This window comes from Malus domestica, chromosome 08 (assembly GCF_042453785.1).
Source record: "Malus domestica chromosome 08, GDT2T_hap1".
Classification (NCBI taxonomy): Eukaryota; Viridiplantae; Streptophyta; class Magnoliopsida; order Rosales; family Rosaceae; genus Malus; species Malus domestica.
Window position 1 is genome coordinate 30,060,383 of NC_091668.1, and position 144,179 is coordinate 30,204,561.

At 37.0% G+C, this 144,179-nt stretch overlaps 7 protein-coding genes and 1 pseudogene across 9 annotated transcripts; 7 read left to right on the plus strand and 1 right to left on the minus strand.

Moving 5' to 3' along the window:
• Positions 1 to 21,529: 21,529 nt before the first annotated feature.
• LOC103421418 (serine carboxypeptidase-like 45) lies at positions 21,530 to 31,251 on the plus strand. 2 transcript variants are annotated; one of them, XM_070826585.1, is made up of 11 exons: positions 21,530 to 21,846; positions 22,039 to 22,137; positions 22,276 to 22,371; positions 22,477 to 22,569; positions 22,683 to 22,753; positions 22,842 to 23,123; positions 23,209 to 23,324; positions 23,507 to 23,605; positions 23,709 to 23,826; positions 23,919 to 24,123; positions 31,112 to 31,251. In XM_070826585.1, exons 1-10 carry the CDS (start codon positions 21,543 to 21,545, stop codon positions 24,075 to 24,077), a joined length of 1,437 nt encoding a protein of 478 aa, XP_070682686.1. In that variant the 5' UTR covers positions 21,530 to 21,542; the 3' UTR covers positions 24,078 to 24,123; positions 31,112 to 31,251. The 2 variants fall into 2 exon arrangements, with proteins under 2 accessions (XP_070682686.1, XP_070682685.1); XM_070826584.1 differs by lacking the exon at positions 31,112 to 31,251 and having other exon boundaries at positions 23,919 to 24,276.
• Positions 31,252 to 32,983: 1,732 nt separating this feature from the next.
• Positions 32,984 to 34,750, plus strand: LOC139198171 (serine carboxypeptidase-like 45; annotated as a pseudogene).
• Positions 34,751 to 35,273: 523 nt separating this feature from the next.
• LOC139198219 (agamous-like MADS-box protein AGL82) lies at positions 35,274 to 36,418 on the minus strand. Its single transcript, XM_070826587.1, has one exon. It carries the CDS (start codon positions 36,415 to 36,417, stop codon positions 35,443 to 35,445), a length of 975 nt encoding a protein of 324 aa, XP_070682688.1. The 5' UTR covers position 36,418; the 3' UTR covers positions 35,274 to 35,442.
• A 7,553-nt stretch (positions 36,419 to 43,971) lies between these two features.
• LOC114826382 (magnesium transporter MRS2-4-like) lies at positions 43,972 to 56,259 on the plus strand. Of its 2 annotated transcripts, none has more exons than XM_070826164.1 (3): positions 43,972 to 44,493; positions 54,574 to 55,022; positions 55,609 to 56,259. In XM_070826164.1, exons 1-3 carry the CDS (start codon positions 44,115 to 44,117, stop codon positions 55,885 to 55,887), a joined length of 1,107 nt encoding a protein of 368 aa, XP_070682265.1. In that variant the 5' UTR covers positions 43,972 to 44,114; the 3' UTR covers positions 55,888 to 56,259. The 2 variants fall into 2 exon arrangements, with proteins under 2 accessions (XP_070682265.1, XP_070682266.1); XM_070826165.1 differs by lacking the exon at positions 43,972 to 44,493 and adding an exon at positions 53,783 to 54,280.
• On the plus strand, positions 46,455 to 50,292 carry LOC114826662 (magnesium transporter MRS2-4-like). Its single transcript, XM_029107398.2, has 4 exons — positions 46,455 to 46,997; positions 47,977 to 48,419; positions 49,087 to 49,362; positions 49,785 to 50,292. Exons 1-4 carry the CDS (start codon positions 46,619 to 46,621, stop codon positions 50,061 to 50,063), a joined length of 1,377 nt encoding a protein of 458 aa, XP_028963231.2. The 5' UTR covers positions 46,455 to 46,618; the 3' UTR covers positions 50,064 to 50,292.
• Positions 56,260 to 60,304: 4,045 nt separating the features above from the next.
• Positions 60,305 to 66,514, plus strand: LOC114826664 (uncharacterized protein At4g06598-like). Its single transcript, XM_070826166.1, has 5 exons — positions 60,305 to 60,689; positions 61,844 to 62,585; positions 64,577 to 64,656; positions 64,773 to 64,895; positions 65,824 to 66,514. Exons 2-5 carry the CDS (start codon positions 61,864 to 61,866, stop codon positions 66,039 to 66,041), a joined length of 1,143 nt encoding a protein of 380 aa, XP_070682267.1. The 5' UTR covers positions 60,305 to 60,689; positions 61,844 to 61,863; the 3' UTR covers positions 66,042 to 66,514.
• Positions 66,515 to 68,592: 2,078 nt separating this feature from the next.
• On the plus strand, positions 68,593 to 69,531 carry LOC114826326 (agamous-like MADS-box protein AGL82). The gene has a single exon (XM_029106433.2). It carries the CDS (start codon positions 68,593 to 68,595, stop codon positions 69,529 to 69,531), a length of 939 nt encoding a protein of 312 aa, XP_028962266.2.
• Positions 69,532 to 113,177: 43,646 nt separating this feature from the next.
• Positions 113,178 to 118,033, plus strand: LOC139198181 (disease resistance protein RUN1-like). The gene is made up of 5 exons (XM_070826450.1): positions 113,178 to 113,729; positions 114,685 to 115,789; positions 115,894 to 116,172; positions 116,284 to 117,141; positions 117,241 to 118,033. Exons 1-5 carry the CDS (start codon positions 113,209 to 113,211, stop codon positions 117,808 to 117,810), a joined length of 3,333 nt encoding a protein of 1,110 aa, XP_070682551.1. The 5' UTR covers positions 113,178 to 113,208; the 3' UTR covers positions 117,811 to 118,033.
• The last annotated feature ends 26,146 nt before the right edge of the window (positions 118,034 to 144,179 follow it).

Sequence of the window (144,179 nt, forward strand, 5' to 3'; positions counted from 1 at the left end):
TATGTTTGTGTGGGTTTGGGCTTAAGCCCAAACCACCCATTTTCACCTTAATCCTTTTAACCCAAAAACCCATAGAAACCTAAAAACCCAATAGGTCCCAACTTTGTTTAACCTAAGCCTAAACCCTAATCCAGATTCAAGCCTAAAACCCGTTTGACTTAGTTTGACCGTTGACCTCCGGTCAACGTTGACTTTTAAGGTTGACTTTTCGGGATTTTGTCCGAGACTCCTCCTAAGTTAATTTCGACGTCCTAAAATCCATTTTCGACGTCCGATTTCCCAAATTCAATCGTTTAAGTAGAGTTTGACTAAATGTACCCTTTATGTGCTTAGGGGCAAATATTGGTGACGTTTCCGTCTTCGCTAGTGGCGCAGCTTTTCGCGGCTAAGTACTGTGAGTGGACCACCTTAAAAAATTACATGTTTTATTTATAGAATTTCATATATAAATAGCATGCCTTGCACATTGATTGATTTGAGGAATACTTTATAGGAAGCATGATGATTTGATGATGATTGATTATATATAAATATTTTAAACTATTTTCATTATATCATATTTTCTATATAACCCTCATTCTAGTAGATTATCTAATCGATGACGATAGGATGCTAAGAATGAGTTTCAAATGATTTTCGAACACCTCTTCGTAGTATAGGGGATCGATGAACCTATGCTACGAAGTTGTATTTTAGAAAACTGTTTTGTGCGTACCTAGTGAACACTATGCCGCCTGGGGCGAGGATCTGGTGTTGGCATTGAGGCCGGGAGAAATAATCCCTAGCGGAAGGCTGAGGGACCACAGAGACTGGCATTGGGCCGAGAGGGAGTTATCTTATGGTGAAGGCCATAGAGATTTAGGTGCAGGCATTGGGCCGGGAGATATTATTATTATTCGGTGCACTCACTAGCAGTACAACTTATGTTATGCTTTCTGATATGATTTCTGAGATTGATTTGTAGATTGATTTATGATTCGATTCGATGAATGGTTTTTATAGCATACTAGAGGTTTTGAGAAACCTATTACTTATTATTTAGTAGTTTTCATCATATTAAACTGTGGGGGTTAGTATGTTCATAACTGTTTTTGTACTATGTATATATATAAATTTGGTCCACTCACCCTTGTTTTGCGCCCTCATTCAAGTCTTAGGAACGAGGCATAGAATCCCGGCATCAAAGCATTTTCGCATCAACATCTTCGAGTCCTCTCGGAGTAGGACCCATTTCTTCGTTTCATTAAATTTTATATTAATCCTTTTAGTGTTCTAATTAGTTGTATGCTCTGAACACATTCCTAAATTGTAAATTCCTTGTATTTTAAATTCATAACCCTTATTTATTCCTTATTCTCAGCCTTTACATTCAATAAATGGCTTTCGTCACCCTCGGGTGTCGGCCAGCACGTGCCTACCCTAGTATTTGGGGAATATCAGGGTCGGGGTGTGTCAGTTCTGCAGTAGGTCGTGAAGCCTGGGACTCTGTGGCTGCTGAAAATTGCAGCTTTCATGGGTTGGATTTTGTGGGTTGTAGAAGTTGTGGGTTACAAAAGCTTGAGGAGTGGGTGAAGGTTCAGAGAAGCGGGTTGCTGCAGGAAGCTATCTTCATTTTGGCTAACCCCAACCTGTCCTCTTCCCAGTGCTTGAACCCATCATTTTCTCTAGCCTTGACGGTGGTGGTCCCCAATTTGAAATTTTTTTTCCTTTTGGCTTTGATTTGAGTTTCAAGGTATGTCTGGGTTCTGGTCCCAATTAGTGAGCAAGGCTTAAGGCTTCTTGCTTGTGGCCCATGAACACGCATTCCGAGGCCATGCCGTGTTAGCACCGCCCTAATTTTGAAGCAGCACGTCAAATCCTTACGGGTTTTGTAATACTTCGAAAAATTAAAATATATAAATTAGTTATTTATGTTTATGATTATGTGGAGGGAATCGAAAATAAATCGAATTAGGGTTATGAAATTCGAATGGGAAAAATTGTGAAATCTGTTTCCGAATTATAATTTATGTCGTATAACTTTACGATAAGTTGAAAAGACGAAAATGCCCTTAGTTGACCAAATGAAATTATACAGAGATGTATTTTAATACTTATATGTTTCATTATATTTCTTGACATAATTGGATAGAGGACTATCCCACGAGTGTATAGGCGAAAGCCATTTGCCAAATGAAGTTTTAACAAAAGAGCTATAAGTGATTAAAAGCAATGGCAAAATGGTCATTTGACCACAAATCTGGAATGCTCCAAATTTGTTGGAGAAATAATCATGGTTGCCACATGTGCGGTTGAGATAGGAAGAAGAGAAGAGAAATGAGGGGGAAAGGGGCCAATGAGGGAATAGGAAGGAGGGAGGAAACCAATGGGAGGAGAGGAAAAGGAGAGAAGGGAGAAAATGGGAAAGCACCGGATCCTCTCGACCCGAGTGACCCGACCAGGTTCCCAGTCGGAATTCCGATGGTTCCACATTGATTTTTCCCACCAATTTCATCATATCTTCACCTAGAAATGTATCCTCGACCTTCCTTCGTCCAATTATACAAAAAACCCAAGTCAAATTGGCTCCAATTCGTGGAAAACAAACCTGAGAGTTCGATAGGTGCACGATGGCAATCCGCCCATTTCAGAAGGATTTTCTATCAAGTATCACCTCCCTCAAATGTCTTTGGAGTCCAGGAACAAAGCCCAATCAACATTGGAGGTGCTGGAGTTGGATTTGATGTCGAATTAAACTACACCCATTTTAGGGTTTTCCGGCAGATCAAAGGAATTTTAGAGGGTTTTCCTGCCGAATTGGCCTTCGGCCCAGGTATGAAAATTACTCCCCTTCCTGAGATCTACCTGCCTATTTAATTTGGTAATTTTTGGAGTTTGATGGAAAAAATTAGATTTCCATTCGCCGGAAACCGCCACTTACGGCGGTGCATGGCTAGAGGGCCAATGCTCTCTTTTAAGCTAATTTTTATATTCCGAATCCATATTTGATATGCATTTGGTGTGATTCATTTGTTTGAACCTAGTTTTGTGATTGTTAGTTGCTTGATTGATTTAGAAAATGAATTAGAAATGGATTGCGAACTACGATTGGCTTGATCCCTCCGAAGGGTACATAGGCAGTCTAACGAGAAGTTAAATGTAGCCATCAAACAAACGAGATTAATTATTAGTGAGAGATCATCAAAGAAAGAAATGTTAGTAAGGCTATTAACATAAAGGGCAACTATGACATTTTTGGCCTACCACTAAATGTAAATTTTCGAAATAAATTGGCGGGACGTTACAAATGGTATCAGAGCAAATGATCCTACCTTACAATGTGAGATATTATTGATGGTTGTGGATGTGAATTGTGAATTGCATTGATATTGCACTATTTCATAAGTTCTTAGACTAATGAAGAATTTATATGAAATGCTTATGTTGTGAATCACTATGAAGTGAATTGAATTGAGTAGGAGTACAAAATTTTAAAATATCATATTTTATGTATAGCTTTAAGAATGAGCGTTTGATTTAAGTTTCGGATTAATCTTGAATTGGGTTGATATTATGATGTGCATTATGAAAAATTGAACGTTAAGATGATTGTGAAATCGTGACAAGTAGATGGAAAAGTCATATTATACCTGTGCAATTGAGGAATGTTGAATTGGGTGAAAAGGCTCGAGGATACTGAGTTGGGCGAAAAAGGCCCATGGATGTTGTTTTGGACGAAAATGCACGTGGATGTCGATTTGGGTGTGATGGCCTGTTGAATGGGAGGAATGTTTGATTGGGCAAAATGGCCAATGGATGTTTGATTGGGCAAAGTGACCCGTGAATGTTGATTTGGGCGTAATGACCTGTGAAATGTGGAGGAATGTTGAAATGGGTATAATGACCAGGTATATTACGACCTTTTCTCAACTGCTAGTCACCTGTTGGGATAAAAAGAAAATCGTGGTAAAACCTTTGTTTGGCCAATCATGATTATGCTTAGAAATTCTTCATATTTGTATAGCCAATGATAATTATGGATGGAAATTCTAATATTTATGGAAGTCATGATGATTTATCGAACGAGAATGAAATCATAAACTAAGGTTATGATTTTATTCACTATAAATGGAATGGTGGAATGAGTTCTAAATTCCTTTCTATTATTCGATGGTTGAAATCTCGAGGACGATATTTATTTTAATGGGGGTTGAATGTAATACCCTGAAAAATTAAAATATATAAATTAGTTATTTATGTTTATGATTATGTGGAGGAAATCGAAAATAAATCGAATTAGAGTTATGAAATTTGAATGGGGAAAATTGTGAAATCTGTTTTCGAAACTTATCATAATTTATGTCGTATAACTTTACGATAAGTTGAAAAGATGAAATTGCCCTTAGTTGACCAAATGAAATTATACAAAGATGTATTTTAATCCTTATATGTTTCGTTGTATTTCTTGACATAATTGGATAGAGGACTATCCCACAAGTGTATAGGCGAAATCTGTTCGCCAAACGGAGTTTTAACGAAAGAGATATAAGTGATTAAAAGCGATGGCAAAATGGTCATTTAACCATAAATCTGGAATGCTCCTGATTTGTTGGAGAAATAATCTGGTTGCCACATGTGCGGCTGAGATGGGAAGAAGATAAGAGAAAAGAAGGGGCGAGGGGCCAATGAGGGAAGAGGAAGGAGGGAGGAGAGGAAAAGGAGAAAAGGGAGAGAATGAGAGAGCACCAGATCCTCTAGACCCAAGTGGCCCGACCCGGTTCCCGGTTGGAATTCCAATGGTTCCACACTGATTTTTCCCACCAATTTCATCGGATCTTCACCTAGAAATGTATCCTCAACCTTCCTTCCTCCAATAATACAAAAAACCCGAGTCAAATTGGCTCCAATTCGTGGAAAACGAACCCGGGAGTCCGATGGGTGCACGACGGCGATCCACCCATTTCAGAAGGATTTTTTGTCAACCATCACCACCCTCAAGTGTCTTTGGAGTCCAGGAACAAAGCTCAATCAACATTGGAGGCGGTCGAGTTGGATTTGACGTCGAATTGAACTACACCCATTTTAGGGTTTTCTAGTGGATCGAAGGAATTTCAGAAGGTTTTTCGGCCGAATTGGCCTTTGGCCAAGGTATGAAAATTACTCCCCTCCCTGAGATCTACCTGCCTATGAAATTTGGTAATTTTTGGAGTTTGTCGAAAAAACTGGATTTCCGTTCGCCGGAAACCGCCACTTGCGGCGACGCGTGGCCAGAGGGCCGATGCTATCTTTTAAGCTAATTTTGATATTTTGAATCCATATTTGATATGCATTTGGTGTGATTCATTTGTTTGAACCTAGTTTTGTGATTGTTAGTCGCTTGAATGATTTAGAAAATGAATTAGAAATGGATTGTGAACTACGATTGGCTTGATCCCTCTAAAAGGTACGTAAGCAGTCTAACGAGAAGTTAGATGCATCCATAAAATAAACAAGATTAATTATTAGTGAGAGATCGTCAAAGAAAGAAGTGTTAGTATGGCTATTAATATAAAGGGTGGCCTACCACTAAATGTAAATTTCTAAAATAAATTGGCGAGGCGTTACAGGTTTGATTAAGAATGGCTTCTGCAATATGAAGTCGTGGAATGTGAGGTTCGATTTATGGGCTTCAAGGTCTGGGTTTCGGTTCATGGTTTCAGAAGCTCAATTTCGTGAGGTTCTGAAGGTGTAGAACCTTGTGGAAGTGTGAAGGGCAGTAGGAAGGGCATGCTGCAGGGTTGCAGAAACTAGGTTGTGTAATGTTGTACGCCTGTGTTTGTATTCTGTTTTTTGCTGTATAGTTTATATTCTGTTGAATATTTGTGTATTTGAATTTGTATTGTCTTGAGATTAAGGCAGTGAAGCATATTTTGTTGGAGGAGTTGGGAAAGCTTGAAAAATAATTTAATTGGACAAGATTTACAGTTTACAGTGTTTGGGTGAAGGTTTTTTGGTTGTAGGGTTCTTGTTGAAACTTTTTCCTTTGGCACATAGCTTGAATAGTTGAAGCTATTCTTAGGACACCATAAATTGATTTTTCTTTACACTGTCTTGATCAAGAATGTGTGAAGCTCTCTACATGCTGTAGTGTTGAAGCTTTTTGGTTAAAGCTTTTTAGTTGAAGCTTCTTGGTTGAAGCTTTTAGGTTAAAGCTTTTTGCTTAGGCACATAGCTTAGGTGGTTGAAATTAGTCGTAGGACACCATAAATTGATTTTGCTTCACACTGTCTTGATTAAGAGTGTGTGAAGCTTTCTATAGGTTGTGGTGTTGAAACTTTTTGGTTAAAGCTTTTTAGTTGTAACTTTGTAGGTGAAGCTTTTTGTTTGAAGCTTTGTAGGTGAAGCTTTTAGGTTGAAGCTTTTATGTTGAAGCTTTGTAGGTGAAGCTTTTCGGTTGAAGCTTTGTAGGTAAAGCCTTGTAGGTGAAACTTTTTGGTTGAAACTTTGCAGGTGAAACTTTTTGGTTGAAGCTTGTATGTTGAAGCTTTGTAGGTGAAGCTTTTAGGTTGAAGCTTGTATGTTGAAGTTTTGTAGGTGAAGCTTTTAAGTTGAAGCTTTGTAGGTGAAGTTTTTAGGTTGAAGCTTTTTGGTTAGGCACATAGCTTGAATAGTTAAGGCTAATTGTTGGGCACCATAAATTGATTTTGTTTCATACTATCTTGATCAAGAGTGTGTGAAGCTTCTTACATATGTAGTTGCCTCCTATGTGTTGAAGTTTTGTTGGCTTTCTCCACATGTCATAATTAATAATTAACTAATTAATTATTATAAAAAATAATAATTAATTAATTAATTAATTTCGGATTTTTTTTGGGCAATTTTTTATTTTTTTTATTTTTTTGAACTAGGGACAAGAAAATGTGGGAGAGATAACATATATAGATTTTGCTTCCACACTCTTGAGCAAGAGTGTGTGAGGCAAGCCACACATTGTAGTAGTTGAAGGTTCGGAGGAACCGTATAAATTAATTTTGCTTCGCACAGTCTTGATCAAGAGTGTGCGAAGCTTTCTACGAGTTGTAGTGTTTGCATTGTTATAGAGGGGAAATGTCTGGAGCAGATGCAAGAGGGCTGAAGAGCTTGATCTTTGTATACTATGCACTGAAGCCTTTGTTAGCTTGTAATAAGACTTTGTTGGTGACTATAACCCTTGTTGGTCATAAGTGCTTCCCCCAGTTGGGTTGAGTTAAGCTTGCTTATCCCCATTTTGAGCTGTAAGGCTTGAGGGTTTTTGATTATTTGTGAATGCTAAGAGTTCACATGTACAAGTTGTACCACTCCTCACCTAGTTGGTGGGAACAATGGGGAGTTGCTGAGGCAAAAATGTTTATTAATAGTACTAGTTGTACTCTTCATCGCTTGGTTGGTGATACGAAGGTGAGTTCCTTCATCACCTAGTTGGTGATAAGAGTGAAAACTTGTCGAATGATATTAGAGTACGGGTTGTACCTTTTATCACCTGGTTGGTGATACGAATGTGAGTTCCTTCATCACCTGGTTGGTGAGAATAAGAGCAAGGTGCCAAGGCACATTGTAGCAAGTGTTGAATGACAAAAAGTATGTTGACACCCTTTCGAAGCTCAGTTGGCTTATGTATGAATGTGTTGAAATGTATGATGTTTATGTTGGTGGGTTCATTTCGAACTTTGAAAATTTGTCATACATTAAGGAGCTTGAAAATTCGTCATAAATTAGTCTAAACCAAATTGGACTTGGCTTTCCAACAACAATTTTAATTCATTTTTTCTTGGCCTTGGACCGGAGAAAATGGAAGTCTTGAAGTTGAAAAGTATTACCAGTACTAGCTACTAGAAAAGATGTAGAGTTAATTGGGTTACTCTCGAATTACTAAATTTGTTTTATGGTAGAATTTCAACGGCCCTCATTTGATAATTATTTAAGTTGTCATTTTTTTTTAAAATTAAAAACTTGTTAGTTAACTAGTTCTAATTTTTAATACTGAAAACAAAAAACAGTACATTGAAAGTAGTTATCAAATGAATTTTCGGCTTGTAGTTTTTCTAAACAAAATGAAAAAATAGTTATCATAAGTCCTATTAATAATCAAGATTAATTAGTGGAAACCAAATTGGATTTTGGCTTCCAACAACCATTTTGATTATTTTTTATTGGCCTGGGCTGGAGAAAATTGGAAGTCTTGAAGTTGAAAATTGTTACCAGTACTAGCTTCAAACAAGGGGTGATGAGGATGCTCAAGTCATCAAATGACATCTCCTTTGGCATCAAATCAGAGGAAATTAACATGTCAATCTCCTCTGATTTGAAGGGGTGATGAGGATGCTCAATCTCCTCTGATTTGAAGGGGTGATGAGGATGCTCAAGTCATCAAATCAATTGGAAGTTGTGCTACCATCTCCCTTGGATTCTCCCGCAGTTTCTCATGGCATTCAAACAAGGCTTAAATCTGGTGTCATTACCAGAACTGATTACAGTGCTCTAATAGCTACATTCCCTGAGATTAATTCATTAAATTTGCATGATGATAATCATTTTTCTGGAGGCTTTACATTTATTGCAGACATTATTGATTCTTCAGAACCTAATACTTTCAAGGCTGCTTCCCAATCTTCTGATGTGGCAATTGTTTATGTGGGCATATGTATCCAATAGTTATCACAAGAGGTGATTGAAGAGCTTCAAAGAGCTTGGGGTGGCCCTAACTTGAGCATCCTCATCACCCCTTCAAATCAGGGGTGTGGATTTGAAGGGGTGATGAGAATGCCAAAGTTGAAAATTGTTACCAGTACTGCATTCATTCAGTTGGGCTCCGCCCGAAGGAGTGAAATCAGAGGAGATTGACATGTTGGAAAATCCAGGAATGGTCACTTACCTTGCAACCCCAGTAGAAGTCGTGCCTACTCCGAGGCTCCCTTCATACTTGTACACGCAAGCGTGTGGCCGCGAATATGTAACTTTTATTGTCGTTCGTACTGTTAGTCTTTTCACTGTTTATGAAGCAACTTCTTTTCACAACCCTTCCCTTTCGGGACAATAAAAATCCAGTATTTGTTTGACAGTCATAAGGCACTTCCATTTCCATTTCAAGGTGTTGGTTTCGGATGTGAGGGGAATCCGTTGCCACTGGACATTCTGAAGACGTTGTCGTTTGATATGTTTTAGAAGATGTTGAGGTAGATCTGTAGTCACTACAGCCAAGGAACAAGGTGTGGATTTGTTAGCTGAAAAGTGCTTGGGGTGGTTCTAAACTGGTCGGTGTAAGGCTTTTATATGCTTGCTGGAAAAGTTATGCTGCGATGTATTTGTAACAGGTTGAAGCCATTCCATGACAATTTAACAATATTGGTAGTTACTACCAGTGGCGGATCTAAGAATTTATTTTTGGATAGGCGATGTTCAAAAGCTTCTCAAATTTAGCCTAAGTTTCAGAAACGCTCTTCTAATACATTTTTAATGACTAACTTATTGTGAGGTTAAGTTTACAGCATCATCTTTAGTGTAGATAATATCGTTTATTAAAAAAAAAAAACTCATAAAACGAATATTCGATCATGCATGAGTTCTGAGCTAGCTACAATCAAAACTATAGAAATTTGTCGTACATAATCTGGAGACAGATCGAAAGAGTGCTGCTAATGTCAAACTTCAGCATATATTGATTAGTCAAATTAATTAAGGTACATGACCATAAACCCAGCCTTAGACTATTCAGACCATTCAAACAGAATTGTCTTTGCTTTCATGTAGTGTTTAGTTTTGAGAGTATGAATTTTACACACGGAAAGAAAGAATGTTGCATGTGCTTATAAGTAATTGTATTATTCCTTATTGTCAGTTAGTGTTATGGCGAAACCTCAACTTCCTTCATGATATCAGAACAAATTGTTCCGCATGTGAAGCCCAATGACTACACTTGCTCCATGTCACCCAATTTGTTTTGTTTACCTGTAAGGTTTGAAAATTTGTTTGAAAATTTGTCATACGTGAATGAGCATGTTAACAATATCAATTCTACATCGGAGAAAGAAGTGACTTTGCATGTGCCTGTTTGATAACTAATTCTAATATTTTGTTTTTAGTTTAATAATTAATCTTAATTAGTCTAAACCAATTGGACTTCGCTTTCCAATGACAATTTTAATTCATTTTTCTTGGCCTTGGACCGGAGAAAATCGGAAGTCTTGAAGTTGAAAAGTATTACCAGTACTAGCTACTAGGAAAGATTCATTCTTATATTAGCAATTGGTTTATGATAGAATTTCAACCTATTTCACTTACAGGATCCGTTTGATAACATTTCAGTTTTTATTTATGCCAAAAATTGAAAATTCGTTTGGTAACTAATTTAATTTTCAATACTAAAAAAAACAAGTAGAACTAGTTATTAAAAGAGTTCTTTATTCTTTATTTTATTAAACAAAATGAAAATTCAAAGCAAAACGTCTTTATCAAATGTCCCTTTAATAATCAACATGAATTAGTGGAAGCCAAATTGGACTTGGCTTTCCAACAACAATTTTAATTCATTTTTTCTTGGTGACTGGAGAAAATTGCAAGTCTTGAAGTTGAAAAGTATTACCAGTACTAGCTAGTAGCCATCAGGAATGATTTAACAGTAAATTTCTGCATGTATAATTAAAAGCTCAAAACCCACATAGTCTCACTCTAGCTAGTCTTATTTAAGGCTAATACATTATATGGACATGGATATGGAGATACGACATGATACAACGAAGATATATCCAATTTAAAAAAATAAAAACACGATACGACATGAACACAGTGTTGAAAATATACACAAAAAATTAAATATACCTAAAATATTATAAAATAACATTCAAATTTATTACTCAAGTATAAATTTATATTATTAGACCTAAACCTTCAGTTATGTACTTATGTTGGCACATCTACAATTTAGTTATTAAATTAAAAAAAAAAAAACAAACAATGCCAAAGTCATCCGAGAAAACAAAATTGATGTGCTCAATAATTACAAATAGAAACTAAACAATATTAAACCATCACCGGATGGTCTATTAGTTGGGAATGAATTTCACAAAGTACGTCATGAGTATGATTTTCGGTGCTCGTAAATTACACGATTGTGGTTAGGGAAAGACTAAAATACCTATTTGAGTCTTCCCAACCGTTGAAAAAATAGACTACTGGTGTGAAGAACTAAATAATATTATAGCTTACATGAGGCCACAACCACATAAAATATATAGAAAAATTAGGTTCCCATCCCTATTTTCCCTCCTCCATTGATTAAAACATTATTCATTTTCAATTTTTGATCAAGATCCTTAGATTTTAATAAACGGCATTAATTATTCCAATAATAATTTTTTTTTCTTTCTAAATATATTCATTTAGTGTTAGAAACGTTACACTTGATATATTCATATTTATGCCTAAATTTTTTTATCAGATATTTTTATTTTTAGTTTGTACCCATTTTTAATTTGCAACCCTTTTTTTAATTTGTACCCATTTTCTTTTTTTAATTTGTACCCATATATTAATTCCTTTTCGTACCCATATTTTTTAAACTTTTATTTGTATTTGTACCCATATTTTTTAATTTATTTGTAACCATTTTTAATTTTGCTAAATGTACCCATGCCAATTATATGTATTTATTTTATATTTTAGAATATATCAATAGTTATTTTAAAAACTATGTTAATTATTATGTGTGTGGCATCCCGTCCCAAATTTTAAGTTTTATAAAGTTTAAAGTAGTGATTTTATGAAAATGCCCTTAGTGGCAAGAATGTTTGATTTTTGTTGAGCGTTCGTGAGTCCGGATTAAAACGGTATAGTTACGGACGTTAGAAATTTGTTATCTAAAGTTTAGTTATAACTTAAGTAAAACTCCCACCATGTGGGAAGGGTAATGAATGAGAAAAGAAGAAGAATGGGAAAGAATGTGGTACGGGGGAGGAAGTCCCTATCTGATGGGAGGAGGACAAATGAAGGAGAAGGAGAAGAGAGAGGGGACGAATCAGAGGGAGAGACGGGAGGGAAAGGATGGAGGGAGAGGGGTTGACTACCCGGGTTCCCCTCAACCCGTTTCTCCTTTGAAATCGGACCCTGTGAGAATGCATGAAATCCGGTGCTTTCTCCGGTCAAATTCAGGCGAATTTCATCAGGCCAATACATGGGAACTTCTCATTAGTCCTTCTTCTTCAATTTCCTACACAAATTAGACAGGATTTGGCTCTGTTTCGTGGGGTGTGGCGATGACGAATCTGAGGACACCCGACGGCGCTCCGCCGTTTTCTGCTACTCTCCCCGTCAATCCCTACCATCAACCAACTTCCCTTGAGCTCAGGATAAATGACCAATTGTTGGTTGGAGTGTTGGAATTGATTTGAGGATGAATCAAAGCACACCCACAGATAGGGTTTCAGACAGGTTTTAGCAAAATTAGAATCTTTCTAGGTCAAATTAGACTTGGCCACAAGTATAAAGTTCACTCTACTCATTGAGACCTACAATTCTGTAAAATTTGGTAATTTTTAGAAATAGTTGAATTTTCCGGCAAGTCGGGGTGGCCGACCGCCATCCGCGGCGGCGGGTGGCCAGAGGACCATCGATGCTACTTTTAGGCTAATTTAGATGTCTTGAATTCATTTTTGATATTCGTATAACGTAGGTTGATCGTTTGAACCTAAATTCATTACGATACGTTACTTGGTAAAAATGTGAATCAATGATCCGACCGTTGGATCGTCACCAAACTTGGATACATTATAATACGTAATATTTAAGAATCATAGGAATTTACGGATCGGGAATCCAACGTACGGATCTTCCCGAATTGGATTTGCAAGTTCGTAAAATAAATATTAACCGCCACTTGGTTTTGGGCAATTGGCGGAGATTCGACTGTTGGATCGTAATGAAATTTTAGTATGTTATTCTAACAGATAATGTGGATCTTTGGAAGTTGCGGATTGGAAATTTGATATGCGGATCTTCTGGATCGAGTTATGCAGGGTTGTAGACCCTACCGTCAATCTTTGATCGACGGTTGAATTGTGGTCAATGGGTCTCAAACTATTTTAGAATGTCCTTGAGGATGTGCTTTATGTGAACGATGTATTCTATTTATAAGAGTTCTGAGATGTGATTCGATAATTGTTTTATGCGCCAATCATTCGGGACAACTCGATGTGCGTGCTAGAGAATCATAGCATGGACTCCAGGTGAGTAGGTCTTTTCCTTTCTATCGTATATATATACACATGATTGATAATTCCACAAATTTTTTTAAATTGAATTATGCATATTACCTACATATAATTACTGTGAATGCTTTGAAGTACTAGTATGAACTACGGATGGCTTGATCCCTGTTTAGGGTACGTAGGCAGTTTAACGAGATGTTAGATGCAACCATACAATAAATAAGAATGAATAATTGAGACAATAGCCTTGTTTGAGGAATTGAGCAATGTGAAGGAGATTGGTGGAAAATGTGAGATTTAACCTTATGTTTTGGTGGTTAAATGTTGGTTATAAATCAATGTGTGAAGAATCGTAACATGAAGTGAAAAATAGTTAGTAATGATAGTTAATTAAACTAGTGTTTAGTTGGGCTTATCATCTATAATTATCTCCAAAGGTAAATAGTTCGGGAGCGGGGCGTTACAGCTTATGCATTTTATGCCATTTGTATATATGTTTATATATTTGGAAATATTATTATATGGTTGAATTTCAGATTTACATCCTGGTATATCCATAGGTATGTTACTTGCACATAATTAAAGGTGAACGCAAGACACACAGGTAAGTTCAGGTGAGTTTATGGTATTGGTTGAAATGATGGAGTTATGGAATGACTACATTTATGTTTTAGGCAACTCCGACCTGGTCATATGGGTTGCCCATGAGTTGTACATGTTATGTTGAGATGCATTGAAAGCTCATAAACATGCACCCCCAATGTTAGTGCTCTCGCATGTGGCCAGGGCACAGTCCTTCACGTGATGTTCACCTCCCGCACCTTACGCTCACCTTGGATCCAAGGTAAGTGCATAGTCCTGTCGTACAGACCATTATAGGTGGTTCCGACTCGTAGGTGACTCGCGATTATTCGCACAGTCTTCACGTGATCGTAGCACTTGAGCATATCTATTTACACCCAGTCTTGTCGTACAGACCATTATAGGTGGTTCCGACTCGTGTGCAGGTGTATTGTCGTACATGTCACTTTAGGTACAGGTCACTTTAGGTAACTCCAGCTAGTTTGAGTTATGAGCTATAGATTCAGTCGTACAGATCATTATAGGTGACTCCGACTTATGTGCTAGCGTTGATTGATGAGATATAGATTTAGTCGTACAGGTCACTATAGGTGACTCCGACTTATGTGCTAGCATTGATTGATGAGATATGGATAAGTCGTATGGGTCATTATAGGTGACTCCGACTTATGTGATTATAGGTGACTCCGACTTATGTGCTAGCATTGATTGATGAGATATGGATAAGTCGTACGGGTCACTATAGGTGACTTCGACTTATGTGCTAGCATTGATTTATAGGTGACTTCGACTTATGTGCTAGCATTGATTGATGAGATATGGATAAGTCGTACAGGTCACTATAGGTGACTCCGACTTATGTGCTAGCATTGATTGTTGAGATATGGGTGTGGTCGTACAGGTCACATTAGGTGACTCCGACTTGTGTGCTAATATGGATCATTGAGCATATGTTTATTCATATTATTGATGAGATGCGGTGTCATCGTATATTTATGGAATTACTGTTGATATATTTTTGATTCCACATTAGTACGTGATATTGATTTTCTGGAAATTATACAGGTGTTGCATTGAGGGGTTATAAAGTTTAGAAGATCTTTATTAAAACTTTGTTGTCAGGCCACTCACGTTTTCTGTTTTCCGCCTCTCCAGGTTTTAGTAGCTGAACTTCCGTATCGATGAGGATAATATGCCTATTCCAAAATAAGTGACTACCATTGATGGTATAATTCTTATCTTACTCTACTGTACTTTACCTATGCTCTGTAATCACGTGTGAAACGGGTTCATTCCCGCTTACAACGCACTCATAATTAGGCACATTTAAGGTTTAAATTTATTCACTTTTTTTCCTCATCATTACACTTCATGGCTTCGTCACATTTCGGGTGTCGGCCAGTACAGCTCGATTCGAAGTCCTACTAGACTTTCCGAGTCGGGGTGTGTCAATGTGGGTACATTATTATTATTTTTTGCTATAATTTTTGTGAAGAACAATATTATTATAAAATTCATTTTTAACTATTTATTATATTTTTTTTAAAAAAAATTATTTGAATTTGTTTAGATTCCATAATTTGTGGGACATTAAATGCATAAATGCATGAGTTAAATCTCTTAAATGATGCTAAGAACATTGATCAAAATATTTAAACAAACAAGGTTTCAATCTAACAATTAAGTTGATTAGGGACCGGAACCAAAATGACCCTATTATAATTTATACTAGCATATGGGCACACACAAAGTGTGTGAGAAATTTTTTTATTTTTGTTTTTGAAATAAAAGGAGAGAGGAAGAGAGTGATAGAGAATGTAAGAGTGAGAATTTTTTTTTTTAATTAGAGATATGTTAGGATTACATGTAGGCGAGACTTTGAAAAAAAAAAGCAAAATTTGGTTGTGTGAATTTACATTTATGCCCCATATTTCTTATTCATGTTCTATTTTAATTAGAGGGTTAAACTGGTAATTTCATAGAATTTTGGTTGATAATAAGTGTTTTATTAATTAGTAGAGATTATGCTAACAAATTAAGTGAGAGAAAAGCAAAAAAATGGAGAAAAAAGAAAAGAAAAAAAGACTGGCTCACCACCAAGGGTGACTTAGTAGTTGTGATGAATTTCAGGCCCATATTTTACAAGATTCATTCAAAGTTCGATTCTTGACTCTATGACACGTAGGTGGCTAGGAAGGCTGACACCCTTGCGAAGCTCATTGCCTGGTTGGTGATACAAAGGTAAGTTCCTTCATCACTTAGTTGGTGGGAAGAATGGTGAGTTGCTGATGCAAAACTGTTTATTAATAGTACTAATTGTACTCTTCATCGCCTGGTTGGTGATACGAAGGTGAGTTCCTTCATCACCTAGTTGGTGATAAGAGTGGAAAGTTGTCGAATGATATTAGAGTACGGGTTGTACCTTTTATCACCTGGTTGGTGATACGAATGTGAGTTCCTTCATCACCTGGTTGGTGAGAATAAGAGCAAGGTGCCAAGGCACATTATAGCAAGTGCTGAATGACAAAAAGTATGTTGACACCCTTTCAAAGCTCAGTTGGCTTATGTATGAATGTGTTGAAATGTATGATGTTTATGTTGATTAACATGAGTGATGCTTATGAATGTTTTGCTATACATGAAGGAATCCATGATTTCGATATGTGAACCATGTTGGTTGTAATACTTAGTTTCACTTACTTTGTGTCAAAGTACGCATGTTGAAGCTTTGAGTTAGAGTATAGAGGTAGGTCAGCGTAGACCAAATGTTCCAGTGTTAGGAATGTAAAAAACTTAAGCGAAGTTGTCTGACTTTCCTTTTTTTAAATATTTGCCAAATGGCTTGTGTTACCAAAGATCTCAAACGGTTGAGGGTCAAAACATTTGTAAAGTGTATGCCTTCTTATAATAGCATTTCCTTCAGCACCTAGTCCTCCCATTTTGAAAGAGCGAGCCTTGACCCCAAGGTACGTTCACTCTTAATTGTCTTGATACGAACCTTTATCCCTCTTGTTGTAATGAGCTTGCTGAGAGTAAAAATCTTCCCTCTTACCATAGTCTGAAATATCGATAATATCGACGAAATATCGAGGATATTTCGATTTTTTCGAATCACGGATATTTCGGAACATATCCATGTACATATCATACAAATATCGACAATATCGACGATAATATTGGAAAATATCGAATATCGGTGTAATATCGCTAAAATATCGAAAATATCGATGTAAAGGAAGGAAAAAAAAAAAATGGAAAAAAAACACAAAGGGAATTTGAACCCCTCCCATTTTACTCTTCCAACACCTTAACCACGATATATCACTTATGTTTTAGTGATAATATACTAAAATATTTATATTTATATGAGTGGCATGTTAACAATTACATGCAAAACTATTTTGGGGATTTATCATTTGATGAATACTCTTCACAATAAACTTACTCTACACATAGAGATGATGAAGATAGTGAAAATTTTGAACCTCATAGGAACTTTATGTGGTACTAAATCACTCATGTATCTTACCATGCAATGTATAAAGTGTAAAATATTGTAGTAAATCATTATATATAAATGCTTATAGTGTGTTTAATCTTTTTTTCATTAATTACTACATATTTTCTACACTCACAATGTTTGCCAGTTAGCTTTATAATCAACTTAAATCAGTTAAATCCATCATGTAATGCATTTCCTTCTATATTTTTTTGATAAACTAATAGATAATTGACTAAATAAACATTCTCCAAAGTTTCAATAAAAATTTCCAAGTTTTCTTACAATTTCCGTGGTTTTTATTCAATTTTTATCGATATCGATAATATCCCGATATTTCCATCAAAATTTCCCTGTTTTTGGACTACCGATATTTCTGATATCATCGATATTTTATACCATGCCTCTTACCAAGAGACGAATACGTTTGGTGACTTAGTGAGTAGCTAAGTGAGGCAGAAAATGGTGCAATGCGTGTCTGAATGGCCAAAACCTCCTAACTTGGTAGAACTTGACTTCCACTCCCCACTTGTTTATATGAGTTAACCTTAAGAGTGTTCCTTTGGTTTGTCATTGCCTCGGCAAAGGCATGATTGTAAGCTTGCACATCATCTCAGAGTAAGTCTTCCAAGTGTTAGCATTGATCATGTACTTGAAGAAACATCCATGCATGCCTACCGTGAAGGCCCTGAGTGCTGTTTTGTTATCTACCTCAGCGCAACGAAAGTACTCATAACTGAAGCGACCGACATATTCACGCAATGACTCGTTTGATTTCTGACGAATAGTGTATAGCTCATCAGCGAAGTGTAAGGGATCAGCTTGGAAGATGTGTTGAGCCACGAAGAGTCTTTTTAGTTCAGCGAAGAAATCCATAATATTAGGTTAAAGACGACAATACCAATTAAGAGCTCAACCAGAGAGAGTTGAGGGGAATATGAGACATCGTTCCTCATCATTGTGTCTTCGATATGCCATGGTAGATTCAAAGAGGTGGATATGCTCAATTGGATCTTCCCTCCCAGTATAAGATTGCAAGCCAAGCTTCTGTTTTGTTTCTCCTTATAGAGGGGTGCCAAATATTCTCCTTGTCAGAAGGTCGGGCCTTGGTTAATCCCAGCCAGAGGTTTGGGCATGACATTCGACCTTTAGCCTGTTCACTTCTTCGAGGAGATGCATGATAAAAGGGTCACAAGTAGAGTCAGGCACCATTAGAACTTTCATTCATAAGTTTCCCTCATCCTTTGGAAATATGGGAGTTTGGTCAAAGACATGTGTCTTTTCCTTAGATTCACCGTATTGGCTTCCAGGACGTGCCATTTGGAAGTCCCCTGAGTCTCTTACACCTTCATGTCCCTCTAAGGCATGTTGTTCCTTTCTTGGATTGAGTGTTGGCATACGTTGTGGTAGAGGACCAAGCCCTTCAATGACTTTTGGGTCTTTGATCCTTGAGCCTATGTGGATAGAATTTTCTCAATGCTATCTCAGGAAGTCTCGACAGTCAAGGTAAATGACTCTTGATCCTTACATTCCCTCTGTAAGGAGGTGTCTCCCTTCACTTCTCATGCTTTGGGTTGAAACAGCTGGGTTGAGAGAAGTCTCACGTTGATCAACATATTGATGAGTAGCTTGCTCCTCATCAGGAATATCCATGTTGAAGACTGGTGACCCCCCCTCCCCCCGGTGTTGAGGGGCACCCAAGTGATGGTTGATGTCTACAGAGGTAATGCGCTCGTGTGATTGAGTATGCCTATCCTCATGGAGCATCTCGAAAACCTTCTCATGCTGCTTTGGAGGATCTCATTATTCATTGCTATATTATTGTTCTGAGCCTCCAGCTCTTCGACTTTAGCTTGAAGAACAAAGTTCTTTCGTTCATTTCTTCGCTGCCTTACACTAGGCACAAGGGGAGTGTCGTTCTATGTGATGTGGCTTCCTTTGCTCCCCTTGTTGGAGATGGATGCTTGATCGAATGAGAGCGTACGGACGATGGAAACCAGCTTGATAAAGTTGGAGAGAGTATGAATAAATGTCTTCTTCCCACAGACAGCGCCAAATGTTGATGCAAAAAATTAGTGAAGACTTTGGAACAATGTAGAGTGTCAAGTTTGTGACCTTCGTTCAGTTGCTCCGGTCACCTAGTGAGGATAATATGTAAGAAGATAAAGATAAGGAAGCAAACAGAAGATGTACGTGGTTCACCCTAAGTCTGGTTACATCCACGAAGTCGATGAGTTCTCATTAATTGTGAAAGGTTTACACATACATAAGTTTAAGCATAGTTATCATCAATGGGTTCTAATGACTAGTTTAAGTACAATAATGACATTAGGGATTAATTGTAGGAGAATTGTCTTCTTTCATAGTTGAGGAGAGTCTCTAGCTTTTGTCCGAGGTCGATATGGGACTCTGTGAGCTTTATTCTGACGTTGACATATGTCGTACTGTGATTGGCCTCCTGGTTGGTGGGAAACTCTTGTGCTTTCGTAGGGGTGTCTCAGCATGAACCCCTCAGTGGGTCCTTGAAGGTATGACGTTGACCAGTGCTTGGTAGTTTCGGGATTGGTCAAGTATGGTACAAACAACTACATTTGAAACCCTATAAGAATATTCTTCTTGCTCATCCTTATCTATGCACAACTGTCCAAGCCTTGCTATCAATGAACCGTTGAGGTGATGCTAAATGAGTGATGGGTGTTTTGATCAATTGAACATGTGTCTTGGCAAGGTATAGCACCATGGGCTTTGTTCACTGGACTATGGTTAATATTCCCCCTCAAGCTAAGCTGCGGAGATTGAGCAGTTAGCTTGGAACTAAGCAGCTTGAAACGAGCTTTGGGCAAGCTTTTCGAAATTTTAAACTACAAGTTGAGGAAAAGAATCATCTTTGTATATGGTTTGAATTGATTACAAGATATGTTGCTATCCTGAAAGACCTAAAGCTCAAAAACATAAAGAGTAAAACAATAGTATTTATATACATGACTACATTTGAAATCCTATAAGAATATTCTTCTTGCTCATCCTTATCTCTGCACAGTTATCCAAGCCTTGCTGTCAATGTACCATTGAGATGATGCTAGATGAGTGATGGGTATTTTGATCAATTGAACAGGTAGCACCATGGGCTTTGTTCACTAGACTATGGTTAATATTGCGAACAACACGACACCAAGTCAATCTATTTTGTAAAACATGTGTATCACATTTTTCTTGTCATTTTCTTTGACATTGTAAATTTTAAATAAAAAAACAGAGTGGGAGAAACAGGACCCAAATTCTTATTTATTTATTGATTCATGAAATGACACACAATATTTACTTCCACAATACGTCAAAAAATGTGAGTGTAATACTAATATATTGAACCATACAAAAATCACACTCCTTCGTTAGGGCGAAAAGTTGAAATATAATATCAGTTTATGGCATTCATAACTTCAATATACAAACTCGTGAGTGGGGTACCAACATATTAAACTCACACTAGTGTAGTAGTCAGAGTCTTGGGATCCCCCTTTTTTTTTTCAAAAAATGGAGATTGGTTGTATGGCCCACACCACATTGAACTTCAATGGTCCGAACTATCTATTTTTCAAGTTGTACCTTACAGATCATCCTTTCAATTTGAGGCATCCAATTGAGTTCAAAGAAATTGACAAACACTGTGTTCTAAAAAACATTGAAACTTTATCGTGACAAATTGACAATTGAATAGGCAAATGGTGTAGCAATATTGTTATATGCATCAAACATTGTGTTCTAAGAAAAATTGAAATTTCAGCATGACAATTAAATGGACAAACTGTCATGGATTGAATTGTTTCAAGGATGATTTATGAATCAAGACTTACAAAATAGTCAATTTGGATCGTTGAAATTCGAAGCGGAGTGGGTTCCATAGGGCCACAACTAATCCCCATTTTCTGAAGAAAAAAAAAATGGAAATCCGTTCCCTACCTAGTGTAGCAGTATTGTGATATGCATCAAACTCAAGACATCCGATCCCTATATATATGCATAACACTTGCTTAGAATCTCAAAGTAGAATACCTTTCTTGCAAGAGCAAGTTGTACTCATGAACATTTATGAACCTGGTATCGTAACAGGTTGTCCCGCCTAACCCACGTCAGAACAATACAATACGTTGAATACGTGAGCTCTTGGACAATTTGTCTTACACAACTTAGCCAGCTTGGTACCAGACAAAATCGAGATAAGATCTTTATATACTTTTACCATCCCACACCACAATTCATAATTGATGATCTCTCTCTCTCTCTCTCTCTCTCTCTCTCTCTCTCTCTCTCTCATGATGCAGCCTCAACGAGGGAGTATCGTCGTCGTCGCCGCAGTCTTTGCAACTGTCATCCAAGCGTTTTCCACGGAAAACTCCCTCCAAGAAGCTGATAAAATCACAAGGTTGCCTGGTCAGCCACAAGTCAACTTCCAGCAATATGCAGGATATGTAACTGTGGATGAAAAGCAAGGGAGATCACTTTTTTACTACTTTGTTGAAGCACAAACTGATCCTGCTTCAAAGCCTCTTGTTCTTTGGCTCAATGGAGGTGAGCTTCCATCCAAATCCATTTTCAAATATAATCTCTACCGGAAAAATTTCATGCGTTATTTGTTTTTGCTCTTACTGCTTCAGCCAACTTAGCGAGGCCTATATTTGTAACATTTTATACATTAATGAATGCGTGTTGCGTAGTACAATTACGAACCAAAAAACTGAGCTTTGTGAGTTTAAAGTGAAGGTCCTGGTTGTTCATCTGTTGGAGGAGCTTTCATCGCGCACGGACCTTTTCTACCAAGCGGAGACATTTTACTCAAGAACGATTTTAGTTGGAATAGAGGTAATTAATCCATTAAATTATAGTTTTAAGTGATCACAATTATGTCACATTCATTCTTAATTAGATTCTGCTCCCGATTATTCTCGTAACATTGATACTAATTACGATGGATTTTCTCCTGTTATATAATATTTGCAGAAGCAAATATGCTATTCTTGGAGTCACCTGCAGGAGTAGGCTTCTCCTACTCAGAAAACAAATCATTCTATGGCTTCGTGAACGACGATATCACAGGTTTTTGCTTCATATGACCTTCTCAATCCTCATCAACCAACAAAATATAACCCGAAAATAGTAAACATGTACATTCTGATCATGTTCCGATTCTCTTCTTTTTAGCACGAGATAATTTTGAGTTCCTTCGGCGCTGGTTCCACAAATTCCCTGAGTATAAAAATAGGGATTTGTTTATCACAGGACAGAGCTATGCAGGTAACATTATTTACTTGTAAAACCATCATTTCTATCACTAATGACCAATTAGAAAACTCGGAAGGTACAAACTTACGACGTGCTTCTAAAAAATTCCATTTTTTCACTGCCAGGCCACTATGTTCCACAGCTTGCACAACTCATTATCCAATCAAAACTGAAGTTCAATCTGAAAGCAGTAGCAGTAAGCAAACGAGAATCGAAAAAGTGAGGTGACTTTGGAGTTGATGTTTTCGACTAAGATGTCATGCTTGAGCTGTTTTTGCTTGCAGATTGGCAATCCTCTTTTGGAATTCAATACTGATGCCAACTCACCAGCAGAGTACTGGTGGTCTCATGGATTAATATCAGATGCGACCTTCGAAAATTTGACTTCAGTCTGCAACTCTTCTGAAATTTTTAGACAGGAGGCAATTCGTGGTGGTCCACTTAGCCCTGCTTGTGATGCAGTAGCGAACCAATTTGAAAGAGAAGTCCCTGCACATTTGATCAACCAATATGACGTTACTCTCGATGTCTGTTTATCATCCGTCGAAGCTCAATCTTTCCAACTGGTAAGCCTTGGTATTTTCTCCTTTCATTTCTTTCGAATTCTCCACGTTAATATACAAACTTCCAACTCACCGATCACATCTGCAGCGAAAAACAGTGAAGATAAATGTCTGTATCGGTGATGAAACAGTTACATACTTCAACCGACCTGATGTACAGGAGGCGCTTCATGCCCGAGTCACAAATTGGACAATTTGCAGCAAGTAATCATCTCATCTCATTTGAATCACTGGTGCACATAAGCGTAGTAGGTTCCGAAGATGAATCAAAACATGAAAAGAATTCCAATTATATTCCAAACTATTTAAAGATCAAAGAAATGTTCCATGTGCAGCAATTCTTTTTTGTTTACTGTGCTTTTAAATTTGATTATCCTCTTTTACAGCGTAGGTGTCCTTGAGTATGACATGAAAGACCATGAAATTCCGATGCTTCCAGTTTTAGGTGACCTTGTCAAGTCTGGAATTCGGGTTTTGATTTATAGGTGATGAGTCTCACCATTGTACAAGTCAAAACTCTTGCCATCTTCAATAATCTTAGTCTTTTAGAAATTGTCCTTAAAAGTTTATCTTACATGTTTTCCACAGTGGAGATCAAGATTCTATTATTCCACTAACGAGTACACGGACACTGGTGAACGGATTGGCAAAAGACTTGGGGCTACAAACGAATGTGCCTTACAGAGTCTGGGTTCAAGAAAAACAGGTCAGTTCGTGAATATAATATCAGTGGAAAATTCGGACTATCTACTTGTGGTCTTAGCAGTTTTTATCCTTTATAAATTTTTAACTTTTCAGGTTGCTGGATGGACACAAGTATACAGTGACGCTTTATCTTACGCTACCATAAGAGGAGCTGGCCATGAAGCTCCAATTTCGCAGCCAGAGAGATCACTACTTCTGTTTACCTCATTTCTGAGAGGAAAACCACTGCCAAAAGCCTTGAGTACTAACTGATCAAATTGCAGAAATCAAGAAGAAACATATATATTGTTGTAAATAAGTGGGTATGTATGCCCACATGCATACAGTAAACTTTTCAAATGCTTAATAGTGTAATTTGTTTGCTTTCAAAGTAGTTACTCTATAAATAGAGCATTACGAGTGTTCAAAAGATAAGAGCAAGAAAGAAAGAAAAGTTAGAATATTTTCAGTATCCTCCTATTTCTCTCTTATCTGCAATCATTTTGTATTAGTGTAATATTTTGCAACAACCTCGCTCTTGTCCTTAGCAAAGGTTATTTCTCTAACTTTTGCCTATTTATAACACGTTATCAGCACAACTCTCTAACCATTTCTGATTTCTCTTCGCCGAAAGAAAAATGTTTCCTCCAAGGATTTTATTGTTCTTCTAGATATACCCTCGCGAAGAATTAATCGAATGTTTATTTATCTTTGTTGCGATCAAAGATGTTGTGGTATCATCGTCCATCTTGGACTGCAAATTTAATTTTACTTCAAATTTTAGGTGGAGCGGTATAATCGCCCACCCTACCATGCATATTTAAATTTTCCTGCTATTTAATTTTATTGCAATTTTAGGTGGTGTGGTATAATCACCCACCCTGCTCTGCATATTTAAATTTTTCTGCTGCTTGAGTGGTACGGAATAATCGTCCATCCTATGTTATTTCGATGCGAATGGTGCGGTACAATCACCCTCCTCATTCATCATGTAAATCTCGAACCTAAAGTTTCGAGTGCTTATCATTTTGGCCTGAATATCAAAATGAAAATTTTGTAAGAACCAGAAGTTCTAACAATATATTCCTTCAGAATACATATTATTGCAAGTTCTTACACACCTCATTTTTCTTCAGAAAAGAAAATGGCGAACTTGGCAAAGCTTGATTTTTTTTGTCCTAGATATTACTGGAAAGAACTACCTTACCTAGGTAATGGATGCCAAGATCCATCTGGAGGTAGGAAATCTTGGGGAAACCATTAAGGAGGATAACAGTGCATCTTCTCAAGATCGGGTGCAGGCCATGATCTTTATCCATCACCACCTTGATGAGGGACTAAAGAGTGAGTACCTCACGGTTGAAGATCCATTAACCCTCTGGAAGGCATTGAAAAATAGATATAATCACCAGAAAACGGTGATTCTTCCAAGGGTTCGTTATGAGTGGACTCACCTAAGGATCTAGGATTTCAAAACGGTGGTTGAATACACTTCTGCAATGTTCAGAATTAGCTCCCAATTGAAGCTCTGTGGAGAAACAATCACTGAGGAAGATATGCTGGAAAAGACTTTCAGCACCTTTCATGCCTCCAATGTGCTCCTGCAGCAGTAATATAGAGAAAGAGGCTTTACTAAGTACAACCAGTTGATATCTGTACTCCTTGTAGTCTAGCAAAACAATGAGCTTTTGATGAAAAATCATCAGTCCCGACCTACCGAATCAGCACCATTCCCAGAAGTGAATGTTGTTTCCCTTGAAGGGAATACCAAATCCTCTCGTGGTAATAATTACAAACGAGGACGTGGCCACAAGTGAGGCCGGTGGAACGGGAAAGGTAAGAACCATGGTATCCAGTTTCACAACCAGGTTCCAAGGTATAATCCAGGCCTGAGATTTAAGATTGCAAATCGCTAGAAAGGCAAAGCTCATATGAACACTCCTAGAAATCTTGAAGGAGTTTGCCATAGGTGTGATGACAATGGGCATTAGGCGCGTACCTGTCGCACCCCAAAACATCTAGTGGATCTGTATCAAGCCTTCCTCAAGGATAAGGGTGTCGAGACCAATTTCCTTGACCAGGCTAAACCGATGGATATAACTGATACAATGTTCGATTTATCAGGGGAATTGAACACAACCCACCTGGATGTTTCGGACTTCATTATTGAAAGAGGGAATGAAGTGTATGGGTTCGAGTGAATCATTTATGTTTGATGTACTCTTGTTATTTGTACTTGTGATTTAATGTTCACATTTTCAATTCAATAAAAGTAGTATTCCAATATGAATAAACTGCTTTTAACTGTAATTTCCTTACTTAGAGAGCATGGATAAAAATTATAGTTATTCTCAAAACAAGAGCAATGACAAAGATTTTTGTCTTGCAGACAGCGCAACCATGTATACAATACTTCGAGATCGAAAGTATTTCTCGAACTTGATATTTGAAAAAGTAAAGGTAACAACAATATCAAGGAAATCAGATGTAATTGAAGGCTCAGGAAAAGCCTAGATCATGTTACCAAATGGAACAATATTGTCCATACAAAATGCGTTGTACGCTACTCGATCCACTCGAAATTTGTTGAGTTTTAAAGACATACGTCTAAATGGATACCACATTGAAACGAAAAGTGCAGAAAATGTGGAATATCTATGCATTACCTACAATGATACCCAGAAGCGTATATTGGAGAAGTTGCGTGATTTATCGAGTGGATTGTATTATACATACATAAGGACAATTGAGGCATATACTGTCATGAACCAGAAGTTCATGGATTCAAAAATTTACATGCTTTGGCATGACCGTCTGGATCATCCAGGATCCACCATGATGCGTAGGATCATTACCCACTCTATGGACATCCATTATTGAGCAGACATATTGTTGTCTCAAATGATAACCCTTGCAAGGCTTATTCGCAAGGGAAGTTGGTAACTAGACCATCATAACTAAAGGTTGATGCTGAATCCCCATCATTTTTGCAAAGAATTTAAGGGGATATTTGTGGACCTATTCAACCACCTTGTGGACCATTTCGATATTTTATGGTTTTGGTTGATGCATATACCCGATGGTCACATGTTTGCCTATTGTCTACTCGAAATGTAGCTTTTGCAAGACTTCTTGCTCAAATAATTAAGTTGTGAGCACAGTTCCCAAATCACCCCATTAAGTCAATCCCACTTGATAACGCTAATGAATTTACGTCTCAAACCTTTGATGATTATTGCATGGCACTAGGCATTGATGTTGAACACCCTATTCCTCATGTCCATATTCAAAATGGTTTAGTAAAGGCATTGCATCATTGGTTCGATTGAGACCCATAGCCAACCACCAATACTCATCAATATAACTCGTGTTTGGGCATCATCCAAACATTTCACATTTACGAGTTTTTGGTTGTTCTGTTTATGTGCCTGTTGCACCGCTACAACGCACTAAAATGAGACCTCAACGCAGACTGGGAATTTATGTGGGTTTTGATTCACCATCTATCATTAGATATTTGAAACCTTTGACAGGTGATATATTTACAGCTCGTTTTGTGGATTATCATTTTGATGAGACAGTCTTCTGGTCATTAGGGGGAGAAAAGACCTTTCCAGAAGAACAGCAAAAGCTGACATGAGTTGTTCCCACCTTATCTCATTTTGATCCTTGAAGCATTCAATGTGAAAATGAAGTGAAAATGATCATTCACCTTCAAAGTATTGCTAATCAAATGCCATATGCATTTAAAGATGCTTCGAAAGTGACAAAGTCACATATACCAGCTACAAATGCACCTGCAAGAATTGATGTCCATATTGGACAAAATAAAGTGGCAGCGAGTGATTCATCTAGTGCACGTCTGAAGCGTGGTAAACTCCCAGGTTCAAAAGATTCAGCCCTTCGAAAGAGAAAAATGAGGGCACAGTTGAACCCAAATGGAATCATTCAAGAAAAGAAAATAAATGAAAAATCCACAATTCATGATTCTGAAAAGAAAATGTCATTGATGAGACACATGTCCCTGAAGAGACAGAAGTACATGAAAGCAAAGAAATATCCATAAATTATGCATGTACTAATGAATTGTGGGATCGAAATGAAATAATCATCGACGACATGTTCGCATTTGCAGTAGGCACTGAAATTATATTAAGCGATGACATTGAGCTCCACTCTGTTAATGAATGCAAACAGAGACAAGATTGGCCTAAGTGGAAAGATGCAATCCAGGCATAATTAAATTCCTTAGAAAGGCGAAGTGTTTTTGGATCGGTAGTCCAAACTCCGCCTTGTGTAAACCCCGTAGGTTATAAATGGGTATTCACAAGGAAAGACAACGAGAAAAACGAGATTGCAAGATATAAAGCACGACTCGTTGCACAAGGTTTTTCACAAAGGCCTGGAATTGATTATGAAGAGTAGGGGTGGGTTCGGTTTAAATCGGTTCGGTTTTTTGTCAAAACCGAAACCAAACCGAAATTTTGGTTCGGTTCGGTTCGGTTCATTTTTTTTTCGGTTTTTTTCGGTTCGGTTTTTTTGGGTTCGGTTTCGGTTTTTTTTTTTTCTTTCAAAAAATGAAAAACATTGAAATTTTAAATTTTAACATATCCAACACAATCATAACATAAGCATTCTAACTATAATCAAAGACAATGAAAATAAACATTTAAAGTTGAACTAAAATCATCAATCAAGTCTTCCAAAGTCCAAACTAACAACCTCACAACACAAAAATCGTACAAATGACTTAGAAAAGTTAAATTGTATGATGTTATTCAAAGATCAGGGTTGTTTGTTTGTAACTGCATGTTGACAACTTGATTAGTAAAAGTAATGCGTGGGTGGATTTATTTAGTGTGTGTTGGATTCTTTTCCATCACAAATTCCCTAAGTAATCTACCCGAAATAAATGTTTATGGATTTTGTTACATGTTATATGAGAGTAGATTTGGAAAAGAAAGCTGAGACATAAGTAGACAGTGCTATGGAGATGGATGTAGGTACTTCAGGATGAGGTTTGGCTCCGGAACCTTATATGGGGGATAAATAATAGGTTAGGGTTTAGAGTTTTTATAGGACTTTTTTTTAATATTTTGAGCTTAAAGTTTGGCAACACATTGGATTTAGCACATTTTAACTTACAAATTGGGTTTAGAAAATAATATCCAAAACAAATAATTAAATAAAAAAATTAATTTAATTAATTCGGTTTGGTTCGGTTTCTAGATCACTAAAACCGAACCGAACCAAAAGAATTCGGTTCGGTTCGGTTTTTTCAATTCGGTTCGGTTTTTTTGTTCGGTTCGGTTTTTTCGGTTTCGGTTCGGTTTGGTTTTCGGTTTTTTTCGGTTTTCGGTTTTTTGAACCCACCCCTAATGAAGAGACATACTCTCTTGTAATGGACGCAATTACGTTCTGTTACTTAATAAGTTTGGTAGTTTCAGAAAAACTTGACATGCGACTTATAGATGTCATCACTGCGTATCTATATGGAGAATTAGATACTGACATATATATGAAAGTCCCAGAAGGACTTAAGTTGCCTGAAACAACTAACAAACCACGAGGTATGTGCTCAATTAAATTAAGGCGATCATTATATGGGCTAAAACAATCTGGACGAATGTGGTATAGTCGTCTCAGTGAGTATTTGATCAAAGAAGGATATACCAACAATGTCATATGCCCTTGTGTGTTCATTAAGAAATCAAATAGTAGATTTGCTATAGTGGCAGTATATGTCGATGATATGAACCTAGTTGGAACCCCTGGAGAGATCAACAAAACTGCTGAATATCTGAAAAGCGAATTTGAAATGAAAGACCTTGGGAAAACAAAATTTTATATTAGCCTGCAGATCGAGCATTGTGCTAATGGAATTTTGGTCCATCAATCAGCTTACATTGAAAAAATACTAAAGCAATTTGGCATGGACAAGGCTTATCCACTTAGCACCCCAATGGTCGTTCGTTCTTTGGATATTAAGAAAGATCCATTACGTCCAAAAGAAGATGATGAACTGGTCATTGGTCCAGAAGTACCATATTTAATTGTAATAGGTGCTTTATTGTATTTAGAACAATGTACTAGACCAGATATAGCTTTTTCAGTCAACTTGTTAACAAGATGTAGCTCTGCTCTAACAATTCGTCATTGGAAGAGAGTCAAAGATGTATTACGATACCTTCGTGGAATAATAGACATGGGTCTCTTCTACTCAGAGAAATCCACAAATGACCAGATTCTTGTTGGATATGCAAACGCTGGTTTCCTTTCTGATCCGCACAAAGCCTGCTTATAAACTGGATATGTGTTCACTAATGGAGATACATCAATTTCATGGCGCTCAACAAAACAAACATTAGTTGTTACATCTTCCAATCACTCAGAAATATTGCTTTACATGAAGCAAGTCGTGAATGTTCTTGGGTAAGATCAATGGTCCATCGCATCCGGAATTCATGTGGTCTACCTTCAAGGACAGACACTCCAACTGTCACACATGAAGATAATGTAGCCTATGTTGCCCAAATGAAGGAAGGATTCATCAAGGGCGATAAGACTAAACACATATCTCCAAGATTTTTCAGTGCACATGAGCTTCAGAAGGCTAAAGTTATTGAAGTCAGACAAATCCATTCCAATGAAAATCTGGCAGACTTGTTCACCAAATCTCTACCAAAGTGCACATTTCAGAAGTTAGTGCAAGGAATTAGATTACGTCGGCTTACCAATTTGAAGAATGCGGAACCAGAGGGAGATACAATTCAGGGGAAGCATCCATGATACATGCATATTGTACTCTTTTCCCTTCAATTAGGATTTTTCTCACTGGGTTTTTCTTATCAAGGTTTTAACGAGGCAATATAAGCATGCTTAACACCATATCAACAATCCGGGTAAAGTTGTACTCTTTTTCCTTCACTATGGTTTTTTCCCATTGGGTTTTTCCAAGTAAGGTTTTAACGAGGCAACTGATGTTAATATGTAGGCATCCAAGGGAGAGTGTTGTAAATAAGTGGGTATGTATGCCCACATGCATACAATAAACTTTTCATATGCTTAATAGTGTAATTTGTTTGCTTTCAAAGTAGTTGCTCTATAAATAGAGCATTACGAGTGTTCAAAAGATAAGAGCAAGAACGAAAGAAAAGTTAGAATATTTTCAGTATCCTCCTATTTCTCTCTTATTTGCAATCATTTTGTATTAGTGTAATATTTTGCAACAACCTCGCTCCTGTCCCTAGCAAAGGTTATTTCTCTAACTTTTGCCTATTTATAACATATATTCATTTCTTACACAGAATTATTGAGCGAACAAATTGCAATGTTTTAAAAGACGCTAGGCACTAGTCGGGCGGCGGACTGGGGCTTAGCGCGTAGGCAGATTAGACGGAATTAAGTAAATCTACTATATTTCATGTAAATAAGTGTCTGTTTATACTTAAAATATATGTAATTTCATCAAAAACTACAAAATAGAATGACATATATATTATGAAGTATTGGAACATAATGAAAACATAAGGAACAAGCATATAATGTGTGTTTATTTAAGTATTCAACAAGTCTCTTACAATTTATTGAAAAAAGTAAAATGTAAATTGAAATTTATCTATTTTCTTCTTAGTGAGGCGGGTGCCTGTGCAGGTCTGGAAGAGCTAGGCAGGTGCCTAGGCAGTTTAGGCAGGTGCCTAAGCGGTCTAGGTAGGTGCCTCAGCAGGTCTAGGCACCCTTTCTTAATTTTCAAACACCTGGGTATTAATCGGACGGTGACCACAATGACAAATTGTGAGAAAATTGGTATACTCATGAGAACAAGAATGTCAGTTTTAATTAGCGCTTTTTCTCTGCATCAATAAAGACATTCAGAGGAATGACAGGCAACATCCGAATAAAACTTCTTCCATATGTTAAAAAGAGTTTAGTTGACACTCCAACAGAAATCGATATTGTACGTCTGAGTTGTTAACAACTTTCAGGATGAGTCCAGTACATGGTACCCAACTCGTCAAATCCACTAGACTCGTGAACAAAATGAGCATGGTTAATAGTCAACTTATTCAAAGTATTTCAAACCAATAACATACATCAATGTCCTCTCGCTAGTTCTTACTTCTTATGATGCATAATAACATAACATGTTTAAATTCTTAGATTGTTCGCTGGTAAAACAAAACCCTTCGCAGGAAAATTTGTACGTGTCACTTTGCATTAAGGCACACCATATACTCTGTGAGGCAAGATATTCGATCACCATTGGAGGATAAGACTCAGGCCCTTGACAATTTCCTAATGAAGGTTATGCAAATTATGTTTATTTTCCTCTTTTGAGAACCCCTTAGGTTTATTTTCCTGTGTTTCTAGCCTCTTGTTCTTTGGCTCAATGGAGGTGAGCTTCCATCCAAATCCAATTTCAAATATAATCCCTACCAGAAAATTTTCATGCATTATTTGTTTGGGGTGTGCTATCCACACACCCCATTTTACTTCCCACACACTCCTTGATAATCTCTGTTTGTTGATCTTCTTCAATTCATCCGATCCGACAGTCGAAAATTAAAAAGGTGTGTGAGAAGTAAAATGGGGTGTGTGGATATCACACCCCTATTTGTTTTTGCTCTTACTGCTTCAGCCAACTGCCTATGTTTGTAACATTTTATACATTAATGAATGCTTGTTGCGTAGTACAATTACGAACCAAATAACTGAGCTTGGTGAGTTTAAAGTGAAGGTCCTGGTTGTTCATCTGTTGGAGGAGCTTTCAGTGTGCACTGACTTTTTCAACCAAGCGGAGACATTTTACTCAAGAACGATTTTAGTTGGAATAGAGGTAATTAATCCATTAAATTATAGTTTTAAGTGATCACAATTGTGTCACATTCGTTGTTAATTAGATTCTGCTCCCGATTATTCACGTAACATTGATACTAATTATTATGGATTTTCTCCTGTTATATAATTTGCAGAAGCAAATATGCTATACTTGGAGTCACCTGCAGGAGTAGGCTTGTCCTACTCAGCAAACAAATCATTCTATGGCCTCGTGAATGACGATATCACAGGATTTCGCTTCATATGACTTTCTCAATCCTCATTCAACCAACAAAATATAACCCGAAAATAGTAAACATGTACATTCTGATCATGTTCCGATTCTCTTCTTTTTAGCATGAGATAATCTCGAGTTCCTTCGGCGCTGGTTCCACGAATTCCCTGAGTATAAAAATAGGGATTTGTTCATCACAGGACAGAGCTATGCAGGTAACATCATTTACTTGTAAAACCATCATTTCTATCACTAATGACCAATTAGAAAACTCGAAAGGTACAAACTTACGAAGCGCTTCTAAAAATTTCCATTTTTTCACTGCCAGGCCACTATGTTCCACAGCTTGCACAACTCATTATCCAATCAAAACTGAAGTTCAATCTGAAAGCAGTAGCAGTAAGCAAACGGGAATCGAAAAAGTGAAGTAACTTTGGAGTTGATGTTTTCGACTAAGATGTCATGCTTGAGCTGTTTTTGCTTGCAGATTGGCAATCCTCTTTTTGAATTCAATACTGATATCAACTCACGAGCAGAGTACTGGTGCTCTCATTGATTAATATCAGATGCGACCTTCGAAAATTTGACTTCAGTCTGCAACTATTCTGAAATTTTTAGACTGGAGGGAATTCGTGGTGGTCCACTTACCCTTGATTGTGATGCAGTAGCGAACCAATTTGAAAGAGAAGTCCCTAGACATTTGATTAACCAATACGATGTTACTCTCGATGTCTGTTTATCATCGGTCGAAGCTCAATCTTTCCAACTGGTAAGCCTTGGTATTTTCTCCTTTCATTTCTCTTAAATTCTCTACGTTAATATACAAACTTCCAACTCACTGATCACATCTGCAGCGAAAAACAGCGAAGATAGATGTCTGTATCGAAGATGAAACAGTTTCATACTTAAACCGACCTGATGTACAGGAGGCGCTTCATGCCCGAGTCACAAATTGGACAACTTTCAGCAAGTAATCATCTCATCTCATTTGAATCACTGATGCACATAAACATAGTAGGTTCCGAAGATGAATCAAAACATGAAAAGAATTCCAATTATATTCCAAACTATTCAAAGATTGAAGAAATGTTCCTTGTGCAGCAATTCTTTTTTGTTTAATGTGCTTCTAACTTTGATTATCCTCTTTTACAGCAGAGTTGTCATCCAGTATGACATGAAAAACCTGGAAACACCGATGCTTCCAGTTTTAGGTGACCTTGTCAAGTCTGGAATTCGGGTTTTGATTTACAGGTGATGAGTCTCACCATTGTACAAATCAAAACTCTTGCCATCTTCGATAATCTTAGTCTTTTAGAAATTGTCCTTAAAAGTTTATCTTACATGTTTTCCACAGTGGAGATCAAGATTCTATTATTCCACTAACGAGTACACGGACACTGGTGAACGGATTGGCAAAGGACTTGGGGCTACAAACGAATGTGCCTTACAGAGTCTGGTTTGAAGAAAAACAGGTCGGTTCTTGAACATAATAGCAGTGGAAAATTCGGACTATCTACTTGTGGTCTTAGCAGTTTTTATCCTTCATAAAATTTTTAACTTTTGAGATTGCTGGATGGACACAAGTATACAGTGACGCTTTATCTTACGCTACCATAAGAGGAGCAGGCCATAAAGCTCCAATTTTGCAGCCAGAGAGATCATTACTTATATTTACTTCATTTCTGACAGGAATGCCATTGCCAAAAGCCTGAAGTACTGACACAAACCGCAGAAATCAAGAAGAAACATATCTATTCATTTCTTACAATGAATAATGGAGTGAACAAATTGTAAGAAAATCGGTATACTCATTAGAACAAGAATGTCAGTTTTAATTAGCGCTTTTTCTCTGCATCAACAACATCCGAATAAAACTTCTTCCATATGTTAAAAAGAGTTTAATTGACATTCCAACAGAAATCGAAATTGTACGTCTGAGTTGTTAACAACTTTAAGGATGAGTCCAGTACATGGTACCCAACTCGTCAAATCCACTAGACTCGTGAACAAAATGAGCATGGTTAATAGCCAACTTATACGAAGCGCGTTGTTTTTCAAACCAATAACACACATCGATGTCCTCTCACTAGTTCTCACTTCTTAAGATGCATAATAACATAATAACATAACATAACAGAACCCCTTGCAGGAAAATTTGTACGTGTCACTTTGCATTGAGGCACACCATATACTCGGTGAGGCAAGACATTCGATCACCATTGGAGGATAAGACTCAGGCCTTTGACAATTTCCTAATGCAAGTTATGCAGATTATGTTTATTTTACTCTTTCGAGAACCCTTTAGGTTATTTCCTGTGTTTCTAGCAAGACTAATTTGTAGTGAAATAAGAGAGGGAGGAGTGCAAGATAAATTTTTCAAGAACAAAAGCAGAACCAAAATAACTTACTTCCAATAATGAATTAATTAAATTAAAATTACAAAGCAATTGCTAATCTCTAAACAAAACAATAGCAAGGCGAATATTTTTCATGGCCAAACTGTAAATCTAGAGTTAAACCAATCAAACCAAAAATTAGTAGAAGACTAGAAGTTCGATAACCAAGGATTTGAGATGGTGTCCTTAGTTAAATCTTCTTCTGTAATTCTGAGTTCAAAATCCACGCACTTGGCAGCATTGGACATTTCACAAGCAATGGAGGCTTCAATTCCATGGCTGAAGTACTAGTAGTAGAAGTAGTATTCATTGGATTCTTCGATTCCATGACTGACGTAGTAGTACTAGTAGTAGTAGAATTCACCGGATTCTTATTAAAACCACCCCATTGGGCCAATTCATGAGTAACTTTTTGGCCTAATGCATTGTGAATAAATGGATTTACAGGGTCCTGAGAGGGGGGCATCTGCACATCAAAATACGCAGGGTTCAAGCGTTGCAGTGTTTTGCTTGAGCTTGAGTGAGTTCGGGATAAATTTTGATTTTGTTTCACAGCATGATATCTTTCCATGGAATCAATCTTCAGTGTTGATGCTTGTATCTTGGCTTCGAGTGAAGCAATGAGTTTAATCAATTCATCTTCTGAAAATAGGTCAATTCGAGCATCCCATGTTGGGTACTTATTCTCGGAAATGTGCTTATTGCCCAGTTTTTGAAGCTTGGGATCCACATGATCATCATCATCACCATCATCGCCATCACCATCATCACCACCATCATCACCATCACTGTGATCACCGTCATCACCGTCAGCATCTTTCTTCATCTTGGCCTCATAAAAATCAGACAAACTGAAGCTTCTCTTTAGGAAACCGGGGGCAGCAGCATCCTTGGAAGCCTTGTACCTGCCGAGAATGCGATTGAATTCAACTGGATCTTGCGGCCACGTCTCCGGCTGAACTGGCCTAATCCCCTTCCTTTGGTCAGCTTCATAGACAACCAAGGCCACATCGATATCACAAAGTTTGGAGAGCTCGTCGGCCTTCTTGTAAACGCTCTTCTTTCGCTTCCGAAATGCCATCTTTCGAGCAGTCTCGTTGGGAATGAGTTCCAAGCTTCTTCTCGTAGGAGCCACCATCTTCTTCTTCTGTGAAATTAATCTCATGAATTCTAATTTCTGAGAGTCGTAAATTGTAATAAGAAGTAGGGTTTTGGTTGAGTTTTATAGGGAAGGAGGGAAGTAGGGCGGAAGAGTTATATATGGAAACCAAATTCGAATAGGAAACAGAAAAAGTAGTTTCCAAATGCATCAGGAGACCACGATTTCTCTAATTATTACTTGCTTTACACGTCACATTCTAATTAATTAGGGTTTCCGTCCCATATCGTATTTAGGGTTTCTGTCCTATATCGTCTTTGGGTTTCCTTCCTATATCGTATTAAGGGTTTCCGTCCCATATCGTATTTAGGGTTTCCTTCCTATATCGTAACCCTAAACCCTTGTCCCCGGCCTAGTAATAATCGTTTCCCTTTTACACAAGGAATATGATAATGGCAGTGTTTTTTCTTTTTCTTTTTCCCCTTTTTTTTTTATAATCTTGGTGCATTTTGGGAGATTAATGTACATGGAACGGTCGTCGCTATGTGGCGGTCTAAATTTATAATATAATGTCGTGTTAAAAACTTAAACAAATATTTTATTATTAGATCAAAACGTCATAACGACAGTGATAAATCCGTTTGATGTAAGTTTTTTTTTTCTAGGTTCGAAGACATCTATTTGTGTACTTAATTATCTTTTAAGTAGGATATCTTTTCTTTCTTTATAAATTAGGGATATAATATAATAACTATAAAAAAAATTAGAAAATTTTGAATTTTTTGACTGGAAAAAGAAAGAATTTAAAATTTAAAAATTTCGAAATCACAAAAACTTATTCTATTTTCACATCTTTTAAATTATTAAAGTTTGGAACGAATAAATAGTTAGTGTTTAGTTTACGAAACAGTGATAGTACTAGTGTTCATTTGATAAATAGTCAATATTTAGTTTACGAAACAGTGATAGTACTAGTGTTCCGTTTAAAGAAAAAGGTAAAAAACTCATTGAAGGAAAGAGTAAAAAACTCAACAACAAAAAAAGAAAAAAAGAAAGAAAAAAAAAGGTTGTGGAACTTTCACGGTTCCACCAGAGGTCCAGAACCCTCTATACTCTACCCTCTGCATTCTCAACTTGTTTTTTACTCTTTAGAGTACACGCACAGCTTTAGAGCCTGCAGCAATTTTATTTCCCTGCAAAATTTTCAACGGTGTACGATTAACCCTCTATGATTTAGTCGGTCAGTTGCTCTCAAACACGAAATAAGAACGCACAATGGTTTAATGAACCTCTCAAAGCACCCGACGAAAGCCAATGCTAACATAATCATGTATTACAAATTTACAACACAATGCAACAACTCTCTGCAGAAGAACTACGCTTAACAGAATCATCGACAGGAAAACTGACGCATTACTACACATCTTACAACAATTGATCTGAGGTAATCATGTTATGTATGTATGCACATCAAATGCGGAACGAGGGGTGTAAGAATATAACACTTGTTATGAATGCTGTAAGTGGTGGATGATCGGTCCCTAGCAATATGCAGAAGCCATTCCAAATTTCGTAACATCTGAAAAGGGAAGTGGGAGATATGGTGCACATTAGCACCTTCCTCAGTGCAGCCAATGCTACCCACCTCTTCTTCTACATCTGGGTATCTGAAGCTTCTCACTTATTCAGAGCCATAGCCCAAAAAATTCGAATGTGAATAAAGATTGTCTTTCGGTTGTGTGGCTTTGTGGGTTTTGTGGGCTGAGCTAAGGGCGGTGCAACTGGAGTCAACTGACTGTTTTTGGGGTTTGGGTTTTATGCTATTTTGACAGTGCGTTTATATGGGTTGTTTCTGATTGCTTGCATGGGTACTTTGCTCTGTTTATTTCCCGAATAAACTAACAAAAAAATAACAAACGGAAAAATTAAACACTTTTAGAGTAAAAGTCAAGGGTAGAATTGGACACACGTTAAGTTATTTCAGTTGGGCCATGTTGATTGAACTAATTAAATGTTGGGCTTTGTCCTAACCATTAAATAAACTTTCTATATGGTTTTTGGTTAAAATTCAAAGTTTTGGAGCCCTTATCATTAGTTTTCCTAAATTTTAAAGGTTAAGTTAGAAATTCTAATCTAACTTTTATCCTGCCTCGCCACTTAGTACTACGGTCTAGTGGTAGGTTTGATTCTCACTAAAGGTGAATTTGAAGCAGATTATTGTTAACTCATTGACACACCCCCGACCCGGAATGTCCACTAAGACCTCGAATCGAGCCGTGTTGGCCGACACCTGGAAGGTGACAAAGCCATAAGTGTGATAATGTATAAAATGTGAATAAATAAAAACCTAAAAGTGCCAAAGTACATGAGTGCACAGTGAGCGGGTCTGGACCCATTTCACGCGTGATACAGAGCATAGGTATAGTACAGTAAGGTAAGATAATGATTATACCATCATAAGAAGACATATGTACTAAACAGTGCCACGAATCCTCGTCGATATGGACACTCTGCTGATAGAACCTGGAGGGGTGTAAAAATAGAAAATGTGAGTGAGTGAAACAAAACTTTTCAAACCAAATTTCAATTACCAAGGCATTAACCCCTCACCGTAAAACCTGTATAGTTTCCAGAAAATCATATCACGTATCAAAGTGAAATAAAAAATATATCCACAGTAATTTCATAAATATACCATGACACAACATCACATCAACAATATAAATCATGTGCTCAATAATCTATATTAGCACGTAAGTCGGAGTCACCTAATGTGACCTGCACGACTTATCCATATCTCATCAATCAATGCTAGCAGCATATAAGTCGGAGTCACCTATAGTGACATATACGACGTATCAATATCTCATCAATCAATGCTAGCATATAAGTCGGAGTCACCTATAATTACGACTTATCCATATCTCATCAATCAATGCTAGCATATAAGTTGGAGTCACCTATAGTGACCTGTACGACGTATCCATATAGGACTGGGTGTAAATAGATATGCTCAAGTGCTACAATCACGTGAAGACTGTGCGAATAATCGCAGGTCACCTATGAGTCGGAACCACCTATACTGGTCTGTGCGACAGGACTGTGCACCTACCTTGGATCCAAGGTGAGTATAAGGTGCGGGAGGTGAACATCACATGAAGGACTGTACCCTGGCTACGGGCGGGAGCATTAACACCGGGGTGCAGGTTTATGAGCTCTAAATGCATCTAATACCGCATGTACGACTCATAGGCAACCAGTACGACAGTGTCCGAGTTGCCTAAAACATAAATGTAGTCATACTATAACCCCATCATTTCAACTAATACTATATACTCACCTGAACTTACATGTGCGTCCTGCGTTCACCTTTGCACTTCAGAGCGTTCACCTTTAATTATGTGCAAGGAACATACATATGGATATACCAGGATGTAAATCTGAAATTCAACCATATCATAATATTTCCAAATATATAACCACATATACAAATGACATAAAATGCATAAGTTTTATTGCCTCACTCCCGAACTATTTACCTTTGGAAATAATTATCGGTAATAAGCCCAACTAAACACTAGTTTAATTAACTATCATTACTAACTATTTTTCACTTCAATGTTACGATTCTTCACACATTGATTTATAACCAACATTTAATCACTAAAACATAAGGTTAAATCTCACATTTTCCACCAATCTCCTTCACTTTGCTCAATTCCCCAAACAAGGATATTGTCTCAATTATTTAGTCTTATTTATTGTATGGCTGCATCTAACACCTCGTTAGACTGCCTACGTACCCTAAACAGGGATCAAGCCAATCGTAGTTCACAGTAATTATTTGTAGGTAACATGCATAAATCAATTTAGAAGCATTTGTGGAACTATCAATTATATACATATGATAAAAAGGAAAAGACCCACTCACTTGGAGTTCATGCTATGATTCTCTAGCACGCACATCGAGGCGTCCCAAACGATTAGCTCCTAGAACAATTATCGAATCACATCTCAGAACTCTTATCATTAGAATACGTAATTCACATAAAGCACATCCTCAAGGACATTCTAAAATAGTTTGAGACCCATTAACCACAAGTCAACCGTCGATCAAAGATCGACGGTAGGGTTTACAACCTTGTATAACTCAATCTGGAAGATCCGCATATCAGATTTTCAATCTGTAACCTCCAAAGATCTACATTATGCTTCTAGAATAATGTACTAAAATTTAATTACGATCCAACGATCGGATCATCGATTCATATTTTGGCCAAACCTAGTATCGTAACAAAATTTGATTCAAACGATCAACCTATGACATTCAGATATCAAAACTAAATTCAGGACATTTAATTTAGCCTAAAAGTAGCATTGACGGTCTCTTGGCCACGCGCCGCCGCGAGTGGCGGTCGGCCACCACGACTTGCCGGAAAATTCAACTATTTCTAAAAATTACCAAAATTTACAGGAATGAATATCTCAAAGAAATGAACAACTTTCATACCTATGGCCAAAGTCAATTTGGCCGAGAAAAGCCTCAATTTTACTAAAACCCGCTGGAACCCTAGGTTTGGGTGTTTCTTGATTCGCCATCTCTGGTACTCCGCCGCCCCTACAACTGACTGGGCTTTGTTCTAGACCTCATGAGGAGTCTAGTGGTGATGGTAATTGGTGGGAATAGCTTCAGGATTTTGGGATTTCTTGCACGAACCCAATGGTTCCTCCTCCATTTACAATAATTTCTTCTAAATTTGAGATGGAAAAAGGAAAAGGGAAGGGCTAGATGGTGTTTGGAAGTGGTATCTTGGTCCAATTCATCAAAAAAACCATGGATTTTGACGTAGAAATCCTCCGGCTATAACCGGGTCGCACGGGTCATACGGGTCACACAGGTTTGGCTGCCATTTTCCTTACCTACCTTCTCTCATTTCCCTTCTTACTTTCTTCTCTGGTTGGTCCCTCACCTCACTCCTCTTCCTGATTAGGCAGTAGCTAGACCTGTAAACGGGTTGGGTTTATTGGGTTTGGGTCGGTTTCAATCCGACCCGTTAAGTTAATGGGTCACCCGAACCCAACCCGTTAAGCTAACGGGTCACCCAAACCCGACCCATTAAGCTAACGGGTTATCCGTTTCACCCGTTAACAATTATTATTATTTTTTTGTTAAGACTTTACTGAAATTACTAAAACATCCTCAACTAACGGGTGCTAACGGGTCTAACGGGTTGACCCAAAGTGACCCGTTATTTAACGGGTTCACCCGTTAGTAACCCGACCCGTTAAGCATATAGCAGTCTTTCTCCCCCTCTCATTTGCTGCCATTAGGCAACCATCCTCCTCCTGAACTCCTTTCTTTCCCGATTCTCCTATCAGCCACACCCATGTGGCCTAAACATTTAGTACAAAATAATATAATCTACTTAGAATAATTATTTCTTCAAAATACATTTGATTCGTAGCTCCGTAAAACTTTAACCGTAACTGCAAATTCACTTTTGTTTGCGCTCACGCGTTCGTATCGTCGAGTACTTCAGGAATATGCTAAAAGAATATTTAGTACGTCTCACTACACATTGGTCAATGAAAGTCAACACCTTCACCTCTAGGGTATTTTCGTAAATTCACACATTTAAAATTATAAAAACCATAATTTTTAGGGACGGGTTGTCACACTCATTGTGAGGCTTAGTTCACCCCCCCCGGGCCGCTTTAGTGTAGATTTCAAAAAAAAAAAACTTTTATCTTGATTCCTTATAGTTATCGTTAAATCAATAAAAAAAAAGTTCCATTAAATACGATGATGTGGCAGTTGATAATCTTTCCTCTTCTTCTTCTTTTTTTTTTTTTTTTTTTTTTTGAAATATTTTTGTTCACCACCCTATTTATCATAAATCTCAAAATTTAAACACATTTCAATGGTAATAAGTAGTCCCACTTAAGGAGTTAAAATCTTTGGGCCATTTTGTGTGCGACTTTTATCATAAATTGACAAGTATTAAGTTTATGAATGACATAATTAAGGAGGGTTAAGTTTATGGACACATGTCAACCAGTGACAAGGCCACATAAAAGCCACAAACAAAATAGGTGCATAAGATTTGAACTCCCATTTTAGGATGGTGAGCAAAAATGCACCATTTGTTATTTGAATTAGTATCGAACTCGTCATTTTTGAGATTCAAATCTAGATTCTCTCATTTAGAATTGAAGAATAATACTAATAAACTGTAATACTTATAGGCAATTTTTTTTCCTTTTTCATTTGGTAAAAAGTTCAAAGAATCCATGGGTCTAAAATAAGGTTTAGATTCAATTCTCACTAAAAGCAAATTTAAACCATATTTACTAATCTTTGTGAGGCTAAACCAAATTTAGCGTAGATAATATTATGGGGTGTAGTCAAATTAGGATTTGGTGGGATTTTAATAGATTTTAAAATCAAGGTGTATTCAACTAAGATTTTTAAAGAGGATTTTAAAAGAGTTTGAAATCATGGTGTAGTCAAATTAAGATTTGAAAGGATTCTAAAGAATACATCCAAATCCATGGGTAGTCAATTAAATTTTTTACAAGGTCCACCCAAGTCTAGATGTAGTGAGAATCCTAAAGATTTGCTAAGATTTCAATGAATGGTGGATTTTGATGGATTTGAGGGTGAGTGGTATAAATATCATATGCCATCAAGAATCCTATCCTCCCCCCTCTGATTTCTTTTCACACAGAAGAAAACCTTTCTCATCTCATACTTCATCTTCTTCGTACTCATCCATCATGGATATTTTTTTAACAAGTTCAAATTCGTAAACAAATACTACAAATTGTAGGTTTTCTGAGTTTTTCCCTTAAAGGGAAAAAAAAAAACCACAAATCCCTAAATTCGAAATCCTCTATCAGTTGCATTCTCCAGCATCTCAAGAGCATCCTCAACTCTCCCCTCTCTACACTAACCTCCAAGTATCACGTTGGAAGTCATGGTATCAGCTCTGTTGACTTTGCCACCATGGCAAAATCCATTAACCAAAATGTTGTAAGCTAGGGCATTGGGCAAAATTTGGTCTTTTGAGGTCATACATTCAAACAACTTCATTGCTTATGTGAGTCTTCCACTTTCATGGAGACCGCCCAAGAGAGTTGAGTACCTAATCAAATTAGGGTAAGCAATTTTGGACCTTTTCATTTCTTTCATAACCCCAAAAGTAAAATCAAGATCCCCATTCTTGCAATGGTGCTTAACCAAGATGTTGACAATGCATCTCAACTCTGAGAGGAGGAGCAATGACGGAAAAGAAAAAATTTTAGGATTTCAATTGCATAGAATTGGAGATGTTAATCTCAGCCATTGGATTTCATTAAAAATGCTTTTAGTGTGATTCTTAACTTTTACAAAATCCTAAGAAATCCAAGAAATAGTCCATACAAATCCATACAAATCTGTAATAGGAATCCATATAAAATCTGTCAAAATCCATATGGATTTGTAAAATCTATTAAAATTCTTTAAAATTTGTTACTTACGAAAAGTCCATTAAAATCTTTTGAAATCTAAATTCACTGCGTCCCCTTAATATTTTCTGGTTAGAGGGCTTTTTAGGGGGTGGAACTTAAAAGAAAGAAGCACGCGGGTGGGGAGGATGAGTAGGAGGCAGAGTCGGAGCAGGAGAAGGGGAAAGAGAGATCCATGGCACGCTAAATAGTCACACACAACTGGAAGAGAGAGAGGGAGAGAGCCCTAGAGAGAGAGAGGGACCATAGGAAAAATGGGTAAGGGTCCCTTCTCTTTCAAGCGTAGCAGCAGCAGCGTACGACGCCGCCCCAAGAAGCTCATTGGCACTCCACCTTCCCATTTTCCCTCTCCGCCGCAGCCGATTCGCTCTCCTCCGCCCTCCAACAGTGTCAATGTTAACAATACCAATACGAATAATAATAGTCTCAGCGCGGTTGTTGCTGGCGACGTCGGCGGTGGAGTGAAGGGGAAGAAGAAGGCTGGAGGAGCCAGGCTTTGGATGCGGTTTGACCGCTTCGGCGTATCAGAGCTCGTCGAGTGTGATAAGAACGCTATCATTCGACGCGCTGCCATTCCCGCCCGGGACTTGAGGATTCTCGGCCCTGTCTTCTCCCAATCCTCCAGCATCCTTGGTACTCCTTCTCCTCCCCTTTTCTTATTTTATTTTGTCAATTGTCTTAGGGCTGGTTTGGTATTGATGTGCTTTGAAAAAAAGCAGCTGTGAGAATAAGCGGCTGTGCTGTGAGAATAAGCGGCTGTGAAATAAATCAGCAGAGTGTTTGGTAAACTTTTTTGTAAAAGTGCTTTTGGAAAAAAAAGCAGATAGTGGGTCTTTTCATTAAAGGAGCACTGTAGTTTTGTGTGCTTTGAAAAAAAGCCAGTTTTCCAAAGCTACAAATGGCAGCTTCAGTTTTTTCCTTTGATTTCAGCTTATTCTCACAGCATCTTCCAAAATAAGCCCTTTTTTTTTAGTTTACCAAACACCAAAAACACTCCCAGCTTTTTTTCATATGAGCTTTTTTTAAAATCACCTCAACCCCAAACTGGGGCTTACTACAATCTAGTGGTAGGTTTGATTCTCACTAAAGGAAAATTTGAAGCACATTATTGCTAATCTATTATGAGGCTTAGTTCAACTTCACCCCTTAGTGTAGATTTCAAAACAAAAAAAAAACAACTTTTATCTTGACTCTCATTTTATCTCTTATAGTTATCGTTAAATCAATCAAAATTTCCATTAAATACGATGATGTGGCAGTTGATAACCCTTCCTTATATAAAGATTAACCTTTCCTCTTCTTTTTCTTTGAAATATTTTTGTTCACCACCCTATTGATCACAAATTTCAAAATTTAAACTCATTCAATGGTAATAAGTAGTCCCACTTGAGGAGTTAAAATCTTCCGGCCCATTTTATGTGTGACCTTTATCATAGATTGACAAGTATTAAGTTTATGAGTAACATAATTAAAAAGAGTTAAGTTTATCGACACATGTCAACCAGTCACAAGGCCACATAAAAGCCACAAACAAAATAGGTGCATAAGATTTGAACTCCCATTTTAGGATGGTGAGCAAAAATGCACCATTTTTTATTTGAATTACTATTGAACTCGTCATTTATGAGATTCAAATCTAGATTCTCTCATTTAGAATTGAAGAAGAATACTAATAAACTGTAATACTTATAAGCAATTTTTTTCCTATTTCATTTGGTAAAAAGTTCAAAGAATCCATGAGTCTAAAAATCGCGAACTGTTGTAGTCATATTTAGAATAAGAATGTAATTGTGTAAATCCTAAGAGATATGGGAAAATATCTTATATTTCTATTAGGATTAGATTACCTATTAAATGCTGTAATCCTTAAGCGAAAGTTTTTTTATCTATCATAATACTATAAATAAAGGTACAATTCGGTGAATCAAACACACCTCACAATTAAATCAATATATCTTCTCTCTAATTGTGGCCGGCCCCCTCTCTCTCTCTCTAAACCCTAGATTGCTCAATTAAATAGGCCTACAACATGAACAACGTACATGACACGAATACAAGAACAACTTATATAGAATGAGTTTAACGTCATTGGCGTCTCTTGTTTAATAATACATTTTATTGTGTTATTATTTACACCGCTCTAGCCGACTGAAAATCCCACATTCCTTAGAGCACTCCAACCCGGAAAAATCCCTAACCATGTTCTTCTACCTTACATCACATTTCAATATTTTCAAATACATTCAACCAGTTTTTCGTTATTATTCGAAATTAAAAAAAAGATTATCTTTGATTATTTTATAAAATAATAATAATATTTTAATACTAATTTAAGTTTACATTTGGAGTTTTCTACCAAAGGCAAGGAAAGAGTTGGTGAAAAGTGAACTCCCTTTTTACGTATCTAGGTACTTGACATTCTAAGAAAGTTGTTTTGTGCATTAACTAGATCTCTTATGTCACTTAATACTAGATTTTAATGATATTTTTTTTCAATTGTAAAATTTCGATTCAATTATCGTTTAAGATAAATTTGAATCATTTTTATTAATTTATTGTGAGGCTAAACTAAACTTAATGAAATTTAGAATATCGTCTCGTATAGGTTAGCGGGGTTTGTAGGGGTGGAACTTAAAAAAAGAAGCACGCGGATGCGGAGGATGACGAAGAGAGAGATCCATGGCATACTAAATAGTCACACACAACTGGAAGAGAGAGAGGGAGAGAGTCCTAGATAGAGAGAGGGACCATAGGAAAAATGGGGAAGGGTCCCTTCTCTTTCAAGCGCAGCAGCAGCAGCGTACGACGCCGCCCCAAGAAGCTCATTGGCACTCCACCTTCCCCTTTTCCCTCTCCGCCGCAGCCGATTCGGTCTCCCCCGCCCTCCAACAGTGTCAATGTTAACAGTACCAATACGAATAATACTAGTCTCAGCGCGGTTGTTGCTGGCGGCGCCGGCGGTGGAGTGAAGGGGAAGAAGAAGGCTGGAGGAGCCAGGCTTTGGATGCGGTTTGACCGCTTCGGCGTATCAGAGCTCGTCGAGTGTGATAAGAACGCTATCATTCGACGCGCTGCCATCCCCGCCCGGGACTTGAGGATTCTCGGCCCTGTCTTCTCCCAATCCTCCAGCATCCTTGGTACTCCTTCTCCTCCCCTTTTCTTATTTTATTTTGTCAATTGTCTTACTTTATATGTTAATTCTCTTCTGGGTTTTGCAAATTTTACTAGGTTATGCGCCTACATTAGGGTTAGGGTTAGTTTTATCATGTCGATTTGTTCTAGGAAAAAGTTAGCTCAAGGAGATTGGGATTTTGGAATTGCAATTTGTAATAATTGTTTTTGTTTTGTCTTTGCCCTGTTTTTGTTTGCCTCTTGAATCAGTGCCATTGCCTTGGGGGTGGAGTTTCAGATTAGGGTGTAGCTAGGAAAGTTTTGCAAAGGTAACAATCGCCAACCTGCGCATTACAAGATTAAGGCTTGCATTTGATTCCTTTGGGGGAGTTTGTAAAACTTTTTTACTTTGGTTGGAACTTGGAAATTACTTTTCAGATTTTGGGGTGTGTGAAATTTTTGTATAAATTTCAATTCAACCTTGCATTCGAAATTTTGAAGTGACGGCTTAGAACCTTTGGATCCTTGACCTACAGACCATGATCGTGGCCAAAAACTTGGCTCTCGGTACATGTTGCTTCAGTATATATTTTTATGTTGTTGCTCTAGACTGAGTTGTTGGTGATTTATTGGTATAGAGTATTTTGTAGTATTATTGGTTTTAATACAAGTTGAAACTTATATCAGTATAAGAAAACTCCCCGAAATATCCCCTTTGCTCATCTCTAAGTTTTTGGACTTGACCAGAGGTGGAAAATGGGGGGGGGGGGGGGGGGTGGGTTAGGGCAGGTTATATGGTAGGCAATAAATGGGTTGGGTGGATAGTTATCCATACAGCACAAGAAACTTTCCAGTCTCAATTGTTTAGTTCACTCGTTCTCCTTGGAACAATGCCTTTATGAGTTATACTACTATGAATACAACTTTTAGTTGCTAGTGTTTTAATTGTAACCTGTGTAGCCATAGTAGACCATGATAAATATGTTTTCCTCATTTCAATTGCAGCCAGGGAGAAGGCCATGGTGGTTAATTTAGAGTTTATAAAGGCTATAGTTACAGCCGAAGAAGTTTTGTTGCTGGATCCTCTTCGGCAGGAGGTTCTTCCATTTGCAGATCAGCTAAGGCAACAACTTCCTCAGAAAAGCCAATCCAGGATACAAGAAGCAAGTCCACTTGATGAACAAGATACGGATGCTTCAACTATAAGGCAATGGTTACCTGTTCCCGAGGCTGTTGAAGGATTGCAGTGTGATCTCCCATTTGAGTTTCAGGTTCTGGAGGTTGCATTAGAAGTTGTCTGTATATACTTGGATTCTAGTGTGGCAGAACTTGAGAGAGAAGCCTACCCTGTGTTAGATGAACTGGCCAGAAATGTTAGCACCAAAAACCTTGAACTTGTGAGGAGTTTGAAAAGCAATCTTACCCGTTTGCTTGCACGTGTCCAGAAGGTATGTTTGCTTAATCCTACCTCATGACTCATGAGTCATTGTTCTCTATATTTGTTCAGATGAGTTGCTATGCTGTTCGTTCAGATGATTTGCTATGCTGTATCTAATTTCAATCCTTTCCGGCATCAATAACCTGACCCTGCTTGGAGTTACAGTGCTTCTCGAGTCATAATTTTTGTGGGTTTTCAGTTTGTTTTGAAAACTGAAATAGGTTTCTGGAGCACTGGAACCTTAAATAATATAAAACTATCAAATATTAATATAAAGCAGCAAATCCCAGGTTGACATAAATAAACCCTAATTAAGCGTCACCACACAATCTGCTTCAAGAATGTTTCATGAATTAGGAATTGAAACACACATGGTGATGCGCTTGTAATATGCCATTCAATTGTCACCATTAGCTGATAGATGTACATTTCTCATGGCAGCTTGATAGAATCCTTTTATTCTTAGATATTGGAGAGGAATTGAATTTGTGTCAAACATGTGATTGAGGGTTTGACTGTTTCCAGATTATGCAAGACTACAAAGAGAAGTGGATACTCTTTACTATTTGACAAGTTGATATGAAACGTTTTTGTAAAACAGGTTTGGACTTAGGATACCTTTTTATTTGTATGCTATTTTCTTTTTGAGTAACAAGCGTGTGTCTGTCTGATTTCAGGTGAGGGATGAAATTGAACATTTGTTGGATGACAATGAAGATATGGCACAATTATATCTAACAAGGAAATGGATGCAGAATCAACAGCCCGAGGATTTGTTGGGGCGTTCTGCGTCAAATAGAATCCCCGCATCCCATCTTCGTCGGCTTGGTTCCACCAGAAGCGGGAGTTTGGTAACCAGTTACTATATGGACCACGATGATGTAGAAGATCTAGAGATGCTGCTTGAGGCATATTTTATGCAGCTGGATGGAACCCGTAACAAGATATTATCTGTAAGTGCCAATTGTTGTGACCTACTATAACTTTATACCGAACAACTTGACTTCTAAGTTCAATTTACGCACATGCTTTAAAGTATCTCTTCCTGGAGAATTCAACCTTTTACAAAACAATCTTTAAATATCAGTTGTCACCATTAGCTTGCGTTTTAATGCAGTTGCATCAACTTTGATGGAGTTCCAGATAACTAATTTTAGGTTAGATTTCTTAAATGTTGCATATTTTCTACTGAGTTCTGTGGTTGCACTTGCTCCTGAGCTCTTGTGGATTCCCAGTTGTAACTAATTTCACTATCATCGGTATATGAGGATTGTCATTTAGAAACCAGTTAGCCGTGCATGTTAAGCATAATTGGTTATTGTGTTAATCTGTCCTTGAATATTGCTCATGCTCTTGTCGTGTTCATTGGATGTAGGTGCGGGAGTATATTGATGACACGGAGGATTATGTCAACATACAACTTGACAACCAACGAAACGAACTCATTCAGCTCCAGTTGACATTGACCATTGCATCATTTGCGGTAGCGGTGGAGACCTTGATATCTGGGATATTTGGTATGAACATCCCCTGTATCTTATACGACAAGGATGGGATATTTGAGGCCTTTGTTGGGGGTATTACAGCATTTTCCGTGTTACTCTTCTTTCTCGTCTTCGGGTATGCGAGGTGGAAAAAGCTGCTTGGTACATGAGTCGAGCCTGTCATCCGTCGTAGATAGTACTGGATTCACAAACTTATTTACGAACCCTAAAGCAACGTCTTTGTAAATAAGCTTGTGGTTTCATGTTGTATGAGCACAAGGAGTTTGTTAGGGATTTCATGGCTTGGTATGCTGCCAGATTCGTTTCGAATTACATGGCATGTAGTTTAGTATAGTGTTGCATATGATAAACTGATGAATGAATTTTCTTGGGTCAAAATTAACAAGCGTTTTTGTTAATTTGAAGAAAATACATGGAATACTTAGAGCTAATGGAAAACTTGACTCAAAATCGAGCTCATTGGCATTTTAGGATGTATACGGCAGACTCTACGTAATAAGTTCAAGCTCTTTGTTGTTGTATAATTAACTAGTATTTTTGTTAACGGTTTGAATAAATTGTTGGTAAGATTTAAGAACAAAAAGCTTGTAGCTCTTTGTTCTTGGTAAAGAGCATTTTCACTTCCGGCCAATGTTCCGAGTTCAATCTTTCCTTGCTCAATGTCGTTTGTATGTGTGATCATATGGGGACTCATAAATAAGGGACACCCTGTGGGCCCAAAATATTATGAATTTTGATGATTTGACTGTTTAGGGCTAGTTTGGAAATGGTTTTAAATCATTTGAAATGTTTTTTTAAGAAAAATGTTTTTTTAGAGGCCAATCCTTAATTAAAATGCAAGTAAATTTAGAAAAATCACTTAAAGTGTCACATCCCGACCCGGGCTCCACCACATCCCGGGCTCAACTCCACCGTAACACGATATTATTTGCTTTGGGCCCCAACCACGTCGTCACGGTTTTGTTTCTGGGAACTCAGACGAGAACTTCCCAGTGGGTCACCCATCATGGGATTGTTCTTGCACAAATTCGCTTAACTTCGGAGTTTGGAGCTCCCAAAAGGCCTCGTGCTAGGTAGAAATGAGAATATATATATAAGGCTTACAAGATCCACTCACCTAGGCGATGTGGGATATTACAATCCACCCCCCTTAGGGGCCCGATTTCTTTTTCGGCACACTTCCGACCAGGGATTGACTCTGATACCAAATTGTCACATCCCGGCCCGGGCCCCCACCACATCCCGACTCGACTCCGCCGTAGTACGATATTGTCTACTTTGGGCCCCGACCACGCCCTTACGGTTTTGTTTCTGGGAACTCAGACGAGAACTTCCTAGTGAGTCACCCATCATGGGATTGCTCTCGTGCAAACCTGCTTAACTTCAGAGTTCCGATGAAACCCGAAGTCAATGAGCTCCCAAAAGGCCTCATGCTAGGTAGAGATGAGAATATACATATAAAACTTACATGATCCACTCTCCTGAACGATATGGGATGTTACATAAAGTGTTGCCCGCAAAGAGCACGTAATTGGTGCTTCTTGTATGAAGCATTTCAAGTGTTTTTGAAACCCAAAATATTTTTCTCAAAAACAGTTTCAATTATTTTAAAAACACTTCTACATATGGGTTTAGTATTTGGTTAAGCTGCAGCGGCAAAAATTGGTTGAATTATGCGGACATGTTTGATATATATTGTAATTGTACTGAATTTGTTGTCTTGTTGTAGATATTGATGAGGAATTGGCCATCCCCCCTCATGCTCCTTTTATGTGCCAACTCCTCCTCTCACTCTTTCTATTTGTCGATATCTATTAATTAATAAATGTCGTTGTAATAAGAAATTAAAACCAAAGGAAATGCTTGTATGCAATAAAGTTGCAAAACTCCACAAAGAAAAGTTAGGGCTCGTGATTATAAAATGATTGAAAATTTTTTTGGTGAAATTTTTTTTAAAATTAATTTTTAATAAAATTATAAGTGGATTCTAAAATAGTAGTTGAAGTGCTTCTTGCAGTGCAAGAATCATTTCAAGTGTTTTTAAAACCCAAAATTATTTTATTTAAAAGAGCATTCAAACATTTGAGAAGCACCTTTGAACAAGCCCTTAAAATAGCCCTACTATTAACATTCTAATGGGGTAGGATTATTGTTGGTTTGGGAATTAGGGTTTATAATAATCTATTGATTGAAAAGAATATTATCATTTCAATTCTTTTCACAAAAGAAAAAAAAAAGTCAAACTCGTGATGAATTTGAGTTCTCTTATTATTTTGACATGCTCAAACTTGTAATCCAAATGGTCTAATTATAAATTTAATTGGCGATTTGGTAACTATTTTGTTTTTATTTTTTATTTTTTATTTTTTAAAAACTAAAATGATTATTAAAATGCTCTAAGAGCTCCCCATTTTGTTCAAAATTTTAGCGAAATACGGTGTAAACTCTAATTTCTAATGAAGTAAATATTGCTTTACCAGTAAATTATAAACCAACATGAATAAAAATATATGAATATTTCATATATTTTTACATTCATTATGTGATTTATAATTTTGACCGTTTACAAATGCATTGGACTTCTTTGCTAAAGTTGGTTTTTGGTAGCAAATGGAAAGATGTTTATTTGATTGGTTTTTGAATAATTTAGATACGAGTGTGTTAAATTGTGGGTTTTGATTTCAAAACCCACAACAGAGCGCATGCATTTTTACTAGTTACCTCGAAACAGCACAAAAAATTCATAAATTTTACATGAAAATCTAGTCCTAATCAATGATACTGAGCAATTAGAAGGAGTTTTAGTCTTACTTACGCCTCGAACGACGAGGAACCCGTCCAAATGTCACGATCGCCGTCGGAGGTCTCGGTCCGAAGCTTGGCTTTCCGCTTCCACAAACACTGGGGTGATTGGAGTTGCTGGGCTGTGGAGGTGGGGACGGTGGTCTTTGCTGCTCTCGCCGATGGGATTGCCACCCATTATTCTCGGCTTACCGAGAACGAAAGGGAGAGAGTTGCCTCCCCCGGAAGTTCTCGAATGTGTCCTCCTCCCAAAATGAGAGGGAGAGCCCGGGGAAGAAGAAGGGAGGGTGGGTCCCACGGACCCCAAAACAATTTAAAATAAAACATTGTCCAGCAAACGGACGAAATTACTAAAAATACCATTTGACTTTAAAGTTTCATAAAACTCGTTGTAAGTCTAAATCTTGTTCTGCTTAACCCCACACGTTCGTAGTGATGAATGCAAATGTCACATGTGTCCCGACTACTAAGTCAACAGAAGTCTACATACACCATGAGGGGCAGTTTAGTCATTTCCTACCTAGAAGGTTAAAATACTATAATTTAGAGACGGTATGTTACACAACTAATGATAGGCCACAAAAAAATTGGGTGCAAAAGATTTGAACTCCCATTTGAGGATGGTGAGGAAAACTGCACTATTTGTTTATTTGAATTAGTTTCTAACTCACTATTTATAAAATTCGAATATAAATTCTCTAATTTAGAATTAAAGAAGAATACTAATAAAATGTACACTTGGGCACAATTTTTTTTTCTTGTTTTATTTGGATCTAAAAATCGTAAACAAGTTATATGACACCAATATAAAAACAATTTATATAAAACGAGAACGGCACTCATCATGTGACGATTAACCTCACCACCAGTACACCGCCCCGAATAACTCATTCTTCACCAGTACAGCACCCCCGTATAACTCATTCTTCACCAGTACACCGCCCCCAGCTGGATGAAAATCCCGCATTCCTTATAATATGTCAAGTAGGCGCTGCCTAGGGGAGTCGGATCAGAGAGACAACTTAAAAGAAAGAAGCAAGCGGCTGGGGAGGATGAGGAGGAGGAGGAGGAGGCGGAGTCGGAGTAGGAGAAGGGGAAGGGGAAGAGAGAGATCCATGGCACACTGAATAGTCACACACAACTGGAAGAGAGAGAGGGAGAGAGTCCTGGAGCGAGAGAGGGACCATAGGAAAAATGGGGAAGGGTCCCTTCTCTTTCAAGCGTAGCAGCAACAGCATACGACGCCGCCCCAAGAAGTTCATTGGCCCTCCTTCTACTGTTTTTCCCTCTCCGCCTCAGCCGATTCGGTCTCCTTCGCCCTCCAACAATGTTAATATTAGCAATACCAATACCAATAGTCTGAGTGCAGTTGTTGCTGGCGGCGCCGGCGGTGGCGTGAAGGGGAAGAAGAAGGCAGGAGCCAGGCTTTGGATGCGATTTGACCGCTTCGGCGTGTCAGAGCTCGTCGAGTGCGACAAGAACGCTATCATTCGACGCACGGCCATTCCCGCCCGGGACTTGAGGATTCTCGGCCCTGTCTTCTCCCTTTCATCCAGCATCCTTGGTACTCCTACATATTTTATTAAGTTATGCACCTACATTAGGGTTAGGGTTTTGCAATCATCCTACTTTATATGTTAACTCCCTTCTGGGTTTTGCAAATTTTATTACTTTATATGTTAGTTCACTCGTTCTCCTTTGAACAATGCCTTTCTGAGTTATACTACTTATGAATACAACTTTAATGCATGTTATCTTATAGAAAGTATTCTCTGCATGAGTTGCTAGTGTTTTAATTATAAACTGTGTGTGCCATAGTAGACCATGATAAATATGTATTCCTCATTTCAATTGCAGCCAGGGAGAAGGCCATGGTGGTTAATTTAGAGTTTATAAAGGCTATAGTTACAGCCGAAGAGGTTTTGTTGCTTGATCCTCTTCGGCAGGAGGTTATTCCATTTGCAGATCAGCTAAGGCAACAACTTCCTCAGAAAAGCCAATCCAGGATACAAGAAGCAAGTCCACTCGGTGAAGAAGATAATGGAATGGATGTTTCAACCGGAAGGCAACGGTTACCTGTTCCCGAGGCCGTTGAAGGTTTGCAGTGTGATCTCCCATTTGAGTTTCAGGTTCTGGAGGTTGCATTAGAAGTTGTCTGTACATATTTGGATTCTAGTGTGGCAGACCTTGAGAGAGAAGCCTACCCTGTGTTAGATGAACTGGCCAGAAATGTTAGCACCAAAAACCTTGAACTCGTGAGGATTTTGAAAAGCAATCTTACCCGTTTGCTTGCACGTGTCCAGAAGGTATGTTTGCTTAATCCTACCTCATGAGTCATTGTTCCCTATATTTGTTCAGATGATTTGCAATGCTGTTTCTTTAGATGATTTGCTGTGCTGTATCTGATTTCAATCCTTTCCGGCATCATTAACCTGACCCTACTTGGAGTTAAAATGTTTGTCGATTCATAGTTTTTGTGATCAATTTTTTTTCTTAAACTTAAAAATGTTTTTGGAGCACTGTGGCACCTTAATAATTTAAAACTATCAAATATTAATACAAAGCAGTAAATATTGACATAAATAAACCCTAGTTAAGTGCCTCCACACAATCTGCTTCAAGAATGTTTTCTAATGTTTCATGAATTAGGAATTGAAACACACAGATACATCAATATGTAAAGATTGTGATTTGCTGTGGTTGCACTTGCTCCTGGAATAATTGGAAGCTTTGGACCTCTTGTGATTCCCAGTCGGAACTAATTTCACTATCATCGGTACATGAGGAATGTCATTTAGAATCCAGTTAGTTGCGCACGTTAAGCATGATTGGTTATTGTGTTAATCTGTCCTTGAATATTGCTCATGTTCTTATTGTGTTCATTGGACGTAGTTGCGGGAGTATATTGATGACACGGAGGATTATGTCAACATACGACTTGACAACCAACGAAATGAACTCATTCAGTTCCAGTTGACATTGAGCATTGCATCGTTTGCGATATCAGTGGAGACTGCGATAGCTGGGGTATTTGGTTTTAACATCCACTGTACAATATTTGACGTTAATGGGATATTTGTGCGGTTTGTTGCGGGTTTGGTAGCATTTGCCCTGGCTATCTTCTTTCTCATCTACGGGTATGCGAGGTGGAAGAAGCTGCTTGGTACATGAGTCGAGCCTGTCATCTGTTGTAGATAGTGATAGATTCACAAACTGATTTACGAACCCTAAACCAATGACTTTGTAAATAAGCTTGTCGTTGCAGATGTTGTATGAGCACAAGGAGTTTGTTAGGGACTCCTAAAAGTCTTCCCTTGCTCAATATCATTTGTACCTCTAAGTAAGGAACATCTTGTGGGGCCCAATCTACAATGGATTTTGGCGGTTGGGCCGTTTAGGGTTTAGGGTTAAGGATATGTGAACTATGTTTCGTTGTTGAAAGAAGAGTAAGTGTTGCTGAAGGGCTAGATTGGTATTGATGTGCTTTTTAAAAAAAATAATTGTTTATGCTATGTTGTTTGAATAAATAACTGTAAAATAAAAGTTGTTGAGTGTTTGGTAAATAATTTTTTTTGTAAAAGTGTTTTTAACAAAAATAAAGAGTGTTTGGTTAACTTTTATATAAATTGTTGTGCATAATATGTTAAATGACTAAAAAAGATATGGTATTTAATGTGATACAATAATTATCAAAGAGAAGTGTAGGGGCAACAATTGTCATTTTGTAAAATATGTGAGGGTACACTTGTCGTTTGAAAATTTTATTAAATGAGCACTGATTACTATGTTTTGAAAGAAAAAAAAGGTTTTTTTAGAAGCATGGCAACCCTGCTTATTTCTATACTTTTCTACTATCACCGACAATAGTTAAAAAAAAACATTTTTTTTTTGTTTTACCAAACACATTTGATGTTCTAAAATTTTAATAAGCTGCTTTGTTTAAAAGCACCACAAGCCAAAACCAACCCGAAATGCAATCACAAATGCACAAATATCAATCATAGGTTTCAATTTCAATTATTAAGACTGATGTTCATTTGTGATTGGTTTTTTAGTAGCACTTGCACTGAATTTGTTGTCTTGTTGATGAGGAATTGGCTGTCTCCCCTCATATGCTTTTTATGTGCTAACTCCTCTAATGTTGTTAATTAATAAATGTCGTTGTCAAAGAGAGAGGATTCTCGCCGGATCCTCTTTGTGAGGATCTCAAGGATCCTCCAATCACATTCGTTCGTCATATATCGTGCAGCCAATTTTTGTCAGGTACTGTTTATATTCAATTTTAAATAAAAAAAATTTACAATAATTTATGACCACACGATGTACGACGAACGAATATGATTGGGGGATCCCTAAGATCCTCACAAAGAGGATTAGGCGAGGATCCTCCTGGGTTGTCAACAACTCACTAGTCACTCCACATTGTTCTTTTTCTACTTTGCACCAAAGGAAATGCTTGTATGCAATAAAGTTAGATAACTCCACAAAGAAAAGTTAAAATGGCCCTCCCTCCTACTATTACTAACATTCTAAATATGGAGATTAGGGTTTATAATAATCTAAAGGGAAGTGTTATTGACACTCCAAAAATCTCATTCTACACTCCTCACAATTGTATTTTTCTTTAATAATATAGAAAGTTTGGAGTGTAGAATAAGATTTTTGGAGTGCTAATAACAATTCCCTAATCTAAATTATTGATTGAAGTGAATATTATCAGTTTAATTATTTTCAAAGAGAAAACAGAGTTAAATTTGTTTTGTGAATATCGAAATGGTTCATTATAAATTTAAATGGACGTTTGATAATTGTTTTATTTCTAATTTTAACATTTTTTTATAAAATATTAAAATGGAAATGGTTAACAAAAGTGCTTTAGGAGTTCGCCATTTTATTTAAGATTTGAGTAACCTTTAAATTTCTAATGAACTAAATATCAACAAGACAACGAAATGACTAGGTCACTAGTTGTTTTACCATTAAATTATAAACCAACATGAATAAAAATAGTTCTGATATGCCTACCCCATGCTCTTATTTCTCCATTTACCTTTTAATGAAAATTTTAATATCGAATTTAACTTTATGTAAAAAGACTTTAAAAGCCTTGTTAAAAATTAATCTTCTTACATATTTTTTGTAGTCAAATAAAAAAAATCAAAAAATTTAAAATAAGAAACGAATCAAACCAGCCCATTTGTCTCTTCATTCCTCACTCCTTTCTTACTCTTTCACACCCCCCCCCCCCTCCACTTCTGTCTCTTCCATCCACCCTGCCCACCTCAAATTCCATCTCTTATTTTCTCCCTACTTTTCAACCCTTAATTCTGAATTGGAATTAGGGAGTAAATATGGATATGAGATCTTAAATCCAGATTTGGTAGGGGGAGAAAGATTCAGATAGACAGGAATAGAGAAAGAAGAAGAAAAAGAAAGGAAGGTAACTTTCCCAACATCAAAGAGAAAATGAGTTGTCGTCGTCATATGTGGTGCCTGGTTGTGATTGCTTTCGCTAGATTGCGCGGAAATGTTCATGGATATTCTATTTTCCTAAAATCTCCCAGATTCAATCATTCTTTATATTTATTTTATTTAGAACTTAAAATGTTATGGATATGTCATTTAGTACTACGGTATGATGATATTCTTTTTCACTTGAAAAGTGAGATGTCTTAGGTTCGAATCTCGTAAATGGCGAATTTGATACCAAATTAGGTGGCTCATTGTGTGGTTTAGCTGAACTCCCCCTCCCCTTAATTTAAAAATATCTATGTACTAAAAAATATGTTATGGATATTTAGGAATATAAGAGGGGTAGGAAGAAAGTGTTTGGTTTTTTAAACGTTTTATAGTGGATGAAATTATAAAGTTGGTAAAGAAATAAGACTATAGTGTAGGTTATGGCCATAGTAGCTGTCTAAAAATATTATTTTATTATAATTTGACCGCTTAAAAATGCATTTGACTTGCCACTCAGTACTATGGTCTGGTGGTATTCCTTTTTACTTGTAACTGAGAGGTCTTAGGTTCGAAACTCGTGGATGACGAACTCGATACCAAATCTCGTGGATGGCAAACTCGATACCAAATCTCGTGAATGGCGAACTTGATACCAAATTAAGTTACCCACTGTGTGTTTTAACCGAATCCTTCTTCCCTTAATGTAAATATACGTAGTTGTACTAAAAAAAAACATTTGACTTCTTACTAAAGTTGCTTTTTATGGTAGCAATTAGCAAATGACCCTTCTCCAATGTACAGATACAAATTTGATATGTAAAAGTCATATTTACATCATATTTTATATTTTCGAAAGATGTAGATTCTAGTCCTACTTTAAGGAGAGAGATGCAAATTTAGGATTCAATTTATTTTTCTCTCTTAAACTGGCGGGGTCCACCTCCAAAATATGTTTAAAAAATATAAATTTTCATTTACATTTACATATTCCGTCCTAAATGGGTGTTTTTCATCTTTCCCACTAGAGAGTTTTCTTACAAACAAAAAATGTAAAATGCTCATTTTAAGAGATTTTTCATCTTCCACTAGAGATGTTTTAACGAGTTTTTCCTTTAGAGATGTCCTTTGCTTATTAAAGTTAATACTACGTTTAGATGAGTAAAATAAACTTAAAATTTGAACAAAGTCAGAATTTATAAATTAACATGCACAAATTCTCTTTGTTTGGATCATAAACATAAAAATTTAGAATTTTTGCGTGAAAAAAGAATTCTGAATCTGAGACATCCAGTTCCCAATTTTAAATTTAATATAATTAGCTGTCATTTCCATAATTTTTATGAGTGAGAGTTTAAAAATACAAAATACAAAAAAACTCAACTATGAATGGACACCACCACCACAAGTCACCACACCACCCACCATCATGGTTGCCACCACTACCACCACATACCGTTGTCTCCCTCGTCACTACCTCCGCCACCACCACCCACCATCATCAACATGGTCTTCACCACCCACCATCATTTATATATTAACGACTTTATACACACATTAAATTACCTATTTAAATTTATTGTTCTTTTAAGTTAGCCAAACAATAAAATTTATAAATTCACAAAATGACCATTTCAATTTCCGTTATTGTACAAGTCCATAGTAATCTAAAACTTTCTCATCCAACCAACGGTGTAAAAGTCTAATTTTGTGTACATAATAGTCTAATCATTAGTTGGTGGTCTAATAATATTTTTCATTCACATTGTTTAAAAGAAGATTTGAGATCTTGGACTTGGCTACCATACCCACCTAAGAAAGTTATCATAATGTATAAATCCAGTCAAATATATGATAGTCTCTTTTCTAACTTCACATTTAAACGTTGCATACTGAATGTTTAAGTAAATACATGGTCAACTCTTCAATTTAAAACTATTTTCGGCAATATATATACAGACATCACCATACGACAAACTAAGTTGTGTCATTGTCACACGGTCACGGTTGCACCCTTCTGTCGTATAGAAATGTTTTTTTTTTGTTGAAAATAAAAAACTCTAAAAAAAATGGTTATAAAATGTGAATTTTCTTTGTGGTTTAACACCTTTAATCCCAGAATAGTAATTTTAGGTTGACAAAAATGAACTGGAAAGGGAGAATAAAAAGGCACCACTTGCAAAAGCTTGGCTGTGCATCCAAAACTTCCTTCCAGGAAACCGAGTGAACAATTTAATTTCACAAGTAAATACTTTAAGAAAAAAGGACAGAACAAAATATAATTTCAATCCAACCCCCAGACATCGACCAGAAGAAATACTAGAGAGAGAGAGAGAGAGAGAGAGAGAGAGAGAGAGAGAGAGAGGAGGAGGAGGAGGAGGAGGAGAGAGAGAGGAGAGCTTCTTCTTCGAAGACAAGAGGGGAATCAAATCATTGATTAGAAACCCCAGGACAGAGAAACAACTCTGCTTCTTCGATCATTGCGTTTCAAGATCTCGATTGTTCGTTCAATACAGGTGACCAAATACATAGACGTATATAGATATATATATATATATATATATATATATATATATATATATATATGTTTGGGTATGTGTATTTTCTCAAAACAAAGAAAACAATTTTAGCTTTGCGTTTGTGTTTTGGCAAATCAGCAGCTGATTGTTGTTTAACTTTGCTGATAATCGCACACATTATCACCGTTTCGTCAAATAAATCACTTGATGATTCTCTTTTCATTGCAAATGGTGGTTTTTATTTTAGGGCTCTTTCTGTGATTTTTCGTTTTGGGAATTTGTGAGATTCGTTGTGTGTTTGGCTGCTGAGAAAATGTGGGAAAATGAAATGAGCTTATGGGTTTTGAATCTGGGAAAATTTTCATTATTTGGGACTGAGAAACCATAATCCCTCACCTTAACCAACTGTGATTAGGACCTCATTTTTTTAGGAGATTCAATTCAATTCAAAAGTTTCGATCCTTCTCTTTTCTCTTCTTTTCATGTTTGCTTGAGAAACAAATTTGAGGGCTTGAGTCAGTAGTGCGTGGTGATTGGGAATTTGTGGCGTCTTCATTGTGGTTCGGCCCTCCGATTATTTTAGAGTGGCAGTGTACTTGGTTGTATTTTATGCAGAGAAAACAGAAAAGATGTCAACTTTAGTTTTGTGTTAATATGGGTTTTGGATGTTATTGTGATGAAAATGGTTTCTACTGCTCAGAAAGTTAGGTAGGTAGTTGTCTAAGTGTTGTCCATTATAATGTATTTCTATGCTATGTTGACTGGCTTATCTGTGTTTTAAGCATGTGCATGTTTTGGTTTCAGACTTGTATGTCTAATGATTCGTATTGATAATTTGAAAGTTTCCAGTAGGCGTGTTCATAAACATATCCATTGATGTACCTGTGTGTTCATGTCAGCATGGAGAAGGATATTAGTAGCAGAGTTATAGTTATTACATCTTCTTTCTTTTTGCAAGTGTTTTAGTAGCAAGTTATTGACTTTAACCTATGTTTTGCTTTTCCTATTCTCCTTTGTTGATGGTGACATATTTATCAATTGGCTTATCAACACTGTGCTTGCGACCTTCTCCCCCCTTTTTAGTTGTAAATTTGTTTTCCATGTTAAATACCCTTTCTGTCTCTGTCATCTTACACTATATGATTGAACAGGGACTCATTGTGCTTCAGCTATGGCAAACTCCAAGGGTTCATCAAATATCAGAAATTTTATGTATTCCGGAAAGCATCCTTTACTTCCTCCTAAAAGTCCATTACCTAGTGTTCCCCCATCATATGCAGATTATGTCCTTAGTCCTGCAATTGGATCAAAAACTGTTCAGAAGCCTAGGGAGGGAAATGCACATCACCAGCGGACTTCCTCAGAGAGCCTACTTATAGAGGAACAACCTTCTTGGCTTGATGATCTCCTTAATGAGCCGGACACACCTATACGCAGAGGAGGTCATCGTCGTTCATCAAGTGACTCTTTTGCATATGTGGATGCAATTAATGCTTCTAACCTTGATTATGCCACTCAAGATGAGTACAAATATCATAATATGATTTCTGCACTCTCTTGGGGATCCCAAGACCTTGATCCTCGAAAAGATTTACGACATGCTTCATTATACACAGAACTGAACTTGGTGAAGCAGAAGAATAAGGCATGGGAGTCATCTTTGAATAGTGTAAATAACCTGAACAGCCTTCCTTCTGTCAGGGATAACATTGTTCTTCAGAGTTCAGGATCATTATCTACACCACAAGAAGCTGATGGGATTGCCTCTACAGCGAGTGAAAAGCATGATCATGTTGATTCTGGTCTTCATGATCCAAAGTCTTCTTCTGAGAGAAAGGACAATTCCAATGCTAAGCCTTATGCATCTGAGACTGATGCAAAACGTGCTAAACAGTATGTAGTTTCTTTAGTATTTTCCCTATACTTTAACTCATTTTATCTTGATACCAACATAGCAACATTAATCTCACATAAATTTTGGTTGTCTCTTTTACCTGCCTCTACTTCTTCATTTTTTCCTGGTTGTTAAGTAGGTTTTCCAGATGAATTTATTTAGTGTTTCTTTGTGCCCATACTCATTTTACCTTATATCAACATAGCAAAATTACTCTTACATAATAGGTTGTCTCTTTGATCTGTCTCTACTCTTCTTTATGTTGTTGCATATGTACTCCAGATGAAATATGCATACACCCTCTCACCCTCGATTTATTCCAAAATACATAATTTGAGGCTGCTTTACAAAAGTATTTAATGTAGTTAGAATGCATATAATTTCGTTTAGATTAGAATTGTTCCCTTAAATGGATCTATGTGATGACTAGCATAACGAAATGCAATTAATGGGAAAGAGCACTTGGATAGATGAAATAAGGATTATGGTACTTTTCTGTTTATGGTACGGATACACGAACATAAACTTCCGATGCTCTTTATGTGGTATATAGGGGTACTTTGTTGCTTCTGTGCAACTTGATTACTTAGTGCGCTTCATGGGTTTGGGAATTGCATTGTTACATTTAGGTTGCAAGTGTGCAACTTCAAGTGCATCCATACAAGCATGCACAAATGAATAAAACTTACATGCAAGCACATCACATTAATATACTGCAAGCTTTTAAGTAGCTAAATTTGCACAAATTTGTTCTTTATTGCTACATGTCGGTAATATATTATGAATATGAGTAATTTTAGTCTATTTACTTTAGATCACCTGATTTTAGGCATGACGTTGAGTTGTTGACCAGTATGTGGCCCTGAGTATTAAGCTGAGCAGCTATATAACATTGTAAATTAGTCGCAACTACGTATGAGACGGAGCTTTATATACTTTTCTGATTTGGGAAGACAGTACAGCATGAGGAGCTTAATGTGGAATACTACCTATCATCTGTTTTGTACTAATGGAGGAGCATGTATGCTAATTTAACAGTTTTAATTTATGTAGTTTAGTTTTCTGGAGAAGTGGAGGAAGACAGTTGAAGGACTGGACTAGGACTGTCCCTTTGCTTTTAATAATTTGAATGCTGGCTTGTTCAAATCTTGAGAGTAATTCACTTATGGGCTCTCTCCATAAATTTTAAGTTAAATTTCCACAGATTTCTTTTTATCAGAATTTCCACAGATTTCTTTTCAACTGGACTGGAGTGAAAGAATTTTCGTAAACCTCGATAAAATTTTAATGCAAGAAGTTTTCCTAGTTGTTTTACAAACTACGATGTGAATACTCTAGACTCATAGTTATCAACTGGCTCTTCTTAGTGACTCCATAACCGGGTAATTCATTGGGACTGTCTATCTCTTCTTACCGGATATCATTCTTGAGCGTGCAAGGGCAAGAAGGCCAAGGTAATGTGGGGTTGCCTGGTCTTGGCGGTGATATGGTTGGTTTGGATGGAGAGAGACAGGGAGATTTTTAAGCTTAAGATGGATTGTGCTTTGAGGAGCTATGGGACAGAATTTGTTTTCGGTCAGCACTTTGGGCTTTTGTTTCCTTGAAGTTCAGAAATATTCCTTTATCCCTAATTTGGCTTGATTGGAAGGCAGCTACTTATTTATTTTGCTCTAGGGTGTTGTTTGGATTTTCAGTTTTTAGTCTTGCTGCTGTTTTATTTTTCTTGTTTGTGCGGGTCTGGTTGTTTCGTGTGGATCTTTTTTGACCACTCCTTTGTTTTTTTGCCCTTTCTCGGGTTTAATATAATCATTTATTTCTCAAAATAATTATCAACTCGCTCTGTAGCTAATGCAGATGTTGGGTTTAATATAATCATTTCCTTGTAACAGCACTAATGGTCATAAGTCTAGAAACTTGACTGGTGTCTTCTTGAATTGGAATATTTAATAAATATTTTATGGAGACTAAATACTAGTTATTGTATTTGTAGGCAATTTGCTCAACGTTCACGGGTTCGGAAACTTCAGTACATAGCAGAGCTGGAGAGGAATGTACAAGCTTTACAGGCAAGTGTCAGCAAAAGCTGGAAGTACTGTATTTAAGTTTGAATTGGGTTTTATACTGAGGTGTTTTATGATAATTTATCATTGACAATATTGTTCCTGCATGTTTTACTCCACAGGCAGAAGGGACTGAAGTTTCGGCTGAGCTTGAGTTTCTCAACCAGCAGAATATGATTCTGAGCATGGAGAACAAAGCCCTCAAGCAGCGCTTAGAAAGTATAGGACAGGAGCAGCTTATCAAATACTGTAAGCTTCTACCTTGAACATTCAAATTTTCATAATCTATGCATCTTCGGCTTCATCTGTTACCTGAATTTGGAGAATATGTTTAGAGTAAAATCAGAACTATGTATTAGCTGAAAAAGTTATAAACCTGAAGCCTTTCTCAAAGTACTTGATTCACCTCATACCTATGGCAGTCTGAGGATGATTGGAACTCAAATGAAGAACTATGAGAAACTTTGCTGTGAAGATCTGGAGAAAATTTGATAACACATAGGAAATGTTAGTCTTCAGCATAGTATTTAACAATTTGAGGGCGGGGTCCATGTGGATTTTGTAAAAGCCTTGGGTTTGGATGATAGATGTTTACCTACCGTCAATCTTTTATCACCTGAATACCTGGATTTTTGCTATAGTGATATAATACCATGTTTAGCAGTCTTGAAAGTGAAGTTTTATCTGATCAACAATACACATGTAGGGGACTTTAAGTCTGAACATTTGCATTTAAAATGAATGTGAACGCCCTCTCCAGGGCTACCTCATAATGTAGTTCGACGATGGGAACTATATTTGTTTTAAAAGATTAGACAGATAATGCTGTTTAGTCATCTAAACTGTGCAGACAAACACAGTCCATCACATAAAACTGAAATGATCACAATGGTAATCAATTTGCTAGCAATTTCTGGGTTTTATCTGTTTTTTTTGTGTGTAGATGATTCTTAAAGAACTGCCAAATGGATGTTTCCAGTCATTATTTCTTAAATGCAAAAATTCTCACCTGAGGGTTCTTTCATCCAGTCATTGTTAGCAATTTCTGGGATTTAGAACGCCCACGTATCTGGCAGCGGTTTTCACTTATATTTTGTGCCAAAAGCAGAACTTTCCTTACCCCTTTTTGGTATTCACTATTTTATAAGGTGACTAAGATGTGTTTTTCCATTTCCAGTGGAACAAGAATTGTTGGAGAGGGAGATTGGGAGGCTACGAGTCTTGTATCAGCAACAACAGCAGCAGCATCAACAGCAACAGCAACAGCAGCAACCTTCTTCTAGCCATAGACGCTCTAACAGCAGAGACCTAGATTCCCAATTTGCAAACCTGTCTTTGAAACACAAGGATGCAAATGCAGGTCGTGACCCTGTAACAGGCGCACTTCGCATTTAGATATGCAATGTAGCCAAAAGTTGTGTTTTGCCTCAACTTTTCTTCCACTGATCGATGTTGCCAATTGCCATGCCTGACCAAGTTTCTTGCTTCCCTGGTGCGGGATAAGGCTGAGCTATTCCACTCCCAGCGCCTTCTCTCTCTCCTCACTTTGTGCGATTTAATTTCTGTTTATTGCCCTTGTCTGTTAACGTCGGTGCACCTGGTAGCCAATTCCCAAAGTTCTACTTGGGGCAGTTGACTTACCGGAGGTGGTAACTCAAAGCAGGTTCGGTATTTCAGTCGTCATTATGTATGTCTTAAGTAACCATTGATTCATAAAATGTTGTATGTTCCATTTTTTGCCCGTTGCAGATTTCGACATAGTACAAAAAGATGGGCTGATTGGATGTGCACTAGTTGTAATGCATGTTATGGTAGCAAAAAAATGTGTACTTGTAAAATGTTTCAAATGAAATCCTTGGTTTCTTTGATTTTGTTTGTCGGTGTTGATAGAATTGATTGGATGCACATATAGCACCTGTTCAGAATTTTAGTTATTTTTCTGCGCAGTTCTCGTATCCCATGTCAGCATATTGGACGGAAAATTTGACGATGGTTTCGACTGTAGGAGATAAAGTAGGCCACAAACCTTCCCCTCCTCTTATGGCACCTTTATGTAAAGGTTATCGGAATTCAGAATCAAATTCCGATCATAGAATACTTCAGTGTCTACCAAATTTTGGGGAATCAAAATTTGGAGGGACTCACGCGAATTATGGAATCCAACTTCAAAATTTGAAAGAATTGAAATTCCTAAATTTAGGTTGGAATTGAATTCTTGGTTGTTGGGGAAGTCTGGATAGATTTTTCCTTCTTATTATACCTCACTTATTTCTAAAACTAGCACATGGGCACACACAAAGTGTGAGAATTTTTTTTATTTGGACTTCTCTCTGCAACTCTATCTCCAAAAGCCTCTTCAACTGCCATCTCCTCCCACGTTCTCCTCAAGTTCATCTGCTTCAGTTCATTCAAACTATCCAAAAAACATCATGATTTCACTTACCTGTATGAAAAAATGATGATGAGACAATTTCTCTTAATAAGCGCATATTTTATCTTAATATTATATAATTACTGTTTTGTCATCCTTGTATAAATATTATGTATCAAAAGTGAGTAAAATAGGAAAAATAGGGATATGATTGTCATTTTCTCAAAAGATACAAAATTACTATTTTACCCTTCTCATGTAAGTATTGTGGATCAAAAGTGAGGGTAAAATAAGAAAAAAAATGGGCAAAAAGTCGACAATGAGGGTTCTCTTAATAATAGTAGAGATTCTTAGATTGCCCTTCTCATTAACCCAATGCCACCAACCGCTGCTCAGTTTAATATCAAAGTAAACATTAACAATAACCATAAATTATATACAATTAAATAATTGAATTTCACTGTGTTTAATATTGGGTGAAAAAAGGCATTTAACATTTATTTTTTTCTATTAATTTGTAGATAAAATTTAATAGAAAAAGATTTGGTATATAAAATAATGTATTTCAAGTAAGAGCATTTTAGTAATTATATTAATTTTCATTCCGATTCAGTTGAAACAATTTATACATAATTTGTACTAATTCTATTCTGATTACTGTAGGTTTTAATAACAACTTGAACAGAAATAACAACTTGAACAAAAATCCAATTTTGACTCCTCGCCATTCCACCTACTTATCAATGCAATTTCTTCTCAATTCAATTCCTCTCATTTGGATTACAGATTAGTAACAAGCCATTAGTTTAGAATATCGTTTGTACTAAATTTTGTTTGAACAAAAACATAAACCTTCTAAATACACAGAGAGATGAAAATTTTGAATTTCAAGAAGTGGCTTTCTTGAATATTTTCACTGCTTAATACAATAATTAACCCTAAATTTTGTTTGAACGAAAATATAAACCTTCTAAATACACAGAGAGATGAAAAATGGTGATATCAATCTAGCGAATTAGGCGCATCTCGTCCATGACGGCATGTTGAACACTGGATTGCCGATCTTGATGCGATGTCAGGGCTGCCAGCATATTGTGGATCTCAGACATATTAGCCTGAACTCCTGAAGCTTTAGATGAATATATGCTTAAATTAATCTCCCAAAACGCACCAAGATATAAAAAAATGGGGAAAAAAAAACAGAAAAAAAAAAAAGACTGCGATGATCATATTCCTTGTGGAAAAGGGAAATGCTTATTACTAGACCGGGGATTAGGGTTTAGGGTTACGATATAGGAAGAAAACCCTAAATACGATATAGGATGGGCAGTTGGAAACCCTAATTAATTAGAAAGTAGGTGACTTGTAAATCAAGTAATAGTTAGAGAAATCATGATCTCCTGATGTATTTGGAAACTACTTTTTCTGATTCCTATTCGAATTTGGTTTCCTTATACAACTCTGCAGCCCTACTTCCTTCCCTCCCTATAAAACTCAACCAAAACCCTACTTCTTGTTACAGTTAACGACTCTCAAAATTTAGAATTCATGAGATTAATTTCACAGAAGAAGAAGATGCTGGCTCCTTCAAGAAGAAGCTTGGAACTCATTCCCAACGAGACTGCTCGAAAGATGGCCTTTCAGAAGAGAAAGAAGAGCGTCTACAAGAAGGCCAACGAGCTCTCCAAACTTTGTGACATTGATGTGGCCTTGGTTGTCTACGAAGCTGATCAAAAGAAGGGAATTAGGCCAGTTCAGCCGGAGACGTGGCCGCAAGATCCGGCTGAGTTCAATCGCATTCTCAGCAGGTACAAGGCTTCCAAGGATGCTGCTGCCCCCGGTTTCCTAAAGAGAAGCTTCAGTTTGTCTGATTTTTATGAGGCCAAGAAGAAGAAAGATGTTGACAGTGATGATGGAAATGGTGGTGATGACAGTGATGGTGATGATGGCAATGACAACGATGACGATCATGTTGATCCCAAGGTTCAAAAAAGGGGCAATAAGCAGATTTCCAAGGACAAGTACCGAACATGGGATGCTCGAATTGACCTTTTTTCAGAAGATGAATTGATTAAACTCATTGCTTCACTCGAAGCCAAGATACAGGCCTCGACACTGGAGATTCATTCCATGGAAAGATATTCGGCAAAACAAAATCAAAATTTCTACCGAACTCACTCAAGCTCAAGCAAAATACCACAACACTTGAAGCCTGCGAATTTTGATGTGCAGAAGCCCCCCTCTCATGACCCTGTAAACACATTTATTCACGACACATTAGGCAAAAAAGTTACTCATGAATTGGCCCAATGGGGTGGTTTTAATAAGAATCCGGTGAACACTACTACTACTACTCCTACTACTTCAGTCATGCAGTCAAAGAATCCGATGAATACTTCTACTACTTGTACAACTACTAGCAATTCCGCTATTCAATCAAAGTCTTCCCCGTCTGTGAAATGTCCAATGCTTCCAAGTGCATGGATTTCAATCTCACAATCACAGAAGACCTAATTAAGGAATCAATTTTGTGGATGAGTGGATCTAATTCTTGGTTATCAAACTTGTACTAATGTTTAGTTTGATTTTTTCTTTTTCGGACAATATATAGTAATTAGTTTGGTTGGTTCAACTTTTGATTTGCCGTTCAGCTATGAATAATATTGGCATTGCTATAAGCTAATAGATAGGTCAAACAACGTAGGAGACTAACTTCGAAAAACCCTAATCAAATCTGCATCATTTTCAATAGGATATCTTCAAGTCTCAAGTGCTAAGTTAGTATAGCCCTAATCGAGTCTTATCCTCCAACGGTGATTGTTCTTGCCTTAAGGAATATGAGGTGTGCCTCGTCTCAAAGTGAGTCGACATATAAGCATTGTCATGCGATGCAATGGATTCTGTTTTCGGCGGGAAACAATGTAAGAATATAAGCATGTAGTACGTTATTGGTGCGGTATATATGGCGCTATGTGTGAAGGTTACAGTTTTATTAATAAAACTCAAAGACAAACGTTTACACATGAAGGCGACTTGTTCTTTCTAATCCTACCATTCATTTGGTGAGATTAGAGGGATAAGTTTGCTTCAAAGTATTCCCTTCTACCTCTGACATGGTCACAATTTTTCTTATCTTCGTTCAACATAAAAGATATAATGTCTTTTTCTATTCCAATCTTATCCTCGCAAGTAAACCCTCATTTCGTTTTGCATCATTATTTAAATCAACTGACATGCTTGTGCTACAACTAGAGTATTTTTTTCTGGGAAATATATAGTCTTTTTCCACTAATTTGGGGTGGGACACATATACTCTGATGACTTTGAACAGTTCTATGTTGAATGTGTTTCATTTTTTCGTTGGATGTACTTTTACTTTTTCAGGAACAATTTGTTTTTCGTAAAAGTTAGATTAATGAATGACTAAGGTAATTACTTAGAAGTCGCTGAATGGTCTTTAAGGTCAATGGTTCTCTAGAAAGGTGTTTATTGGAAGCAACTTTGTGTCAATCAACTTTGTATCAAGCCAACTTTGTGTCAATCTCCTTTAACTTTGTGTCAATCAACTTTATGTCAACTCCTTAATTCAAGGAGCTTGTCTTTCCTAAACCATTTTGTTGGTTGTCTTCCCTAAGCCACCTTTGTGGTGTAAATCAAGGAGTCAATCTCCTTATATATTGCTGTACAATTATAATGATATCATGATGAAAATACAAAACATACTTTGAAAATCAACATGGTATCATAGAAGGAAATCTAACCTGCTTCTGCTGTACTACTATCCAAGCATGTTCAATCTTCAAAATGGCTGAAGATAATTCGTTAGGATCAGAAACTGAAAGTTCACATGTGATTTCCTCCATGAATGTGCATGAGGTGGATGTCAACCCAAATCAAAGATTAAGCTCAATCGTGTTGAATGAGTTTAATTACTTGCTTTGGTTGAGAGCAGTGTTTCTGGCTCTAGGTGGAAGGTCCAAGTTAGGGTTCATAAATGGAAGCATCAAAGTACCTGATGCTTCCTCACCAACCTATGAATCCTGACTTAGCAAGGATCAGCTAGTTATGTCATGGCTCCTGAATTCCATGGAATGGAAATTAGCTGAAATATTCAGTTACTCTGAATCTTCATACCAGCTATGGGAGGCGGTCAAGGAAATGTATGGCAGCCAGAACAATGCTACAAGGGTTTTCCAATTAAAGAAGGACATCTCCAATCTGCAACAAGACGACAAGCCGTTTGTGCAACTCCTATGAAGCATGAAAAGCATGTGGAATGAGTTGGAAATTTATCGTCCTCATACAACCGACACAACACTGCTACGAAAGAGAGCAGAAGAAGACAAGATATTTCAACTCTTGTCCAGTCTCGATTCAACGTATGAAGATCTACGATGTCACATACTTATGAACACTGAACTTCCTTCCTTCACCAGTGTATGTGCAACAATCCAACGTGAAGAAGTAAGGAGGTAAGTCATGAACATGGGTATAATGGCCAGTGTACCTGAGGCTAGGGCCTATCTAACCAACGAGAGAAAGTACAAAGGAAAGCATCCGAACTTGAAGTGTCAACACTGCAACAATATAGGTCATGTTAAAGACACATGCTGGATTTTACACCCAGATTTAAAGCCTGACTTCATGAAAGACAACAAGGGTTTACAAAGGGTGAATCGTACTACACACCGAGCAAATCATGCGTCTGCCTCCACCTCTAATGGGTCTGATCCATTCAAGAACTTCACAGCGAATCCAGCTGAACTCATGAATGAGTTTATGTCGTACCTTCAAGGCAAGAAAGGAGGGGCTGGAATTGACCGTGCAGACAACATAGGAGAAGGGAACACGACGGCATTGCTCGGCAAGTTTGCGGGTTTCTTGGCAGACACGAAACCCGTACCCCAAGAGAACATGCAAGGTATCATGAAAGCCTTTAAAACTGCTCTTAAAATAAATATGTTGCATGATTTTTGGGTTGTAGATTCGGGTGCCACAGATCATATGACTAACCATGTGTCTAAGTCTCAAAAGTTTGAAAAATTCACTAATCCTTCCCAAGTTTCAATTGCAAATAGTGAGAGTGTAAAGGTTTTAGGAAAGGAAAAAATAAAAATAATGTCAGATGAAATTGAATCAATGGCTTTGTATGTACCTTCATTCCCATTTCAACTTCTATCTGTGGGAAAGATCACAAATACCTTGAATTGCTTAGCTATATTTTCTCCTCACAATGTCATCTTTCAGGACTGTGCCACCAAGAAGACGATTGGTGAAGGGTTTTATTTAGAAGGTCTCTATTACATATCAAAAAGCAATCCCATAGGGTTCCAAGCCAAGTTCAATCCCATTCAAGATAATCAATTGTGGCATCAACGTTTAGCTCACCCTTCTCCACTCATTTTGTCAACTTTATTTCCAAACTTAGGGAAGGATGCTATTTCATGTAAAAACATGCCACTTGTCTAAGGCCACTAGATTATCTTTTAACTCTTCCTTGTCCAGGGCTAGTAAGTGTTTTGAACTAGTTCATTCAGATGTATGGGGACCAACTAGTGAATCTTTTGATGGTTATAAGTATTTTGTGATCTTTGTTGATGATTTCTCTCGAGTCACATGGTTGTATCTTCTAAAGTCTAAGAATGAAGTTATGGAAGTATTTAAGGACTTTCATAACCTTGTTAAAAACCATTTCTCCTCTCAAATTCAAACCTTAAGGTCTGACAATGGCACCGAATATATGTCCCATATCATGAAACAATATTTAAGCACTCATGGCATCATGCATCAAACAAGTTGTGTTGGCACACCTCAACAAAATGGTGTAGCCGAAAGCAAAAACCGTGACTTACTTGAAAAAACAAGAGCACTAATGCTACAAATGAATGTACCAAAGAAATTTTGGTCCCAAGGGGTTATGGCAGCTGCTTATATCATCAATAGATTACCCAGCCAAGTCTTGGATTTCAAGTCTCCCCTAGAGGTCATGAAAGGAAGTAAAATTGATCTCTCACACCTTCGAGTTTTTGGCTGCATCTGTTTTGTGCATATTCAATCTCATCACTGAGATAAATTGGATCCTAGAGTTGTTAAATGTATTTTTCTTGGTTATTCATCGACACAAAAAGGATATAAGTGCTATAATCCTCAACTAAGGAGATTGATTGTGTCCAAAGATGTTCGATTCAATGAAACTAATCTTTTTTCAGCAAGTCACATGAAATCACAAGTCAAGGGGATGACATCTTGGATGTGTTCCCACTACCAAGAATCGAACTTGAGGCTCCTCAACAACAAGATCCCAGTCATGTCAACATTGATGCATCTCTTAATGAAAGTAGCAATGAAGGGTCTCACTCTGATGGTACACGACATGAAGATGGTGATAATCAAGATGACCCTCACAATACGGTCCAAAATGTGAACGAGTGTGAGACAACTCTTCCTGCTCCTCGACGCAATCCAATGCGTGTTAGGAAAACTCCCACAAGACTTTAAGACTTTGTCATCTACAAACCCACATATCCCATCTCCCAATGTGTGTCGTACAAGAGAGTGACACCAGCCCATGCTGCATTCCTAAGCACCATATCAAGTTACAAGGAGCCTCAGAATTTCCATGAGGCCAACAACCAAAAGGTTTGGAAGGAAGCAATGCAAGAAGAACTTAAAGCTCTAAATCAACACAACACCTGGAGTATCACCAAACTTCCCATAGGTAAGAAAGCCGTGGGTTGCAAATGGATTTATAAACTCAAATTCAAGTCAGATGGATCAATTGAGAGGCATAAAGCAATATTGGTAACTCGGGGATTCACTCAAACATACGAGATGGATTACAAAGAAACGTTTGCACCTGTTGCCAAAATGAACACCGTGAGAGTGCTATTGTCCGTGGCAGTAAACAAGGGGTGGTCCATGTACCAAATGGATGTGAAGAATGCATTATTGCACGGAGATCTCAAAGAAGAGGTCTATATGAAATTGCCACCAGGGCATCCTCAAAGCAATGAACCGAATTTGGTGTGCAAATTGCACAAATCCATTTATGGCCTGAAACAGTCTCCACGAGCTTGGTATGCCAAACTAAGTTCAGTTCTCACTAGTGTTGGTTTCATAAGCAGCAATGCCGATTCATCACTATTTGTTCGCACATGAGCTATGGGCAAATTGGTTGTGCTGATCTATGTTGATGATCTGATAATTACGGGTGATAATGCTGACGAGATCCTCAAACTCAAACAGTCCCTCAGACAAAGGTTTGCAATTAAAGACCTTGGGATATTGAAGTACTTCCTTGGTATAGAAGTCGCAACCTCGCACAAGGGGCTATTTCTTAACCAAAGAAAGTATGTCTTGGATTTGCTCAAGGAAGCCAACATGAGCGATGATAAACCGGCCATTACTCCTCTCGACAGCAAGCACAAACCTAGCTTGAAGGGCACACCACTCACGGATATCAGCCATTATCAGAGATTGGTGGGTAAGTTAATCTACCTAACAATCATTAGACCTGACATCACATATTCTGTAAGTCTTGTGAGCCAATTCATGCACTCCCTGACTCTTGAGCATTTGACCCTTGTTAAAAGGATCTTACACTACTTAAAAGGATCAGTGGGTTGTGGAATCCTCATGCAAAAGAATGACAACACACAAATCATGGGATATTGCGATGCTGATTGGGCTGGGAATGCTATCGATTACAAGTCCACAACTGGCTACTGTACCTTTGTCGGTGGAAACTTGGTCACATGGAAAAGTAAGAAGCAAACTGTTATCGCCAGGTCAAGTGCCGAAGCTGAGTATCGTGCCATGGCTTCAACTGCGTGTGAGTTGATCTGACTCAAGGGGCTTCTGTGCGATTTAGGTGTTCCTACAACTCTTCCTATGTCCTTATTTTGTGACAATCAGGCAGCCATGCATATAACATCAAACCTAGTGTTTCACGAGCGGACGAAACACTTTGAAGTTTACTGCCATTACGTCCGAGAACAGGTGCAGTCGCAGGTGATTCAGACACACTATATAAGAAGCTTCGACCAACTGGTCGACATCTTCACAAAGCCTTTGGCTTCTCATCAATTTCAGCAACTTCTGTCCAAGCTTGGATCCATAAACCTCCTGGATCCAGCTTGATGGGGCGTATTGGAAGCAACTTTGTGTCAAGCCAACTTTGTGTCAATCAACTTTGTGTCAACTCCTTAATTCAAGGAGCTTGTCTTCCCTAAACCATTTTGTCGGTTGTCTTCCCTAAGCCACATTTGTGGTGTAAATCAAGGAGTCAATCTCCTTATATATTGCTGTACAATTGTAATGATATCATGATGAAAATACAAAACAGAAGGGGATGGGAAGAGTATGGAAATGGGAGGGCAGACAATCCACCTCCTTATATAATAGATACATATATGTATAGCCTGTCAGACAACCTACTCAGTTAAAGTTCGTTAGTCAACGTTTGTAAATCATGTCAGTCCACTTTCGCAACATGTCAGTCCTCATTCGTAAATCATGTCAGTTCACTTTCGTAACATGTTAGTCCTCGTTCATAAATCATGTCAGTCCACTTTCGTAGCATGTCAGTCCTCGTTCGTAAACCATGTTAGTCCACCTTGTAACATGTCAATCTTCGTTCGTAAATCGTCGTTCGTAAATCATACTCAGTCCTCGTTCGTAAATCCTCGTTCGAAAATCATACAAAGTGTCCAGTGGGAAGGTGTCAGCCCTTCTTCGTAAATTTTGGTAAGGTGTCTATTGACGCTCGTAAATTATTCGGAGATATGACAGGGCGAAGAAAGCAAGTTGAAATCTGTAAGTCAGGCGAACGAAACGAAGGCTTTGGTAAATTTACCTTAAGTAAATTTGTTTTTAGAAAAAGCAATTAAAGAGTATAGTTTCAAGGCCTCATGAGATCGAAAAACTCAATTTTCCCCTATTTTACATGCGTAAAAAGGGAAAAAAGGGCATTATGGGAGGATAAAATCCAATTTTGACTCATGGGCCAATACCGATGATCTAAGGAGAAAGTGCTGTGCAAGATAAAAAGCCCACAAGAAATATACGGATGAAAACGTGCCTAGATAACTACCCCACTACGAAGGAGAAGTGGGAGAGGAAGACAGGTCATAGTACTTGTTCCCAAAGCATGCAGTCATATGACGAATGACCACTAAGGTAGTGGGAAAGGAGGACCGGTCATGGTACTTGATCCTCAAGCATGCAATCTTATAAATAGGGATAGGAGCCAAAGAACAAGGTAGGGAAGGAAAACCTGAGAGAATCCAGAGAAAAGGGAACTAATCGACTGACTTGAGCATCGGAGTATCTTTTGCAGGTACCCCGCCTGGGCAAGCTACTGAGGAAGACTATTCTGGGACACAATGATTCGGCGAATGTAAGGATTGTGGTCAATAAATCTGTGGAAGTATTTCTTCTTGTAGGAAATCTCGCTCCAACAAACCCCCTGCAGGCCATTGAAAGACTCGGCCAACTCGACCTGGGAACCAGCGATATGCACGCCTTAACAGAACATAGATTTTTTTTTTTTTAAGGAAAATCAAAGAAACAAAAAATTAAAGGAGAAAAATAGCATATATGGGGCAAATTCATATCATGATTATGAAGCAGCATGAAAAAAGAAGATGATGGGGCCAAATCTTTAGTTGGATGATGACGGCTGTAGCTTCGGTGCAGGTGCTGGTGACATTTCAGTCAGAAATTGCTCGGCTGTGTTGCAGACCAAGACGGCCGGGGAGAGGGAAGAGAGAAAAGAGAGGGGCGGCAAGTGAAATAATATCAAAATATTATTATTTTTAATTCTTTAATTGTGGGCCAGACCAATGGTGTAAAGGTGTCAAACTTGGTTGGTGGGACTCCAAGTCACCAAAAGTTCCCGGTACTCCGAAAAATTCCTCTTAGTTGTGGGCATTGTTTTGAAAATCCTCACCTTAAAGAAATGACGGGAATGAATTGTTGACTTATTTAAAAAGTGATACATCCTATTTAGTACTACGGTTTAGTGGTATTCCTCTTTACTCGTAAGTGAGAGGTCTTAAATTCGATTTTCACCGAATGTGAGTTGGAACCACATTATTGCTAGCCCACCCCCTTCCCCTCTTAGTGTAGATAATATCGTTTGTTTAAAAAAAAAAAAAAAAAAAAAAAAAAAAAGTGATACCTTTAATTATTGGAAGAGTTTAGTAAATTTTTAAGATGCTTAGTATCCCCATCTTTTAAGATGTTTAGTAAATTTCAAGGACGAAATTTCTATAGGAGGGTAGATTGTGAAATCCTGTATTTTTAGAATTTGTGTTAAGGTTAGTATTTCAGTCCTTTTTTATTTTTTTACTTGGAGTCTTTTAGCCATCCCATTTTTTATATATTTGTTACATACCTAATTATACCATATCCTACACATTTGTATCATTATCTTAATAACGAACCACGTGTCATCATCCAAGTCATTCTAGTATACCTCTTCGACATTAGTTTGCCACCTCAGAAGTTTGGCATGCTTGGTGGAAGTGTCATCAATATTATTCCCAAGAATTCAACACCTAATCTTCACGTGTTAATCTCTTCTATGTGGATTGACACTTCCTGCTTGCCAATCAGATGAACCAATCTTCCATATATTTTTATGGTATTTTTACAAAACCATTAAGATTTGTAGCTGCCAACTCCATTTGTTTTTCCAGCAGGAGCTAGCATGCTTTGGAGCTCACTTAATATATTGATATATATATCAGGTGATCATTTTATAGTTTATCTTATATGTCGGTCCTCATAGTTGTTTGTTCAATTCCCCAACCAAACAGTAAGACGTGGTCCAAACAATAAGTTCAAGGTAGAGACATGAGCGGGGAAGGACTTTAGCTAACGCAAGAGGAAGGTGAATCAGTATAAGTTTTATGTATTTTGCTTGTTTGATTTGTGAACTCTATGAGTAGATTATTTAGATTTAATTCAATGGCCAACACTAGCTCTAGATCAAGTTTAGGTGTAATTCCAGATATAGTTAATGAAGAACAAAAACTTGATTTTCAAACTGATGATAGTATTGACTTTGGAGATTGGAATATCCCCAAGGTTTCAAATAAAAATATTTACAAAACGAAATGGTCAGTAGCCTTATTTAGAAGTGAACACCATGTTAAAACTGTAGAAAAAGCTTATGCTCTTAGTAAAGAACATGAAACTTGTCAATTATTTTCTCCAGAACAAATTAAATCCCATAGGAAAGATGGTCATAATTATATTCATATCGGCTTAGTTCAAATAGCTGTAAAACCTCTAGCACGTAGAGGTCTTAACACCTCTATTTTGTTATGTCTCCGAGATGCTAGATTCACTAACTTTAGTGATAGTATTATTGGAATGATTGAATCCAATCTTTACAACGGACCTATCCATTTTGATTGTTTTCCGGACCTTACCATAAGTCTTTCAGATCCTCATATGCTGAAAGCACTCACTCTAAACATCAAAACTTCGGGATATCAAGTCCTTGAAGGAACACAGCCCTTGGCATTAATTTATCGAGTCTATTACAAAGTCACTGGCACAAACATGAATTTTCAAGCATTAACCAAAAGTCCTAGAGGTCATACACTTTTGATTCAAACCAATCAAGAAAATGTGAACATTAAAGTTCCAAGAACCATTAGGTGGTCAGATATTAGTCTACCTTCAGATTGGTGTTTGATTAATGAAAACAAGCCAGTAGTTATCTAAAACAGTCTTGTTAACTTAGACAATATAGAACAGTATTTTGATGGAACGGTTAAAATTAATTTTGATCGTCCTGCCAGAAGATCGTGTGAGTCAGTCCACTCATCTAAATAATTTGCTCCTAGCAAAAATTCTTTTTCAGGATCCATACCAACCGATAGGATGGGTCAAGATCAAGAATTAATCAATTCATTAGCAAATAGAAAATTGAAAAATGTAGAAACCAGTTCATCTGTTACTCAACAAGAATTAATTAATGATCTGATTAATATCAAGTTAAAGTCCGTAGAAACTACTTCTCAGGTCACACATCCAGTTTACCAACCCCAAACCCAAGATCAAGGAGAACAAACTTCTCCTACAGAATCTGATTTTGACGCAAGTCAAATTAATCATCAACTTTTAGTTCTAAACAAACCTTCTGAAATCAAACCCTTCAGATGGGATAAGAAAAAATTAATGCTGATATTGAATCCGTAGAAAATCCCAGAAGAAATATCTTTAGAAATAAATACACAAAAGACCAAAAACTGGAAATTTACAAAGAATGGACCGGTTTTATGGAAACCAACAGAGTTGAAGTATTTTTCTTCAACTATGTTGAAAAGTACTACGAGTCTGATAAAAAATTAGAAGTAATAACTAAAGAAAATTGGCTTAAAGAAGACAAAACTATTGTCTCCTCTAATCATCCTCCCCAAGAAACCATCCTTATCAAAATTGCAAACACACAAATTCCAGCTACTCATTTTAAGCTTCCCAAGGAAGATGCAGGAGTAAAACCAATCATCGAACAAAATAATTTTACCAATTAATATCTCCATACCATTGGTAAACAACTTGATAAAATTGAAACTAAAATTGACAATTTACCTCTATCAAAATAGTCAATCAGAGAAAAACCCCTGGTTAACTTTCCAGACTCTTCTTCAAATACAGTAGCCTTGAAAACAACTTCCGCACCCCAAAAAATAGACCAAATGTTATTAGAATTAAAGAAGGAAAAAACAGTTCATGTTTTAAACCATTCAGAAGAATCCTCATCTGAAATATTTTCACCATCCTCTAAGTTAGACAATGATTCAGATTCCATCCTAAAAGTTGAACAAGCTTTTCAAAATCTTGAACTTAAAAGGATTACCAATAAACGGGTCAATCCAACATCTCTTACCAAGAATTGGTATCCAAGGCTAACACCTCAAGACATTCAATTTGAAGAAAGAAATATCCAAAATCAATTCTCTGTCTCTTCTGATAAACTCTATGAATGGAATATAGATGGTTTGTCAGAACAAGAGCTTTTTAATAAGCTCCAACACATCTCTATGGTTGCTAATAGTTATAATACCAACCATAATCTTAGCGAACCTCATGTTGTCGACCTTTTGGTCACCGGATTTACAAGAATGCTCCATTCCTAGTGGGAGAAACATCTCACTGAACAATCCAGAAATGAAATAAAACACGCAGTTAAAAGAGATGAAGCAGGAATACCTATATTTGATGAACATATTGGGCAAGGTGTCCTAGACACAGTTAACACTTTACTTTTCACAATAATAGAACACTTCATAGGAATACCTAGTAATATCACTTCTAGAATTCATGATCAACTCAGTAATCTGAGATGTCCAACTCTAAGCGACTTTAGATGGTACAAAGATGTGTTCATGTCTAGAGTCATGCTCAGAGAAGATAGTAATCAACCATTTTGGAAAGAAAAATTTATAAATGGATTACCAAATCTTTTTGCTCACAAAATTAGGAGTGTATTGGTAAATGAAGACGGTATCATACCATATCATAACCTTACTTATGGAAATATAATTAATATTATCCAGAAGGAAGGCTTGAAAATGTGTATAGATATGAAAATTTCAAAACAAGTTAATAAAGACAAATCCATCACTAAATATGAATTAGGCACGTTTTGTGAACAATATGGATTACCTCCCATTGCTCCTTGTAATAAGAAGAAGAAAAAATCACAACTCTATCACAAGTACTCTAACAAGTACTCATATAGACAATACCCCAAATACAAGAAATACAAATAAAAAAATAAACATTTTGAAACCAACAAATTCTATGAAAAACCAAAAACAAAAACGTGGAAAAGGAAACCCTCAGGAAAAATCCACCCCAAAAACTCAAAACAAAAAGAAAATTGCTACAAGTACTGCAAATTTGGCCATTATGCCAATGAATGTCATGTTAAGAAAACAATCAACCAATTGAAGATCTCTGAAGAAGAGAAACTTTAATTAGTCCAAGTCCTAGAACTTAGGAACACCGATCATAGTCAATCTGAAGATGATTTGGAATTATCCTCTTCAGGTAATAACTCTTCAAATAATTCTTCATCTCCTGACATTAAGATATGATGTACTGATGCTTGTTGTCAGAAAATCTCAGTCCTTAACAAACAAGAAGAATAAGAAGATCTTCTTATTAAACTAATAAGCAAAGTCGATGACCCTGAACTTAAATCATTTTACCTAAAGAAACTAAAGAAATTAGTTTCTTCCGAAGAACCAGGCACTAGCCAACCCTAATCAACTCCACGAATATCTCTTAGCAAAACCTTAGAAAGATCCAATAAGGCTAAGAAAGAAATCACAATCAAAGACCTTCAACATGAAGTAAATAAAATCAAAGAAGAAATTAGGTTTTTAAAATCTGAAAATCTAGACATACGCACACATCTCAGTAAAGTCAGAACCCAAACTTTAGTAAATCACAATGATGAAGAACAATGCAGTTCTTCCTCAAGTCATCATTCAGACTCAAAGTCTGAAGAAAATCCCACAGAAAATTTAGTACTAAGTCTTTTAGACAAGATAAGGATCCAGAAATGGTATTCTAAAATCAAAATAATAATTGATGATTTTCATTTTGAAACTATTGCTTTGATTGATTCGGGCGCAGACTTGAATTGTATTCAAGAAGGGTTAATACCTACTAAGTATTTTCATAAATCATGTATATATATATTGTACAGCAATATATGGGAGGGCAGACAATCCACCTCCATTATATAAACCATTATCCCATCTTGCTGAACTGACAAAAGCAGCAGCTGCAGCATAGAGGATCTAAAAACGCGTCTCCCTTGCCGAACACGCCTAGTCTACACACCCATCTACTTTTATACACACATGCATACATATATATAGACACTGACACCAACACTTGCCTTACCCTATATATATATACATATATATACACATGCATTATGACACTGATACTTGCTTTTCTATATATATATATATATATATACACATATACATATATATACTTTTGCAGACATCACATCCTTGCCAGACTTGCTCACCGGGCTATCTATCTAACTAACTATATATATATATATATTTGTCTGGGGACATAGGCATATATAGGTACACCTACCGACACGCGAATCTCTGTACGCACTTTTCATATATTTGTATATAGCTCTATGCTCACATGTATATATATATACAGTCATTATGTTCATTAGGAGTGCAGATATCATACCAAATGTTATAAACTGTAAGAAAGTAGAGGATGAACGATTGGTCGGTATTTACCTTGAATTTGAGATACTCAATGAATTGACTCTGAGTAAGAATTTTATGCCATTCAAAATCAGTGGTTATCAAAATATTCTTCATAATGAAATTAATGATGCAGATATGGGTTTAAAATAATTTTATTTCAAATTGGAAACCAACTTACAATTTCTTCTACTGAAGATTGATAAGAAAAACAGTGGTGCTCGCAAGCATCCTTGATTTAAAATAAAATACAAGTGTTTGGTAATTTTAACTGGATATGAGATGGAATGGCTTCTGTTCTTGAGAGAATTCGCAGAAGTTCCCTTCTTTTTCGACTAAAGTCCCCTTCTTCTGAAAATGAATTCTGCTTTTGTAGGGAGAAGTAAGATGATTGAGGCCGGGAATCCTGCTGCTATCTGTCGCTTGCATGTGCTAAAGGTTGTAAAGGCTGGCAAATGATGATGTTTTTCATTGTGGATTCACGCTGCTGCTGGCTGAAATGATGGATGAATAGTAAAAAGTGATTTTACTATTCATGAATAATGTTATGTCTGAATGATTGCTGCTACTGCTGATGCTGCTTTCTATGAAAATCACATGGCTTCTACTGTGCAATTTACATGGGTAAAACCCTGAAATGATTACAATTCATTACATTTTCAAAATTTCAAATTTCAAATGGGTATTGGGAATCCGGGTAATCTGCCTACTTGATGGGTTGAGACGAAGCGTCCGATGAGTCTGAATTTGTGTCTTCTTCTTCATTGTGCAGCAAAGCTGCTTCTGGCATAAGCTTATCGGCTAATTCCTTGAGCTGTGAGGATTTCTCTTTTTTCTTCGAACTTGTTGTTTTGGAGGACCTGGATGATTTAGTTTTTCCCTTGAGGGAGGATGAAAGACTCATGTTTAATAATGATTGTGTTTTCTGGAATTTCTGGCAATGCCTTTGTTGTTGTTGGTGATACCATTGGAACAGGAACAATAGGAAATTCTGATGAGACTAAACTGATAATTTTTTGGTAGTCAAATTTGTCCCACCATTTAACCCACCGGGAATGGTAAACTTGTCCTGTTTCAACTTCGTAGTTCCATTTTATGATCCAAAGGACCTTGTATTTGGCCATGAACAACGGTAGAATAGTGATTCTGTCGTCGAACCGGCTTCGATCAAATCTTTTATGGAAACCAGATGACAAAATCTGCATGAGATCTTCAGGTAGTAAGCTGGCTGTTGGGCCATGCACTGACCACCAATTGGGAAACCATGTCGGAAAGTTTAACCTGAAACTTTTGTCAAATGTGATGAACCAAGAGTGACTAAAATCAGATGTTTGGTGTAAGAATATGTTGGTCCATGCTTGAATGTAATCAAGTAATTATAATGGTTGTTGGGAAGGAGAATATTTTGGGTATGGAGTGATTTAGTGTGATAAAGGGGGAGTCCCCATTCTTGTTCGGTGAGGAATCTTCCAATATGGAGGGAATGGTAGAGTATTTTGTTTTCATGGGTGGTACTGTAAATGGGTTTGATAGCAATGCTTTCGGTCTCACTGAGAATTGTTTGGTAGTATTTGAGGGTTTTGAAAGATTCAGTTGGTATATGATGGAAATTCGGAGGTAAGATTGTTTTGGCTAGTTTTTCTGGGGTTTGTCTTTTGTCAATGTGGTTGGGAATGCTGAACAGGTATTCCATTAGATTTTTCTTGACATAAGGGAATGTTTTAGCAAAGCTAGGTGTTTTGGGTGTTGAAGGTGATGGCATTGATGAATATGGATCATATGAGTTGGCTAAAGCCTTTTGGTAATTCGGTCAGATATGTCCTATAGTAGATCCTAAGGGCGTAAATATGTTGGTGATGACTAAGGCCGATGAGGTATCGGGAATAGATTCCTTTTTTATTGGTGGTGGAGGTGGAAGAATGGCTGGAAGCCTTCTCTAGCTACTATTGTTTCCTGACATTCTTCCTCTACAGAAATTTTCTTGTTAAAAAAATCTGGAATGGAATTGTGGCTGCCCTTAATGTACTCAATATCAAAATAAAAAATATAGCTTGCACCGTGCAAAAATCTGTTTGGATGCAATGTTTTGAACATCTTTTTGTAAAACATGTTTTGCAGATTTGCAATCGACTCGGACTAAAAATTTTTGATTTAATAAATCATCTTGAAACTTGCTAATGCATAATACAATAGATATTATCTCTTTCTTAATAGTACTATAATTACTTTGTGCAGGATTCCAAACTCCTAAATGGAACAATTTGTTCAGGAGATCCGGAAGAAGTTTGCTGTTTGAAGATACCTCCATAACCGATATCAGAAGCATCAGTTTCAACTATTTTGAATGAGTTGAGAGTTGGAATGCCAATACATGGCAATGTCTTAACATGTGACTTGATATGTTTAACAATGGAAGTATGAATGGTAGACCATGTTGGATGATTATCTTTGAGACGATCAAATAATGGCTTACACTGTTGACGAAGATGAGGATAAAATTCTGATACATAATTTAGTGATCCAATGAATCTTTGAAGTTGAGTTTTATCAGTAATTTGATCTGGGAATTTATCAGCAAATTAGATGACTCTATCTAGAGGTTGAATGGTAGATTGGTGGATATTGTATCCTAAAAATCTAACATTAGTTTGAAATAGTTTGATTTTAGAAGCAGAAACAACTAATCCATTGGACCTAATAATTCTAGCAAACAAGTGCAAATGTTTCCAATGTTCGTCTATTGACTTTGAATAAATAAGTACATTATCAATATAAACAATGGAAACATGACTATATTGATTGAAAATCTCGTTCATAATATTTTGAAATTCACTTGGCGCATTCTTAAGGCCGAAAGGCATTACATTCCATTCATAATGACAAAAAAGAGTTACAAAAGTTGTTTTGTATTTATTAGATTCATGTATTTGAATTTGCCAAAAAGCTGATTTCACATCAAACTTTGAAAAAATAACTACTTGAGAAAACCTTTTTATCAAATCTCTTTTGTTGGGGATTAGATACCGAATCCACTCCAAAACTTCATTCAAAGGTTTGTAGTTAATAACTAATCTGGGAGTCCCTCTTTCTAATTCCGTGTTCTTTTGAACATAAAATGCAGGGCATGACCATGGTGATTTGTTTTTCCTAATAATTCCTTTATTAAGAAGTTCTTGGATCTCTGTTTTGCAGAATTCCATGACTTCTTGACTCATTTGGATTGGTCTGGCCTTAGTAGGTATTTTCGATTCATTAAACTCCTTTATGTAATGAAGTTTAACAATGTGTTGTTTTCGGTGCCAAAAGGCGTTGGAAATGTTAGAACAAACCTCCTTAACAAGTTTCTTCTGAAAATTATTAATAGTTTCTGACAAAGATTTGTTTGTTAGCTGTTCTTCAATTCTTTTGTGATTAATTTCTTCTTTTAAGAAATTAATGTGTTATGACTTATTAGTGATAATACTAATAGTTTTTGAAATATTATTTTTCTGTAAATGTCTTAATTTTTTGAGATCTATTTCCAAGCAGAACTCAAATGTGACTTTCTGTCCTAAGATTCTGGTGGTAATCCTATTGTGATGAACCTTAAAAGGATATATGAGTGCTAAAAAAGGGAGACCTAATATGACTGGATCATAAATATTTTTTTATTAAAACAAATATTGTTTTGACACACATGTGCTTTTGGTATTTCATAATTTAATTGCATCGGCGACTGGTTTGCAGCACTAAGTATTTCTGTTGCCTTATGAAAATACTTAGTAGGTATTAACCCTTCTTGAATACAATTCAAGTTTGCACCCGAATCAATCAAAGCAATTGTTTCTAAGTGAAAATCTTCGATTATTATCTTAATTTTAGAATACCATTTCTGGATTCTTATCTTGTCTAAAAGACTTAAGACTAAATTTTCTATAGATTGGGATCCTGAATCAGAACTAGAGGAAGAGTCATCCGGTTCTTCTTCGTGAGGATTTGTTAACAAATGTGTTTGAACTCTACTGAGTTGTGTTCGGACTTCTAAGTTTTCAGACTTTAAAAGCTTAATTTCTTCTTTGATTTTATTTACTTCTCTTTGGAGATCTTTAACTGTGATTTCTTTCTTAGACTTACTAAACCTTTCTAAAGTTGTGCTAAGAGAGATTTTTGGGGTTGATTGGGTTTGGCTAGTGCTGGATTCATCTAAAGAAACTAACTTCTTTAGTTTCTTGAGATAAAAGGATTTAAGTTCAGGATCATCGACCTTACTTATTAATTCAAGTAGAAAATCTTCTTGGTCTTCTTGTTTATTAAGGACTGAAATTTTATTAGTGCAACAAGCATCGGTATATCCGACTTTGATGTCTGAAGATGAGCTATTGCTCGATGAAAGCTGATCAGAAGAAGATACTTCCAAATCATCTTCGGATTGACTATGATCAATGTCTTTTAATTCCAAAACTTGGATTAGCCGAAGTTTCTCTTCTCAGAGATCTTCAATTGGTTGATAGTTTTCTTAACACGACATGTATTGGCATAGTGGCCAAATTTGCCGCATTTATAACATTTTCCTTTTTGTTCCTTAGGGAAGAATTTCCCTAAAGGTTTTCTCTTTGGCTTATTAGTCTTTCGTTTTTCATAAAATTCATTTCTTTCAAAATTCCTGTTTTTATATTTATTGTATTTAGGATGTCTTCTGGAGTATTTGGTTAGATACCTATTGTAGGTATCTGACCTTTTCTTTTTGTTGGAGGGAGCAATAGGAGGTAATCCATATTGTTCACAGAACGTTCCTAATTCGTATTTAGTGATGAATTTGTCTTTATTAACTTGTTTTTAAATTTTCATATCGAAACACATTTTCAAACCTTCCTTCTGGATAATATTTATTATATTCCCATAAGTAAGGGTATGATACGGTACAATACCTTCTTCGTTTACTAAAACATTTTTTATTTTATGTGCAAAAAGATTTGGTAATCCATTAATAAATTTTTCTTTCCAAAATGGTTGATTACTGTCTTCTCTAAGCATGACTCTAGACATGAACACATCTTTGTACCATCTAAAGTCACTTAGAGTTGGACATCTCATATTGCTGAGTTGATCATGGATCCTAGAGGTAACATTACTAGGTGTTCCTATGAAATGTTATATGATTGTGAAAAGTAGTGTGTTAATTGCGTCAAGGACGCCTTGTCCGATATTTTCATCAAAAATAGGTAATCCTTCTTTATCTTTTTTAACAGCATTTATTATTTCATTTCTGGATTGTTCAATGAGATGTTTCTCCCACCAGGAATGGAGCATTCCTGTAAATCCAGTGACCAAAAGGTCGACAACTTGGGGTTCACTGAGATTATAATTGGTAATATAGCTATTAGCAACCATAGAAATAAGTTGGAGTTTATTGAGAAGTTCTTGTTCTAACAAACCATCTATATTCCATTCATAGAGTTTATCAGAAGAGACTGAGAATTGATTTTGAATATTTCTTTCTTCAAATTGAATGTCTTGAGGTGTTAGCCTTGGATACCAATTCTTGGTAAGAGATGTTGGATTGACACGTTTATTGGTAATCCTTTTGAGTTCAAGATTTTGAAAAGCTTGTTCAACTTTTCTAATGGAATCTGAATCACTCTCGAACTCAGTGGATGATAAAGATATTTCGGAGTGAGTTTCATTAGGATGTTTTAAAACATGAACTGTTTTTTTCTTTTTTAATTCTAATCAAAGTTGATCAATTTTTTGGCTTGTGGAGGTTGTTTTTAAGGCTACTGCCTTTGAAGAAGAATATGGGAAATTAACTAGAGGGTTTTCCCTGATTAAGGACTTTGGTTGAGAGAGTTTGTCAATTTTAGTTTCAATTTTATCTAATTGTTTTCCAATTGTATGGAGACTTTGATTAGTAAAATTATTTTGTTCAATGATGAGTTTAGTTCCTGCATCTTCTTTTGGGATTTTAAAAGGAGTTGCAGGAATCTACTTATTAGCAGTTGTGATGAGAATAGTTTCTTGTGGTGGATGACTAGAACAAACAATAGTCTTGTCTTCTTTGAGCCAATTTTCTTTGGTTATTACCTCTAATTTTTTATCAGACTCATAATACTTTTCTACATAATCAAAGAAAAATACTTCAAATCTGCGGGTTTCCATAAATTCATTCCATTTTTATAAATTTCTGATTTTTCTTCTTGAGTGTATTTATTTCAAAAAATATTCCTTCGTGGAATGTTTTCTTCAGCTTCGATATCAACATTGAGTCTTTTGCGGTTCTTTTTAAATGGTTTATTTAAAACTAAAAGTTGATGATGAATCTGTCATGCGTCAAAATCAGATTCTGTAGGAGAAGTTTGTTCTCCTTGATCTTGGGTTTGAGGTTGGTAGACTGGATGTGTGACCTAAGAGGTTGTTTCTACTGATTTTAATTTGATATTAATCAAATCATTAATTAATTCTTGTTGAGTAACAGATGAACTAGTATCTACTACTGTTAATTTCCTATTGGCTAATGAGTTGATTAATTCTTGGTCTTGGCCCATCCTATCGGTTGGTATGGATCTAGAAAAAGAATTCCTACTAAGAGCAAAAGATTTATGTGAGTGAACTGACTCACAAGATCTTCTGGCTGGACGATCAAAATTGATTTTGACAGTCCCATCAAAATATTGTTCTATGTTGTCTAGGTTGACTAAACTGTTCTGGATGGCTACTGGCCGACTTTCATTAATCAAACACCAATCTGAAGGTAGGCTGATATCTAACCACCTAATGGTCCTGGGAACTTTAATATTTGCATTTTCTTGGTTGGCTTGAATCAAGAGTGTATGAACTCTAGGACTTTTGATTAAGGCCTGGAAATTCATATTTGTGCCAGTAACTTTGTAATAGACTCCATAAATTAAAGCCAAAGGCTGTGTTTCTTCAAGGACTTGGTATCCTGAAGTTTTGATGTTTAATGTGAGTGCTTTCAGCATATGAGGGTCTAAAAGACTTATGGTAAGATCTGGAAAACAATCAAAATGGATAGGTCCATTGTAGAGACTTGACTCGATCATTCCAAGAATATTATCACTAAAATTAGTGAATCTAGCATCTCGGAGACACAATAAAATAGAGGTGTTAAGGCCTCTTCGTGTTAATGGTTTTACGGCTATTTGAACTAAGCCTATGTGGATGTAATTATGACCATTTTTTCTATGTGTTTTAATTTGTTCAGCAGAAAATAATTGACAAGTTTCATGTTGTTTACTAAGAGCATAAGCTTTTTCAACTGTCTTAACAAGATGTTCACTTCTAAATAAGGCTACTAACCATTTCTTTTTGTAAATATGTTTACTTGAAACCTTGGGGATATTCCAATTTCCAAAGTCAACACTTTCATCAATTTGAAAATCAAGTTTCTAGTGCACTTCTTTCAGCAATAGATCCCAGCCCACCAAAAGACTAGACCAGCCCAGGAAGCTTTACTCCCCAGCCGAGCATTCAAGAACGAACAATTTAGACACATAAATTTTGAAGGTCCAGCTAATCTACTATTACACACAAGGGTAAAAGAACAGCACCACTGCTTGATAACTGGAAAGTCCCTATGTGTGTCAACCTCCGTGCTTTGTGGCAAGGCAGATTGGCAAAAATGCCCAACCTTTACTCACATTCGAGAAAACACTCCCAACAAAGTTGCTTGCTCAAAAATCGAAGAGGCACAGCTCTCAGAATCTCGAGAGCCAGACTCCCAACAGGATTACTTGCTCAAAAATCGAAGAGACACCGCCCTCCGAATCTCAAGAGCCAGACTCCCAACAGGATTACTTGCTCAAAAATCGAAGAGGCACATCTCTCCGAATTTCGAGAGCCAGACTCCCAACAGGATTATTTGCTCAAAAATCGAAGAGGCACCGCTCTCCGAATCTCAAGAGCCAAACTCCCAACATGATTGCTTTCTCAAAAATTGAAGAGGCACCGTTCTTCGAATCTCGAGAGCCAGATCCCCGACAGGATTGCTTGTTTGAAAACTGAAGAGACACCGCTCTCCGAACATCGATAGCTAGATTTCCTTGGATAAAGCTTGTCTGCAATCTTCACAAGCAACGTCAGCTTTCCAGATACCACAGACCATTTTTTCAAAGTGCTCTGACAAAGTTAAAACACGTGAATCTTGCAGCTCCCACTACTTTGCTATGACCGAGAAGGGTAAAGGAACAGCGTTACCACTCGCTGTTGAGAAAATTCCTATATATGTCTACCTTCATCTTCCACAGCCAGGCAGACCTGCAAATAAAAAAAAATGCTCAACTTTTCTTCACATCCGAGAGGGCACTCTCAGCAGAGTCTCTCGAAATACTCAGCTTCTTTTCCCCCCGATAATACCTCTGCAAACAAGCCACACCAGAGCAAGAGTATCTCATATCATCAGGGTTAAAAGCAAGAGTATCCCATATCATGTTTTTTCCCTGTCTTTTCCTTTGGCCTTATTCTTACCTGCAAGACAAGGAAAAATAGAGCAATCAGTCAGCACTTGGAATCAAGCTTCCAGTCAAGTACTGACTGCTTGGAACCCCTTGCCTGATTACTTACCTAGCATTGTTCTCGAGTACTCATCTTCAACATCTTATGCTTCCAGAGAAGATACCACATCTGCCTGAGGAACAGATAGGGCAAGTGAGAAGGATACAAGGAAGCATGTGGAGACAAGCGTAACAGAACACGTGTCGATACATCCACTACTTTGTCAACAGCAAAAGTATCTCATATCATCAGGGTCGAACGAACTCTAGATTTGATGGACTTGTTTTGACCCTCAAATTCTTGAGTCGGCCTTATACTCTGGAGGAAACCAGAAAACCCTCCAGCCTAGTTCAAGAATAAGCCTGTGGAAAGTAACTTCTTCAAAAGAAAAAGTATCTCATATCATCTCTTCTCCATTTGCTTCTCCTTATCCTTGTTGCTGTTTACGACACAAGGAGAAGGAGAACAATCAACCGAAAGCCGAAGTCGAACCTCTGATCCAGGTTGCTTGCTTGGAAGTCTGATTGCTTACCTTGTCTGTTACCTCCTTCGGAAAATCTCCTAGCTCGGCGACTTGGGGGACTCCTACTATAGGGTTTGTATCGCACTTGACCAAGCCCGAAACTACAAGTAAGCTTCAAGTGAAATTGATACATTACCTTGTGCATCTTCATCGGTTAAATATACCACCCCTGGATGGAGGAAAAGTACTTCAAGAGAAGATGCCACCTCTACATATGAGACAGATAAGGCAAGTGAAAATGATTTCGGTACTTAGAAGTTTCGTGATTACTCAATGGCTTGGATCTTGCAAGTCCCCAACCGAGGAGCTTCCCTCACCCGGGAACTTAGGGGAGCACTGTTTGTACCATACTTGACCAATCCTGAAACTACTGAGCACTGGTCAACGTTATACCGTCAAGGACCCAGAAGAGTTTCCCTCCAACCAGGAGGCTAATCACAATGCGACACGTGTCGACATCAGAAGCCAATCATAGTGCGACACGTGTTAACATCAGAAGCCAATCACAACACGACACGTGTCAATGTCAAAATGAAACTAGAAACTCTCTTCTATAAATAGAGATCATTCTCTCACAATATTTCCTAATGTCATTTGTACTAAATCATTCACTAGTACTCACTAAAAGAGAGCTTAAACCTATGTACTTGTGTAAACCCTTCACAATTAATGAGAACTCTTCTACTCCGTGGACGTAGCCAATCTGGGTGAACCACATACATCTTGTGTTTGCTTCCCTGTCTCTATCATTTACATACTTATCCACATTAGTGACCGGAGCAATCTAGCGAAGGTCACAAACTTGACACTTTCTGTTGTACCAAACTCCCCACTGATTTTGTGCATCAACATTTGGTACTGTCTGTGGTAATTGACACGAAAAGCTATGTCGGTTCTCTTTCATTTTTTTCATCTCACCACCGTGAAACCTCACCACAACCTCCACCGTGAATCTACAAAAACCCAAGAACCAAACACCTGCACAGTCACTGCAAAACCCATGTCTTCCGCTTTATCTCCCGGTCACGGCGGCATTAATGGAAACACACATCGCAGTTGTGCATGCTCGTCCACCAAGTGCGGTACTAGTGAATGCCGCCGTGATGCCGCCGTCAAGTCATCACCACCGCTGCTTCCTTCAATGAGTCGCTCTGGGAGGAAATCGGACAGGAAAGGTGTCGTCTCCATCATCTCTCTCTCTCCCTCCGTTGGAGCAAAAAAGAAAAAGTCACTTTTCTCTTTTTTCTCTGCTTTACTCTCATAACATAAGCAGCAGCAGTGAAGTGGGCAACAACACAGAGCACCGCCACTGGTTGTGAATCCCAGCAGAGAAGCATCAGCACCGCCGCAGCTGCCTCAAGCCCAATGACCATCTACATCATCCGCCTGACACCCAGAAGAACATTTCATGGGCTTCTGCCCCTCATGCCTCTGCAAACGCCTTGCCGTGTTGGAACCCTCAACTACCTCTGCCGCAGTCTGCAACTGCAAGTCCTAAATCAACCGGCGACCTTTCTCATCTCTCTCGGTCAGACAGAGAGTCAGAGGAGTGAGAAACAATACAGAAGGAAGAGAGAGAGAAAGAGAGAGAATGAAGGTACAGTGGATTCTGGTGTGCCATGGTTTAGTCACACTACTTGTTCTAGTCTTCTTCCTCTGCGGCCAATGGCCCATCTTTGACGGCACCCCCATACAACGCATCAACCACTTCCTCAGCCTCCTCGTCGCATGGCTCGCCCTCTATTTCTTCTGCACCACCCCCGTCGTTCTGTTCAACCAGAGCTTCGACGATAGGGTCGTCACCACCGTCAACAAGAAAATGAAAGATGTCGATGAATTCCTCGACTTCTTATCGGTAAGACGGGGATCCCACCGAAGATTCGTCAGCGACTCCACCACCTTCCTCGAGGCACCAATGCAAAAAGAAACCAGCGACCCTTTCTTCTTCCTGCAATTACTTGCAAGATGGGTAAAGGAATATGGATTCACTGGGCGATCATGGCACTTCACGTTGTCGCCATTCTCTTATGCACCAGAGGCTTTCTTCTCACCAGGACGGAGCTCCCCTTTTACAGCAACTGCTCCGACGCATCCTAATCGCCTTGCTCATACTCCGTTCCAGAAACCCAGAACCGAAATGACACCGTTGAGCCGAGTCAGCAGCGTTGCTGGAGTAAGCCTGTTGTTGGGCGGCTTGTAATCATCGTTTTCGACGCTATCAGATCTAGAGGGAAAGGGAACTTTTCCACCTGTCGTCAAAGCATTTCGTCAGAAGATGGCCATCAATATTCTGAAAAAGATAAAGACTCTCATCATGAAGGAGTGCATGTTCCCACTCTCCACAGACGCCTATTTATTTTATTACTTCGAGAGTCACGGGAACTTTCATCATGAAAAGGCTTTTCTGAAAAAGCCAGGAACAGCAAGAAAAGATTCTCCCTTTTATTTTATTTTATTATTTTATTACTTTATCATGATCTATTAACATGATGGCATATTAGTTAAATAATATAATTGTTCCTTTACATGTGATATCACAGTGATCATTATCATCAAACGTGGTAAAAGTTTGTACATTCACTACACCATTTATATTATGTAATGATTTTATCACATGCTTACTGTCAAAAACATTACAAAGCACATCACATAAAATTATATATATATATACTCTAGTGGAGTGATGATTGACGAATGGAGCAGCAGCTCCTCATTGTTTAGGCTCTCTGCATCTCTCTACATTCTCTGCCAAAAGAAATAAAACACTTTATTTTACTTTTTCTTTTCAGTAGACATCATTATGTTTTCTCAATATCATTGTTTATTTAATATCTTATTATTTTATTTGTGTCATGATGACTAATTATAAAATAATAATGTTTTATGTCATGATGACTTGTGATTAAATAATAAAATTATTATTTCTGATATCACATGATTACTACCACGTTGTTAATTTATGCAGCATGTCATTTATCAAACAACTGAATAAATCATTTATTCATGATTATATATATATACACACACATTTAGGCAGTACCTAATATATTATTGATTTATATAACATGTGATTTATCAAACAACTGAATAAATCATTTATTCATGATTATATATATACACACACATTTAGGCAATACCTAATATATTGTTGATTTATGCAACATGTCATTTATCACACAACAGAATAAATCATTTATTCACAGAAGGCACACAGTACAATATTTTGCCTTAACAAAGTTTGCCAATTTGATTTATTCATTATACGGTCGTACTTATACTGTCATTTATTGTCAGGAATTATCGAGCAGCTAGATCCACTGATCAACATTGTTGCTGATTAAAGAAGTCTACCAACTTATAGACTGATGAGCCACGTGCTCATGGTGATCTCTTGTCTGACCGAACACCCACTTGCTTATCACCAACCAGGTGATCAAAAATACGTCTAGTACTCCAAAATTATTCAGCAGTCTGCCGCTATTATCACCCACTAGGTGATCAAAAGTACGTCTAGTACTCCAAAATTATTCGGCAGCATGTCGTTATTATCACCAACCAGGTGATCAAAAGTACGTCCAGTACTCCAAAATTATTCGGCAGCCTGCCGCTATTATCACCAACCAGGTGATCAAAAGTACGTCCAGTACTCCAAAATTATTCGGCAGCCTACCGCTATTATCACCAACTAGGTGATCAAAAGTACGTCCAGTACTCCAAAATTATACATGAGCATCACTCATGTCAATCATACATAAACATTCATGAGCATCACTCATGTCAACATTCATGAGCATCACTCATGTTAACATCCATGAGCATCACTCATGTCAATCAACATAAACATTCATGAGCATCACTCATGTCAATCAGCTTCGAAAGCTTCATTTACAGAGCTCCAACTTCGAAAGCTTCATTGACAAGAGCTCCAACTTCGAAAACTTCATTTACAAAGCTCCAACTTCAAAAGCTTCATTTACAAAAGCTCCAGCTTCAAAGCTTTACTTTCAAAGCTTCACTTACAAAGCTTCAATGCATGATATACAAAGACCGCCTCCGAACAACCACCACTTCGGCCCATACATGGATTGAATTTGAAGTCTCCAGCCAACAGACTTTATTGACTGAAGACTTGGGGGACTACACTATGTATCATATATTGGGCTTCCACAACTGGGCCTCATGAAAAATACTTGGGGGACTTAGCCCATTATTTATGTACTGAGGAGTTAACCCTTATTCTATAAAAGTGACTCCCTCACTTTCATTAGAGAGCACCCATTATTCATGTATTAAGGAGCGAACCCTTATTTTATAAAAGGGACTCCCTCACCTTCATTAGAGAAAGACTCTTAGCCCATCACTTATGTATTGAGGAACGAACCCTTATTCTATAAAAGGGACTCCCTCACCATCATTAGAGAGTATCGTCGCCAGCTGAGCAACCGCCTTGCCGCGAGCATCACTCTTAACCCATCACTTATGTATTGAGGAGCAAGCCCTTCTTCTATAAAAGGGACTCCCTTACCATCATTAGAGAGCATCGCCGCCAGCTGAGCAACCGCCTCGCCGCGAGTATCACTCCTAACCCATCACATATGTATTGAGGAGCGAGCCCTTATTCTATAAAAGGGACTCTCTCACCATCATTAGATAGCATCGCCCCTTGCTGAGCAACCGCCTTGCCACGAGCATCAACTCTAGCCCATCATTTATGTATTGAGGAACGAGCCTTTATTCTATAAAAGGGACTCCTTCACCATCATTAGATAGCATCGCCGCCTGCTGAGCGACCACATTGCCGCAAGCATTAACTCTAGCCCATCATTTATGTATTGAGGAGCGAGCCCTTATTCTATAAAAGGGACTCCTTCACCTTCAACGCCACAAGCCGAGCCAACCAAGGCAACATAAGCCATAAGCCGAGCAACCTCGCAACATGTGCTACTTCTAGTTGAGCATCATTTCACATTGAGCATCGCCTCATATCGAGTATCAGTTCTAGACGACATCTAGTTATTTCGACCCACACATGGATAGAATTTCAAGTCTCCAGCCAAAAGACGCTCTTGACTGAAGACTTGGGGGACTACTGTTGGTACCATATTATATTGGGCCTCGTTACTTATGCTTCCAGACATTGAGCCCATGATTTATGTAAAAGGGGATGAGCCCTTAGGCTATAAAATGGACTCCTCACCCTCACAATCCTTAGGCATCACATCCCCAAAACAGAGGCTCTCATATTCAGAGCAACCCTTTCACAAACAGAGAAACTCTATCAAACTCTCTCTTTCTCTAGGGGACTCCCCCTCACACTTGTAATCCATACATTCATACAAAGAAATACAATCAACATCAGTGTGGACGTAGCCCAAACATTGGGGTGAACCACGATACATCTTATGTTCTTTATTTTCTTGTAGATTCACGGTCGGATTTACGTTGTTCCAAGACCCCTCCAGTTTGTGCATCAACACAGAAAATATCTAGCTTTTAGGATCAACGCCCAAAGAGGATTCAAATTATGAATAAGGCGCCAACTCTACTTGGCAAGTAAAGCATCATTAAAAGTAGTAAAGTTTTTGAACCCCATACCTCCATCCTGTTTCGAAATACTCAATAGATGCTTAGACACCCAATGAATGCACCTTTCATCACCAACTGCGCCCCACCAAAAACCAGAAATCAAATAATCCAATTCATTGCACACCACCACTGGAAACTTAAATAAATTCATAAGGTATGCAGGAATTGCTTGAGCAACCGCTTTAATTAGAACTTCTTTGCCCGCTTGCAAGAGAGTGCAGTTCTTTCATCCTTGAAGTTTCCGTAAAATCCTACCTTTGACATAAGCAAGCCCTTGCCTCTTTGAGCGCCCCCACAAAGCAAGAACACCAAGATATGCTCCTGGATCAAAAACTACAGGCATATTAAGAATGTGACCCAATTCCATTGACACAACCCCCGGCGTATTAGCACCAAAGAAAACAGATGACTTTTGAAAATTAATGGCTTGCCCCGAAGCCTCACAATAGTCGTGAAGAAATTTAATCAAATTGCAACAATTCTTTCTAGTGGCCTTCAAAAATATATGTGTGTCATCTGCAAAGAAAATATGGGAGATTACCGGACCATGCGAATTCATCCTCACCCCTTGCAAATACTTATTATCCAACGCCGCTTGAAGCATTATGGACAGAACATCAATAACCATGAGGAATAAATAAGGAGATAAAGGATCCCCTTGTTGTAAGCCTCTCGAATGAGTAAATTTTTGCTCTGGCTGCCCCTTAAGAATTATATCGAAATTAACAAAACTGACACAACCCATAATAAGCTTGCACCAACGGAGGTTAAAACCCATCTTCTCCATGACCGCATCAAGGAAATCCCACTCCACCCGATCATACGCCTTATGCATATCCAACTTTATGCCAAGCTCGAACTGATTTCTTGTTTTTGGAAGTTTTAGAAAATGGAATAATTCATGAGCAATTCCAATATTATCTTGAATATGCCTGCCCCCAACAAAAGCGTCTGCATGGGAGAAATAAGATTGGGAAGCAATGGTTTTAACCGGTTCGCCAAAACCTTGGCCAAGATCTTATAAGAATAATTACATAAGCTAATCAGACGAAACTGAGAAATAGATTCCGGATTAGGAACCTTCGGAATTAACACTATATGAGTGGCATTGATTCGGCGAGGAGAAACCGCTCCATATTCCAACAATTGAACCAACGCAATAACATCCTCCTTAACACGTTCCCAGAAAGAATGATAAAACACACCTTGGAATCCATCAGGACCCGGAGTCTTTAATCCACCCATTTGCAATGCTGCCTCTTGAATTTCCGTAACCGTGAAAGGATCCTGTAGGGTCTCGTTCATTTGTTCATTAACCAACGAGTTAACACATTCCAAGACTGCTCCCCAATCCAGTCGGCCCGCAGAAGTAAAAAGATTGAGAAAGTAATCATCAATTAGCTTCCTCACCTTACCAGGCCACTCTTCCCAACTGTCATCATCTTTCTTCAGTTTCATCACATGATTTTGCCTTCGACGTTGTAGAGTGGATTGATGAAAAAATTTAGTATTCACATCTCTATCCCGAAGCCATGTAACCCGTGACCGTTGTTGCCAAAAACTCTCCTCTTACGCTGATAACCGATCAACTAATTGGAACTTTTCTTTGATCTCATCTAGATGGGCACCCCAATCTTTTTGAAGCACGTCGAGTTAGTACATAAGCTCTATAATTTCCTGATTTCGCCGTTTGAATTTCTGTTTACTCCACTCCTTGAGCTGAGATCGACAGTGATTGAGTCTATAGTGCCAATGGTCCAATGCATCACCAGTGCAAGGACGATCCCAAACAGCTTTGACCAACCTTTGGCATTCCTCCCGGGCCCAAAACGCTTGAAATCGAAATAGCGTACTCCTCATCCACCTCCTGTTATGATTTTATATAATTTTATTTTAGTAAATTTGTCATGATTTCGTAGAATTTCCACATATTTGTTTATGATTGATGTTTCAAATTTTTGTTGCAAATCTACAAACGATAGTGAGGAAATTAAAAATTAATAAAATAGAAGTCAATTAATCAATGATAAATGTATACTGAATGGGTATCGTCATTCTCAATTTTTACCTATTAGGAATCACCGCGATTAGCTTGAATGAAGCAAGACTTCTTTGTATACTAAGTTTTGTGTAAATGAAGGATAATTTTTTATAAACTAAGTTCATTGATCAACATATATAGTACATGCATTTAACAATTAAATAGTGGAAGCATGCTTGTATGCACCCTAAAACTTAAACCATGAAATTCAAAGCCTAGTAGTGGTAGTGAACCAACTCTCAACTCAAAGAACAAAATGAGTTGAAGTGTATTATACCTTCAAAGCACCTTTTTGCTTAGCAAATGATGTTGACCGAGGGCATTCTTTCCTTTGCATCCTTGCTCCTTGGCTCCATAGATATGGATGGAAGAACTTTGCTTCATTGCCTCTTGTCATCTTGAATTTGAACGGAAGAATTGACTCTCCAAAAGCCACCGAAGATGGAGGCCTCTAAGTTTCGACATCAAGGATGATGGAAGGAAGAAGATGAGTGATATGGGAGGAAGGAAATGCTCACTTCCTTCTCCCATATGGTTAGCCTCTTTGGAGAGAAAGAGAGAGTCTAAAGAGGTTAAGGCTATAAAGTTGTCTTTATACCTCTTTCCAAATGAGTGGCAAACTTGTAATAAGTCCACCCTCACACTCCCTCTAGCATGGACGGTTTGGAGATTATTTTTGGGTTCATTTCCATTTAATTTTAGTTTTCATACAACTTAAACTCAATGGACCTTTTGGATCAGAATCCACACTACAACAGAACTGGTCTTTTACGGTGCACAAAGGGCGTCATAGACGGTTATTCAAAGCTTGAGCCCCTAAGCAGCAAAAGCCTCTGTCGTAAAAGATGTTTGGTCAAATATAACATACTCTAGTAGTCGTGAATAATATCATGAAATTCAAGTAACTCTGGTAGCATTGTTATTACATTGCTAAAGCCTAAATGCATCATCTACAAGTGAAATTCAATGCATCATCCATATTGTCGATAGCAATATGTTGGTTCTACTTTTTGAATATTAATTCCCTTTATTTTGATGTTAATTGGATTGTGTTTTGCCTTCATCTTCTAGACATCATCTTCCCTGTCTAAACTATAATGAAGACATCTAGACAATAGCAAATTGACTGGTGCTCTGTCTTCCATAAAAATGCCACATCTTATACTCTTTTTTAAAATTACTAAAAACGCATGGGACTCTCTCTCTCTCTCTCTCTCTCTCTCTCTCTCTCTCTCTCTCTCTCTCTATTTTCCTAACTCCGCAAACACCCTTGCCGCTGGCCCTGATCTTTGGCTTGGGTGCCGATGGCTACCTTTGTCCAATCTCCTTGTTCTCCTCCTTCCCTCCTTCTTATGATCCCCTTCTCTCTTTATCAATTTTCCTTGAGATTTATCTTAGATTCCTTGAGCTTGGTCTCACATTTTTCCTGAGATTGTCTCACTTTTGGGCATCATGTCTCTTCTCTCATCCCCTCCCTCTACATGGATCGTTCTTTTCCAAACCCAAAACTCCATCTCCCCTCACTTTTTCCCTCTGCCTCCCTTCCCCATAATCCATCCCCACCATGTCATTTGCTTTGATATGAGGACTCCGAGCAGGATATGGTTCAGATTTATTTCCCTCCCCCAACCAGCATGTCGGATTTCCCTCGAGGCCAAGTGTTATACGGCTTTGGCCAAAATAAGGGTATTTTTACATACCCCCTTAACCTCACCTTCTATCAAGGAGTTACTATGTTTATATATATTTGAAGGGATTGGTGAAAGTAATTTGGATCGGGTGACTATCTCTTGGTTCTACTTCTTTGGTGAAGAATTCTAGATGTGGTGTGCTTTTAGTTGCAGGTTTGGTACTTTTGTGCTATGATGTCTTGGTCATTTTCACCACTCGATCATTTTCTCTAGTGTTCATGCTTAGGTATCTACTGGTAGGACTTTCGTGGCGGTGATGGTGGTGGACACTGCTTTCTATAATCAGAGATTAGGGATTTGGGTTTTCGTTTTCATTTATTTAATTGGACTGGGCTTTTATGTAACTATTCCTCCAAATATTTGGGTTAGTTTACGTTTCTTTCTGTTGGCCGGTAACCTTTTATCAAATTAATGAAATTTACTTTTCAAACCAAAAAAAAAATATTACTATTACACAGCTGATGCATGAGTGTGGTCACCAAGGAAATTTATGATTGTAAAAAGAAGTATTGTTTTGGTCATGCTTCGAGTCATCACTTTCACTATGCACAGAAAAACAATTGATAACAACATAAGAGATACTCTTATTACCAGTCCATCATGCAATAAGTTTTCAATAGACGAATGATATACTTTTTGAACCCATGATAAACATATGTTTGACGAGTAAATAGGATTGTAAGTAGATAAGAAAGAATTATATCCTATTTTCACTATTCTAAAAATCTCCGCCAAGGAGCTATGCGGTTGACCATCACCCCGATTAGTCCCTAGGCATTTGAAAATTACGAAAATGCACCTAGACTCACTTAAGCGTCTGCCTAGCCCACCTAAACCTATCTAGGCACCCGCTTAGGTCTCGACTCTCACTTAAACAGAACATCAGTAATTTTCATTTTGCATTTTAATTTTTCAATAAAATGTAAGAGACTTGTTGAATACTTGCATGAACACTCATAATATGCTTGTTCCCCATATTTTCAATATGTTCTAACACTTTATAATTCCTATGTCATTTTATTTTCCAATTTATGTATCCCAATATAGTTGTGTGTATTTCTTAAGTATAAATAGGCACTTATTGATACAAATATATAATGAATTGACTTAAATCCGCCTAGTCCGCCTAGGCCCCCGCCTAACCGCTAGTTCCTAACCTGCCGCTCAACTAGTACCTAGCATCTTTAAGAACCTTGCCTATTTTATTTATGTTGTAAGTGGATTTTCACATGTATGTAAATGGTAAACGTATCGTATATACATATATAACTTTCTACATGTTTTATACGGTTCTAAAACCCATAGCATTGCGCGGGGGCACTTTCTCTTCTGAAGACAAAAATTAAAAATTGTTTGAAAATGGTTATAAATTTTTTAGTTTGAAATTTGGAAATAAAGTTTCACCATAAAATCAATTGGCAATATGAGAGTAGCTTAACAACTCGTAAGTACCTGCAAGGTCCCTACTCACAAAGACGAAAGTCACGGAACCAGGGACGGAGCTAGAAATTTCTTCTAGTAGGGGCAACCTGAAAAACACTAAGAAGACCTTATTACAATATGGTTTATAACCAAATGATAATAGGGATGATTTCAAATGACGATGTTCACAATTGCAACGTTACAAAAAATTTATTAGTAGTGGAAAGTGGCAAATTGATGAGAAAAATATTAACACATGAGAGGCGGATGAGGGGTTTTTCAGTTTGAATGACAAAACAATACTGCTTTTGCTCATATTATATTTTATATAGAGTAGAAGTAGTATGAAGTATGCTTGAAATTAGACACATATTTTCTTCAAGGATAACACGTGTATATCTATAATTGCAGCATGCAGCTTAACCAACGAATTACTTGAGTGTAGTCATCTGCCCCTAATGAGCCTTCATTGGCTCCGTCCATGCACAAAACTGGAAAACTTTTCAATGAGTGGGCTAGCTAAAGTTATACTTGTGAAATAATGAATTTTATTTTTAAAAAAAATTAAAATAAAATAAAAAACTTCTTTTGAAGACAGATCAATGAAAATGATTCATGCTAGGATTTTACCCTTTAATATGGGGAAAATAATCCAACAAAAAAATTTGAAAAAAAATCAGGGATTGTGCTCCAGGGAGAAAGTATAAAGTAGTACGGTATTTTCACGTCATCTGTCACAAAAGTTTCCACGTCTAATAGCTAAATTGATTTATCAGTAAAAATGGGTAATTAAGTCTCATTATTATCTACTATTTTCCATAAATCTCACAAAGAATTGAACTTTACAAGTTAATATCTACTGGGCTATGCTGTCATTTAGTAATATGATTTAATGATTTCTTTTTTTCATTTATAAACGAGAGATTTTAGATTCAATTCTTATCAAAGCCGAATTTGACACAAAGCACATTGTGAGGCTAAGTCCACCACTTTCTATTAGTGTAGATAATATCATTTAAAAAAATAAAAATAAAAAATCTATTGGGCTATGTTTAAAACAAAAGATTGTGGGGTTAATTTGATTTAATTCCCAAGCCCATCACAACCCTCTTCTTGGTTTCGCCAGTGCCTCCTCATATGAATGTGAGATTTATTCTCGACTCTTTACATATGAACAACACAAATCGGAAGACGTGGCGTATATGTGACTATTGAGTTATGACTACTAGGCATTAAACAAGGGACTCTGATATCATGAATGAAGTTAAAGTTTCACTATATAATAAAAAAAATTGAATAAATAATAACGACTACCTGCACACACATAAAAGTTTCCTTCTTTCTTCGACATAGGATTGATATTCCACCACACCAAGATCACTTTTTCCGATGTGGTCAAACATAAATTGATTCATCTATGAGTCTTTTAATTAGTTTTACTTTCATAGTAAAAAACCACGAGTCTTCGGGAAAAACTCAGTGTCTCTTTGATTTGTTTGAAAAGTAAACACTTCATTTTTTGGGTCAAATGTTGGAATGTTAAACACTTGGCGTCGTTAGGCCATCTCGAACTGATCTGGCCAGAGGGCCATATGATTGAAAATAGTCTTAAAGGACACGAAAATCGTCTCCAACTGAAAGTTAGGTCAAATGGCTCGTAGACCCCACCAGGCCACAAAAGGAGAATCGGGCCAACCGGCTGGCCCAAACCAGCCAACCCCGGCTCATCTAGAGGTTTGAATCCCAACAGCTAGTTGCTGACGTCAGCTAGTTGTTATATTTCAATTTTTTTTTTTACAAATTAAAAAAAAATTAAATCTATTTTTTTTCCTATAACTACCTAAGTCATTAAACAACATTAAATAACATTAAGTAACATTAAACAACATTAAACAATCTTAAATAACATTAAGTAACATTAAACAACATAAAACTTATAAAACATAAAAATAAAAAAAACATTTAATAACATGAAAGTTAAAAATCCTATTTCAACATAAAAATCCTATCATTTGATGAGATACGCATTCTATGAAACTAATTTCAACGATCCAACCGTCAAACTTGTTTGTATATGCTTCAAGATCGCATACTCCAAAAATTGCAAAAAGCAAACATTCAAATATCAAGTAACAGGACAAAACTTTTCGACGATTGTCAACGCAAAATCATGATTTAACTGTTAATTTAACTCCGATTTTGATGATTTTTTTACAGCTACACTCCTTGACCCCTATATGAATACAATGAATGAACTCGATCTTCAATTTAAAATATTTACACTAGTGGATACCACAAAATCTTATGTTATACTTAATGAAAGGCTTCACAACCTTGAAAACAAAAACTCTTTCATTTTGCATATCATTGCACATTTAATATTTTGTAATAGACTAGTAGTGTTTGATTGTTTTTTTATTAAGATCTTATTTTCAAGTGTAGATGTAGTACTAAACCGATAAATGTCTTTTAATGTTTTGAAGTAATATTTAAGTGGCAATGTGTGATATGTGCAAATTTAAGAAAAAAATATATTTTTCTTAACGGGTCATAACGGGTCGGGTGATGCGAAATATATAAGCACACAAATTAAACCCTCTTTTTATCAATTGTAGCAAAGTATGTAAGTAGGGATCGTTCTAGGCTGAGGATTAGGAGGGATTGCCAAATCACTTGACAACTGACTCAAAACGTAAAAACAAAGCTTAAAACATTAAACTAGACTCAAAGAATGCAAAACTAAACTATAAAACACCAAAACAAAGCAAAAGACTCAAAACAGCAAATAAACACTCAAAACTGCCTTAAAAACACTTTCTGGGCAGTTTTGAACACAAACACAAATTTGGACGAAAATAGGTTTAAACTTGATTCAAGATACTTAAAAACACAAACTAAATTGATTTCTAACTAATCTAACACTTCAAAATAAATGGGGATTTGGTTTTGACAAAAATTGAAAACAAAAACAAACTTGTAAATTGAACAGATTCTAAAACGAATTTGGTTGAATTGAAGGGATGGAAAACTAGTTAAGGGGTTCTTCTCCACACATGTCACACTTGCATACAAAACGATTTCTAATTGCAATTCAATAAACCATGAATACTCAACACTCCAAGTTAATTAGGTCCGCTTAAATTAACTTTCAGATTTCCCTTATGTCAATGAATTGGACGGAAAAAAACGCATCGCAATCAAATTATTCCTCAAAAGTTCTCTATATGAAAGCGCATAATAAAGATACAATTAAAGATCATTACGTTCAATGGAAATCATAAGTATTGACGAGGCACTCGTAACTATGAAAGCGCATGAAACTTATGCCAAGAATTTACTTAACACAATTGTGATCAACAACTTTTACTACTTGTGAATATAAGTTCATAACGATTAGGTGAAATTTCCTTATATTGTAGCATTAGATTTATGCATGACAATTAAGCGTGCACTCTCAACCAACACACACAAATCAGTTTAATTCAAATAGATAAGCAAATTGAATCCACAACTTATGAAACCCAATTAGAAGTAATCAAATCATATAGCAAGCATAAACATGGTTTCGAATCCCCCCCTAGCCAATGGGGGGTTTAGTTCCTCATACGCACAAAGCAAAGATAAATAAATTTAGACATTGAAATCCAAAGAAAGAAAACACCTAGATACTCCAACTTGAACAGCAAGTGCATCCACGATTCCTTCTTCCTCCTTGCTGCGGCACAAGACTTGTGGACAGGTTCTTGGGGTTATGAATGGTGTAGAATGGATAGGGGATGTATGGTGGTGTTTAGGGTGGATGGGTGGTGCGGCTAGGGATGATTTTGGGCAGGAATTATGGAGAATGGTGGTGGAAGGTTGCGGCCAAGAGGGGGGATGATTTCTGGCGAAAATTCTGAATATGGAAGGGTGGTGATCTGCGGCATAGAGTGAAAACACATATATATAGGCACCACAAACCCTAGAGAAATCAGGTTAGGCAATGGGCTAGGGTTTAGGTGCGGCAAAGGGTGAAAATCCACAAGGAATTAGGGTTTTGGCCCATTTAGTTTTAGAAAGGGATTTGTATAACCCAAATCCACAAGGAAAGGGCCTAACAAGTCAGAATCCAAGAGGGATTGAGCTAGGAAGGTGCGGCCCAAGTCTAAGAGCGTAAGGATAGGTCATCTAAAAGCCCAAAGCCAAGAATAGAAACTCTCAAAAATGGAAACCTCCAAGAATAGAAACTTCCAACTTTAGAAACTTTGGTTTCCAATTCTGAATTCTTTGTTCTTCACTTTCATTTTTTCATTTCTTAAGCTCCTTTGACCTTCAAACTCGTCCATTCCTTGTGCTCCATAAGCATACACTCCATTTCACCTCAATTTTGCTCTAAAATGCTCCATTTTGCACTTCTTTGCATACTTTGTCTTTAAAACCTGAAATTGCACGAAAATGACTTTAAACACTAAAATAACTAAAGAAAAACAACATAAATGCACAAGAACAAGCCCACTAAGTCACATAAATATGCTCCTATCATCGGGTCACTTTACCCGTTGCGTAAAGTGACTCGACCTGTTAAGATAACAGGTGTGACACGACACGACCCGTTAAGATAACAAGTGTTACACAAAAACAACACGAACACTACAGACACGACCCGTTTGCCAGGCCTAATTTAGCCCATTGTTAGAGATGGTCTTAGAATGCTTATGAACAAGTATAACTAATTACACTGCTGAAACCTTGAGTGTGGTCACCAAGGAAATTTGTGATTGTAAAAAGGTTGCAAGTACATAAGAAAAATTATATCCTATTTTGTTCTTGCTAAAAGTAGATTTTTTCCCATTTGTAAAGTATTGTGCATATATTTATAACTTTCTACATATTTTAGATGATTTTAAAATCCGCAGCATCGCGGGAGACACTTTCTCTTGTGAAGACAAAAACTAAAAATTGTTTGAAAGTGGTTGTAAATTTTAAAAATTGTTTGAAAGCGATTGTAAATTTTTTAGCACATGCAAGATCTCTTCTTACATGAATGTGAGATTCATTTTGATCAATACCTAACATATTGACAACACAAATCTGATGATGTGAAGTACATGTGACTGTTGGGTTATGATTACTTGGCTTCAAACACCGAACAATCTACTATGATATCATGAATAAAGTTGAGATTTTACTATACAATAAACCAATTGATATTATGGGGAATAACACAACTATTTGTAAGCACATAAAATGTTCATTCTTTCTCTAATGCGGGATTGATACTCCACCATGCCAAGATTCTTTTTTTCGATGTGGAATTGATACTCTTAGCAATTTATGTATTGGCTTCTTTTCTGTGTTGGCGTCAAATATAAATTGATTTGGTCTATGAGTCTCTTAACTTATAAAAGAGAGGTCTTAAGTTCGATCATCGCCAAAGACGAATTTGAACCATGTTATTGCTAGTCTATTATGAGACTTAGCTCACCATTTTATTCTCTTAATGCAGATAATATTGTTTAAAAAAAAGTTTATTAGTCTCTGTGAAAAAGTCAAAGTCTCGTTGATTTGTTTGATAGTGAAGCACTTACTTTTTGGGCAAGGACCAGGATCATCTCCTGAGCAGATGGAGAGGATCCTCCTGACCAGGCCCATCGGGCTGTTCATTTTTTATCCAACGGTTACAAACAGGGGACCCCTCTTAAAGTTATAATAATTATAACCGTTGGATAAAAAATGAACGACCCGATGGGCCTGGTCAGGAGGATCCTCTTCATCTACTCAGGAGAGGATCCTGATCCTTTGGGCAAATGTTAGGAAGTTTAACACTTGGGGTGGTTTACATCACATAATTGAGGCAGAGGACATGTCCTATTGTTGGACGCGGTTTCTAGCCAACTCATTTTCCTACGAATCTTTTCCTGAACTTCAATCAAAGCCGTCCAGTTATCTAATCGTGTGGCCATCGTGGGTTTCAACTGAAAACGTCCAGGGTTTTCTTCAAAAAGTAGCTCCCGGTGGAGCTCCATTGCGTACGTGTTGATAGGGTTATAGGAAGACACGTTTTTGTGGAGGAGCTTGACTAGAAAGGAGACTTGGGTGTTTCACTACGATTAGTTATACTCTTACCCTCTTAAGATTATTGAGTTTTCATAAAATCACTAACGCCTTTTCAAATCTTAATTCTTTTTCATATACCTTCAGTCAAGATTCTGCTAATAAACTAACAATTTTACCGTTACAACAAATTATTTAAAAATATATATATATATTTATAATTATAAAGAAAAATAAAATAAACATAAAATAAAAGATACCACCATAACATCTTATCTTTTTCCCCTTAGAACGCTTATGAACAAGGACATTTTACTTCATAAGCATTCCGCGAAAAAAACTGTATCTTCTTCTACTTCACAGTCTAGATTACATTTGCTTGGTCTCTTTAACTATGGTGACAAATTGATCTTGATAGTTCAGAAAATATTCACTGATAAATTTAGTTGAGTGCTCCTAAATTTTTTTTATCTTTTATTTTTATCCTAGTTTTTAACAATAAGCTGGAGAAACAAAAATCGAATTCACTTTGGGGTCTTCAAACTTTTTAAATGCACAATTGTTAATTATTGATTTGCAAGATATTCAAATGAGTCAAATATTTGAAGTAAATGAATAATATTAGATCATGCTAGAAGAAACTCCTCATAAACCAATTAAAGTAACTAAATTCACATAATAAAATCAGTTTCTATAGAATTTACATTAAGAGTAGAGAAAATAATATTTAATAAACAATTGATTGAATCACATTATTGCTAACCCATTGTGAGATTAAGTCCACACCCTCTCCCTTGGTATAGATAATATCGTTTGTTAAAAAAAAGCAATCATTTGACAACTAATTTAATGTAATTTAATCACATTATTATCTGCGTGTGAATGACCTTTTTTTATAATCGGCATTACATGCATCTTAAGATGTTTTGAACGTGTTTAAAATAGAAAAAATAATATTGAATAAATAATTGATTGACTCACATTATTGCTAGCCCATTGTGAGGCTAAACCCACCTCTATTCCCCTTAGTGTAAATAATATCGTTTCAAAAAAAAATAAAAAAACAATCATTTGACAACTAATTTAATCACATTATTATCCGTGTGTGAATGACATTTTTTATAACCGGCATTACACGCATCTTAAGATATTTTGAACGTGTTAAAAAATAGACAAATTATATCACATTATTGCTAGTCTACTATGAGGTACTAATTAAAAACAACACAAAAAAATTAATTATTAAAAAAAATATTGTTAAAATGATGAAAATACCCCTGCCTTATTTGATGCATTATTTTGAGATGCTTTTGAATTTTTTGTTTTGAGGGCATTTGTGTCCAAATTTTTTTGTTGAAGCCGTGATATGCACTATTCATTGCCCTTCTGGCTTTATATATAACTAGCCTTCATGCACGCGCTCACGCGTGTGCAAAAGGTATTTTTTGAATCACGGTGTGCTACGCGTGACTTACACGTTTTAAATGTATTTATATGTGTAAATTGACAAAACGAAAGTCAAATATTTGAAGTAAATGAATAATCTTGGATCATGCTAGAAGAAACTCATCATAAACCAATTAAAGCAACTGAATTCACATAATAAAATCGGCCTCTATAGAATTTACATTAAGAATGGAGAAAATAATATTTAATAAACAACTGATTGAATCACATTATTACTAGCCCATTGTGAGGCTAAGCTCTCCCCCTTGCCCTTAGTGTAGATAATATCCTTTGTTAAAAAAAAAAACAATCATTTGACAACTAATATAATGTAATTTAATCACATTATTATCCGTGTGCGAATGACCTTTTTTATAACTGGCATTACATGGCTCTTAAGATGTTTTGAGCATGTTTAAAAATAGAGAAAATAATATTTAATAAACAACGGATTGAATCACATTATTACTAACCCATTGTGAGGCTAAGCCCACCCCCTCCCCCTTAGTGTAGATAATATCGTTTGTTAAAAAAAAAACAATTATTTGACAACTAATTTAATCACATTATTATCCGCGTGCAATTTTTTTTTATAACCGGCATTACACGGCTCTTAAGATGTTTTGAGCATGTTTAAAATAGAAAAAATAATATTTAATAAACAACTGATTTAATCACATTATTATCCGCGTGTGAAAAACTTCTTTTTTATAACCGGCATTACACGGCTCTTAAGATGTTTTGAGCGTGTTAGACCATCTCCAAAGGAAATGTCAAATTATAAGAGTCAAATTACAATTGATGGCTGATGCGGAAATCTGAAGCCTTATGTGAAATTTTTTAATTCTCCAACCGAATTGTCAAATGTTATTTTATCATTTAAATAGAGTTTTAAATGATTGTAATTATTAAAAAATTGTTGTAATAAAATTTTTATTGGTTGAAATGTTAGTGGAATAAGGAACCCACTATTAAAATGAATTAAAAATAAATTTGACATTGATGATGACTTGGATGATGACTTGCTTTTAATACTTAGAAAAAGACTAGATTTGAAGGCTTAGTAATTTGATGTCAAATTTGACATCAATGTCTTTAAATCTAGTCGGCAAATAACACTTCAGTTGGAGGATTTTTTATGTCAAATTTTTATTGGTTGAAATGTTAGTAGAATAAGGAACCCACTATTAAAATGAATTAAAAATAAATTTGACATTGATGATGACTTGGATGATGACTTGCTTTTAATAGTTGGAAAAAGACTAGATTTAAAGCAAGTCATCATCCAAGTCTTTTTCCAACTCTATAAGACATGGACTCCGCAGGAAGAAAAGGCTCCAAGATTTGAATTTCCACAATCTCTCAGTCAAAAGCTTTCTTTGAGTTCACATTGTACCCAAAGAAATAAAAAATTGTAAACACTTTTAATTTTCAAATGTCAAGGATGCCTGAGTGCACCAATATCCTTTTCAACAGTCATTTTCTTATTTGCTGACTCAATCGTCAGTAAATCAATTGTAAGTTCCATTGTAAGTTTTGCAATAAAACTTATTTTCAAATTATACCAGCATCATTATTTTAAATTTATTATTATGAATATTTTCATAACAACTAATTTTGAATGTCATAAAATTCTTACTCACAGTTAATTCATCGAATACCTCAAGTTCAAAGTAAACACGGACCAATCATTTGTTCAATTCTTCTTATTCATTTATAACAGCTGGTTCCATGTTCCATGACATATTTAATCCTGGTTATCCTCCACATCAAGTTCCTCATAATTCAATTAACAATTCATTTAACAGTTCATTCAATCCTAATCATCATTGCCCTTGGTATAATTGTCCTCATCGTTATTATTATCACTAGTTCCTTCCCATTTGATGTGTGTGTGTGTATATATATAAATAAATATAATAGATTATGTCTATGATATACATTAAATTGAGATTTATAGGGATCCTTCCTAGAAAGATGAGAAAATTCTTTCGCGTATTCAATACGGACCTGGATTGTCTGCCCTCCCCATCCCATCCCCTTCTCATACCCTCCTATTTGAAAGTTCACGGTTAAGCCACGTCAACATTTTATATTGATTTTTTATAGAGATAATAAGACAAAAAACAATAAGAATATAAAATATTGACGTGATTTAACCGTGACCGTTCAAATATGAGAGCATGGAAAGGGGATGGATGGGGGAGGGCAGACAATCCAGGTCCATTCAATACATAGATGACGTGATCTAGCACTTGAAAGTATCGTGTATAAAAACTTTTCTTTTTGTTGGAATATAAAAATTAAAACATAAGAAAATCAAAGATGAAATGTTCCAAAATAAAAACTTTTCTCTCTCCTCCATCCTACCTCTCTCTCTCCTCCTATTTTTCGTCTCTCTTTACTATTTCTTCTTCATACTTCTCTCTCTCTCTCTCCCCTACTCTTATTCTTCATATTGTTTTTCAAATTTATGAGTGTTTTTTTTAAATGATTGAGATTTTAGATTTTTAGTTTTTTAATTGTAGTATTTTTTTAAGTATTTGATTTTGAGGTTTTAATTAATTTTGTATGTATGAATTTTAAAATTGATTTTGCAGTAGTGCATAAATTTTGAAACTAATCTTGTAGAAACGTTGAAATTATGAAAATGATCTTGCCGAAGTGCTAAAAGTTTTGACACTGATCTTGCAGAAGTGCCAGAATTTTTTGAAGTGATCTTGTAGAAATGCTGAAATTTTGAAACTAATCTTGCACAAGTGCTAAAAAAAATTTAAACTGATCTTACAAAGGTGCGGGAATTTTAAAATGATATTGCAAAAGTGCTAAAAATTTTGAAACTGATCTTGCAAAAGTGTTGGAATTTTGATACAGATCTTGTAGAAGTGTTTGAATTTTGAGACTAATATTACCAAAGTGCTGGAATTTTGAAACATATCTTACAGAAATGCATAAAATAATTTTTACGTATCTAAAATCAGCTGCAATTTTTTATAGATTGCATCAGATTGTAGTTTTGGCTTGATTAAGTAACAAGTCCATTGGGGGTAGGGTGCTGAAATTTGAAAATTTTAGTTTGTTTGTTTTTGGGCTAGCTTTTTTGGGGTTTGAAATTTTGTCCCTCATGAAATAATTCAAAACTAGTTGAGTTCTAAGTAACAAGTCCATAGGGGTAGGGTGTTGAAATTTTAAAATTTTAGCTTTTTTTTTGGGCTAGCTTTGTTGGGGTTTGAAATTTTGTGTCTCCTGAAATAATTCAAAACTAATAAAATTTTATTAAATAATTTTAAATTTTTGCTTCTATAAGTAAAGCTACCTGTTATTTAAGTCTTTTACTTTGCTAATTTTATTTTTTCAATTTCAATGAAAATGGAGTGAGACATAACTGACGTGGTGAATTGAACACCGCAAAAAATTTTCAAGAAAGACAAAGGAGTGTCCCTTCAGTATTATATATAACTAAAACTAATGAAATGATTTGTATTAAAACTTTAAGTTTTTTCGGTAAGATATAATAAAAGGTAAAATAAATAATATAAAATTAACTTTTTAATGTAAAAATATAAATTTTTATTAAAATAAACTTTCCAGAGCTTATATATATCCTTACTGCAACAAGGCACAACACAACCACTGCCATTTTTTTGGGTCCTGAACGGAACCATTGTACTGCCATAAACAGTGAATACCACCATGACAACCCATGAATCCTTCTGCTCTTTGTCCTTCTTAAAACTCTGGAAGTACGATGTGTTCTTGAGCTTTAGAGGTGAAGACACCCGCAATGGCTTCACGGGCCACCTCCATGCGGCATTAAAAGAAAAGGGATACGAGGTCTTTATTGACGAGGACGATCTGAATAGAGGGGAAGAAATAAAAGAGGCACTGTTCCGTGCAATCGAAGAGTCCAGGATCTCTGTCATTGTCTTCTCAAAGAGGTATGCGGATTCGAGTTGGTGTCTCGACGAGCTGGTGAAGATCATGGAGTGCAGAGACAAACTGGGGCAACACGTTTTGCCAATCTTCTATGAAGTTGAAGTTTCAGACATCAGGAAGCAGAACGGTTGTTTAGCCGAAGCATTTCAGAAGTACGAAGAAGGCATCCTTGAAGAAAAAGGTGACAAAGAACGTGAAGCTAAAGAAAAAAGAGTAAAGCAGTGGAGAAGGGTTCTTACTCAAGCTGCAAATTTATCTGGTCAGGTTCTTAGAAACGGGTAATCATTTATGTCCCTTGGACTTTGATGTCATTCATTACTTGATCAATACCTGCTGCTATGTATTCCTCTTTTCTACATTTTCATACATTTTAATGGACCAGGATCCTCGCCGGATCCATTCCCTAGGGATCCTAGGATCCCATAATCCTGTCCGTTCATCGTATATCGTGCGGTTAGAAATCATTTAAATTTTAAATTTTAAAAAGTCAAAAGTAAATAGTACCTAACGAAAACTGACCGCACGATATACAATGAACGGATATAATTGTGGGATCCCTAGGGAATGGATCCGGCGAGGATCCTGATGCCATTTTAATTGATCATTGATAGAGAATCCGCACAGAAAATGCTAGGGATAACTATTTTTTTATCATATTAATGTATCATTAAATATGATAAATGATGAGTTTATGCCATGTCAATTAATGAATTTATGTCATTAGATGAGAAAATTTTCATTATGAACAAAATACGGGTGACATATTACGTGTTTTTATATAAGTGGTGAGAAATTTTATTTTTAAGTTATTAAATTTTTAATACACATATCCTACTATTTGTATAGTTAAATGTGGTGTTCCATCCGATGTTCCGGTCACATTAAAAAATCTCTCTTTATTGGATGCTTGTTGCATAAATGTCATGGTACACCAATGCGGTGTTAGTATGTCTTTTATATTCCAATAGAACCTTAGCGTTAGTGAATTAAATAGTTAGTTGTTAGGAGAAATAAAATTAGTGGGAATTAAACCCTCACCGAAGTATGTAGACATGACTGCAAAACACCATTTTTTGTATTTGATATAAATATGTTGGTTGTATATATAAATCACTTTTGCCACGCATAAAAAGTGATATAATGAAATGATTGAAAATTCTATGTTGACTGAGGGTGATATCTCCTACTAATCCTTCATTGAGTCCCTTTAATGCTCACTTATTGAGTTTTCAGACATGAAGCAAAGCTTATTCGGGGGATTGTTGACGAGAATATTTGGGAATGGCTTCCCAGAACAAATGAATTAGATGTGGCCAAACACCCGGTTGGAATAAACTCTCGCGTTCAACCTATTATCAGTTATATTTTAGGTGGTGGTTCAAATGACGTTCTCATTGTTGGAATTTGGGGAATGGGTGGATTGGGAAAAACAACAGCTGCCAAAGCCATCTATAACCAAATTCATCATAAGTTCCAATTCAAAAGTTTCCTTGCCGACGTTTGCGATGTTACAAGTCGACATGGTTTGGTCTATTTGCAGGAAAAACTTGTTTCTGACATCTTGAAACAGACTAAGTCTGGGATGATCAGTAGTGTTGATGCAGGCATCAATGTAATAAAACAACATCTTCAACGTAGAAAGGTACTTGTCATTATTGACAACATTGACAAAGTGAGCCAACTGAATGCAATAGCTGGAAATCGTGGTTGGTTTGGTCCAGGAAGTAAAATTATCATTACAACACGAGATGAGCATTTACTAAAGCGACTTAAAGTGAATGAGATATATTCGGTTCAGAAAATGAACGAAGAAGAAGCTCTTGAGCTATTTAGTTGGCATGCCTTTGAAAATTATTGCCCTATTGAAGAGTATCATGAACTATCAAAGAAGGTAGTTTCTTACTGTAGAGGTTTGCCATTAGCACTTGAAGTTTTAGGTTCTTTTCTTATTGACAGAAGCTTAGCGGAGTGGGAAAGCCAGTTGGAGAAATTAGAAAGAATACCTGAAGGAGAGATTATAAAAAAACTCAAAATAAGTTTTGATGGGCTAGATGCAACACAAAAAGCTATATTTCTTGATATATCTTGTTTCTTTATTGGAATGGACAAGGACTATGTCACAAAAATATTAGATGGATGTGGCTTCTCTACAAGAATAGGTATTAGTGTTCTACGTGAACGCTGCCTTGTAACTGTCGAAAGCAACAAGCTCAAGATGCATGATTTGTTTCGAGAAATGGGCAAACTAATCATTTATGAAGAATCCCCTACTCAACCAGAAAAATGGAGTAGATTGTGGGGCGGTGAAGAGGTAACAGATGTATTGATAAACAAATCTGTAAGTACTTTTCCAATAAAATTTTAGATTAATGCATCATTAAATTATTTTTTACATGCAAATTACCCTTTTCTTAATCAGTATATGACCTTCTGTTTTCATAGGGAACTGAAGCAATTGAAGGGCTTGCCCTAGATTTGTATAGCTCTGAAAATGCTAGTTTCAGTACGGAAGCATTCACCAATATGAAGAAACTGAGGTTGCTCAGGCTCAACCACGTAGAACTCACTGGAGACTACAAACATTTTCCCAAGAAGTTAATATGGTTGTCTTGGCATGGATTCCCTTTAAAGTCAATACCAGATGACCTTCTTAATCAACCAAAACTAATTGCTATAGACCTCCAGTATAGCAGACTTGTACAAGGTTGGAAGGATTCTAAGGTAAAATAACACATGCTCCGTTTTCTTTCTTATTTGATTTCTTTTATCGCTTTATTTATGAGATCTTCCTTTTAAATTTTAATTTCCATTTTCCTTTGATTTTGTCTACAGTTGCTTGAGAAGTTGAAAATCCTTAATCTCAGTGGTTCCGTTGCCCTAACAAAATCACCAGACTTTTCAAACCTCCCAAATCTTGAAGAATTGATATTCCAAGGGTGTACTAATTTGTCCGATATTCATCCATCCATTGGTCATCTTAAAAGACTTTCATTTGTAGATTTTGGAAACTGCGTAGTGCTTAGGTATCTTCCGGGGGATTTCTATACGTCAAAATCTGTTGAGACTCTTGTTCTTAATGGATGTTTAGAATTCAGAGAACTGCATGAGGGCTTAGGCGGGATGGTATCATTGAAAATACTTCAAGCAAACCATACACTCATACGACAAGTACCATCTTCTGTAGTAAGATTGAAGAACCTCGTATGTTTATCTCTACGTTTTGTGAGCAGGTCACCATTGAGTAATCTTTTGCCCCCTTCGGTACATGGCTTGGTCTCTTTAAGAAAACTATATCTCTCAAACTGCAATTTAACTGATGATGCAATCCCCAAGGATCTTGGAAGTCTATTTTCCTTGGAATATTTGGATCTTCAAAGCAATAGTTTTCATAGCTTACCAAGCCTCAGTGGTCTTTCAAAGCTTGAAACTTTTTGTTTAAATGATTGCACAAAACTTTGTTCAATTCCCGATTTACCAACAAATTTGGAAGCCTTGGCAGCAGATGGCTGCCCTGCATTGGTAAAAATGACAGACTTTTCGGAAATGTCAAATATGAGAGAACTGCTGCTAAGTGATTCACACAAACTCACAGAAGTTCCGGGCTTAGCTAAGTCCTTGAACTCCATGACAAGGATTCGTATGGAAGGATGCACAAATCTCACTGCTGATTTTAGGAAGAGCATTCTACAGGTCTCTCTCTCTCTCTTTCTGGTCATTCTTTTTGTCTTTCGATCACACACAAAGGCACATGTACATGTATGTGACACTTACATTAATTGTACATAACAGGGATGGACTTCTTGCGGAGTCGGTGGCATTTTTCTGAATGGAATTTATGATATTCCTGAGTGGTTTGAATTTGTCGATGAGGGCCATAAAGTCAGTTTCGACATTCCTCATGGTGATGGTCATAATTTTAAAGGGTTGACGCTCTGCTGCCGCGTTCACTCGGGAAGCAATAAACATGCAGGTCCTCTTGTTATTACTGTTATAAATTGTACCAAGCATACTGCTTTGAGGGCCTCTATCACATATGTCATGCCACGACCAAAGTGGGAAGGTGAAGAGGATTATTTTTGGCAGGGACAATTGTCGAACGATAAGCTCAATTTGCTAGGCGGGGACAAAATGGTTATTCTTGTGGAGCATGATTATGTGAGAGTGAAGAAAACAGGGGTTAATCTAACATGGGACAAACCTATGAAGGAAAATATGCATAATTGCTATAATTATATGCATGAATGTAACCCACACCCAGATTGGTTGCGTGATGAGGCAGAACCAAGCTATGGCGCATCAGATGATGATCAAATAACTAGTACTACAGACGCACAGAAAAGGAAAAGAAAAAAGGTATGACGACAAAGCAACTGTCTACAACTGGTATTGTTGCATTCCCATTTATGCATGTGCTCTCGCCCAGACCACTGTCAGCATCGTCATCAGCCTCTTTCTCGTTTTCCCAGTTTGATTATTGGCTTATGAGGTTTTATCTTTTCCTCAGTTAAGAGTTCTATATATGTTTTGCTAATATTCACTCTCTTGAAGACAATGCATCTGCCTATAGTTAATAATATTGTTGCTGTTCTCTGTCTAATGAAAATGGTTTATTGTTGATAAAAGTTCGGTCTATAATTTATTTTAATTCAACTCTGAAACTGGTTTTGCTAATGCCAACAAGCCAAAATGATTAAGTTTCTTAATTTCATCTTCAAGGCCTTAAATAGGACTCAATCTTGCCTTCATTTGGACTTGATCTGTATCTATGCAGCCTCGTATGCATCGCTGTTATAGTCTTCTAATAGTATTACTATAAGATATGTACAAATATTCGGTCGTATTAACCAAATACTTAATAGCATAATTATTCATCTTTTAATTAAATCAATATCTTAGGTTGGGTGTGCAGTTACTTTTCCACATTTCCCACGTCTCTCAGTGCCAACAAGAAACCATGGAAAATCCCATCGCACCTCCTAGGCAAGATCTTTGATTTTCCTTCTCCCATTTGTTTGCCCCCTTCGCCAATCTCCAAGCATGCTTCAGAAAATAGTTGATGTTGGCGGACAAGGAGACCATCATTGTTCAAGACATGCAACAACAAAGGTGGAGGCATGTCGACCCACACCGAAGAGCTCATCCTGGTTACGAACTGAGACGCAAGAAAATCAGCCGCCGTATTGGCTAGCCTAGGAAGTAGGAACCGAAGACCAGCGGCACTATTGGAAAATTCTCCTAATCTCATCTATCTGATCAAGTTTAGGATAAATCTCCCAGTTTTTATCTTCCAAATCCGTCTCTAAACATCGGACTACTCCTTTTTGAGTCAAATTCCACAATGATGTCTTGAAAATTTCTCTGTTTACCAAACTTACACCCTTCTAACACCCCCATTGCCTCTGCCATTATAACCATTGAGGCATTGATTCCTCAATTGAATAGATCATTAATTCATTCCTTAATCAATTGGGCAATTGACTCCATATTCAATTAGGGATATTTGTATAATTTATCAAAATAGCCACACTACTATATAAAAGAGACTATACCTCACATTGTAACACAGATGAAATTCTCTAATAAGACTTCTCTCATTCTCTCTCACCTCTACAAAACGTTCTCAGCACTTTTGCTTCTAACCGAATCAAAACCACCATAATATAATCTCCCAAAGTCCCATAAATGTTTTTTGTAGCCAGTCTAGCTGGAAGAAAAAAAAAATTTTAAAAACTTACAAGGTCGTTGCAAAAACGTATCTGCAGCAAAATAATTTGTCGCCAAAGTCCCCTTAGGCTGCAGGAGTGTCGTCGTCACAAAAGCTTTCTATTGCTGATGTCCCTTCACTACCAGAAGCCTTGTGTTCCTAACTCCATATTCCGATTTCTCTCTCGAGTGAGGGTCTTTCACTCTTTTTGAGAGTATTTCTCACCTATTTGTGTGTGGCCTCCAAATTTGAGTAAAAACGATGGTGCCGTTTTTAGCTTCAGCCAGGGTCGGTCACCGTTCTCCCCTCTCTTTTCTTCTTCTTTTTTTTTCCTTACTTCTACTGTTTTTTCACCTTGGTTGTTATACCGATCTGTTCTGTTTCTCTTTCCCCAACAGTTTATCTCCTCTTTGTTCATCCAAATTCTGATTTTCAGCAATACAACCTGCTGAGATTGTGTGTAGAGCTCCGGTTATTTCACCGGCTCGAGTGTTTCCAACACCACCACTTTCTCCTTGTTATCTGCCTTTATCGATAGCGTAGTCCGTGAATTTTTACGGACTTCATCTCGATAGTTGGCTTCTCTCGTTTGGTTGCCGCCTATCCTTATTTAATGGTTGTGCATGGGAGGCAGATTGGAGTTGGATGTGGCATTTGGTGAGGTGTTGCTTGGCTATGGAAGAGGATTAGGATGGATCGGGAAGATCTTTGGCGGCCGCGGAGACAGTAGAAATTTTTGGGTTTTGCGTACATGTTCTGGTTTTTGGGCCTAAATGTTTCTTGGCTCTTGTAGTGTTTTGTTTAGTTTTGGCCCTTTTTTTTTTTTTTTTTCTGTTTATATGTTAGTTTTGGGGCTTGCTTGTATGTAGGGTTTTTGTTTTGTAATAAAAAGTTACTTTTTACCAGAAAAATAAATTCAAAATAAAAGCCTTATGTTCCTACACCAGTCGCTGCTAAAGATCTTCTGCGACCAATGCTTTCTGAAAAACCTGCATATTGGTTTTTCTCATCTTTTTGCAACAAAATTTTAATTTTTTCTGAATTTAAAAAACAGGATTATTTTTCGTTTTGAAGTAATCCTTTCGTTTCATGATTTCAAATTCATGCCACACCCGCAATTATGTGTTTTAAGGATGAATGAACCCTACTATGATTTTGCTTATTGCGTATGTGATTTTTTTTTTTTATGTTTATCATATAGTGTTAGTGAATCTATTGTTTTGATAGGATACGCATTCTACGAAACTAATTTCAACGATCCAACCGTCAAACTTGTTTGTATATGCTTCAAGATCGTATTCGCCAAAAATCACAAAAACAAACATTCAAATGTCAATTAACGAGATAAAACTTTTCGACGGTTATCAACGAAAAATCATGATTTAACGGTTATTCCAACTCCGATTTTGATGATTTTTTACAGCTACACTCCTTGATCCTATATGAATACAATGAATGAATTTGATCTTCAATTTAAAATATTTACACTAGTGGATACCACAAAATCTTATGTCATAATGATCGATGAAAATTGAGGATTTTGTAAAAGGAATAACATGCAAGCTTTAAGTTCCATTGGTAAGGTTTAAACTTTTGAGAAAGGCTTCACAACTTGAAAACAAAAACTCTTTCATTTTGCATATCCTTGCACATTTAATATTTTGTAATAGACTAGCAGTGTATCAATGTTTGTTTATTAGGCTCTTATTTTCGAGTGTAGATGTAGTACTTAAATGACAAATGTTTTAATGTTTTGAAGTAATATTTATGTGGCAATGTGTGGTATGTGCAAATTTAAGAAGAAAAAAAATATTTTTCTTAACGGGTCATAACGAGTTTGGTCACTTTACCCGTTGGGTAAAGTGACCCGACCTGTTAAGGATCCATTAAGATAACGGGTGTGACACGACACGACCCGTTTGCCAGGCCTAGATTACACCCACACCGGTCTCTCTCTCTCCCTTATTTTTTCTAAAACCCTTTCTCTCTCTAATTCTCGACACTCTCTCTCTGGAGCTCCGTGAGCTCTCCTTCTCCTTCCTCTCCAAACCTTCGACAAATCAAGCTCAAAAATATCATTTTTTGGAATCCTTGAAGCTCAAGGAACCCAACCATGGCATTGCATGTGACAGCGGTGCATGGTGCGAGGTTCTACCACTGAAGTCGAGAGCTTGAGCTCTTAATCTCAAACCCAGGTGATGTTTCTGTCACGAGCTTTGTGTTCTTGAGCTTTAAATCTTGTTGTGTTGCAATTTTTGTGGTTTAATTCGAGGGCTTAAGCCCTGTTAAGTTTCTAGGCATGTTGAACCAGTCCGGTGACGAACTCCGATGAAAACTGTGGAGTTTGAAGACAACTGGGGCCTGCTCTTGTTGATTTTGGGCTCGAATTGGTCTGAGAGTGATTCTTAGACTAATTTGAACGTATGATTTTGTTGCTAACTCATGCATGTATCCTATTCCTCATTTTTGTTCGATGAGTTCTCCAATCCTTTTCTGTGGGTTTTAACTTACCATTTGTGTTGGGGATCATTGTTCTAATTGCATGCATGCTCTCGATGCATGTTTCCAGAATCCGACGAGAGACTCCGACCAATCCCCGCTGAATCCGAGGTGGATTCAACCACTTCGTTTGCAAGATTGTGTTTAAGTATGCATCTAAACCATTTTTGGGACTCAAATATGTGTTTTTCACATTGAATTGCTGAGAATTCAAGCTTGGGGACTTTAAATTTGTTTTCTCGGTTTTCTCCAGATATCGGCGATGGTCAACGGCAGTCTCCGTTAGTTTTGACGGTGGTAGCTCCTATTCGTTTAACTTCAACAGAATTAAGCGATGAAAAAGGTATATTTCGTTATCCTTTTTTAAATCTCACCGCATCGGCAACGGCAAGTGTGACGTCTACTTGTCAAATCGCGACAGTGAGTACAACGACGTATTCGCCGACACCGGCGGTCCACGGCAATGCATGACACCATCGCAGTGGCGCGTGGTTAGAGCACAGCGGCGCATGGCGGCAGCGACGTGTAACGGATCTGAGACCTAACCGTAGGTTTTTAGGTGTTATAAATCACGTGGTGCCCTCTGTTTGTGCAAATTCGAAGCCTAAATGGTTGAATTAGACAATGTTCCATTAGAATGATGTTTTAAGATTATCTTGAGAATTTATACTAGAGCAACACTACAAATCGCTTCAAAATGCCCACCATTTACTTTCATTAAGTATAACATAAGACATCCACTAGTGTAAATATTTTAAATTGAAGATCAAATTCATGCATTATATTCATATAGGGTCAAGGAGTGTAGCTGTAAAAAATCATCAAAATCGAAGTTAAAATAACCGTTAAATCGTGATTTTTTGTTGATAACCGTCGAAAAGTTTTGTCCAGTTACTTGATCTCTGAATGTTTGTTTTTTGCAATTTTTGGCATATGCGATCTTGAAGCATATACAAACAAGTTTGACGGTTGGATCGTTGAAATTAGTTTCGTAGAATACGTATCTCATTAAAACAATAGATTCACTAACACTTAATGTTTATTTATACCTTCATTAAGTATAACATAAGATTTTGTGGTATCCACTAGTGTAAATATTTTAAATTGAAGATCGAATTCATTCATTGTATTCATATAGGATCAAGGAGTGTAGCTGTAAAAAAATCATCAAAATCGGAGTTAAAATAACCGTTACATCATGATTTTTCGTTTATAACCGTCGAAAAGTTTTTTCCCATTACTTTGTTTGTTTTTTGCAATTTTTGGCGTATGCGATCTCGAAGTATATACAACATGTTTGACGGTTGGATCGTTGAAACTAGTTTCGTAGAATGTGTATCCCATCAAAACAATAGATTCACTAACATTTAAGAGTTTATTCATACTTTCATTAAGTATACATAAGATTTTGTGGTTTCCACTAGTGTAAATATTTTAAATTGAAGATCAAATTCATTCATTGTATTCATGTAGGGTCAACGAGTGTAGCTGTAAAAAATCACCAAAATCGAAGTTAAAATAACTATTAAATCATGATTTTTTGTTCATAACCGTCCAAATGTTTTGTCCCGTTACTTGATCTTTGAATGTTTGTTTTTTGCGATTTTTTGCTGATGCGATCTTGAAGTATATAAAGACCGTCAATTTGTTGCTTACAACCGATACAGGGTTTCAAAATATTTAAAAAAACTAAAATCTATGTCGCTCAGAACCGATGCAGGCTTTAAAATATTTAAAGACAATAATTAGTGTTGGCTAGAAGCGACACCCATATTTTATGTTGCTTAAAAGCGACACTATTTTATTTAAAGCGACACTAGTATTTAAAAATTATTAAAATATATGTCGATTTTAAGCGACATTATATGTTTACGTCGGTTTAAAAGTGACATTAAATGTTTATGACGCTTATAAGCGACGGTAAATCCGACGTCATGTTCAATAAGTGTCCCAACTGTTTAGTCCGCCACTATATTATATTAAACCGACACCACTCAATGACACTATAAGGCCCTTTTGTAGTAGTGTTCTAATTTTGGAAAATCTAGGTAGCCACAAAGAATCCCACATTTCTTGACCAAAATACCTTCAAATCGGGCCCAAGATGACTCTTTATAAAGTTTGAGATTCCTGAACATAGCTCCAAAAGGGCCCATCACCAAAAGATACCATCTTGGACGCCAAAAAGCCTAAATAAGCCCAAAACGTCACTTTGACAGCATTACGCACTACTCCTTTATTTCATCGCCATAAAGTATTCGTTTGGTAGAAAAATTTGAAACTTTGACATAAACAAGCTGAGAGACTCACAAACATCCTCCAATTAGAATCATTCCAAAATTTGTCAATTTGATCACTTTTTACTCAAGAGGAAGTTGAAAGTCCTACATTGGAAACATGGTTGGCCTTGGCATAGTGCTAGTTGGGCGACTGTCGGGCCCTCAAAAAATTGGGGGCACAAAAAAATTATGAGGGTAGTGTATTCATACATGTTTCCATAAGCGTATAAATTAAACAATGTTTCTTTGAATCATCAAGAAGTATATTTAGAGGCGCTGGGTTCGTTGTTGTGAAATCTAGATTTATTATTTGGCTTCCCTTGTCAAAAGTTGTAAATTGTATCACACATGCCCTAGTTAGATTTAGAATTTAAATGCTTGAGCTTAACTTTTCTCATCAAAGGTTTGTTCATTCATATGTATTTCATGTCATGGTTTCCAATTCATTATGTCTAATGGGTCTATCTAGTCAAAACTTCTTACTGCTTTCACGCGAGCTGAGCACACACTTTAAGACAACCCACATAGGTCATCTGACAACTTTTTCCAGAAAATGGATTTTCACCCTAGATCTTTCTAGATTGCTTTTGCACATGACACATGACTTTTCTTGTCTGAAACTCAACCCTCTTTATAAAGACCATGCTAGGGTTCATTTGGTTTTTGGGGTTTGAGATTGGAAAAGTTTTTTAGAGTTTTATTTTTCATCTCCATCTCAGATCTCCTAGGAACATCAAGCATATTTTATGGGTAATGTTCTTCATTGAATATTTCTAAACCTATCTTTGAATTTGCTTGCTTAAATTCGTTTTATATGCTCATTTGTTTTGACTAGAGTTTTATATTTTTAGAAAAGAGTTGATTTTAGCTTTGAGTTACCTCTTGTGTTCTTATTTGAAAACCCTAGCCACAAAATAACACTCATGCACTAAATTCCCACATCATTGCATATTAGGTAGCATTGTTTTTGTGATTTTGATTTCTGTTTTAGGTCAAGTTTTTCTAAGTTTCAAATCTGTGAACTGACTTGGTTTTTGGATTCTTGTCAGTTTCATCTTTCAAGTGTTTGATTGGTGAAACTGACTAGATCTCAAATCCAGATTTGCATATTATTACCATATCATCATATGCACAGTTTGTGTGTTGGTCTCTGTGCCACAAGGTGAAAAGTTCAGGAGGAGCTGCCATGTTGTGAAGACTAGAGACAACACTATTTTGGTGCCACAAGGTAAATAGCTCAAGAGGAACTGCCACTTCGTGAAGACCAAAGGAGTCTATCTCGTGTAAGACAAAGTTGCACAAAGGTTAAACTGCTCCGTAGATAGAGATCTAGGAATTGAGCTTGTGTGGTCTTTGTATGAGCATTGATTATACTAGTGGATTTGACTCAATGGAGAGTCCCCGGTTTTTTAACCCAGAGGTGGGTTTTTTAGACCAAAAACTTCCTTGTGTTCAATGCTATACATAGCATTCTTTATGACCAAATAACCATTGCTAGAGATAAACGTTGTAGGGTTTGCTAGTATTAACACGTTGTTAACCAGGTAAACATAACTCAAGAATTAAGGCTAAAACATAACTGAAGACCACACTGTCTTGGTTTGGCTTTATAAGTTTGCTTACTTTATATGCTTGTGGGCACTTAACAATCTGTACTCTGTTGACTTAGTATGTTTGAATAGTCAATACAGTTGATTTCAAAGTTTACACTGCATATCATGAGCAATGAACTGAATTATTGTTAATTAGAATAACTTGTACTGAACTAAGTTTGATTCATAGATTTGCGTTTGTTTAACTAATACGAATCTGTACTTAGTTGACTGGTGAGCTTGACTAGTAATCCAGCATGCTTTAATTCATAATTGCTTTGTCATTGCTGTTTACATAATGAACTGATATGTAAATGTGTTCAAGCTTAGGGATTATTGTTGTGACACTAATCTGGGAAGTCTCTTATTAGTTGAATGATAAGTGAATTTTATATTATATATTTAACCCTATTTTTAGTATATTTTGGTTAATATTTTGGAAGAATTTTGATACTTTGAATTGTATTTTCAATATAGGACTTTCGACTTCCTCTGGAGCAAAACGTGGTCAAATGGACGAATTTTGGAGTAATTCCAGTTGGAAGACGTTCGTGAGTCACTTAGCTTGGTCGAATCAAAATTTGGGATTTTTCCATGAAGCGGTTATTTTCTGGCGATAAAATAAAGGAGCGATGTGCGGTGCTGGAGAATGACGTTTATGGGCTTAAAGTGCGTTTTTGGAGCCCAAGATGACATCGGATGGTTTCGTGGCCTTCTGGAGATGTGTTTGAAACGTCCTGATCTTTAAACCAACCTATCTTGGGCCGGATTTGGAGAAGATCTGAGACTAAAACGTGGCTGGACAAGTACTTGGCAGATTCTCCTAGTTTAATTAGGGTTTTATTTTCTAAGAAATTTTATTATTTTTCTTAGTTTCCTAGTTGGAATAAGAAACCTAGGTCTTAGGGTTTGTAAGGGCTGAGCAAATATATTGCTTTGGCCGTCTACAATTTTTCACTACGCTTATTATTATTCAATTTCAGAGACAAAGAACTTGGCTAGGGTTCTTGAAGATTTTCTACTTCAAGGTGCTTTCATTCCTTTTATTTTTAATAATATTTTCTATGATTTCAATTATGAATATGCATAACTAATTCCTTTTGCTAGGGAGAAACCTTGAGCCTTAGCATGAATATGTAATTTTTATTTAATTGCTTATGTTTGATTGCATGCACACTTTGAATTATTGATCACTGTTTTAAACTATCTAATTATCTTGATGATTGGCCCCCATTAGGATGTTTAGACAAGTAATTGGATGCAATTCGGTCGGAATATCACCGGAGGATTGAGTATTGCTTCTTGTGATTGATAATTGTAATTTCATCTAAGGCGAATATCACGTTCTTAGGGGTTGCATGGTTCTTCAAAAGGTTTTCATAAAACTTAATGAGTCTTGTATGTTCATATTTGATCTGAATATCACAGACGGATTGCATGTTAGATATACGTTCTTGCTTGAATATCACGAGGATAATATGTATTAGGAAAACCTAACCTTCGAAGTGGCATGTGTAAATCGTAAGTAATTGGTAGAAATTCATAGGATTGCTAGGTGATGGTGGAACCTTAGTGTCTTTATAAATTGGTATTTAAAACTCTTTTCTTCGATTATTTTAGTTTTTGTTTAAAATTCGTTTTTTAATATTACCCACTGTCAAACTCTCTTTTCTCAAGTTTTAATTCTAAGTATTTAATTAGGAATTGTTTCTACATCAATTATCCAAATAGTCCTTGAGGAAAACGACCTTGCATGAGCATCTATACTACAATATCCTTGTATTCTTGCAAGTATTTCATGTGATTTTGACCCTAGTTGAATAGACGTTAAAAATCCTATCATTGAACATATTGGTCAGTTTGGTTTTGCTCCTACAACTGCATTTTTTATCACTGACTAACTTGTAACTAGTTGACTAGCTCATTTGACTAGTCTACTATGCAAAGTTAAATTTTTATTTGCAAACGATTCCTTCTAGTACCTGATTTCAGTTGTGTACTGGTAACAACGAGGTCTCGAGTTCAAGCTGGTATCTGCGCACCTTTTTCTTTGCAGTTTTTTATGAACTTTTGTCAAATTCCTTTTACCTTTGATAATAGTTACTAGCTATGAGTGGGTTGCATGCTTTTGACATTCATTCCAATTCAAGTTTAACTTTCAACAAATTAATGTATATACGTCTTCACCAATTTAATTTAGCAAGAGATTATTAAAAAAATGAGATCACTTTCAGGCAGCTGAAAATTTTGGAACGTTCTCTTCCACCAAATTTACAACAATTTTGCTCATAAAATTGCATTGTCAAAGCCTCGTGCTTAGACACTTTAGACATCAGGTATTGCTCGATTGAGGTTAGGATTTCTCTTGATGGATTATTCCTAAGTGATTCAGAACCTGAAACACCACAATTAACAAAGGCAAGGAAGAAGACGAAGATGCATCGGAAAAATAAGAAGCAGAAAAATAAGAAAACGATGCAATTGCTCATTTATTATATGACTTGTTTATGTTTCGCTGTTGTATGTTTGCCTGCTTGAATTGCTGGTTTGCTTTTTCTTTTTGTGTGAAGGAAGAGAAAGAAAAACTTACTCGTCTATATTGTAGACACATAAAATGATCTTTGGAAATAATCTTTGTTTACTTATTTTCTTATTCCTTATACTTTAATATTAATGATGAAAATGTAATTTTATTTATACCTTAATTTTAGAAAAGCTCATGACAACGATATAAAAAAATAGCCTCTCACACGAACTACCATTTACAATCAAGACACTTATCTCCTTTGAGTATTTGTGTTCTTACAGTTTGATACCGAATTGGCGCATTTATATTTGCACAAATATAATTGAAGCGGCCGAGCCCAGTGGAGGTGATTCGCGAACTTCGAAGTGACTAGCAGTATTGTTTTCAGACTTTAGGACCCAAAGGCCAAGACGAGTTCCTTCCTCGACCGCAATCGCTAGATACATAAGTCAGCAGTGCGTTCGACACCACCACCACATTCATCACTCACCGACCAAGAACACTTGACAAGTTGGCACTCCCTGCATTCAACCGAAAGACGTAGTTAGCTCATTAGCTATTTGGCTTGCACGCCCCAGCCCACGTAGGCTAAATAGTTTTTAGGGTTAAAAAAAAAACTGACTTCCTCCTCTCTGGTTGGGGTCGGCAGGCAACTTGCTCTTCCTCATTTTCCTTCTCTTTTTCAGCCCTTTACCCCTCTCTCAAATCCTCTTCCTTCGTTTCCATCTGGTTTCCCCCCTCCCACACCTTACCCATTCCCATCCCCTCTCTCTTCCCTCCCATATTTTTTGATCCCCTTTCATCAGTTTTCATGGTTTATTTCTCTTCATTGTTTTCGGTAACCCTTTTAATTTCTAGTTTCCTTGAGCTTGTCTCAAATTTGGGCTTTTATGCCCTTTTCTTCCTCCGTTGCTTCTCCCCGTCGTCAGCCTTCCACCATCGACCTAGACTACTCGGCCCATTACGCGTCTCTCGTCGGCAGCGCACTTTTGTGTTGGATGGTTGTTGAAGTGTTTTAGCACTAATTGGTAGGATTATGGAAGCGCTTTTTGTGCGGGTGGCTCGCTCACCCTTATTTTCCGTTCATCCAACTTGTTCGTGGGTTTTTCCTTTTGGTGGTGGTGGTGATGGCAGGTCGCGATGGCAGTGCAGCTGCTGTAGTGGAGGCATCAATCGTCCAAATCTAGGGTTTTTGTTGTTGTAGGTTTGCTCCCTTTTGGCATCTATGTTGTCTTTTTTTTTTTGGACTGTACTTGTATTTGGATTGCCTCTGAGCTTTCAATTTCATGTAATAGTTTTTTATTTAATGAAAGTTTCTAGTTTGACAAAAAAAAACAGACACTGAAAGAGAAAATTTAAGAGTGCGAAATCAATTCTCATATAGAACCGTAAGACTTCCAATTTGTGTCTAACCAACATCGAATCTTGCTTGGCCCTCCTGGAAGTGAAAATTGCCACTTAAGCCCTTAATACCCACAGTAGAAAAGCAACATGAGACACTAATGTGGTTTAAGTGACTATTTTTGAGTTCGGGTGGGCAAAATGAGACTCGATGTTAGTTTCAAATTTCAAGTTTCAAGTGCAATAATTAACAAGCCTTATGAAGTCCTCAACGGCTTATTTAAGTTTCTAATGTGAAGTTGCCTTTTGCCAAAGAACATTTGTTTGATAGGTATTGGTAGAGAGATCAAATTTTTAAATAAAATTTGCAAACGTCAATAAAAAATAAACATGTTAACCAATACTTACGTAATAATCCATCATTTAATTTGCAAATTTAATTTAAAGATTTAGTCTCCGTAGCATGAGAAAACTTGTGTGGGGCTTGGTTTGTCACTGGATTTTGCTAAGTGACACTACAATCCTCTCAAAACTTACCATGTGACAAGTCTTAAATATAATCTTTTTTTCATTCTCTTATATTTAACATTCTAATAATTATATTTTTACTAATTAATATACACCATGAGATCAAATCTAATGGTTCATTTTTTTTTTCTTCTTTTTCTCTCTCTCATTTTTCTTCCCATTTTTTCTGTGCCATCTTCTTCCCACAAAATCTATGCCATCTTCTTTTCCCTCCTCTCTCTCCTCTCTCTATAAATATAAATGTGCAGACTATTATTGAGGTGATTTTTTCACAATCTATTTGTACGCTTAACTCTTTGAGTGGATTTCAAATTTTTATAGAGAACCTATCTAAATTAAAATAGGACATCACTTCCTATGAAGGTTATTTAGCTTATTACGCCATATAATAAGCTTAGAAAACTACCCAGCAGAAACTTATCATGTGAAAAAAGACCAAAAGTTAGACTAACATATTAATAAAATACTCATAATAAAGAAGGTAAATGTGTCAGGATACCCTAATTTTTATTATAAAATATAAAGAAACCAATTACCCGCACTTGAACCCAAAAACCCCCAGTTATAAGAAAGAAAGAAAGAATTAACGATATGCGATCAAATAAACTATTGATAAAGAATAAAAAAAAACTTAGAGGTTTTTGGTTGCTTCCCATGATACGAGTTGGATAAGGTTTTTTTATGGGGTGCATAATTATTATTATTATTATTTTGAATAAAAGCAAGAAACAGAAGTGGGAAAGAGAAGAAAGTGGAGAGTCCTACGGCAAAATATAAGGGAAAATTTGGGAAGAAAAAAATGCATCATTAGATTGATCTATGTGATGTGACATATGTTCTGATACATATTGTGATTGTGCAAATCCTAAGTAGAGATAGATTAGGAATCCTTTGAGACCTATAAGATCTTTCCTAATAGACCTTGTATTACTTGGAAAGCAAGTTTCTCTCCTCCTTATTACTATAAATAAAGGCACAATGACTGGAAAATTAATAGACAATTCCTCAAGTCTATTCTCCACCCTCTTTCTCTCCATGCCACACCCCTTAGTTAAATATAGACCACAACACATTATCATCACGCTCTTCACGCTGTGCTAAAGAGAATTTATTCGTCTTCAATAAGGGAGTATTACATTTCAATTATTTTTAATTGATTAAATTTTGATTTTATTGAATTCATATGCTTTTATTGATTCAATTTATTTTATTGTGTGGAACATGATACAAGCTTTGAAGATGGAAAGCCAAAATTGAAGAAAGAACTTTCTGCATCAATTCAGTTTACCAATATCATCACGCAATCAAGTTCTTTGAAAGCAACAGTTTTTATCTTGATATTTTTGCAGCCTTGATAGCATAAACATTCACCATAATGCATGACCCAACTTTACGTTTTTCGAATTTTAGTTTCTACATAAATTGTGTATGCATTATACTCATAATTTTAAATTATGTGAATAGATATTGCATGAAATTATATATAGATCAACATTAAACTATACATGCATATAATTGAATTGAATAAAACTTTGAAACAAAATTAGGGTTTCGAGACCCCAACCAGCGAACAGCAGGCTTTGAGCCGCACCGCTATGTGAGACATAGAGCTGTGATGCACTGGAGCACAGCTTTGTTGCGCTGAGAACCCAAGAAAACGACGCAGTTTGGCGTCATCCCCAACCCAGAAAACCTAGCCTCACCGGAAGCCAAGCCCACGACTTTGCCGTTCTTTTTCTAGATATCATGACCTGCAGTCAAGTCCCTTTTGAGGTTTGCACCGTCATCTTCGACGATGTCCCTTGAATTTCCCGTTGAAATTCATCAAAATAAAAAATTTCCTGAATCGAATCCCCTCGATTCTACCTTTTCTCGACGTCGAGGATTCTCCTCCATCAATGAGACCGGTTCTTCGATGAACCACCATGCATCGCATCTCACTCTTGAGGTTTCCCGACAAAGACTCTATTGCTAGAAACACTGGCTCTGGTTTTTTTCCCCGATGAACCCACCCAGCAAGGTTGGGATTTTTTATTGTACCAAACTTACGGCCCTTTGGGCCTGGATCACCTTGGCCTATAGTAGGGCTTGCAATCGCAGTCCGCTGCCCCTCGCTCAGCCCACACAACACCAGCCTAATTGGGCTCTGGTGTTCCCATGTCCATGTTACGGGGGAACCCAGTCCACGTGGTTGTTGAAGATTCCTTTCAATGCAGCACACTAGATCCCAGCCTCTGTGCAGGTGCATCCATGACACACAAGATAACACCCTGTTTGGGCCTTGTTATATGTGCCTGCGTCTACAACCCATATCTGTGCACATGAGCCTGGCCTTTCCCACTTAATTTTTTGGGCTTGGACAATTAAAAAAAAAAAAAACCCGTGGGCTTTGGTCCATTTTAGGCCACCAATGTTAATAGCCTAAACGTTTTTGGGCTTTATTAGGTTTATATTTTTCTCCTAATTCTTCTCATTGGCCCGAAGACCAATAATTAATTAAATCAATATCATAAGCCTTAACGACCTACATGCATTTATTTGTTACATATTTTTGTCTTGTATATATTGTGTTTGTTTGCAGGTATTAGGAACCTAAAGTTCATGCTTCTGAACCCAAAGTTTCGAAAAAGTGTTATAGAAACATGAAGTTTCTTAACGCACAACACTCATGTTTAGACCCGAAGTTCTCCATGCTTAAATCCGTTTAAACCAAACCATGTCTTAGACCTTGAATGTTATAACTTTGATGTTTATTGAAATTTTATTTCCTAAAACACCAATCACATTCTTATTTTTGCCATTCAGTGGAATGTTGAACCGTAACAAGTTCGATTTCACTGATTTGGAAGTTTCGAACAAGAAACTACTTTATGTGGATACAAAATGTGACACCCCGCTTGACTACGACTCGTTGCGAAATCATTGTAGACAATTATGGTGTGGAAGAGCTAAATAAGCCTCCAGCATGATCTTCATTTGAAGACTTATGCCTGAAGTATATCAAATGGAAGTACTTCACTGTCGAGGACCCTTATTTAGGTATTAAGCAATTGGTTACCGTCATGATTAATCTTTAAGCGTTTAAAAATTAAGAAAGAGTGTCTAGGCGCCCACCTAGACCCATATATGTCGTAACTCTTATTTATATAGAAAATGGATAATTTTCATTTGCATTTTATTTTTTTCAATTTATATATTCTAATACAATTTTTGGAACAAATTTCGCACAAGATATACGAAATATAATTAACGGTAAAAAAATATAAATGAAACATAATATTTACGAGTTTCGGGAAGATATCAACGGTGATTTCTCATTATTGAACTGTAATTACAATAAGGAAAATAGGAAAAAATATTTTTATGGGGGAATGGCTGCTTTCTTTTTCTCTATGTCTGTTCGCTCTCTCCCTTGTGTCTTTTCTTCTTGGTTGGCTAGGCAGACTAGCCACATTTTCTTCTTTCTCTCCCTTCCTTCACGTATGAAGTCTTTTTCCATGCCCCACAATCTCTCTCTCCCTTCCTTCACGTATGAAGGCTTTTTGTTTTCCTTCTATCCTCCGAAGCTCTCCTCTACTTTCCCTCTTCCTTTCTCCTTTTCTCATTACCCTTCCTTTTGTTTTCCTTCTTCCAGCTTTCCTCCCTCCCTTCTACACGGTTGTCACCTCTACCTTCCCTCTTCCTTTCTCCTTTTCCCCTCTCCTCTCCTTTTGTTTTCCTTGTTCCAGCTTTCCTCTTCCTTTCTCCTTTTCCCATTTCCCTTTCTCCTTTTTACCCTCTCCTTTCTACACGGTTGTCTCTTCTTCCCCTCCCTCATTTCTACGCGGTTGTCTCCTCCTTCCCCCCACCCCCCTTCTACGCGGTTGCCCATTACTTTCGTCCCCCACCCCGCTCTCCTTTCTACACGGTTGTCGCCTCTACTTTTCCTCTTTGTCTCTCCTTTTCCCATTTCCCTTTTTCCTTTTTCCCCTCTCCTTTCTACACAGTTGTCTCTTCTTCCCCCCCCCCCCTCCCCCTTTCTCCTTTCTACACGGTTGTCTCTTCGTCCCCCCTCCCCCAATACGGTTGTTCTATTCTCCCCACTTTTTCGTCTTTCTTGGCCATTACTTTCGACCAATTTCCTTTTATCGTATTAGGACTGACCCATGAATCACTATTTATGGAGAGGTGTAAATTATGATCCCATAAAAAAAATTTATTTTAAGTATGGTAGACATTTATTTTTATATTATATAATAAATTTAAAAAAAATGTTTAGACGGGGCCTACTTAGACGTCTAGACACTAGACTTCTGCACCCCGCCCGATTAGCTTTTAATGCCTTTTAGAACTTTAGTTATCAAAGGTGATGAGAAAAGGGTTTTAGCGGACTCCATGTCAAAGTTTGGGCATGGGATCTAATGGACTTCATTTTTAGATCATTTGTTGCCCTTTCAAACAATACAAGCTCTTTTTTTTTCTTCCTCTTTTTACAATGATTTATGCTAAGAGGTGAGGAAATAAATTAGTATCGAACTCGTTATTCACGAGATTCAAATATAAAACTTCTCAATTAAAAGTGAAGAGAAATACATATTCTTCAGTTAATTGTCAAGAATGTGTTATCATATCATGACAAGAGGATACAACAACAACAATAACAATGCTTTATTCTACTAGATTGGGGTCGGCTGTATGAATACTAAAACGTCACTATACTCGATTTTGTGCCAAATCGTCTGTTAGCTCCAAGTACTCCATGTCTTTTCTTAAAGTCTTCATCCAAATTTTCATATGTGTTCTTCTATCTCTTTTGCCTTGAGTATCTATCTCATACTCACATTTTCTAACCGGAGCAAATGTAGGTCTTCCTTTCCCATGTCCAAACCATTAACTGATTTTTTTTCTCATCTTATTTGTAACAACCCGTCCCTATTTTATTGGAACGAAGGGGGTATTTTCGTGAAATTTCACCTTGGGCTAGATCTTTTTCTTTTAAAATTAGTTTTTGGGTCTTAATTGGTGAGCCCAAGGGGCCCACCCCCTATTTTGAAGGACTTGTTTTAACCCTCAAATTCTTGAGTATTCTTTCAGCATTCTCGACATGGTTTCTCGCTCAATCAATGAGAAATTCACGATCGATCAATTCGGCGGATGTGTGCGCCCAATTCTTATCGATTTGGACAGGAATGTTAGGAGCATAAGTCTTTCACTAGCTTACCAGACTTACCATAAATACTTCCATGTAGGTGTGAGGTTAAGTCGTCTTTTGGTAAGAGATTGGTGAAAATTGTAGTGCAAGTGATCAATTGATTGCATCACTATCTTCATGCTGAATTGAATAGTCACCACTCATTATCCTGCTGCAATTCATCACCATCCTATCGTACTCTAGTGGACCTTTTTGATGATGTGTTGTGTTCGCCTCAACACAGCTTTCCACTACCTCGCACCAGGATCTTTTGGTTCTCGAGCACGTGGGCGTGAGGTTTAAGTGGTCTTTTAGTAAGAGTTGGTTGAAGGTTTTGGTACAGAAGGTCAGCGGATTGTATCACCATCTTACTATAATTCATAAGCATCACATCGTTTCTTTTCCAACGCTATGTGTTCGTCTCAACGCATCTTTTCACTGCTTCACTCCAGGACTCTTTTGTTTGTGAGTACGTGGTTGTCGAAACACTTCTAGTAGATCTTTGGCGCACTCTGGGATGGCACTCCAACACGGTTGAGGCGAGAATTGGATAATCTTTACACTTCTCTCGATATGTGTGTGCTCTCTTTGGTTTTTAGGTTGATCACTTGCGAGTCCTTCTTCTTTCCACCAACTTTGGCCTTGTTTGACTAGAAATCTGGAACTAGGCAAAAATGGAGAGGTGGATTGAGCACTATAATAGCTCTCAAGAGATACTGCTTGTCGAGGAAGAAGACTTCTCATTTTCTACTTACTTGGCTCGAGCTTTTGGGTATACTACTAACATGGTAGCCACTTCTCTTGAATCTCAAGATACCGTTTTCAAATGGATTCTTTAATGGTGAAACACTATAGTAGTTAGTCACATTGGAAGAACTGAGGAAGATGAGGTGCTTGGTACTGGATGGAGTTGTTACGACGACGGTTTTTAATTTGATTCGGTTTGAAGATGACACCTTTTGTGACACAGTACAATAGTTTTCTACAGGCAAGACTGGTTAACAGAGAAGTATTGTGAACCGGTATTTGGAGGATCAAATTTGCGACGTGTGAAATTATACACCCTCAGGAAATTATTGCTTACTTACCGAGACAACAAATGTGTGATCGATATTGCAGGCAGCCGACTATGGTATCAATAACTTATTCGTTGGGTTCGTTAAGCAAGTGGCAGGAAAATCCGTCTACAGCAGCTAATACAGATTCGCTATTGTTGGGGCTCGACCCAAAGACCCACCTTTTCTCGAAGTACGTGACGTTTTGTGTGCTTGGGCGAGACTCACTCTCATTTTTCAGGTTTGGTTTTCAGTACAAGTATTTTAACTCCTTTTACTTTAGTAATTTGTTTTTGTCGTTACAAATGTTTTAGGGGAAGTATTTCTGTTTTCAGTTTTAAGTTTAGCACGAATTTTCGACCTATATGTTAGTACATATCTATTTTAACGTTATCGTATTTTAAGTACTTACTTTTGACCTTACGCTATTTTATGTTTTTTACTTTATACCTTTATAAAGTATGATTTCTACTATTACACTAATGCGGAAAGAAGGTATGAGCCTGGAGGCACGAAAGATGGAATCATTGCAACCCGATCATGACGGGATGGCATTTTCCTTTTTGTGCAACCGCTCTGACTTGATTTCTTTGTTACTTACATATTTATATTTTTCTTCTCCCTATTTTCGAGTATTTCAATGTGGTAAGTTTTAAATTTTGGGAGGAAATTTTATTTAACGGGGGTAGATTGTAACAACCTGTTCTGATAAAAACTTTTTGGGTTGATTTTTTGGGTTTTCGTTCGAGACCCTTCTAGGCTAAATTCGACGTCCTGAATCCGTTTTTGACGTCTGTTTTCCCAAATTCAATTCCTTTTTATGCAACCGCTCTGACTTGATTTCTTCGTTACTTACATATTTATATTTTTCTTCTCCCTATTTTCGAGTATTTCAATGTGGTAAGTTGTTTTAAATTTCGGGAGGAAATTTTATTTAACGGGGGTAGATTGTAACAGACCGTTCTGATAAAAACTTTTTAGGTTGATTTTTCGGGTTTTCGTTCGAAACCCTCCTAGGCTAAATTCGACGTCCTGAATCCGTTTTTGACGTATGTTTTCCCAAATTCAATCATTTGAGTAGAGTTTTATTAATTGGACCCTTTATGTGCTTAGGGGCAAATGTTTGTGATGATTCCTTGTTCGCTAGTTTGCGTGGCTCTTCGGCGGCTAAGTATCTATGAGTTGACCCCTTCTAAAATGCATGTTTTAATAGTAGAAATGCATGCATGAAAAACATGATTTAATGATTATGTTTTATGTAACATTTTATGAGATAACATGCTTACTGAGGCTAGATTGAATTATTCCTATTTTTCCTATAACCCGTGTTTTTATAGAATATCTGATGGAAGACGATATGATATTTAATACACGTTTAGAACACCTTTTTATAGTATAGATGATGGATGACTTTATACTATGAAGTTGTTTTTCAATATATGTATGTTCAATGGTTTTGTACTTAAATACTGGTCCCTATTTTGCTATGGGACGATGGATAGATTCTAGTCCATCCCGGGTGACGGTTATGGTGTTGGCATAGGGCCTGAAATGTTTTTCCTCTGGTTATTAGCACAGGGATGGGGAGTCGACATGGGGCCTGGGGGTAATTTTCCTCTAACTGTTTGCTCAGAGACAGGGAGTCGGCATGGGGCCTGGGGATTATCAGACATTCACTAGTGATTATTATATATACAAGATATGTTTTGAGACATTGCACGACGTGCTAGGTTTCGAAAAACCTATTTTATCATGTTATTTGTGTTTTCATAAAACCTGGGGGTTAGTATGTTGATAACTATTTTATTATATTTATATCAACTTGGTCCACTCATGTTTGTTTTGCGCCCTCTTCAGGACTTAGAATTGAGGCATACAATCTCAGTGTCCAGGCATCGGCATCTTCGAGTCCTCTTAGTGTAGGACCCACTCCTTTGTTCATTCAATTTTATATTAATTCTTTTAGTGTTCTAGATTAGAAGTGTGATCTGAACATGTTTCTTAAATGCATATTCTTTTTTCTTTTATATTTATAAGTCTTATCTATTCCTTGTTTTTAGCACTCAATAAATGGCTTTCGTCACCCTCGGGTGTCGACCATCAAGTGCCTATCCTGGTATTCAGGGAATATCGGGATTGGGACGTGTCATTATCTTCAATTACGGCCACTCTTATTTTACCTTAGATATTCTCATTTTTATAATCTTGTCATTTCTTGTGTCCTCACACACATCCAACGAAGAATTCTTATCTCTCATACACTCATTTTTTGCAAGTGTTGATGCTTGACCGCCTTAACATTCTGTGTCATAAAGCATTGCTAGACTTATTGTCATCCTATAAAATTTTCTCTTAAGCTTTATCAGCATACGACGGTATAAGCTTTATCGGCATACGACGGTCGCACTTACACCCGATGCACTCTTCCACTTCATCAATCCAACTTGAATTCTATACTTGAAACAAGATAAATCCAAGATAACAAAATATTGCCCACCATACTTGACTTGCCTACAACCTAGTCAACATTGTCTACCATCGATGGTGACGTACGTACCTTTTGGAATTGTATAATTTAATGAGATTCTTTCAAAGCAAGATTTTTTTTATAGACTCTTTATCACCTCATATTTTTAGCATAATATTTTATAACGTTGGAAAAAGAATTATGCAAAAAAATTGAGGTAACGAAGAATTCATAGAAAATCTCACTTTTGAAAGTCCTCTTAGCATTTATCATTTCCTTATTGCCTACCATCAATGGTGACGTACGTACCTTTGGATGTAGCACTCACAAAAGAGAAATTATGGTCTGGTACAGTAGTATCACATCACTTGTGGTACTCCCATTCAAAATCTGACATGTGTTCCTAAGGATTCTCGCTAGATCATTTTTCTAAGATTTTGAGAATTCTGTAATCGTAACCGTTCATCGTACATCGTGCGATTAGAAATTATTTAAAATTTAAAATTTAAAATTAAATATAAATAGTATCTAATGAAAACTGACCGCACAATATACGATGAACGATCATGATTACAAAATTTCCAAAATCTCCAAAAAAAATGATCTGGCGGGGATCCTTACAGTTGGAAATAAAATATTTTTACTTTTTTTATTTTAAAATTAAAAATTATGAAAACTGAAGAAAATTAAAAAAGAAGATCGGAGCGGCAGCCTCAGGGATGACGACGGCGTCAAAGACGGCGAGGATGTCAGAGTTGTAGCAGCCGGCACTTTAGTAAACCTTATACGTGGTGAGCCAGGCCATGGAAGCCATGCCGGGGATGACTCCCTTGGCGTACCCGAGAGTAGACACGGAGAAAAGTACCGTCCGACGGCGATTGACGCCGTTGAGTACCGTGACAGTCGGAGTTCCTAGGGGAGTGATACTCCGTGGATAAGAAACGGGCACCAATGAGCTTGTGGTTGCAAAGGTTGGCCGAAAAGTGGATTCAAAGCAGCCGGAGAAGAAACGGGGCGGCAACCTCATAGCAGGGATGAAGCTATAAAGGATAAGTAAGTGGTTGGGAATCATCGGGGATGGAGGTGTGGTGGTTATGGGGTTTTTCCTTTCTTCAATTTTTATTTTCTTTTAAATTTATTTTTTATATTAAAATAAACTTTTAAGTCCAGCAGTATAATAATGGAATGTGTCAAATTTTGAGTGGAAGTACTATAAGCAAATAGCCATCATTATTCTTGAAAATTACAAAGCAAATGACTCTTTATCACCGTGATGAAAATGTGTTAAGCCCTATGACGGCATGGGTTTGAATTCCATCAATGGCTAATTTAACACCTAATCTAACAATATCTATTGTTTTACAAAAAAAAGTTGAAAATTACAAAACGGTGGTAGGTACCAGTCTAACAAAAACAACTAGCGATAATGATGACCAATGATGCAAGTGACCCTTTATCTCAGCGGTGAACATATGTTGAGCTGTTACATGACGATGTGGGTTCAAATTCTATCAGTGGCTTATCGAACACGGAGGCAGATTATCTACCCTCTTTTTCCCATACCCTTCCCATCCCCTCCTATTTGTGAGGTCACGGTTAAGCCATGTCAATATTTTATATTCCTATTACTTTTTGTTTTATTATCTCTATTAAAAAATTAATATAAAATGTTGACGTGGCTTAACCGTGACCGCACAAATAGGAGGGGATGGGAAGGGCATGGGAAAGGGAGGGCAGATAATCTGCCTCCATCGAACACCTAGTCTAACAAAATAACATATAAAAAAAATGATGACCAATGATGGCTAATGATGGCTAATCATGACTACTACCTATGAGTCAACTAGCTATAATTACATGAGAAATGCTAAGAAGACTCAAATAAATAGGATTCTCTATGGACTTTCTGTCACCTCATAACTCACATTTTATAATATTTATATAAAATAACGTTAAACTGTGAGGTGGTAGAAAAATCCATTAAAAGTCTCGTGAGAGAGTCTCTTTAACATTTCCTTAATACATTTCAACAGGTTCGTAGTCAATGAAATGAAATATTTTCTAATCTTCTTAAATGTTTCAAAAATTCAAATCCGAACTTGGATCATACGTTACCACTTCAGTATATTTATAGTAGTGTAGATAACTGTTTGGGCCCGAATTTACACCATCGGTCCAAGTAATTAAGGCTGTCAGATGATTAGAGATTTTTCTTGACATTACTATTGTTTTGAAAATATCCTTAAAGTGTGCAGAGTTGTGATACGCATAAAGCTCCATGTAGAAGAAGCTATGTGAAATGACATGCAGCATTAGAGTCCTATCTTGCATGTGATCCATGAGGAACAATAACAAAAGGATGCAATTAATATTGGATGATCAGCACGTGTTCCTTCCTCGGCCACAGTTGTGAGATTCAAAAGTTAGCAGCGCACCCAACGTAACATCACCATATTTTACTCATCGGCCAAGCTCGGTCGTCGAGTTGGCACGCCCCGCATACAACCGAATGACATAGTTAGCTCATTAATTACTCAGCCTGCGCGCCACGTAGGCTTAGTAGTTTTTAGGGTCAACATTTTGGCACGCCCGGTGGGACCAAGTGCTAAAACTATGACGTTCACATGATATATCTTGATCAGGCTTCCTGGGATGAGTTTCATCGCCTATTAAAGGAGCAAAAACAATGCTTCGAGAGATGGGGTAGAATTTCTAAAAAGCAAGAGGCCGGGGGGCAAATTTTCGCTCCGGCCACAATCAAAATTCGGCCTCAGAACATTGTCGAGATGGCAGAAGAACTTAGGTCACTTGTTGTTTCGATCGAGACTGAAAGTATGGTAGGCCTAGAAGAAAAAATTCAAGTTTCTAAGCCACAAATCGACTTAGACAATGATTCGTCAGAAAAGTGTTCCATGCCAATCGATATGATTATTGGTGATACAGTCGATATGGAGAAATCCCGTTCGGCTAAGTTGTTCGAGTTGAAAGCCGAAATTGGCGAAGTAATTATGCCTGGGGGGCATAATAATTGTTTAACACATTCAGCGGCCGAAAATGAAAAATATTTCACCAAGGCAAAAATATTTGGAGAAAATTCTTTATTCGGCCTAGAACGAAATCAATTTGAGAATTTTGATATTAAAAGATTTCGGCTTGGAATAAAGCATCGTTGGCCTCGGCCTAAACAAAAGAATTTATTTTCTTCACCATTCAGCTATTCAGCCGATGCTTAAGAAAATGATATAATTGGCGTTGCTGACTTTAATTGGTCAAGCTGCTAGTTTTCTCAATAGGCTGAGCTTTCACGAATAAGAATTTATTTTCTTATCCATCTTGTTTGAGCCGATGATGCATAAGAAAATAAGCGGGCAACGAGCATCCTGACCTCGTACAAAAAAAAATAAAAAATAAAAAATCGGCCGTCTAGGCCGAGAGTAAGCGAGCAAGTTCTGTGGATGTTAAAAACCATTCCAAGGCTTGATTTTTTATGGCCTATATATATATATATATATATATGAAACCAGTTGGCGTCATGGGGTTTAATATATATACTTGGCAACATGCATGTAGCAGTATCACATGTTCCTCGATCGCATTAAGACCTCGGCAGACGATGATGTTTCTCGGCCCACCAAGCATATATAGCTAATGTTCCTCAGTCAAAGATGATGTTCCCCGACTACTTTTATTAGTTATATATATAGGCAGGCCAAGCTCCAGGAACAATTTTTCTCGACCCTCCCAAATGTTTTCTCGACCTCGACGGTCGAGAGTTGTGGTAGTTGTCTCCTTTTTTGCTCTCTGCTCTCCATTGCAGCTTTTCTGCCATCACAGATAGGCTGCTGAAAATCAAAGGTACCCATCAAATGTTAATAAATAGAATGCATGCATGTATGCATGTGCATGGAAAGGACAAGTGGCCAATTCTCCCGCTTGGATTTTCCACCCTGACAGAAATTGGGACTGATGGTTGCAGACTTTTTCAATAAAGTGGTTTTCCCACTTTCTTTTGACCAAAAGAAAAGGAACGTGGGGGATTGGAGGAATATCAAAGTGTGTGTGTATATATATATAGCCATGATGTTTTATATTGGAAGTTGGGTTGTCAAATCCAAGAGTCGAGATATTTAATACCCTTCGGTAGGGTTAGGAGGTGCTGACGTGTAGGCTACTTCCTGGTGACCATTCAGCGCCATGCTGCATTCTTTCTTAGGGCAGGTAAGCAAAGAGATTTGATGTAACTCAAAAATGGTGATATTATCGTGATCCATTTGGTGGAATAGTCTCGGCCGAGAAAAATCGCAGAGATGTGTTTGTCGAGCTCAACAGTGTTTTTCACTTTGTTTCTGCTTGCTTCTATTCCGAGCTTTTCGACCTTGGATCAGTATATATATATAGGCAGGCCGAGCTGACAAGACAGATGCATCTCGACCTCGGCCCCATTTTTCTCTACCCCCCAATTCTTCTTGGCCTCGGCCCACTTTGCCCTCGATACCAATTTTTTCTCTACCCCCAAAGATTTTTGCCGAGCTTGGTATGGATTGTGGCAGCAAAGAGAAACCACAACACTGGTAGAACAGAGGTGATTTTTTTTAACACGAAAATTTCCTGAAATGAAAGAGACAAGAACAATGTGCACAAAATAATATTTGTATTTGATGATTTTGGGTTACAATCTCTCTCAAATTTGATCCTCTGATTTGATCTCTGTAAGGTGTTGGTTTGTGGATGTACGATTGATCCAAAGGGCCGTTGGGCTTGATCTAAGGATGAACGTTCTTTAAGGGCCGTGGGCTTGATCTTTGAAAGTGGATTTGAGCGGATCTTCAAGGAGCTGTTGGGGCTTGATCTTAAGGATGAGCGTTTCTTCAAGGGCTGTTGAGGCTTGATCTTGAATAACGGTGATGAACGGATCTTCAAGGGGCTTTTGGGCTTGATCTTGAAGAACAGTGATGAACAAATCTTCAAGGGCTTTTGAGCTTTGATCTTGAAGGACGGTTGGATGTGTGGATTTGTCGACGTTGTTGATCCAAAGGGCCGTTGGGGCTTGATCTTAGGATGAACGGATGATGAACGATGAACACTTTCTTCAAGGGCCGTCGGGGTTTGATCTTGAATTGGTGGAAGTTCTTCAAGGGCCTTTGGGGCTTGATCTTGAATTGATGGAAGTTCTTCAAATGGACCGTCGGGGCTTGATCTTGGAAGAACGATGAACGAAGAAGGCTTTCTTGATTCGGGATGAACGGATGATGAACGATGAACACTTTCTTCAAGGGCCGTCGGGGCTTGATCTTGAATTGGTGGAAGTTCTTCAAGGGGCATTTGGGGCTTGATCTTGAATTGGTGGATAATTGTTGATCCAAGGGCCGTCAAGGCTTGATCTTGGAAGAACGATGAACGAAGAACGAAGAACGAAGAAGGCTTTCTTGATTCTTCGGGATGAACGGATGATGAACGATGAACACTTTCTTCAAGGGCCATCGGGGCTTGATCTTGAATTGGTGGAAGTTCTTCAAAGGGGCCATCGGGGCTTGATCTTGAAGGTGGATGATTGTTGATCCAAGGG

Excerpts from the sequence above, each read along its gene's own strand:
- LOC114826664 (XM_070826166.1), top strand. The coding sequence starts at position 61,864 with ATGGCAAACTCCAAGGGTTCATCAAATATCAGAAATTTTATGTATTCC. Across the intron at positions 64,657-64,772 it reads TGTACAAGCTTTACAGGCAA|AAGGGACTGAAGTTTCGGCT; the intron begins GTGTCAGCAAAA and ends CTCCACAGGCAG. Across the intron at positions 64,896-65,823 it reads GGAGCAGCTTATCAAATACT|TGGAACAAGAATTGTTGGAG; the intron begins GTAAGCTTCTAC and ends TTCCATTTCCAG.
- LOC114826382 (XM_070826164.1), top strand. The coding sequence starts at position 44,115 with ATGGGTAAGGGTCCCTTCTCTTTCAAGCGTAGCAGCAGCAGCGTACGA. Across the intron at positions 44,494-54,573 it reads CCAATCCTCCAGCATCCTTG|CCAGGGAGAAGGCCATGGTG; the intron begins GTACTCCTTCTC and ends TTTCAATTGCAG. Across the intron at positions 55,023-55,608 it reads TGCTTGCACGTGTCCAGAAG|TTGCGGGAGTATATTGATGA; the intron begins GTATGTTTGCTT and ends CATTGGACGTAG.
- LOC139198181 (XM_070826450.1), top strand. The coding sequence starts at position 113,209 with ATGACAACCCATGAATCCTTCTGCTCTTTGTCCTTCTTAAAACTCTGG. Across the intron at positions 113,730-114,684 it reads GGTCAGGTTCTTAGAAACGG|ACATGAAGCAAAGCTTATTC; the intron begins GTAATCATTTAT and ends TTGAGTTTTCAG. Across the intron at positions 117,142-117,240 it reads TTAGGAAGAGCATTCTACAG|GGATGGACTTCTTGCGGAGT; the intron begins GTCTCTCTCTCT and ends TGTACATAACAG.
- LOC114826662 (XM_029107398.2), top strand. The coding sequence starts at position 46,619 with ATGGGGAAGGGTCCCTTCTCTTTCAAGCGCAGCAGCAGCAGCGTACGA. Across the intron at positions 48,420-49,086 it reads TGCTTGCACGTGTCCAGAAG|GTGAGGGATGAAATTGAACA; the intron begins GTATGTTTGCTT and ends GTCTGATTTCAG. Across the intron at positions 49,363-49,784 it reads CCCGTAACAAGATATTATCT|GTGCGGGAGTATATTGATGA; the intron begins GTAAGTGCCAAT and ends CATTGGATGTAG.
- LOC114826326 (XM_029106433.2), top strand. The coding sequence starts at position 68,593 with ATGCTGGCTCCTTCAAGAAGAAGCTTGGAACTCATTCCCAACGAGACT.
- LOC103421418 (XM_070826585.1), top strand. The coding sequence starts at position 21,543 with ATGATCTCTCTCTCTCTCTCTCTCTCTCTCTCTCTCTCTCTCTCTCTC. Across the intron at positions 21,847-22,038 it reads TGTTCTTTGGCTCAATGGAG|GTCCTGGTTGTTCATCTGTT; the intron begins GTGAGCTTCCAT and ends TTTAAAGTGAAG. Across the intron at positions 23,606-23,708 it reads ATTCGGGTTTTGATTTATAG|TGGAGATCAAGATTCTATTA; the intron begins GTGATGAGTCTC and ends TGTTTTCCACAG.
- LOC139198219 (XM_070826587.1), bottom strand. The coding sequence starts at position 36,417 with ATGAGATTAATTTCACAGAAGAAGAAGATGGTGGCTCCTACGAGAAGA.